This window comes from Globicephala melas, chromosome 2 (genome assembly GCF_963455315.2).
Source record: "Globicephala melas chromosome 2, mGloMel1.2, whole genome shotgun sequence".
In the NCBI taxonomy this organism is placed as follows: domain Eukaryota; kingdom Metazoa; phylum Chordata; class Mammalia; order Artiodactyla; family Delphinidae; genus Globicephala; species Globicephala melas.
Genome location: NC_083315.2, coordinates 60,018,350 through 60,154,591, shown reverse-complemented (window position 1 = coordinate 60,154,591; position 136,242 = coordinate 60,018,350). Strand labels below are relative to the sequence as shown.

The following is a 136,242-nucleotide window of genomic DNA, read 5'->3' as shown; positions in this document are numbered from 1 at the left end:
TTTTCACCAATCAGATCGGCAAAGATGAAATGTCTGCTAACACACTGTGCTGGGAAGGGTGTTGAAAACAGGCACTCGTATTCATTTTGGTGAAGGTGCATTTAAGTTAAAAAGTAAACCTCTAGGGCTTCCCTGGTGGCGCAGTGGTTGAGAGTCCGCCTGCCGATGCAGGGGACACGGGTTCGTGCCCCGGTCTGGGAAGATCCCACATGCCGCGGAGCAGCTAGGCCCGTGAGCCATGGCCGCTGAGCCTGCGCGTCCGGAGCCTGTGCTCCGCAACGGGAGAGGCCACAACAGTGAGAGGCCCACGTACCGCAAAAAAAAAAAAAAAAAAAAAAAGTAAACCTCTAAAAAATGAATCTGACAGTATTCATCAAAATTTTCAAAGTACATACTCTTTGACCCAGCAATTCCACTTCTAGAAATTGATCCTTCAGTTAAGCTTACACAAATGACAATAATATGTTCAAGGATCTTTGCTGCAGCATTCCATCGTTTCCAATAATCTGGAAATGACTAAGTAAATTATGATAGATCCATACAAAATAATATGTATGATATGGAAGATTCTCCAGAACAAAGTATCTAGTTTTGTTACCATTTATGTTTTTAAACACACTATACTAATACATGCAGAGAAGATCCTGCAAGGATGTATAAGAAAAAGTAAGTCTCTTCTCTAAAGAAAGTAACGGATGTCCAGAGGACACATGTTTGAGAGAGATTTTATCCTTTTGTAACTTTTGAATTTTGTATCATGTGTATAGATTTCCTATGCCAAAAAAGGAATTTACGGGCTTCCCTGGTGGCGCAGTGGTTGAGAGTCCACCTGCCGATGCAGGGGACACGGGTTCGTGCCCCGGTCCGGGAAGATCCCACATGCCGCGGGGCGGCTGGGCCCGTGAGCCATGGCCGCTGAGCCTGCGCGTCCGGAGCCTGTGCTCCGCAACGGGAGAGGCCACAACAGTGAGAGGCCCGCGTATCGCAAAAAAATAAATAAATAAAAAATAAAAGGAATTTACATCATATTGATTGAATATCTACTATGTACTAGGTTCTGTGCTGGCTGGTGGAGACATAGCTGTGAACAAGATCAGCATATGGTTATTTCTGCTCCCATAGAGCTTAAAGTCTAGTGAAGAAACAGACTAAAAAAAGTAAACATACAAGTAAATACCCAATTACAAATTGTAATGAGATTTCTGAAGAAGAAGCAAAAGTGTAATAGAGACAAACAAGGATGATGGCTTTAGATGGTTGGATCAAGGCAGGCTTCTCCCAGGAGGAAGAATTAAATAGGAAGAGAAGAGGAAAAAAGAGTTCTGGGCAGAGGGAGCAATGTGTACAAAGGTCCTGAGGCAGGAAGGGGCTTACTGTGTGCCCAGGGCAAATCATCACCCTTCTCAGGGAAGCACAGCCTCACAAGTGAAATAACTCCATTTAAGAGATGGAGAGACAGAGCCTCAGACAGGGAAGACGGCTTCCCCAGGAAAGTTGACAAGGCAGGACCAACACCTGTATCTTTTGAGTCCATGAACTCAGAGCTATTCTCAGTTCATTTGGGGACTTTTTTGCAGGATCACAGAGACCAGGAGCAGAGGTAAAGAGGGGAAAAGTTGGCCATTCCCCTGGCTCTTTCCACCATCTCAGGGCCTGAGGGAGGGGGAAATCAGAGGCTTCGTGCATGTGCAAGTGTGTACACACACTTGCCATTGAGCACCAACCACACCCCGGACAGCTGAGCTGCTAACCTACCATGGTCATCTCAGGCCTCAAGTCAGATAAGCCCTCTACTTTGCCCCAGACTTTGAAATGTGACTCTTTTTAAAAAGTTTTTTTAAAATATTTATTTATTTATTTGGCTACGCTGGGTCTTAGTTGCAGCACATGGGATCGTTTTTAGTTGCGGCATGCAGGATCTTTAGCTGCAGCATGCAAACTCTTAGTTGCAGCATGTGGGATCTAGTTCCCTGACCAGAGATCGAACCCGGGCCCCCTGCATTGGAAGCATGGAGTCTTAGCCACTGGACCACCAGGGAAGTCTCGAAAGGTGCCTCTTTTAGAATGCTGCTTCTTTTGTGTACAAACCTCAGGGCACGCAAGTATGTGTGTCCTTGTGTATCTGCAAGCTTATGTGTGAGTATTCTCAGTGTTTACATTGAGCGTTTCCCAAGAACAGCATCCAGTTCCCATTTTCCTCGTTGTGTAATAATAATTTAATCAACAATCCTATGGGGCACACACTATTATTCACCCCTTTTTACAGATGAGGAAACTGAGGCCCAGATCATCACATAAGTTGTCCAGCAAGTAAGTGGCAAAGACTCAGACCCAGGAGTGTGGGATGGCAAAGCCCCTGCCCTTAGCTCAACACTAGATAAACATGCAATGAATAAATGAATAAGTGAGCCTCATGGCATAGATGGGGAAACTGAGATCTAGATAGGAACCTAGCAAGCTGATGTAGGCAAGGCTAAAACCCTAGCCTTCATTCTTCCCAGGCGGGCCCCCTCCCAGAAGCCACCCTCCTCAGGACTGCAAGATCCTGTCCTCCTCCTGCCGGGCTCCCACACAGCTGGGCAGGCAGGCAGTAGATGGGAACGGGCAGGATATCCTCTTTGCCATCCTGGGATGTAGCTGAACTCTCTGGCCCCTGCCCTGTACCCCCAACTTGCAGCCCGAGGGAGTCCTGGCCTTCTCTGCCCTGCACCCCCAGGGATGCACCGGATGATGAGTGAGTGTGACAAGGGGCTGCCTTCTCCCTAGGCTACTCCCTCACCCTATCTTCTCACCCAGAGACGGCCCCAGGCCCCACTCTGAGGGCAGGTGGAAGTCCTTTGCTTACCCACAGCTGTGCCTGTGCTAAGCCCATGCAGAGCCCAGGGGAGCAGCTGACCTGGGAGGAGGCCAGGAGCTCTGAAATGAGCGTACTCATTACACACAGGCCTGCTCCCTCCCACACCAGAGCCCCCCTTTAGCCTCCTTTCCCTGCAAGGTCTGTTTCCCTGGAGGGCTGTGCAAGCCCAGGATACTGGAAAGCCTGCACCACAGTCTGCCCTCCCAGGGGATGATGAGAGGTACTCCAGGAAGGGCTATAGCCCACAGCTCGCCACCGGCCATGCCTCCCACCTGGGGTCAGCACTGCCCTCGGGGCTTCTCTCCTCCTGTGCTCTAGGCCCCCTCCTCCCTCCTCTCAGCAGCCATAGGCTTACATTCTCCTTGCCCCAGAGGAGGGGGGATCTGTCCCTAGAGTGCCCCACCCCTGCAGCTGTTCAATTCTGTGCCCCTCTTCCTGCCCCCAGATCTCGGATCAGGATCTGCCCCCATCCTCCTTCCTCCTGCTTGGAGCTGGAGCAGCGCTAATGCAGTCTGGGCTGCCCCCTCGTGACCACCCAGAGAAGCACATGCTTCCCGAAGCCACTGACCCATCACCTGCAGCCCCGGGAACCCCATGCCAAATAAATAGACAATCTAAGGAAAAGTGAGTTTATTTCGCAAATGCAGCTTCAAGACAACTCTCAAGTCCTTCCTTCCCAGAAATTGTGGAGAAGCCACTAAGAATGGCCAGAGGACTCTCCTCCCAACCCTTCCCCATCATTCCCTGGCCTGGTCTTCAGAGACACACCTAAAGTAGAAATTCCCTGTCCAGCTTCCTGATAGGCGTTCACTTCCATTCTCTTACTTCCAGAGACAGGGAACTCGCCCAAGTGTGTCCCATCATCTTTTCTGTTCTGGGGCACCAGGAACACTGACAATGTAGACCCACCCCTGATCTCCTAGGACTCACGCTGCTCAGGTAAGCAAACAAGGGCCTCAGGTGCACTGATCAGCACAGAGATGGGCGTGGCCAGTGCTACAAGGACCTACACATTCACCTACCTCTTCTCAGGGGTCTTTTTGTGGTTTTTTTGGCTGCGTTGGGTCTTCGTTGCTGCACGCGGGCTTTCTCTAGTTGCAGAGAGCTGGGGCTACTCTTCGTTGTGGTGCTCGGGCTTCTCATTGCAGTGGCTTCTCTTGCAGCGGAGCACGGGCTCCAGGCACGCAGGCTTCAGCAGTTGTGGCACGCAGGCTCAGTAGTTGTGGCGCACGGGGGCCTAGCCGCTCCGTGCCATGTGGGATCCTCCCGGACCAGGGCTCGAACCCGTGTCCCCTGCATTGGCAGGCGGACTCTCAACCACTGCACCACCAGGGAAGCCCTTCTCGGGGTCTTGGAGTCAGGAATTTAGCCCTGGAATCTTGAAGATATCTGGAGGCTGACTGCCCCCTTAATTCTGCTTGAGAATCAGCCAGAGTCCCCTGAGCACTTGCTCTCTGCCAGGTCCCTCCTGGCACTTTGCCCCACTTAGTCCTCACAGCACTGTAAGGGCAGTGCACTCGCGTCTGCTGGGCAGATGGGGATGGGGTGCAGAGCGGGAGGTCACGCAGCCAGGATGTCATGGCTAGTCATTTGCAGAGTTGGACTTGACCTCAGCCTTGCTGGTGGCTCCTGCAGCTCGTGCAGACTACCCCGCCCCAACGCATGGCGTCTGGGCCCAAGTCAGACCTGCTGAGAAGGTTCAGGGTGGACTCTGAAGCCAGAAGTTTGATCCCAGCCTGCCCCCTCATGCCCCTCCCTTCCAGCTCTGCCTCCACCAGTGCCCCCACCTTGAGGTCCAGGGCCATTCCAACCAGACCCTCCTGCCCTGCACCAGCAGCTCCTCTATACCTCGAGGGAGGACTGGCAGGCGGGATGTAAACATCCTCCCCACAGCTCACTGCCCCTTCACCGCCAAGCAAACCTATGGCCTGGGGACTCTGGAACTGCCGTCTGAGACCAACCTGATGGGGCAGGAGAGAGAGCCCAGGCTTCGAGGTGGTTCTGCAAATCACCTTCTGTGGGCCTCCCTGGCCATACAGATAAGATCTAGATGCTGCTGTTTTCCTTGATGGACAGTGATCAAATGAAATCCAATGTACAAACACCCAGCACACAGTAGGTGCTCAACAAAGCATGCCTTCCTTCTCGACCTTGCCTTGTTATTCGGAAGAATACCAGGAGAATCAGCAATGCTCAGGCCAGTCAGCCACCTGGGACCAGTGTGGTAATGGCCTTGGAATCAGAGAACAGTCCAAGGTGGGGGACCCTGGGGAATTCTGGCAGCCAGGACAGATCTGGCTGTCCCCCACCAGCATCCCATGTGGAAAAGCCCTTCCAGAGCCAGACAACAGCCACTGGGGGTGGTTTCTGGAACAGCTGGATTCTGCCCCTCTGTAAAGGGATGACCAATCCACCCATGCTTTCCAGAAGTGGTCTTATCTTCTCCCCTTCTAGCTGCCCTGGGTTCTCTGTCCTCATCTACCCTGGCCAGCCCTGCTCAGAACCCACCCTGTGGCACTCTCAGTTGGTGAGGGTCAGCTCTGGCTCTGGCCCTCGTTGAGCCCTGGACAGGGTCCTGCCCAGGCTTCTAGAAGCCAACTTTTTCAGAGCAGACACCGGCTCTACAGGTGAGGCCCTGGGACTGCTGGCCAGGACCTTGAGACTGCCTTGCCTCCAGCCCCATCACGTTCCCTTCCCCTTGGGATCTGCACTCTGGCCACCAGGAGGCGCTGTTCCCCCTCAGACCCGATGAGACCACAAGCCTCATCGTTAAATGAGACCAAATTCTAAGAGACAGCAAAAGGCAAGTCACAGCGGAGACTGCAAGGGGAAGACAATGGCCTTTGTCTGATCGCTGCTATGAGTCTGGTACTTCCCACGCAGGACCGTACCTCATCCTCCAGCCGCCACAGTGGGGGTGGGGTCGGGGGCACGGGGTGGGGTTCTGAGTCACAAACAACAGAAACCGACCTCTGGCTAACAAGCAAAAAATAAATGTGCCGTTCACCAAAACAACAGAAAAGATAGTCACTCAAAGAAGACAGCCAACATCAGGCCTCCAGTGCGGTTTGAACAGGATGCTGCTCCCAGCTGCAACTGAAAATAATCAAGGGTCCCTAGAGTTCGTGGCACTGCTTTCCTCCGTGACACACCCTCACCCTCGCTGACTTGAAGCTTCATGTTCCCTTGCACCACGAGTTCGGGGAAGCAACCAGCTCCTCCCAAGTTTTGATCCTATCACCCCAACCTTCATCCTTCACTCATATCAACATCAGGCACCCAGGACCCAGTCTCCCAGACTCAGGCAGGCCCGCCTTTCCTCTGAGGCTGCCACCCTCACTGCTGACTGGCCACACGGTGGAGGGCCAGTGGGAGGGGGGGGAAGGCTGGCTGCACTAGGTGTACCTGAAACTGGAGTTGCTTGGCCCCAGGGATGGGGGGGGGGCGGGTCTTTGGAGATAAGAGGGCCACCTCTACAACCAGAACTGGCTTTGGCTGGAGAGAGATGTGACCTGGACCTCTGTGTCAGGAGAGCGCTCCTGGAGACCCAGTGGTTAAGAGCAGGGGTCTAAGAAGATGGGCTGGGGGAAGGACAACAGGGAGGCAGGCAAGGCCCTTTTCCTTGGGACGGGAGCCCTGAGACCTATGGCAAGAATGGCAGCCAGAGACCCCAAGGAGAATTCGGTTGCTCACGTATTCACTCAATACACATTTACTCTTTGCCCCATGGAGAGACAATCCCTCTCCTCTCCACGCAGGCACCCGCTCTTCAGAACTAAACTCTGAGGGCCTTAAAAATCAAAGGGAAGGGACATGTCCCTCCAGGTGCCCATCCCTGTCTCAGGCAGCTTCTAAAAGCTCCTCAGCTCACGGAGGATCTCCTCCCTGCGCAGTTTCACCCCACTCTTCCAAAAGCTCCCCTGATCTCAGACACAGACACACAAGTTTATTCACAGGTACAACACCTGGGCAAGAGGATTTGCATGTGATTTGCAAAAGCTTGGCCTGAGGCAGTAGCAGCACCCAGCTGTTCTCCCTTTGCAGCCCAAGCCAGGCAAACCTCCTGCTGCTTCTCCTTGCCCACCCCCATCCTAGGCCAAGTTTCCAACTTTTGTACCGTGAAGAACCCAGAACCCCTTTTCGGCTTTCCCCCAAACAGTTCCCATGAGAAAGGCAGAACAACACCAACTGGGTTTCCAATCTGTGCAGTTGAGCCCGGGGACTTCTGGGTGGAGGCTGGTCCAGCTCAAAGATGACACGCGGCAGGAGACGGTCTCCAGGCAGCCTTGAGGGGGAAGCATCAAACTTTCAGAAGCTTTCCGAGCCCAGGACTCCGGGTACCAAGAACCAAGGAAGCTCTGGCTCTGCCTAACCCCAGGGGCTCTGGTGCCTGGGAAGTAGTACACATGCCCTCAATATTTGGGGAATGGATGGAGGAGGGTTACTGTTCACAAGCCATTGTGAAACTGTAGGCTCAGGAACAGACAAAAGCCTCAGGAAGCTGGACTTAGAGGACAGCAGGGGAGAGCCAGTACTACACAGCCTGTTTCAGGAGTCAGAGAAAAAAATATTCATCTCACTGCCAGTGAGTGCAAGTGTGCCTGGGGCCAAAGCACTGTGCTAAGTGATTAGCTTTTCTTCTTCTCTGTTTAGCATCACAAGTGAGGTGAGCCTCTCATTTTAGAGATCAGGAAACTGAGGCTCAGAAAGTTATATGACCTTTACTTAAGGTCACACAGCTGGGCAGGAGTGAGGCCAGGACTCTAACCCAGAAGCTGTTAAAATAAATTGGGTGAGAATGATACAATGGCATCCTGAATCCTTCCTCTCCTACGCAGGGTCTGGTGGCTGAGTTCCCTCATGGAATCCCCTTCAGTTCCTTTTCTGCAAAATGGAGAGAATAATGATACATACCTTGGAAATATATTACAAGGATTAAATGACACTTAAGACATGTAAAGTGCTTAGGACAGTGTCTGGCATATGGTAAAGCCTATATCGGTGTTAACTATTATTATTATTATTATTTATTAAAATTCACATCACTCAGTCATTCAACCAACATCTGAACACCATGGTTCAGCCTCCAGTGGCAGACCAGGAAACTTGCACAAAGCAGGTAGTCAATGCTACAAAGCTGAGAAGAGGGCCCACTGAGGGGCACTGCAGAGGGCAGTGATCTAGCCTGGGGATTTGGGAAAGGCCATTGCAGCTTCCTGGAGGACAAAAAGCCAGTCAATTCTCCATCAACAGGAAGAAGTGATCTTTTAAAAATGCAAACACAGGGCTTCCCTGGTGGCACAGTGGTTGAGAGTCCGCCTGCCGATGCAGGGGACACGGGTTCGTGCCCTGGTCCAGGAAGATCCCACATGCCGCGGCGGGACGGCTAGGCCCATGAGCCATGGCCGCTGGGCCTGCGCGTCCGGAGCGCAACAGGAGAGGCCACAACAGTGAGAGGCCCGCGTACCACAAAAAAAAAGAAAAGCAAACACAGGGACTTCCCTGGTGTTACAGTGGTTAAGAATCTGCCTGCCAACGCAGGGGACACAGGTTTGATCCCTGGTCCGGGAAGATCCCACATGCACAGAGCAACTAAACCCGTGCGCCACAACTACTGAGCCTGTGCTCTAGAGCCCGCAAGCTGCAACTACTGAGCCTGTGCGCCACAACTACTGACGCCTGTGCACCTTGATCCTGTGCTCCACAACAAGAGAAGCCACTGCAACGCAAAGCCCGCACACCGCAATGAAGAGTAGCCCCTGCTCGCCGCAACTAGAGAAGCCCTGCGTGCAGCAGCGAAGACCCAACGCAGCCAAAAAATAAATATTTTTTTAAAAATGCAAACACACAGCTGAGGCGTTGGTGAAACCCTCAAAGAGCAGGGTCCCTCTGCCCTGAGGTGGACACAGGAGGCCCTGCAGGCTCTGGTCACTGACCTCTGCTCCCAAGACTGCCCCGCATGCCCTGCCCCTCAGCCCATCCTAGCCTCTTTCTGCTTCTCCCAAAGCTCAACCCCTTCCAGCTCCAGGGCCTCTGCTCCTACTATCCCAGGCATCTCTCCTCCTGCAGGGTCTGAGCACTCAGGTGAGGAGGGCTCCTCTGCTGTGCACCTGCATCACACCTGCACATCCCTCCTAGTAACTCTCATCACGCTGTTTAACGTCTGTGCCCCACCAGACAGAACATTGCAAGACCAAGGACCAAGGAGGAAAAAAATACGTGCCACGTTTCTGGAGGAAATATGCCTTCCTGGAGGAAGGCGCCAGATAGTTTGCAGGGATCCCAGGTTCCTTGACCAATTCATGTCATGAACTTGGTTTTGCATCTGCCTGCTCCAGAGAGATTCTGAATTGCGAAGCCCAGACCCATGACCTTCAAGGTCAGGAGACCAGCCAATTAACCCCTGTGGTGTGGTCGAGGAAGCCCTATGTACCGGCTGCCTCAAGCCACAAGAGTGAGGTCCTCCAGCTCTCAATGGCCTCTCGGTTGGGTCACCACCACCGCTAAAACCACAAAAGCCAAAAAGCCACCAAACCATCAGCACCAAGACTTCTGCCACCATCATGGTGGAAACAAACAAACAAGCTTCCTTAGAAATCCCCTTAGAGCAAACTGTTGCAGTAAAGAGAAGAGACTTTAATCTGACATTAAAAATGTTTGTGCATAGTAAGTCTCCAGTAAATATCAGTATCATCATCAATAACAATAATAAAGTATCGGGCACATAGTAGGTGCTCAGTAAATGGAAGCTCCCTGGTCCCAGGGGGACAGAAGTTGGAGTCCGTTGGCAGCTGCCCACCCTCCCCATGCCCAGGGCCTCCACCTGTGCACACGAAGTCAGAGCTGCAGGAGATCACCAGATGCAACCCTTCGGTACACAGGAGGGGAAACTGAGGCCTGGATGGGGAGGACTTGCCCCAAATCAGAGGCCAGTCTGTCCCTAGAACCTGGGTCTCCCAGGGCAATGCCTTGTCCTCGTGATAAACTCAGCCATCCAAGAAGGGAGGTTTCCAACGCGTGATGCCTCTGATGCAGGTGTCCTCCCAAGGACAGCTTTGGGTGGGTGGGGTCTCAGGCCCCTTGAGGAGAACACAGGGCTTATCTGGAAGGTCACGGCTTTGCCTCTGCATGAGGCAGGCGTAGCTTCTTGCCTTGACGGAGCCCACGGAAGCCAGCTCTCCTGCGGGTCAGGAAGGGAAAGAGGTCACGGGGGAGGCCCATGCTGGCCCCTGGTTCCCTGAGACTTTAGCAGCTGTGGATATCAGCTTGGCCACCACGCCGAGTGGTCCCTGATGTTGAGATGGCCACTGTGGCCACTTGCTTTCTCCTGCTTCTGCCCTCCCCTAGGCCTCCCAGGCCCCAGCACTGGTCCAGTCTCCCCGGCTACCTTCCCTGAAGCCCCTCTTTGCATTGCTCCTACCCCTCGACCCACTCCCACAGGTCAGTGAGACCCTACAGCAAGAAGTGGCATTCACACCAGGGCTGAACGATCCCAAAGCCCATGCCCTCTCCACCTGGCCTCACTGCCTCCTAGGTGTCCCCAGGTGCTGTTTCCTGTTGGTGCCTCCTTCCACCTTCCACAGCCTCTTTCTGCAGGAGGCTCATTCCCCCAAGGGCCTGGCAGGAGCTTCCTGTGCGGATGGTGATGACGAGGTTGAAGAACAGCTCCTAAAGCAGGAGAGCCGGCCTGTGCAGAGTCACCCAGAGGTGCTGTCAGCGAGGGAAGCTGCCCACAGTCAGCTCAGCCTGAGCACCTGCTCTGCAGGAAGTAGAAGGGGACTTTGCTGGAAATCTGCCTTTAATCTTGGCTTCCTGTTTTCTGCCCCGAGGGACTGCCCAGACGTCTGAGTTTCAAACTATTTCACACCAGTTTCTCTAAACTGTCATTTCAGAGCAAAGAGGCTGGGGGAGAGGAGGAGGCAGCGTGGCGGGAAGTCCTTTCCTTCCCAGGGGACCCTGGGATCAGAGCTCAGTCCACCCATAAAGGTGCTTAAGCTCTGGATTTCTGGCTACCAACCCAACTTTGCATCGAGCTACTGCGGTGGCATTGTGTCATCAAATGCGGCCAGAAGTCCTAAGCCCTGTTCCCACATCCAGGGGTCTCAAGCCTCCCCTCTTTTCTCCATTCCCCCAAGGTGGGGACAACAGCTCAGCCTGGGAAAGCTAGCACTTGAGCCTACCTGGCAGGGAGGGGCTCCTCTTAAATTTCCTCCCCTATCCTAGAACCAGAAGACCCTTCTCTGATGAGTTCCTTTCCTAGCGTCTGCTGAGAGGGGAGGCTGTTTGGTGCCCCAGGCTTTGGAGGTCCTCAGATTGGAACCCCAATTCTGGGAGTGGGACTCTGGGAAAGTTCTGAGTGCTTCAAGCCTCAGTGGCCTTGTCCGTAAAACGTGGCTCCAAACGCCATCTTGACATCTCCCTGTCTCACAGGTGTCTTAACCTTAGCTTGTCCAAAGTACAGCTCCTGAGCGCTACCCCCAGCCTGCGCCTCTCCCAGGTCCTCCCTACCTCAGCAAAAAGCACCAGCATTTCCCCATGTTCCAGCTGTACCTAAGGATCAGGCCCCCTTTCTCCTGGGGCCTCACTCTCCGAACAGCCCATCACCCAGAGCTGCCACGTGGCTCCCTTTTGTCCACTGGGGTCCATGCCCATCATCACTGGCCATAATATGCAAAGTCTCCTCACTGGTCTCTTGACTTCTGCTCAATCGTGTCACTCCCCTGCTTAAAAATCCTTCAGTGGCTCCCCAGCGCTCATGTAATAAAATCCAAACTCACGTAATAAACCCCCCGCCCCATAACACCCCACCAGATCCAGCCCCTTCCTCTCATACTACTCCCCCTCGCTTGCTGGTCTTGTCACCTTGGCCTTCTGGCTGTCCCTTAAGCTGCTGGGCCCTCTGTGTCTGTTTCCCCGCCCCGTGCTCTCCTCCATCAAGCATTCATTGCCCTCATGCCACAGTGTCTGATTGCCCTGCTTATTTATTTATCCCATGAGGGGATAACCACATGGTTATCCACAATGGTCTTTCTCGCCCTTTCAACTCCTGCATCCAGGATAGTGCCAGGCACTTAGTAGGTGCTCAGTAAGTATTTGAGTGAGGGAATGAATGAATGAATGAATGGTGGTGAGGTTGGAAGTTCATTGGCTCTTCCACTGGAGGATAGCTCTGTGGGGCAGGACCCTTTATTGATTTGTCCCCTGTGCCTGGGGTTCAGGAAGTTAACGAATTTATTGCATTCTACCGTGAAGAGGTGGAACCAGGATGCAAATACAAGTCTATTGGACTCCAAAGTTCACACTTAGGCCACAGCAAACCCAGGGGATAATGTCAAACATGTTTGGGGGGTAAAGGAAAATGCATTGGTGAAAAACTGGGACAGGGATTAGAGCATTTTCCACATATCCCCACAGCCCTTTCCCATTTTGCCAGCTGATCAGTCAGGGGAGGGGAGATATCAACTTGGCCCTTCGAGAAGCCTTCGCAGAGCTGCTGAATTGCTTTCCTTCAGGCTGAGAGGTGGCCCCATCCGGTCCCACTTTATCATTCCATCTTGACCTCAGAGGAAAGAAAGGGAAACCAGCCAAGCTGAACACCCTCCCCACCTCCCCCACCCCTAGGCCATTATCTTGCTGCATCTGCACCATCTCTTGTGAGACAGTTGCATTTTAAGCTTGATCTTACAGAAGAGGAAACTGAGCTCAGGGACGTTAAGTAACTAGCCCAAGATCACACAACTAGGAAGTGGCCCAGCTGAAATTTAACTTTACACTTTGAACCCCAAATCCATGCTTTTTCCTGTCACACCATAGCTATCTCTGAGACTGGATGTCTCCTCAAAGGGCTGTGGTGTGACTACCACTTCCCTCCTTGAAGGTCTGGCTCCTTTCTGGAAACTGGCCAAGGGGTGCATTGGGTCAGAGGGCCATCCTGCAGTTTGTCTGGGGAGGCACACCCAACTTCTGCTCTTTGCAATGTACAGCCACACTGCCTTCTCAACTCACTCTCCTCCAGGACCCTAGTCCCTCACTTATTTTGAATTTCAAGACTTTGCCTGTACACCTCATTTTCCCCACCACAGAATGCCCCTCCCCTCTGCCCCACCAATCCTGACCCTTCCTTCAGGGCCCAGTCCCTAGGGAGTAGCCTGCCTCCTTGTACCCACACTGGAGTCTCCGGTCTCTCCTCCATCATTGCCCCCGCCCCCAACTCTCTGCTCCCCCCTCACACTCACACACACACACACACACACACACACACACACACAGTCTGCTCCTGAGCTCAGAGCAGATCACGCCCTGCTCCTCGTTAACAGTAATATATAATAACAGGCGATACTTAGCTAAGGGCTGACCACGTGCCGCCCACTGCACGCTAAGCACTTTAAGCGTATTAACTCATTTCCTCCCCACAAAACCTTAAGAAGTTGGTGTTATAACTTCCCCCATTTGGTAAACTAGAGCACAGAGAGGTTAAGTAACTTTCCCAAAATCACATAGCTACTGACAACTTCCTCACTGCTGCCAAGCTGAAAACAAAGTCCAGGAAAGTTCCATAAGGCCCTCTGGATCTCTCTTGTCTCTGGGGCTTGCAGGGAGCCCATCTCCCACTACTTTCCTGGACCCACACTGCAAACTGCAGCCGTACTGAGCTATTTACAGTTCCCAGAGCCATCAAGTGCTCTCATCTCTCCCTACCTTTGTCCATGCTGTTCCTTCTGCCTAAGGTCCCAGCTCTGCGAAGTCTCATTAGGCCTTCCCTCTTTTCTGCTTCCTGTGGACCTTGTACACCACTTCTTCACTTTTATCAGTTATCTCTTGGCACTTGTCTGTTGGCCTGTCAGTACTGGGAACTCCTTGACGGTAACGAAGTGGTCCTACTAGTAGACTCCTGAATTGTCACATTCTCAGCGCCAGGAAATGCTTGTGAATCTATAAATGCTGCTGTGAGTGAGGTCCACTCTCCACAAACAGATCCGAGGAGAGGGGACCAGGCCTGGCCTCAATCGCTTCTACATCGGGGGAGCTGTGCCCGAGGAAGGCTTGGAGGTTGCTCCAAGGCGGGCTGGTCGGCCCTCGGTGAGGGGCCTTCAGGATCCTTCAGCGCCAGTGGGCAGGTGGGGGCAGGGCGTGGGCGCGGACACACCCCCCCCGCAGTGCCCCCGGAGCCCGGCAGGGGGCGCCGCCCCGCCGGCCCACGCCCCGCGGCGCGCCGGGCCGGCTCCCTCGCGCAGGCGCGCTGCCGCGGGCGGAGGATCCGGGCCGCGCTTCCTCTCGCCAGGCCTGCGAGCTTCCTCCCAGCGGAGCCCAGGGCGAGCCGAGCTTGGCCGCCGCCACTGAGACCACCGTCGCCCTCTAGCTCTCGCCCCACCCCGCACCCTGCCCGGAGGTCTTGCCGGGGTGGGGTCCGAGCGGGGCGATCGCCCGGCCGCGCCGCCGTCGGGGCCATCCCCCGGACAGCGGTCCCTCCCGCCCCAGCCAGCCTGTGGCCGCCGGAGCCTCCGGGACGTGGAACGCGGGGACCCCCTGCGGCCCCGATCCAGGGTCCGGGGCAGCCCGGGGCAGCCGGCGCGACGTCCCAAAATCGAACCTCTGTGGCGGCTTTCGGAAGCGGAACTCTACCGGGGCCGCGCCGGCTACATTGTTTCCTCCCCCCGACTCCCTCCCGCCCCCCTTCCCCCGCCTTTCTTCCCTCCCCGACCCGGGCCGCGAGGCCGTCCCCCTGCCTCTGTCTGGCCGTCCCTCCTCCCCCTCCTTTCGCACCCAGACCTCTTTGTACCGCACCACCCGGGGACCCCTGCGCCCCTCCCCTCCCCCCTGGCCGCATGGACTGCCCCGCAGGCCGCTGATGCTGCCCGCAGCGAGGTGGCCCGGACCGCAGTGCCCCGAGAGAGGTGAGTGCCTGACAGACCTGGAGGAGGTGGGCGTCCGAGTGCTTCCCGGCGGGAGGTGGGTGGAGGTCGCTCGTCCCGCTTCTGTTGCTTCTGTTGCAGCTGCCGTGGCGTCCACACCCATCCCCCACCTCCCTTACACCCTCCTTCCCGGGTTCGAAATCTCCCGGGAGTCACTGTCAGCCCAGCCCGACTGGGAGGGGAGCGCACGAGGGAGGTACTACCTTTCGAGCCCCACAGACTTGTCTCTGGCCACCCCGAGTCTGTCCTCCCCCTCTTGTGGGGGCTGGCTGGAGCCTGGAGGGAGGGGGTCGGCATGGGCCAGGGCCCAGGAGGATGGGCGGTTTGCCATTCCCGGCCCAGGGCCTCCCTGCGGGTTCCTTGGCCTGCCTGGTTCTGACCCCTCCCGCATTCCCCTGCGGAGGCCCTGCCGTCTCCAGGAAGCCCAGGGCCCAGCCACCTCCCTTGAGCCTGCCAGAGGTTGAGCCTGTCACCCTCGGCCTCCCAGAAGACCAGGCCTAAGCCAAGGGACCTCTGACCCTAGGGTGGGGAAACTGGGCTGGGCCTCTGTCCTGGTGGAGGTGACACTGGGCATTAGGACCATGCCCCACCTCCTGGCAGCCTTGTCAGCCCCTTTTCCCAGGCTCCTCAGGGCCCAGCCAGGTGTCAGGAAGGGGCGTGTCCAGCCACTAGATTCTTGGAGCTTAACTAGGGGTTTATCTTCCCTCCTGTTTTGTAGACCAGGGGACTGAGGCTTAAAGGGGGAGTTGCTATCCCAGGCCTCTGGCAGAGTTAGGCTGTCTGTCCTTTCATCCCCCCGGCTCTGCAGAGCTGGACTGCTGTGGGCAGAGAGAAACCAGCCAGGTGCCTTTACCCACCAGGGACATAAGCCCCCAGCTTGGCCCATGGGTCCTTGTGGGGTGAGCACGTGCTCCCCTACAGAGGGCTAGAGAGAAGGGAGAGGGCTTCCGGCCCCGGCTCTGCCTGGGTCTGGGCTCGGGCAGCATTGGCACTGCCCGTGGGATTTCCCCCTGGTGCCTGAGGCTGGGTCCCACTGAGGGATGCGGTGAGTGTGTGGGGCACCCACGGGGTGCAGCCCTGGTGCTGAACTGAAGCAGCCTGGTGGTCATTCCTGACCTCTCCCTCCTATACACCTTTGGCCCAGCTGGTGAATGGGATCTGGATGGGGAAGGCGAGAGCCCTGTTTCCACAAGGAGCACCCTTCAGCCTTGGCATGGGAACATTGTCAGAGTGGGGACACCCAGGGTGTCTCTTCCAAGCTCCCTACACCCTGGTGTTCCCAGTGTCTTTCTTGGTGGGGCCCCAGCAGGAACAGGGTGAAGGCAGCAGGAAGGAGACTGGGACTGTGGCAGGATCCTTTTGCTGCTGGAAGTGTGGGAGGCTCCCTGGAGGATACTTAGCCGTGTCTGGGGCCCCTTGGGGATGCTGGCAGTTTCGTCCCGCTCAGGCCTCTGCCCTTGATTTAGAGTTGTTTCCGGTTGCCCTGACATGCACAGTGGAGGGGACACAGATGTGTTGGGCCTGGAGGCTCCCCTCACCCAGCCCTAACTTCCTTGCCAGCCTGAGGGCCTGGGGCTGAAGCCTGACATGGTTGGACGCCTGTGAGCTGTTGGGTGCAGACCAGGGTCCCAAGACCCTTGTAGAAAGGGGTCTGGCTTCAGGCAAGCACGTGTGCAGGGCTTCACTTTTTATGTGACGAGCTTGGTGTCTTCCTCCCTGCTCTTCTCTCTGCCTTGGGTCTGGGACAGGGAAGGACCAGAAGACGGTCCCCAGCACTGCTGCAGAGGGCACCAGGCCCCAAGGGGTTGAGCCATCACAGAGCAGACCAGAGTACAGGCAGAGACAGAGGCCCAGGGCTCACAGTGTGACGTGGCCGCCCCAACAAGTCTGATCTGGCAGGACGGCTTGGGTCCAGTTCTGAGCTTGTTCTTTGGGAGGTTTTGAACCTCATTGTCCCCAAAGGTGTTTGGTCTGGGAACGAGAAGGTAGGGAAGCACCCTCATGTGTCTGAGGGGCTGTCCCAAATCAGAAAGGCCATCCCTTGATGTCCCAGACACCAGGACCAGAGCTGGGTGGCAGGTGGGTCCCCAGGAAGCAAATCTGAGCTCAGAAAACTACGTATGTAGGTAAATAGTATTAGGGTTCTTAATTTAGAAAGTAACAAAACAGCACTACAGAAAATTTAGAACACAGAAAATTCACCCACTGCTTCTTCACCGGCATAGTGACTGTTAGTATCTTCGAGCTCCCAGCCAGTCTTTTCCTGATCTTTTTTGCCTTTGTCGCTGTTTTCATTTGGGTATGCGTGCCATCACACCTTTTTTCATTTAATACCATATCTGGGCATTTTCTCATGTTGCTACACAATCTGTGCAACTTTGCTCCTAAAAAGCTACAAAATATTCCCGAAAGCTCTGCCGCAGCAGCCTTACCCCAACCCTCTTACCAAGCTTGTGCATCGTTGTTTCCCGTCTGTTGCTGTTGTAATTGTTGTTACTGCAGGCCCCCAAAGCAGCTGAGAGTATTGGAGAGAGTGGGCAGCTTGGCACCCAACCAACGTGATTCCAGGCCCAGCTGTGCCATTTAGGCCAGGGAAGAGGGACCTTGGACAGGTCATCCTTTGAGCCAGAGTTCCTTTTATACACAACAGGGACGGTGATACCTACGTCAGAGGGGAGTGTGCGGACACGGAACTAACTAACCAAGGTACTAGAAGGTGCCTGGCACACCCCCTGGCATCCACTAGGCGCTCTGTGAGAAGGGGTAGGCTTTGCTGAAGGAATGCCCACTGCAGGCTGCTTCAGTGTGTGCAGAAGACACCCGGGCCAGGGCTGGCTGATGGCTCACCCAGCCAAGGGTGGTCTCTGCCCAGGGAGCCCTTCAGAAACCCTGTGTTCAGAGACTGCTCTGGCCAGTATCCTGTCCCCCCTCTCTGCCTTCCCCCGTCCCCATCACCATGTGGAAGGTGGGCTACTGGTTGGTTTCTGGGGCCTGGCCCTACCCATTCTCCCTCTGTTCTTTCAGCATCAGAGCTGAATGGACAAGGCTTTTTCTCTGAGAGCCTGGCTGCCTCCTGTCCCCCAGCTTCAGCTACTTCCTAGGCCAGCCCCACATTTCCCCAGTGGAGATAGAGGCCTACTTTCCCTGGGAAAACTGAGTCTTAGCAAGGAACCCCGACATCCGGAGCCCCAAGCCAGGGACAGCCATGCCAGCCTCATCCTCCCGCCCAGTGGCTGGGGAAGGGAAGAAAGTTGGGGTCAGAGGCAGAGATTCGAGAGCCTCCCAGCTGGGAGTTGAAGGGGAACATAGATGGTCCACAAATCACTAGGGAAGTCTTGTGTGTTAGTGTCCTTCTCTTCAGCAGGTGCTCCCCAGGTGTAATCTGAGCGTGTACTGCTGTGACATCGCTTACTTCCTCTTGTTCCACGTCTGTGGAGATCAGAGAACTGGGAGTGCCCTGCTAGGGTCAGCCCATGGACAGTAGGAGGAAAACAGTCTCAGCTTGGCACTCCCAGGGCCTAGGAGACCATAGCCCCAGCTGACCCTGGTATGGCTCAGGACTAACCTAGGTAGAGGGTCCTCCCCAAGGTGGCCCATTCATTGCAGAGGGCTCCCAGGCACATGACCTCGGACTCCGGCCACCAGACTTTTGCCTTTGGAGTGTCCCCCTCGTCCCTGGTCTTGGCGCAGGGGAGGCGGGCATTACAACTGCCCTCCTGTCCCACAGCTCGGGCTGGGATGAGGTCACAGGGTGCGGTCCTCTCCAAGATGCTGGCCTGGCTGGGGTGAGCACTTTGGGAGTTTCTCAGTGCCCCCCCTCCTTGGTTGGGGACAGGATGGGTGGAGGAGGCAGGCCACCCTCCACACCAGGCAGGGAGCACTGCCTCCCCTCCTCCTCTCCTCTGGGTCCCTTCATCCAAGGGCTGGAAATAGAATCCGCTAAGTAATGATTAAAGTCAAATTCAGACCTAAAAATAAAGAGCTGGTGAGGAAGAGCTAGTGTGCTCCCTGCGTGGCTGAGGGGAGAAGCAGGCAGGGCGAGGCTCACTTCGGGGGGCCAAGCCCTGCTACCCGGGAGAGGCCAGAGCCTGTTGGGGGACCAGGAGTACTCCACTAACTGGGGGGCGTCTCTTGTGTCAGGCATGATGCAGCCCATACCAATCAGGGTCAGACTGGCAGGACCAGGGAGAGAATCCCATTTTTCCCGTGGGGAAACTGAGGCCTGGGAGGGACAAGTGGTTTGTCCAGCGACTGTCCAAAGAGCTCCCCTTGGCAGGCCCCCAGGGACCTGAGGGCCCCACGCAGCCCAGCTCGCCCTTCTGCCAGCTCAGTTTCTCTTCCTGGTTTTGAGGTACTGTGATGAGGGTAGCTTCTCATCACACACCAGCTCTGTACGCCTCAGTGGGACTGGGCCTCCAACCGCAGCTTCCCTCCGCCTCCCCTCCCCTTCCGTGGTCTAGGCCCCTAGAAGCAGGAGAGGCTGCCTGGTGCCCTCCTCCTCCCCGCGGGTCCTCCTCCTCCCCACGGGTCCTCCTCTCTGCACAGTTGGAAGCCTTGTGGGTGGGTGAAAACCTGGGTGTCATCTGACGCCTGCACACCCAGGCTGCTGCTTCTCAGCCCTGCCCAGCCCAGCCGCTGCTCCCCAACCGGCCGGACGTCTGTGGCCCATGCTGTCAGGGAGACTGGAGAGGAGAGGAGAGAAGGAACCCTGAGGCCCCCCTGCCGACCAATAGAAGAGGCCAGAGTCAGAGAGGAGTCAGTCAGTAGGGAGAGGCCTGTGGTTCCAACTTCCTGGCAGGGCTCCGGGGAGCTCAGAAGCTGGGGATCTGCGTAGGCTGGAGCAGCCAGGAGGGCTTCCTGGAGAGGAAGGGCCATGAAAATCAAGAAGCGTTTGAGAAAGAGACAGGGTAGGGGCAGAGGTCCTTGCTTAGAGCTCCTCCACTCTCTAGGGCTGCTGGCTTCTCCAGTTGCTGTGCGAGGCACGGTATGGCACAGATGTAACCCATCCTTCCCAGAGCAGGAGGGCTGATCTCTGGGTGGACCTCCCCTCAGCTGCCCACTCGCACCTCTCTGTCCAGGGTGTCATCTGTCCTGCCCAGGGGAAGGGTGGAGGGGTTTTCTCCCGACCAGGTTCAGAAAACTCTGAGCTGAAATCCTTGCTCTACCCCTTGGAAGCTGGGTGATCCTCCTCAGCCTGGCTCCTCCTCTGTCAAACAGATCAGCAGTAAAACTTCATGGGGTTTTTTGGAGGATTAAATAACTAAGGCAGGATTGGGTCAGTAGGCTCTCACTGTTCGTGCTTTCATTTTTACAGTCCATCCCGTGGGGCGAGGGTGTTGGTAACCCTTCTCCCTACACTGGGTAGCAAGACTGTACGTCCTTTGAGTTGGGCCCCCTCAGCTTTACCTTCTGAGCCATGTGTTCTCGGGGTCCCAGTTCTGAGATGGGGAGACCAGGAATCTGGTGGCCAGCTCACCGGCCTCTGGGCCGCAATCTCCCCACCTGTAACGTGCCTAGGGGACTTTGGGGTGAGGGACAAGGACACTCTGGTTTTTAAGGGTTCGTTGGAGGTGGTTTTTAAGGGTTCATTGGAGGTCAGTGCTGAGAGGCTGTATGTAAACGTAGGCAAATGAAGATGCAAAGACCACAGCCTGTGCTGAGGTGGGTGGCGGAACAGAGGCCTGGAGTCCCCACTGCCCAGTACATGTAGGTAATTAGGCTCCTGAGCGGTAATTAGAAACCTTTCTGGGCCAGGAGTGTCAGCCTCAGGCTGCAGCAGCGCCTGGGGAAGGCGGCTCCCCTTACTAGCCTCCTCTAGCTCCAGCCCCCACTGAGCCATTGGGGGGCAGGAAAAAAGCCAGTGAGTTGCTGTAATTTGGTCTTTAACACTTTGCAGCCATTAAACTCACCCCTCCCCTTAGGGCAGGGGTGCTGGATGCTGAGGGAACCCTGGGGGTGAGGGTGGGGCAGCTCACACTGGAGACAAAGTGGGACCGTCCATCCTTCCAGCCCTCTTCTGACCCCCGGGGAGGTTCAGGCCTCTCCAAGGGTCTTGTGCCCAATTCTGCAGCTGCCCAGCTGAGGGCTCTGGGACCACCCATATGGCTCAGTGGGAACCAGCCTCCAGCCCGTGGCCTGGTGTGTCACCAGGGGCATCACAGTGCCGTCAGCCTGGGTGCCCTGTGCTTCTAGAACCAGAGGTGGGGCTGATTTTACTGCTGCCAAACCAGCCCAGCTGCTGTTGGTGCCCCGCCCTCTTCAGGTGTCTTTCGGAGGGGCGTGCCCAATCAGAAACGCAGAGCTGTGTGCCAGGCTGCCTGGGTTCAGAGCCTCTGTTGACCCTCACCCGCCTCACCCTGAGCCTCCTCCCGCCTTCATTAACTCTCTCTGTACCACGGTTTGAAATCCTAATCCTGGCCGGAGCTAGCACAGTCGCTTCTACCTGAGATCCTCCCCTCCCCGCCCCCTCTTCCTGGAAGCCTTCCCCAGTGGCCTTTGTCCGTCTCTGCTGAGGCCCCAAGCACACCTGGCCGGGACTGATCAGCTGGTAGCCAGGAGGGGTGGAGCAGGGCTGCGCACAGAGCAGAGATGCTGAGTAGCATTCTTGGGGTCCCAAGGGCAGGACCTCCGGGGCCCTTCCCCCCTCCTGTCCATCCTGGCTGCCACACATGGAGCTGGGCTCACAGGGAGCCTCTTGAAACAGTGGCTCAAAGAATAAGAGGGCAAGGTGGACCTGCTTGTTGCCTCTGGGGGCTGCCCTGCCCCGCAGAGGCTCCAGCTGGGTCCTGTGGCAGGACCAGAGTCTCTGGGGGCCATGGCCCCCAGAGTTCCCCCAGGTCTCTTGTGCACTTCCCTTTTCAGTGGCTATTTTTAGCTGGGTGTAAACAGTTACTGAAGGCTCCCACGCCCCATTAGGCAGTGGAGTTTTGGTGAGGGGGGCAGGGCAGGAGCCCCTTAACCTACACTGGCCCTCAGCACGTGCTAGGCTGTGAGGGTCTACAGCTTCCCCAAGGCAGGCAAAGGGCAGTTGCTGGGCTTCCCCCCTGCCTGCCAGCCTGGGCTCCCAAGAAAGGCCTGCCTGAGGCTGTGGTCACTGACCTCAGCGCTTGGGCACAATGCCCAGCCTGTTCCCAGGACCCCAGCACAAGAACTCCTGGGAGCAGGGTTTGGGGCAGGAAGTCGGAGTGAAAGCCCCCTGTCCCCCAGCCCTGTGGGGGTGGGGTGGCAGCTGCTGTCCCTTAGGGGTTAAGTATAGTCCTGTTGGTTATGGGACCGCAGTGTGGTGCAGCCAGCCTAGCTTCCCCCTGTTGTTTGTTGGTTCATTCATTCATTCAGCACTCACGTGCTGAGCGGCCGCCCTGGGCCCGGCTCCCCTCCTGCAGGGGCTCCCACAGGGTCAGTGAGCTTCTCGCTGGAGCATGGGGCGTGAGAGGCTCTGGAGGCCCCAGCAGCCACCACAGCTGGGGAGCCCCGGAAGGCTCCTGGCACAAGTGGTTTTCAAAAAGTTATTGATTTTCTTACTAATCTTATTTTTAGGGGGAAGGCAATAGATGCATGTGGTTAAAAAAACAAAAGTTAAAAGAACAAAATAGCAAATATACAACGAACAGTAAGTTTCCCTTGAACTTGATACTCACTACTCCTTCCCATTCCCAGAGACAACCTCTGTTATCAGTTTCTTCTATCTTTCAGAGATATCTATCTTTCATATCTAAGGTTAGGGGTGAATGGTATGTCCTTTAAAAAAACAATAATTTGTAATATACTATGGGTGATGTCCTGCACCCTGCTTTTTTTTTGGTCTTTGAGTATTTCAGACCCACCAAAAAGCTGAAATAATGGTATAATGAAAACCCATGTATACTTTACCCAGTTTCACCAGTTCTTAACATTTTGCCACATTCGCTTTACCTCTTCTTTTATATACATGGACATGTGTGTATACGTATTTTTTTTTGCTGATTTATTTGAGTGTTAGTTGCAGGCATCGTACCTTTCTCTCCTGAGTACTTTATCGTGTATCTCTTACATAATCACAGTACCATGATCACACCTAAGAAAATTAACATTAATTCCATAACATTATCTAACATTTTCATTTTCCCAGTTGTCCCCAAATGATCTTTATAGCTATTTTTTCCCTCTGATCCAGAATCTTATTCAGAATCACTCACTGAATCTTGCTATCATGTGTCTTTTCTTTTTTTCTTTTGCAGCTTTGTTGAGATATAATTGCGATTTAATGTTGTGTAAGTTTAAAGTATACAGTGTGATGATTTGATATATGTGCATGTTGTGAAACGATTACCACAATGAGGTTACTTAACACATCATTCACCTCACATAATTACCATTTTGTTGTTGTTTCATGTTTCTTTTGTGTCTTGTTTAATCCAGAACATTCCCCAGCCTTTCTTTGTTTGTTTTGTCTTTTATGACATTGACTCTAAGAGTCCAGGCCGGTTATTTGGTCTCTGTCTGTCTACGTCTTCCTGATTGGAGTCAGGTTAAGCAGCTCTGCGGGCCCATCGCACAGAGGATGCTGTGCCCTCCTTAGTGCAGGAGGCACTCAGTGTGCGCCTCTCATTATTGGTGATGCTTAATCTGATCACTCGGTTAACGAGGTATCTGCCACATCTCCCTGTGGTGGAGGTGCTTTTTCCTCTCTCTGATTAATCTGGAGGGTGGTACTGAGATGCCATGTCACTGTCCTATTCCCCCAGCAACGTTTCCTTCGTGACTTGAGCTGGCTTTTTGCCATTTCTACTTACTCTATCGTGGGGAGGTTTCTGTATCAGCACCCAGAGATCCATCCTGGCCCCATAACAGCTGGAGTTGTGTTGTTGCCTTTTCAGGCTATCTGGTCATATATTTACTTGGTTCTTTATTAACGGACATAAAGGTTTCTCCCAATCTCTTGCTACAACAAACAGTACTGCAGGGACTGTCGTACTACATTTTCTTAGGCACACGTGCAACCCCTGAAGGTTGAATGGAAGTTCCTTGGATAGAGAAGGGGGAAGGAGTGGAGAGGGAATGCCAAGGTGGGAAGGTGGGTGGGGTACAAGGGTCCTAGGAGCAGCGGGTGAGAAAGGGATCTGGTTCAGGTGCTGGAGAGCCAGTGAGTCCCAGAAGGGTCAAGAGACTTTCCCAAGGTCACACAACAAGTTGGTGGCAGAGCCAGGAACAGGACTCAGAGCCCTTGACTCCCTGGACAAAGTTCCTGCACTTCTTCCACAAAGTGGCCTGAAACAAGGTTCACATAACCCTGGAAGGGCCCCTCTGTGCCTGATCAAGGCCTGACTAGAGGCCTAGGTTCGCAGTAGCCCCTCCCAGCCACTCTGACTCTTGGCCTCTGACCTGGAAGGGGATAGCCCGGCTGGACCCTCAGAGCCCTAAGGACGGGACCTTCCTGGCCTCATGACTTCGCCAGGGAGGAGCCATCAGAGAGGGTCTGCAGCTCCTCCTGGCAGGATTTCTGTGGGAAGAAAGCAGGCTTCAGAACAGCCCTGGGAGCTGTAGGGTTGTCACCAGCCCATTGTACAGATGGGGAAACTGAGTCCTGAAGTCATAGCCAGTAGAGCAAAGGGGAGAGGCTAGCTCCTCCCTCTCGTTTCCATATCTGTCAAAACCCAGACCCTCAAGGCAGGCCACCCTGACCCTCCTGGCCTTGCCCCTTCCTCTGAGCACCAATTGATTCTCCCTCTTCCCTTGCACTCTCTTTTTGAGGCCAGTGTGGTCCCAGCCTCCTGGCAGCCCCCGCATGGTGCGTGCACATAAGGCAGGAGGCACCAGGGGTGGGGGTCGAACTGGCCTGCTGGCTCAGGCATATGACATCTGCGTGGGGCAGGACGCTCACTGGAGGTGTAGCCTCAGGTAAGGCCACTTGCCTCTCAGCCTGGCTCATCTGTAAAATGGGGATAATAATAGCCTCTCCCTCTCAGTTGTTAGAGGATTTGATGAGCCATAATGTGCCAAGGACAGGGCGCAGCACAGAATAAGTGCTCAGCAAACAGGACCTATTATTATTTTTGTTATTATCATCTAGTCAGTGGGGAGGCGGCAGCAGCAGCTGCAGGCCTGCAGGGGAGGGAGTGTTTGCAAACTGACAGCTGGGAGGGTGACTAATGGTGCCTCAGCCTCCTCGCCCTCTCTCCCTTGGTGGTGGTGAATCTTGCGAGGGAGGGGGAGGCAAGGGGATGTGGAGAGCTGGCAGAGCCCCTATTCAGAAGGTCTTGAAGATTGGGGACCCAGCCAGCCACAGAGGGACCCCAGTTCAAGTTCCGGACCATCGCCCCTAACTAGCTGTGCGACGTAGGGCAAGTTGTTCAAACCTCATGAGCCTCAGTTTCCATTTCTATAAAATGGGGGCAAGAGGAGCTCACGGCTCCCACATGTGGTTCTTGGGAGCCTGGAGGTGCTTCCTATACTCATGGTGGCTCAGTCGTGTCAATGTATGTGTGTGTGTAGGGGAGTCCAGGCTCATCCTTCTTGTGCCCCAGGCTCCCTGCCCAGATGGCAGAGGTTGACGGGCTGGCCTTGGGACAGGAAGCACTACGTATACCGGCAGGAAGGGAAGCCTGGAAGTGGGGCCTGGACGCAGTGGTGCTTCTCCCCACCTGTGTTCTCCCCGGCTCCTTCTGGTCCCCAAGACCACACACTCCCCTGCTGAGGCCCACAGACCCCATGGCCCTCAGAAGCAAACCCTGTGTCCTCACGTCAGCATTTGAAGCCCCCGCATCCCTGCAAGTTTTGTGCCAGGCGGACCCAGTACACACGGTCCCCTGCCGCAGACTGACGGGGTGCTCAGCCCATCAGGGTCTGTTTCCCGCCCTCCTCACCATGGGCTTCCAGCCTGGGGTGCCCCTGCCTTTTTTAGCCCTCTAACCTTCAGGGCTCAGCTCCAGCGCTCCCTCCTCCAGGAAGCCCACCTAAGCTCTGCAGTCCTCACTCACCTCACACCCCTAGGCACTTGCACTCAAATGTCTTCTTCCACCACCTGGCCTGGGGTAGGTGGTAAAGTTTGTGAGTGTCCACCAGGCCCCAGGCCTTGTGTGTCCTGCAAATGAGCCTGGGAACAAGGCACATGGAGGAGTTTTTCTTCTAACATACTGTGAGCACGGAGTAGTCACTGGCCCTTTCTAAGCCTCAGTTTCCTCATCTGTCAGAAGAGAACAGTAGCCCCATCCCTCTGCTTCCTGGGACAGGTACTCGGGGGCTCTGGGCTGTGTTTGGGAAGATGCTGGTCATAGAGGGAGTGCTGAGCTGGGGCCACAAAGAGTATGTGTGCAAGACGGGGTTGACTAGCTGCTCTTGGGGCGTGGGGTTGGCTGAGGTAACTTTCTCGGGGTAGTCAATTTTACTGAAGTAAACACATACACCAGAATGTATACCAGCCACAAGGGTACAGCTCAGTGAAGCACTGCAGAGTTGAACTTGCCCCCTTCCAGTCGCTGCCTCCTCCAAGGGGAGTCGCCATCCTGCACTGGAAAATCCCCTGACTGTGGAGTTTATACGAATGGAATCACAAGGCATGTGTGCTTTCTGTCTGGCGTCTTGGTTATTAGCATGTTTGGATGCATCAGTGTTGTTTCATAGCTGTAGTTTATTCATGTTTACTGCTGGCCGGTACTCTGTGAATGTACACAGTTTATCCATCTCACTCCTCACGGGCGTCTGGGCAGTTCCCAGCGTGAGGTTCGTTACAGACCGTGCTACTGCGTGTGCTCCTGTGCCTGTGTCAGCAGTGCCTGCCCTGTTTTCTCTTGGGTGTGTGCTGGGAAGTAGGGTTGCCAGGCCATGGGGTTGGCATACATTTGGCTTCAGAGATACTGCCTGGGTGAGTTTTTATAGGTGACAGAACTAAGAGGCCCACAGAGGACAAGGGACTTTCCCAAGGTCCCAAGCACCTTCCCCAGGTTCACAGCTGCCCTGTGGTCCCCCACAGACCACTTAGCTGATATCCAGCCATGGAGGGCTGGAGGGGCAGACACTACTTACCCACTACGCTTTGTAGCCTCTGTTGGTCATTCCAAGGGCTGTAAGGCCACAATGGGCTCAGGGTTGACAGCCCTCTGTCCTTGGGGGTCCTCAGCCCTCATCCCCTGCCTCCTCCCCTGCCCCGTGCCCTCAGCCTGCTGAGACTGGAAAGGACAGCCCTTGCCCCAGGTCCCAGCTCCGGAAGCCTCTGGCATCTGTTCGTATTGCTATGGGGAAGGAGTAGGGTCTCAGTGATGGAGGGAACCATCTCCTCTCACAGCCTTCCCTCAATCTTCCCCTCTCCCCACAGCTCTCATGGTACCAAGTGACAGGTTGGCCTTCCTGTGACACGGGGATACCAGATCTTCTGAGAAGATGTCGGCAATTCAGGTACTGCAGGGGCAGGGGTCTAGGGCAGTGGAGTATCCCCACCACCGCCACGGGGGTGCTGAGAAGAGTGAGAATGAGGATTCAGGTCGATTCATTCCCCTTTTCCCCAGTCCTGGCTTTCAGCAAAATGGAATTCCAGGGCCCACTGTCAGATGCACGGCCCTCAAGATGGGAGCACAGGTCTGGGGGCCGTGGGGAAGTCTCAGCTAGAAGACACCCAGAGCTCTCCAGGGGAAGGGCACCTCACCCAGACTCAGGGAGGCCAGCCAAGAGGCTGTGACCTTGAGGGCTTGCAGGTGGGTGGGGCCCCAGGCTTCTCCGCCCACGTGTCGCCTGCCCTGCAGGCTGCCTGGCCATCCGGTACAGAATGTATTGCCAAGTACAACTTTCACGGCACTGCTGAGCAGGACCTTCCCTTCTGCAAAGGAGACGTGCTCACCATTGTAGCTGTCACCAAGGTAACCAGGGACTTCACACCCCTACCCACTGGGTTTTGTCTCCCCTGCATGGGAGGGTGAGCCTGAGAGCGTGTCTGGGCTCCCCTCTCCCCAGGACCCCAACTGGTACAAAGCCAAGAACAAGGTGGGCCGTGAGGGCATCATCCCAGCCAACTACGTCCAGAAGCGGGAGGGCGTGAAGGCAGGCACCAAGCTCAGCCTCATGCCGTGAGTACCTCTGGGTACGGTTGGGAATTCCCAGTCTGGGAGGAAGGAGGACGGGGAGCCCTGTTACCCCTAGAAGAGAGTCCGGAGAGCAGGGAGGCGAGAGTGAGGGGCTGGGATGTCCGTGAGGGCCTCTCGAGACGAGGGCAAGGGCATGGGTGCCGGACCTCAAAGGGGAGGACGGAGCTAGGAGGGCTGAAGAAAGAAGGGCAGGAGGCAGAGGATGAGGGCCTCCAGAGCCTGTCTGAGCCCTGAACTGTGGAGAGGTGCCAGCCAGAGGGAGGGCCTTCGGGAAGTGGAGCCTGGCAGTGCCCTTGGGCCACCATGACCCCAGGCCTGGCCTCCCCGCAGCTGGTTCCATGGCAAGATCACGCGGGAGCAGGCAGAGCGGCTCCTGTGCCCACCAGAGACAGGCCTGTTCCTGGTGCGGGAGAGCACCAACTACCCCGGGGACTACACTCTGTGCGTGAGCTGCGACGGCAAGGTGGAGCACTACCGCATCATATACCACGCCAGCAAGCTTAGCATCGACGAGGAGGTGTACTTCGAGAACCTCATGCAGCTGGTGGAGGTGAGCAGAGCGCGCCGGCCCTGATTCCAGCTACAGTCCCACCACTCTAGGTGGATGACCTTGGGCACGTCCTGCAGCCTCTGCAAGCCCACGTTTCCTCATGCCTCGATAGAGCCCGTGCTGTGTGCCAGCGTTGAGCTCTGACCCCACAATGCCTGCACAGGGAGGTGGTACCCCAGTTCATAGGCCAGGAAACAGAGGTTCAGAGCGGTTAAGAGACCTGCCTCTGGTCACACAGCTGTGACTTGGAGGCGCCAGGACTAGAATCTGAGTATTCTGATCCCAGAACTAGCTTCCTTCCAGCCACTCATAGAGCTGTATGCCCAGCTGTGTGAACGTAAACATGTCCTCATGAGCTTCACCTTGACGGCCCACATGTCCCTGCAGCTCCCAAGGCCACCTCTACCCCAGGCAGCCTCCAGATGCCTCCTGTACTCACTCTCAGCACCTTCCCCCTGTTGGCCTGGGTTGGCCTATGACAGGGGAGGGTCCTGTGCACACCTGGCTAGAGGCTGGTATTAGACTGAGCCAGGGCTTGTCCTCTGCTTTGGGATGCTGGTGAGGCCCAGAGTGATCACAACAACCCGGTATCCGTCCAGCACCTGGGTGTGGGGTAGCATGGGAGATGGACCATGTGTCTGGGGCCTCCCTAACCCCTGCTAGAAATGGAGAGCCGTCCTGACCCAAAGCATCTCTGGGCTGGGTGGGACCGGCCTCTGCTGCCATCTGGTGGTCAGACCAGGGCAGTGCATGGGAGCCGCGGTGGTACACAGGGGGCTGGCCCTGATCGCCTGCCCTGCCCTCTACAGCACTACACCTCAGACGCAGATGGACTCTGTACTCGCCTCATCAAGCCAAAGGTCATGGAGGGCACCGTGGCGGCCCAGGATGAGTTTTTCCGCAGTGAGTGCCATCCCCCCACGCCCACTCCTCACTTGCCCACCCGCCTCCTCCCACCCGGGCTTCCTGGCACTACCCCCTCCTGGAGGCTCTGGAGACGTCCAGGGGACCCCACATAAGTCACAGTCCAGTCTGCTTCTGCTGTGACCCCCGCTCTGGCTTCAGCACCCCTCACTCACCACCCACTCCCCCCACAGGCGGCTGGGCGCTGAACATGAAGGACCTGAAGCTGCTGCAGACCATTGGGAAGGGGGAGTTTGGAGGTGAGCCAGAGAGGGTGGGAGCCCTAGGAGAGGCTGATGACTGGGGGGAGTCCAGGAAACGACCCCCAACTCTCTTGCCCCAGACGTGATGCTAGGTGACTACCGAGGGAACAAAGTCGCCGTCAAGTGCATTAAGAACGACGCCACTGCCCAGGCCTTCCTGGCTGAAGCCTCGGTCATGACGTGAGTTGGGGCAGGGGGTGGGGAGGTCACCCGGGGCCAAGAGGTGATGGGGAGGCTTGGCAGGCTCTGACCACCCCGTCCTGCCCCAGGCAACTTCGGCATAGCAACCTGGTACAGCTTCTGGGCGTGATCGTAGAGGAGAAAGGTGGGCTCTACATCGTCACCGAGTACATGGCCAAGGTGTGTGCCTGCCCCGCGATCCAGTTGCCAGCCTGGAGCTAAACACTGGGGTCGAGCCTTCCAGCTGCCCCAAGCCCCCCACCATACCCTTGGGCCCCTGCTCCCTCAGTCCCTTCTCTCCAACTGGTCTTTGAAGTCACCAGGGCTTGGCTTTTGTCTTGGCTCATCATTTATTCACTACGACCTTGGAAAAGTTGTTACCCCTCCAAACCTCAGGTCCTCATCTGTGAATGGAGATAGTAACAAAGTTTCCCTCAGAGATTTATGAAGATTAAGAGATAATGCATGATAATTGCTGAGCACAGCGTCCAGTGTCCAGACTCTGATATTCCTTCAGTAGTGACGTCCTGACCTCTCCCCTGCCCCTCCCCTCTCCTGACACCTCCCTTGAGTGTCGCCATTTACCCAGCCCCAGGCCCACTGTTCCCAGGGTCTAGAGGGCAAGTCTGACTTATAGGGCCTGTTGGTCTGTCTGTCCTGCCCCCAGGGGAGTCTGGTGGACTACCTGCGGTCTCGGGGTCGGTCGGTGCTGGGCGGAGACTGTCTCCTCAAGTTCTCACTGTGAGTGAAGCAATGCCTGATTGCGGGGGGGGGGGGTGGCTGCTATGGGATCCCTGTCTGAGGGGACATGTGGCTGGCTCGCCCCCAGAGATGTCTGCGAGGCCATGGAATACCTGGAGGGCAACAACTTCGTGCACCGGGACCTGGCAGCCCGCAACGTGCTGGTGTCCGAGGACAACGTGGCCAAGGTCAGCGACTTCGGCCTCACCAAGGAAGCTTCCAGCACCCAGGACACGGGCAAGCTGCCAGTCAAGTGGACAGCCCCCGAGGCCCTGAGAGAGAAGGTGGGCGCGCCTCTCCTCAGGGCCTGAGCTGTGGTGGGTGGGGTTCCCGGGTCACCCGCACCCCCCAGTTCCCAGGACCTGACACTGCCTCTCCCATCCAACTGGCAGAAATTCTCCACCAAGTCTGACGTGTGGAGTTTTGGGATCCTCCTCTGGGAAATCTACTCTTTCGGGCGAGTGCCTTATCCGAGAATTGTGAGTGTGGGCGCTGGGGCTGGGTGGGGCTTGGAGCAAGGGAGGGGGTGACAGGGAGGGGGACCGGCTGAGCCCCACCTCCCCGGCCTGAGGCCTAGAAGCTGCAGACCTGCCCTCGGGACCTTCCAGGCGCTCCCCTGGCCGGGGCTGAGGCGGAGCTAGGGGGGAGTGGGGGTCCCCTCGGGGTCAGGCCTTACACCGATGCGTACCACCCACCTGCCCGCAGCCCCTGAAGGACGTTGTCCCGCGGGTGGAGAAGGGCTACAAGATGGACGCCCCCGATGGCTGCCCACCTGCAGTCTACGAGGTCATGAAGAACTGCTGGCACCTGGACGCCGCCATGCGGCCCTCCTTCCTGCAGCTCCGTGAGCAGCTGGAGCACATCAAAACCCACGAGCTGCACCTGTGACTGCCGGCCTCCGCCCAGGTCGGGGGCCTGTGGGGACTGAACCCAGAGAGATTGCGGACCTGGTGCCCCACTCGCTGGGCCCAAACCCGAACTGAGCCCAGCAGGACCGTGGGCCTCTTTTCTCTGTCGCCGCCTGCGCCCCTTCTGGCCCCCGGAGACCCCGCCTAGGCCTGGCACCTTCTCTCATGGACCCACCTGTGGGGCTTTGGGAACCCCGCCCAAGGGCCAAGAAGGGAGGAGGCTGAGGAGCCCTACTGGGGTCAGGCTCCCCCTGGCCTCCCATATCTCGCCTTCTTAGAGTTTTATCCCTTTCCTTTTTTGAGATTTTTTTCCGTGTGTTTATTTTTTATTATTTTTCAAGATAAGGAGAAAGAAAGTACCCAGCAAATGGGCATTTTACAAGAAGTACGAATCTTATTTTTCCTGTCCTGCCCACAAGGGTTGGGGAGACCAGGCCCCTCTCTAGGGACCCATCGCCCCAGCCTCGTTCCCCACCCCGTGTTCCTTGTCCGTGTTGCCTCGGTCGCCCCGTGTCTGCGCTTGACCATGTTGCACTGTTTGCATGCGCCCGAGGCAGACGTCTGTCAGGGGCTTGGAGTCCGTGTGCCGCTGCCGCCCGCCCACCCACCTGCCTTGTGAGATGGAATCGTAATAAACCACTCCATGAGGACCCCGCCGCCCAGTCTCGGCGCTTCCTCCGCCGAGCCTGCCTGTCCCACCCGGCCTCCCATCCCCGTGCCATCTTGTCCATCCCCCTGTCTCTGTGAGTGAGGCTGTGCTTGCCCTGTGAGTGGGGCGGGGTGGGGAGCACCGCGGGCAGATGTAGCCGCCGCCTTATGTCAGCTGCACGAGCGAGTGTCCTGTGTCTGCCATGGGAGAGCTCTCACTACCCGCCTCTCCCAGTGTCCCGCTGCCAGGCAGGTTTGGCCCTGAGGCCGCCCCGGGCTTGGGTCCCGTCCACAGGGTGATGCCTGGGCATCCCGGCCGCCTCTCCTGCCGTGTTGTTCAGGCCCTCAGCACGAGGAGGGCTGGAGCCACGGACCGGGGAGAAAGCCAGGCCTGACCAGCTGGAGATGGGCTCCCCTTGGTAGGAGGCAGGATAAACGTCTGGTGCTTCAGAGGAGATGGTGACCTGGAGTGGGAGGGGGAAGGGGAGACTCTGATACGCTGGTGGTTCTCACAGTCCGCCTAAGATGTAGCACTGCCGCCCCGTCCCCAGCCCTGTGTGTGCCCAGCCCCGTGCCTGAGGACGCCAAGGTGGGGGGGTCTTCCCCACCGCACCTTGTGGGGCACAGATGGAGAATGCGGACCAGCCATGGGATTTTCTCCCCTCGGGTTCCCCAGGGCCAGTGGTCAGTGTGGAACCTCTGAGGGCTGTGGGGAGGCTCACCTCATTCACTGAGACAGGCAGCAGGGGTGGGGTTCCCCTTGTCGTTGGCACTCCGTGCCCGCCTTTCCTAGCCAGCAAGCCCTGAAATCCAGGCAGTGCTGACTTGGCAGTACGCCTCGCGTCTGCAGCTCCTCGGCCCACCGTGGTCCAGCACCATCACCTCCCACAGCCCAGTGTTGCCACTCCTCGCCTCCCCGAGTCCGTTCTCTCTGCACACAGCCAGACTCGTTTTTCTAAAACTAGACTTCATTCAACAACAAATATTTGGATACCTGCTGTGTGTAGGACTGGGGGTCAGCAGTGAGCAAAACAGACCCCGTGGAGTTCACAGTGGGGAAGACAATCACATAGACAATTACAAACTGATAAGTGCTGTGAAAGAAACATACATCATGGGAATCGGGCCTTGACTGTAGATCAGGGAGGGCTTCCCAGAAGAGGCAGCGTCAGAAGGATGAACGGGAGGGTAAGGGAGTGGGTAGCAGCATACCAAGAGGGAGGAGCCAGCTGGTCCCTCCTTCCCAGAAATCACTGGAGAGGGGAACTGATCCTGCCATAGGTGTTAGCCACAAGGAGGTTGCTGGTGACTTTAGCAAGACCTGAGTTTGCTGGGGGTGGATTCCAGATCACAGTGGCTAGAGGAGGTGCGAGGAATGCGGGAAGGTAGACAATCTTTGGAGGAGCCTAGCGGTAATGAAGAGGAGAGGGGGTGAGAGGATATTTAAGGCAGCAGAGGCTTGAGCAAATCTGACTGCCAAAGGGAAGGACGTTTACCTTGGGATAGCGTCCACATACTGAGAGGGAGGCGGAAAATAGAGAGGGGAGGTCATGGTAGTGATTGAAGGTGGAACCTTCCCTAGAGCAAGGTCGGGCAGCTGGAATCCAGACCGTAAGGGGCAGTGGGTCTGCGATGGGAGAGGGACTGTCCTGGTGAGACTGCCAAGGAGAGGGAATGACGCAGTGGTAAATGTCTGACACTCAGGTCTAGGGCAGGTGTGGGGGAGGGAGCTCTGATGTATAGTGTGCCGGTGTCCATGGTGTACCCTCTGCCAGGGTAGATTTCATGCTACCAACCTGACTTCACTGAAAGCAGGGATCAGGGTGGACTTTGACAATAGGCTCTCACTAGCTGGTCTGGAAGCCAGTTCAGGTTCAGAAACACGCAAAGATGCCTGTGGCCGTGAGGCCACAAGAGGGGCCAGGCAGGCGTCATAATGGAGAATTGCACCAAGTGTGACGAGCAAGAATAAAGGGGCGGGCTTCCCTGGTGGCGCAGTGGTTTTGAGAGTCCGCCTGCCGATGCAGGGGACGTGGGTTCGTGCCCCGGTCTGGGAAGATCCCACATGCTGCGGAGCGGCTGGGCCCGTGAGCCATGGCCGCTGAGCCTGCGCGTCCGGAGCCTGTGCTCCGCGACGGGAGAGGCCACAACAGTGAGAAGCCCGCGTACCGAAAAAAAAAAAAAAAAGAATAAAGGGGCAAGTTCCGGCTGATGGGGTGCTGCGGGAATGCAGGCGCAGGTAACGGGATGTTTCTTCTACCTGGTGGCATGTGAGCCCCCCTCCTGCTCCCATTCCTTCATTACTTCTCCCCTCTCTCCCTTGGTTTACGGTTTTTTATTTTCCCCCTCTTTCTTCTCTCTCATCCTCCCCTTGTGCTCTACTGGCAACTACTGGCAACTGGCATGTCATAGATGAGCGAGACAGAGTTCTCACCCAAGGAGCTTACAGACCTGGGGGAATCCGCTCAGGGCTCAGCTCGGTGCCCAGAAATCTGGTGGATGTTGCCCACCACCAGCACTGAGCCTGTGAGGCAGGGGACGGAGGCGTGGGGCGGCTTCTCAGACGTGTGGAGAGCAGTCAGGTACGGGGTGGGGCGATCCTGGCAAGGGAAGGGCACTGACTGGGCAAAGGCGGTGAGGTGCTTAAGTGTGGCCGGGATAAGGTGCCATGGGGTGTAGTTTGGGAGCAGGTGAGGCTGAAGAGAAATCGGGGCCCAGACCCCACCTGGCTTTGCAGGCCCCTCAAGGAGTTTAACTTTATGCAAAGATGACCAAGAGCAATTGAAGGATTTAGGGCAGAGTGACATAGATCTGCACTTCAGAAAGATCATTCTGGCTGCAGTCTGGCTAGAGGAGGTTGTTGCCAAGATCTTGGCTCTCTGTGCACCGCTGCGGAACGGAAATACGGAGACAGAGTTATAGAGGAGAAAGAAAGAGTGGCTTTATTTCTCTGCCAGGCAAAGAGGCAACACAGTCGTCTAGCGCCTCAAGAACTATGAGCCGCTCGCTCTTTCTCCTCCGTAACTCTGTCTCCGTATTTCTGTTCGGCATCGGTGCACAGAGAGCCAAGATTTTGGCAACAGGGTGGTGGTGTCCGGAGTGGAGACAGGGAGATGGTGGGGAGGCCGAGAGGCCAGACAGGAGGTGACTGATGGTGGCCTGGACTAGGGAAGCTGGTAGGAAGTGGAGAGGAAGATGAACACGGTGTTTTACGGAGCTGAGTTCTGTCACGCCTTGTTCTAATGGATGTAGTACCTCACGTAACCCTCCAAACAGCTCTTGGAGATATACGCTATTGTTATCTCCATTTTGCAGATAAGGAAAGTGAGGCTTGGGGAGATTGAAGCATCAGGTAACAGTATGAGTGGCAGGAGCAAATTGAAGAGCTTGCTGGTGGCTGATGCGAGGATGAGGCAGAGGAAGGGATCTGGGGGGATTCCAGTCTCCAGCTTGATAAGGTGGGTGGTGCCGCCCATTTCCCCTCAGCCCTGGAGGAGGATGTGCCGGGGGTTGGAGAAGAGGAGTTTGGTTTGGACGTGCTGTCTGGGGGCCTTTGAGACATCCAAGCAGAGAGGTCTACTCCAGGGTTAGACATTCATTCGGGGCTGTGGCTGCAGGAGAAGCCAGGCTGAAAGTAGAGATTTGGGGATCATGGGCACAGCAATGGTGCTTGAAGCCATGGACGTGGACGAGCTTGGCCAGGTAGCACGTGGAGCCTGAGGAGAGACGTGACCCGTAAGGGGCCACGGAGGGAGAACAGTGACCAAGAAGCAGCTCCTGGGATGGCCCAGGGCAGCAGAGAGGCAGGTGAGCCCTGGGGCAGGGGTTCTTAGAGCAGGGGGAAGAGAGGGGGTGTCCACAGCATTTCACGTTGCAGAGACCGTGTTGAGAATTGTCTGCTAAGCACAGAGAACGGGCATCGTCAGGACTTGCTGGAGCAGTTTTCCTGGGAGGCGGAGGTGGGGAGGGCAGGAGCTGGAAGGGCTTAGGGGGAGGTAAGGAAGCAGGGCTGGAGGGGAGCCCACCTTTCCACAGCTTGGCTGTGAAGGTGAAGCGGGAGAGCAGGTGGAGGTAGCTGAGGGCTTAGTGTAGAGAAATGAAGTTCTTCTTTTAGCGTGTCCTAAAATTTTCCATTTACAGCCTTGGTTTTAATTACTTTGTGGAGCTCCAGAATCGTAATCCTACTGGGGGTTTACAAAGTACAGTAAAACTTCAGCTACCCAGAAATCTTGGCAAACGAGCTACTCTGGAAAACCAAAATGTACTTGGATGAAAATATTTGAAATATAGGATTTCTTACTTTTTAAAAACTTTTTTTATTATGGAAATTATCAAACAGATAAAAGTAGAGAGAAGAACATAAGCAAGCCTCACGTCCCCACGACCCAACTTCATCGGTCATCAGCTCAAGGTCAGTCCTGTGCCATGCGCACCCTGTTCCCCTCAAGCTCTGGGATATTTGGAAGCAAATCCTAGATGTTACGTCAATTCATCCGTAAAGCTTTAGTATGTTTCTCCAGAAGAAGAAAAAAAAAAAAAAAAACTACCACAATACCATTATTACTCCTAAAAATTCTAACAAGAATTCCTTAATTTAATCAAATATCCATTGTTCAAATTTCCCCAGTTGTCTCATTTTTCCCACATTTAGTTGGTTAAAATTAGGCTCCAAACAAGGTCTATGCATTGCATTTATTTACTCTGTCTCTTAAGACTCCCTTTCTATTTTCATATACTTTATTTGTTGAGGAAACCAGGTTGCTTGGAGGCATGAGCGTTTGGGAATATGGCAGAGAGCGGAGTATTGCAGCAGGGAGAGCAGGATAGGGAAGGATGGGGTGGGTAGGTAATGGCCAGACAGTGGGGACATCCATCTGTGGGAAGGAGGCAGGATGTAAGGGCCCATCCCAGGCAGGGAAGAAAGTCAGAGCTGCGGAGGGTGACCCATCCCAGTGACCCCTGAGGCCCCACAGCCACTGGGGCAGAAGGGAGGTAGAAGGATGGCCTGAGACGAGGAGCAGGGGCAGAGCTCAGGTTGGCAAGAGGTCGGGCTGCCCGTCAGGCTGGAGGTGAAGTGACGGGCGGGGCCTGAGGTCAAGCCTAGAAGGAACAGGATGTCTGTGCTGGGCAGGTGGGGAGAGGACAGTGCCAAAACCCAGCTCCTGGCCCATCCCAGCTCCTCCCCACCTGGCCCCATCCCAGGAGGCCCTCCCTGGCCTCCCAGCTGCAAATCCACCCTTGGGCCCAGATACCAGATCCTTTCACAATGCTGGTGGTCCGTGGCCTGGATCCCTTGCTCTGCCTCTCCTCCTCCTCTTACTCCTGGACCCTCACCGCCCTGAGTGGGGCCACCCTCCTCAGCGAAGATCTGAGTACAAGCTCAGCTTCAAAGGACCAAGGCTGGCATTGCCTGGGGCTGGAATACCCTTCTGGAGCCATCACGGAGGTAAGGGAGCCAGCCATGCCCAGGGTGGAACACTGGAGGGGCCGACCAGCTCTGTGTGGCTGTGACTTGGTGGGGAGCAGGCCTGCCAGTACCAGCCACTGCCCAAGATGGGGCCAGGCCTGGGCAGCCAGTGCCAGGGGCCCAGGACCCCTCCCAGACCTGTCTGCTGCTCCACGACAGCCCCACCCCCACCCAGCAGCCTCAGTTTCTCCTCTCTGCTTCTCCTCTTCTTTGCCCTGGGGCTTCTCTCTTCTCTCTTTATTTATTTATTTTTTTTTTTTCGGTACGCGGGCCTCTCACTGCTGTGGCCTCTCCCGTTGCGGAGCAACAGGCTCCAGACGCGCAGGCTCAGCGGCCATGGCTCACGGGCCCAGCCTCTCAGCAGCATGTGGGATCTTCCCAGACCGGGGCACGAACCGTGTCCCCTGCATCGGCAGGCGGACTCTTAGCCACTGTGCCACCAGGGAAGCCCTCTCTTCTCTTTTTACCCCTCCTTGGAGGACCCCTCACCCTGCCTCTTGGACCTGTGGACACACACACACACACACACACACACACACACACACACACACACAGACGTTCATAGGATGAGTCCCAGACACACAGGCACCAGGCAACTTGGACCAGCAGCAACCTACACTTTGGCTCCACGCTGTTGGGTCTGTGGCTGTCCAAGAGAACTAGGGGGCTGCCTGGAGGGAGGCATCCCCATGGCCAGCTGTTTTGCCAGAGAGGGCCCCAGCCCTGCCCTGTATGTTTGTTGGGTGGAAGCAAGCATGAGAGCATCTTAGCCCATACTTTGTATCCAGGGCCTTCTAAATCCAGACCTACGAAGAATCTCTCTTCTGCTTGGTCTTGTTCTAAAAAGATTCTGGAGGACTTATAAGGACCTATGCAATACAGAGGAGTTTAAATTAGGAGTGAGCAAGAAGAATAAGACTTAGGGTTGAGTCCTGAAATGAGTCCAAGAATGTGGCTTGTTGCCAAAACATAAGCTGTGAAGTCTGCCCACCCTTCAGAGTTGGGCCGTGGATCTGGTTCAGAGCCTCCTAGCAGACAAACCAAAGAGAGAGAGCAGATCCATTGTGTATTTCCGTGTCTGTCAGATGAAATTTCTGAAAAACAGCATGATTCCTAACTGAGACCAGAACAAACATCCCTTTAAGAAGACCGGCCCTCTCGGCAGGGTTTAGGCCCAGTCCTCCCTCGCAGAGACACAGGAGGTAAGCCAAGGAGGGGGCTGTTCCTCATAGCCCGGAGCCAGGCCCTGCCTCGGGGCCAGGATGCCTGAGGGCCAAGATGGCAAGGCCCATACCACACTCACGCTCTGGGCCATGCCAAGTCTGGGGTGTCCCAGGCCATATAGGGGAGCAGAGGTATGTTCTTCAAGGCCACCCAGTGATATGCTCACTGTCCATTCATTCATTCCTCCTTGTATCAGACTCACCCGGTGCCCTGTGTGCCCAGCCCAGAGCCATAGAGCTGAGTCTGGTTCAAGGAGCCCACAGTCTAGGGGGAGGTCCCATGAACAATCCACATGAGGCAGAGCACAGAAGGGTGGCAGGTGTGGGCAATCTCTGCCTCCCGCCCGCCACTCCAGAGGCACTCCTGGCCTTGCAGCCTCTGAGCCTCCCTGCCCCCAGCTCTGGCCTTTGCCAAGCAAACAGGCTGGATTATCAGTCTCTAGAACGGCTGGCAGGGACTGGGCCCTGGGCCACGTTCCAGGCTGGCAGGCCGCAGAGGAGGGGAGCCAGCAGGGGCGGGGCCTCTGATCACCCTTCTCCTTTTCCTGCCAAGCCTGCCTCAGTTTCTCACCCCTTTCTTCCCTCCTCCCCCACCCCGCCCACACCAGTGGTAATTCTCACACTCACTCCATCCCTCACCCTTTCCTCAGTCCCGCAGACCAGTTCCCACCTTCGCTTTCATACTTTCCCCACCTTGAGATGTCCCCTAGGTGCCCCCATTAGGAAGGCCCAGCCGCATCTGGACACACCCAAGTGTCTGTTCAGGGTCTAGAGTTCTGACCGTCCACGTGGTTATTCTCTCCAGGTGATCCCCTGTGTTCTGTGGTCTCAGGCATGTCCTTTCCCTCATAGGGCCTCTGTTTCCTCATCTGAGAAACACAGACGGTTGGACACAAATCTGTCTCATGGCGGAAAAAGCTTGTACTTTGGAGTCAGACGGAGCTGAGTTCCAATTCACTTAGCTCCTTAACTTTTCTGAGCCTCAGCTTCCTCATCTATAAAAGGGGGTCTTATAAAAGCAGGCCACACAGGCCTGTGGTGAGGCTTACATGAGAATGCGGGGCAAGTGCTCTGTGTGGGTTTGGCCTCCGTTGCCCTCCCCTGGCAAAGGCCCATCCAGCCGTGCTGGGGTCTCACTTCTTCGGTGGATTCCTGTGTCGGACTAGCCAGCCTGTTATCTAATGGCTGTGATGTTACCTCCTTCCTCCTCCTGGAGCCCAGCCTTGACCAATGAGAGAGAATGATGGGGGAGCAGGGGCTGGTGGGGCCCAGGCCCTGAGCTGCCCTGGTCCGCAGATGCCATCTCAGGCCCGGAGGAGGTACGGCTGGCCCCAGCCATGCGGAACTGGAATGGTGCCGTGTGGAGCAGGACCCCTGTCCTCTTCTCTGCCTGGGAGGTGGAAATGCAGATGAGGGTGACTGGGCCAGGGCTCCGGGGAGCCCAGGGCATGGTGAGTGGCCCCACCGAGGTCCAGTAGAGGGGGTGAGTCAGCGGGGCTGGTGGTGAGCCCAGGGTTCCTGTGTCCTGCAGGGACCCTTGAGCTGAGCAGCTGGGGACCCGCAGGCCGTGTGGTACACCCAGGGCAGGGGCCAAGTAGGCTCTGTCCTGGGGGCGCTGGACTCGGGGGACGGCATTGGGACCCTCTTCGACTCCTCAGCTGAGGACACCCAGGTGAGTCATGGTCTCCTGCCCGCCGTCCCGCCCACACCCTCCCCCTCCTCGCTGTGCCCGTGGCCCAGGCTGCTTGTCGCCTCCCACACAGAACAGCCCTGCCATCCGTGTGCTGGCCAGTGATGGGCACAACCCCTACGAGGCGCTTGGGTAAGGCCCCGCCTGGCCTGCCCCGCACCCCATTCCTGCGCTGCCAGGGGCTTGGCGGTTACCCACTCTGCCCACCATGCCCCTGCCCTGGCCTCTGGCGAGGAGCCCCACTCCTAGGGCGGTGCCCTCCTTTCTGGTCTCTCATCTAAGCTGATGGCACTGCCCTGGGACTCCCTCCCACTCGGTCCCAGAGGTGCCTCCTCCTCCGGGGCCTGGGACCAGAGTTTGCTTGCTGTTCCTGGGAACCCCCCACTGAGTCCTCAACTCATTCAACCCAACAGCCCCAGACAGCGGGAGCAGAGAAATGAGGCGAGGTGTGGCCCATGCTCAGTGTTTTCACTCACATCATCTCATATTGACACTCTTGAGAAGTGGGGATCATTAGTGCCCAGTTACAGGTGAGGACACCGAGGCCCAGAGAGGGGAAGTGATTTGCCCCAGGTCACACCGTTGTGCACAGAGCTGAGATACGAGGGCAGATTTGCCCATGGAGTGTCCACGCCTTTCCCGCACCAGCTGCCTGCCTGCACCGTCCCTTTCTCTCAGATGACGTGGCTGCCCATCCCTCCTGAGCCAGGCTGCCTCCTCAGTAGCTGGGCCAGTTCGTCAGTGTCTCTCGGCAGGCATCCCCTAGCTCGTAACAATTAGAGTAATTGCTAACGTTTATGACCTGAGCTTACTGTACGCCAGGCACAGCACCAAGTAGTTCACATTCATTACTTGGTTGACCCTCATAACAATGTTATGAGGGAATCTCAATTATTATCTTCATTTTAAAGGTGGGGAAACTAGTGTTTGGAAAGCTGAGGTAACTTGCCCCGGGTCACACGGCCCTTCCCCTGCCCCGCGCCACCTCCCTCGTGGCTGAAGGCAGTGGTGACAGGCTCTCTGGTGTGAGAGCTTCTGCGTGTCCATGAGCCCAGAGAGACTCAGGGCGTCTCAGGCTCAACACTCCTAACAAACACCCAGAGCTAGCGGCACCGCCCCTGCGGGGGAGGCAGGCTGGTCACACTGTCCCTGGCTGCTAGGATGAGTCTCGTGTTGTCTGTCCTGCTGCAGGCCAAGCTTGGCAGAAGGGAAAGGAAAGAGAAGCCATACCCAGAGGGAAGCCCGTGGGACGAGGCCCGGGGGACTGGGGGTGGAAACCCCACTGTTGGTCCAGGCTCTGCCCCCTAGGGAGGAGTCCCAGGGAGGGCCGAGTCCCAGCATTCTGCCAGGCAAGGCCTGCTTCCCCGCTCCCCTCTCTTCTGCTACAGGAGCAGAAGACAGCAAGGGAGGCTCGAGCTAGACAGCAAGGACAGGTCCTGCACCAGTGGGGGTGGCTGGCACTGCAGGCCTGGGAAGAACGGCCTCTGGGACCACACCTGCTGGTTAGGCCTTGGGTCCTGTGTGGCCTGGCTGGATTCCAAGTGCCGACAGGGATGGAGCCAGCCGGGTGCTGGGCTCCTGCCACCAGGACTTCCGGAACCGGCCTTACCCCTTCAGAGCACAGATCACCTACTGGGGGCAGAGGCTGCGTGTGAGTCTCCCCTCCTGCTTTTGTGGGTTCACCAGGCAGGGAGTGCAGATGACAGGGCTCGAGCTTTCTGAATGCCCATGACCCCACAGACATACCTGTGACACCACACACTGTCCCTGGTCCATGCAGGCAGCACCCCAGGGATCCTCCTCCCTACACAGACTCCCAACTGGCCCTGAGCACATGCTTGGGAGGGCTGGCGTGAGACCGGGTGTGCGAGCCCCTCTGCACCACTCTGACACCAAGCTGCTGCCCGCCTTCCGGGCCAGGGGAGCCAGTGAGTCAGGTGGGGACAATCCCCTTGCCGGGGTCAGGGGAGAGGAGTGGGCTCCCTCTGCAAGGGGCCCGCACCCTCTGTGCCCCTCAGGTGTCCTTGAACAGTGACCTCACTCCCAGCGACCCGGATGAGGTCTGTGTCGATGTGGGGCCCCTGCTTTTGGCCCCTGGAGGTTTCTTTGGGGTCTCGGCAGCCACCAGCACCCTGGCAGGTGAGGGCCCCTAGCTGGGAGCTGTGTGGCAAGAGGAAGAGGGACAGCCGCAAGGGACATTTAGAGAAATGGAGCAAAAGGATGTGATATAACAGAGAACCCGTGGAGGAACTCAGCTGGGGAGCAGGGAGCAACCAGAGGTGGGAGTCCTGGAATGACAGGGCTTTGGTCTTTACACTCTGGGAGCTGGGGAGCCCTGGAAGGTTGCTGAGGAGGACAGTGACATGGTCAGAGCCACGCGGAGGAGGTGGCCTCTGTGTGGTGGCCTGAGGGTGCTGCTCGGCCTGTGGTCATGGCTCTAGGTCAGGACGGTCCAGTTTTCTCACTCACTGGCGGCCCCCCTCTGGCTCTGTGTGGGGGTCAACCCTCACAGCCCACCCATCTGCTGGTCTGATCCTCACACCTTTCCCATGAAGTGAACAAGACAAGGGTCAGAGCTGCCCAAAGTCACCCAGATCTCTTGCCTGCCAGGAACATAATGGAGGCTGGGGAGAGAGGGCTGAGTGAGTGAGTTGCCGGGTGGGAGCTACCTTCCCTCTCTACCCCCCTTTCCAGATGACCATGATGTCCTTCCTGACCTTCAGTCTGTGTGAGCCGGGTACAGAGGTAGCGCTGGCCCTGGGCCTTCCCTGGGGGTAGGGCTGGGGGAGAGGCAGCCCAGGGATCCCTCCCCTCCCCGGATGCTCTTCTCATGTCCAGCTACCAGACCTGTCATTCCAACCCTTATCTCTACCGGCTCATGGAGCTCTGCTCAGGCCAAGTCTTGTGCTAGGCAGTGCTGGGGACCAGAGGTGACCCAGAGCCAGGCCCTGTCTGTCCTCAAGGACCTCCCAGCCTGACTAGGAGCTATGGGAGCACAGAGGCGTCCTAACCAGCCAGGAGAGCAGGGAAGACCGCATGGCAAAGATGAGCTTGGAAGAACACAGGGAGTGGCATGGACCAAGGCCTGAGGCCTGAGAGAGCTGCTGGGGTCTGGGCTGCAGCAGGAGAGAAGGGTGTGAGGGTCGGCAGTGCAGTGGGCCTGGGAGGACTGGAATGTTCTGGGCCTGGTGGCAGAAGGAGAACCAGCTGTATGGGAAAGAGAACAAGCGGGGTGGGGGTGTCTTCCCATCCTGGGATGAATGTTTGGTCAGGGAGGGGGACTGGGCTTGTGGGAGGCCCTGTGAGGAGACTCCCCAGCCCCCAGATCTCCCACGGGTTTGGGGCCTAAGTTTTCATCTTCTTCCTCCAGCCTCCCCCGCAGCCCTTCCTGGAGACAGAGCAGCTCCGCCTGGCAAGGCAGCTGGAAGGGCTGCGGGCAAGGCTGGTCCTGGGCACCAAGGAGGACATGATTCCAAAGCCGAACTGTGAAGTCCAGGAAGAGGGTAGGGACCCAGGGAACGGGCAGGTGGGGCAAGGGCTCGATTGAGGGTCACAGGATCCTCTTCCCTTCAAACCAGGAGTCCTTTAACCAGTGGGGACACGGAGGCCTGAGGAGGCCATATGTAAGCAGGCTCTGGGGCCCAGGTGATGCGTCCTGTCCCTGCCCCACCGCCCAAACACCTCTTTCCAGGGGAGAGTCTTGGAGGCAGAAGCCACACCTTTCTGGCCCTCCAAGAAGCCTTCGAAAGATAGGATCTGTTGCCCCACCCCAGCTGCCGGCTGCCTGTCCCAGCTCTGCCCTTATCCCCAGGGGGAAGAAGCTTTGCCCTGGAGGAGACACTGCACAGACACAGCCAGATTCTGCAGGCTCTCCAGGGTCTCTCCAAGCACTTGGCACAGGCTGAGAGGCAACGGAAGAAGCAGCTGGTGTCCCCAGGCCAGGCCAGGCCGGAGGAAGCCTGGGTGAGTGGCCCCTCAGGCATCCAAGGGGCTGCCTGCAGGCCTGGAGAAGCCGAGCCCCACGGGCACTGGGTCTGATGGCACCAGTGCGCTCCCTCTGTCCAGAAAGAGGAGCAAGCACCGTACTGGGGAACTAGTCTCCCCCAGGGTCTGGAGGGAACGGAGGGCAGGGGTGAAATGCTGCAGGTCGCACGATGGGGCGGACCTGCCAGGCAGGGGAATGGGCAGGAGGGCGGCTCTGCACAAGCGAAGGCTCACAGCCCCACGGCTGGGGCTGCGGGAACGAGTTGCCACGTATTTAGATGTGGGTCTCCAGACAAGTGACAGAAATAGACCGGGTGTTTATTTGCATGTAGCTCCACGTGTGATTTGATTCACATACGCTTGCTGAATGCTCAGAATCCTCATTTCCCCTCCACTGCCATCCTGGCTTCTCCCCTGGGGAGTCATGTCCCATGGCAGACCCAGCCTGGGGCCTGAGAGCTGAGCTCAGTCAAGATGTTAGATGCTGGGCAGAAGAGGCCAGCGGCTCCTGTGAGCTTTGCTGGGCTCTGGCAGCTCTAGGTTTGAATCATGTCCTCAGGACAGAGCAGCTGAGGCTGGGCTGCTGGAGTGGGGCAGAGGGGAGGGAGGCCACACTCCAAGGCCAGGCCCAGGACTCCCCCTGCCAGGTTCTACCCACCCCTGAGAGAGATGGCCAACGACCCAAGCACCGGGAGTTGACTGTGCCCTGGGGGAAGTGGGGAGGAGAGGACTGGCCTCCTTTCGGGGCAGAACCACTACTGGAAAGGGGAGGGACTTTGAGAAAGCTCCCAATTGGCCACTGTCAAGGGGGAAACCACCATCCTCAAGGAGAGGCTTTGAGAGGAGGCGGGAGTCAGAAGCTCAGGTGGAGAGGGTTAGATAAACCTAAGGCATCCCAAATGAGGAGGGCCCAGGTAATGGGGTAAGGCCTCTAGAAGGAAGAGGGCTGCAAATCCCTGGGGAAGGTGAACTCTGAGAAGAGAGGGGCTGTGTCCTGGGCCCTAGAGAAGAGGCTGGCACTCCTGCAGGACTCAGCTAAGGTCAGTGCCCTACTCCGTGGACAGCGGACTCTGCTCCAAGACCTGCAAGAGATGAGGTAAGGGCACAGGGAGATGAGGATCCTGGGGGAGAGGAAGAAGTCTCCATCCACCAACTTGGCTTCTCTGCCTGAAGACCGCCCCCCCCCATTAATCCTTTATTCCTTTCATCATTTCCTGAGCACCCAGCACAAAGTTTGCAGCATAGCGAGGGGCTACGGGCCGAGTTAGGTTTGTTGAACTGACCTGAAATTAACTGAATCAAGTGAAAATTTTGAAACTCCTAGTTTAAGCACAACTCCCTGAGACATTCTCACCCCAGGAGGGTTAGTAAATTTGAGCCTTCCTTCAGTGATAGCTTCTGGAAGGAGGGAACTTTTTTTTTTGGCCGCTCCACGCGGCATGCGGGATCGAACCCGCGCCCCTTGCACTGGCAGCACGGAGTCTTAACCGCTGGACTGCCAGGGAAGTCCCAGCAGGGAACATTTTGATGGGGTTCTTGGAGGGAGCACAACCAAAATCAGGCCCAGCTGGGGGGTGGGCAGTCCATGACTTCATTTTACCCTCCTCCGGCCTCCCAGCAGCCCTCTCTAGGCCAGGCCTCTGGAGTTACCCATAGAGCCCTGGGGGCAGGGGGTCACCTTGATGCCATGGGAGGAGGATGGCTTCAGGTTGTATGCTGTGGCTGCACCCCAACCCCAGCCCTCCTCCCTACATCTAGATGCCTGGGGGAGGGAAGATGGGATGAGGAAGAGGATCTAAATCCCTGGGGGCCAGAGACTGAAGGCAGAGCCCAGGGAGCCTGGGGTGGAGACAGACAGCTTTAGGGAGATGCTTCTCTGAGCTAAAGCTGTCTTGAGGAGAAGCTCTGGGGTTAAAAAGACCAGTCCCCAAAAGGAGCCATATGGATGGCGTCTGTTTCTCACCCAGGTGCTGCCTTTGGGGATTATGAGAAATGGTTAGGCAGTTTGGGCGCAATCAGAGGGGATAATGAGCTCTTTCCCTTGGTTTTCACCCTGCACCAGGGATGCAGCTGCTCACATGGCCTCAAGAGCCCAGGTCTTCTATCTGCCTGTGGGCACCAAGCATCATTTCTTAGAGCTGGCCCAGATCCTGAGCCTTCTGCAGAAGGACCTGCGGGGTCCAGTGGTGAGGGGCAAGGAAGCGGGGGCCGTGGGGCTCAGCCCCCTTCTTCCAGCACTTCTGCAGCCCCAGGCCCCTCCTGCCTTTGCCCTCCCCTCCTGGGACTCCTGTCAGGCACACCTGTGTCTGTCTGTGTGTGCATGCACACAGGCATGCAGGCCCACAGATATCATCTTCTCTCTGCCTTCTCTGCTCTCTGGAGAGTCCCACAGACTCTCAGTACCAGCAGGGCCCTGGAGACCACTTGGCCCAGCTTCCACAATGACCAGAAGATAAACGGGAATGGGCTGTGCCCAAGATCATTCAAAGCTTCGCAGTGAAGTCCACTCTTCCTTGTGCCCCGCCCCGTCTTGCTCTTTTCCTTGCCCTCTCCATCACTCTGTCTTTTGCTCTCTACTTCTCTCTCTTGTTTATCTCTAGAGACTTCGGCCCCCTGGAGATCCCAGGCCCCAGGCCCTCCCAGCTGTTCCCACAGATGGAGCCATGGGATCTGGGGTGGGGAGGCAGCTTTGTACTCTGCCCTCTCTCCAAGTTCCCTGGATGAGAGTCAAGGTACCCCAACACTGGGAGAGGGAAACAAAGCCAACAGTGGCCCAGATTCTGGGTCCCCTCCCTCCTCCCTCCTCCTTTCAGAAAGCGGCAGCCAAGGACTCCTGCCCACCTGGTCGGCCCCCAGGGGTTTCCTCGTGTCTGTAGCCTGGAATCTTCCTGTTCTTCCTCCTCATCCAGACTGCAGGCTTCTTCTGCTATGTACACTTCAGGTGGGCCTTCCCATGGCAGGACTTCCCACACCTACCTAGCATCTCTTGGGTCTGGGCCATAGCCACTTCAATTTGAGAGAGGGGGTACTGAGGCCCAGCGGGGGACCTGCATGGTCCCCCAGCTGGCAAGAAGCAGCGCCCAAGTTAGGACCCATTTTTTTCAATAGAGACTACTGACTGACTGCTCATCTCCTGGTCCCATCTAGGTCCTACCCTCACAGAACTCACTCTCTAATGTGAGAAACTGACAAGTAACTGACAGTCATGTCCTTTGTGGTCAATGCCATGATGGCAGGAAGCTCAGGGGCTATAAGAGTGCAGGAAAAAGTACTTGAGCCAGCTTGGGGAGATCAGGGAATCACCTGGAAGGGACATTTGATATGGGTCCTCAAGGCCACTAGGAGATTTCCAGCCTGACAAGATAAGTAAAGGCATTGATATAGAGGAAAAAGCATGAGAAAAGGCATGGAAGCATGAAAAAATATATCTTTTGGAGAAAAAGTGGCAAGTTCAATACTGTAGAGCAAAGGGTGGGACCAGTTTGTGAAACTGGGCAAAGAGAATTTAAAAGGTTGGGGGAGGTCACCGTTTCTGCTTAATGAGTGGTCGTAAATGAACGAAACACTTAGAGATGTAAGGTGTGCTAAGGAGCTTAGAAACGGGACAGTCCTTGTTGGTGGTATTTCAAGACAAGAAGAATCAGTGCGCGCTGGGCTGGTCCTGGAGGAGGAGGAAGTGTGCTGTTTTAAAAGCACAGTGGGAGAGGGGATGGCCGGCAGATGTGGAGAACAGCAAAGGTATGAGGTGGAAATGATGACAGGCTTATGTGTTATATATGAGTGCAATGGTGGCCATAAGGCTGGAACGACCTGGACAGACCTTGAATGCCAGGAGGAAAGTGTGGTACTGATGGAGCAGGCCAAGGGAGCCATAGAAGGCCCCAGAGCAGGGGGTGCTATGGTGCAGTGAGTGCAGGGAGGTGGGTGTCGTAAATATAAGGAGACTGGTCTCAAGAGCCCAGAAGGGAGAAGCCCAAGTAAACTTCTTCTCTCCCTGGCAGCAAGCAGGGGCTGGACAAGAACCTTCAGGACTATTTGTCCACAGGCAACCTTCCTTTGAGTCCTGCACCACAAGTCCCTAGGACCCTGGGGGCTCTGAGGAGGCAGCCCCTCTCCCCCAGCATACATGGGTGACCTACCTCAATGCCCTGAAGAAATGTCCACTTCTCATTATTAGGAAGTCACTCTATGTCTGGGAGGTGGAGAGCTTGGCCTGTGTCCTCTGCCTCTGGGTACCCAGCTCTTACCCACACCTTAGCTTTTGGGGAGCTCCAACCTTATTAAAGGTGATTTCCCTCTCCTCAAGCTTTGATATGGTCATTTACCTTCCAGCTTCACCTTAATCTCTCTGAAGGCAACCTCTTCTAGATGGTAGCTGAGCGTGGGCTCCAAGCAGGCAAGGAGGCCAAGGACTGGCTTGACTGACAAAAGACCAGTTACCCCACAGGCCTTGAACCCTGGGCTATGGTGGGAGATGGAGTCACAGCTGTGTATAATTCTGTCCCCAAATTCAGCCAGAACAAGGAGTGGTGCCTCCTGGTCCAGCCCAGGCAGCATCACCACGAACAACTCTCTCTCGATGCTCCCTGTAGCTCCAGGGGTCAGCAGGGCAGGCGTGTGACCCAGAACTCTGAGAGGCAACCCATGGAGCCATAATTGGTATTCCCTGCTCTCTGATCTCCCTGCCTTTCCCAGTGTCAAGCTCTCTGGGCAGCTGCTGGGGCAGTGGGTTGGAAAGAAGGTTGAGGAGGGACCACGGCTACTCGCATTCCCAGCTGAAATCCTGGCTACCCGGGGAGGAGGAAGTGGGCGGGAGAATAGGGAGCTGTGTGCTGGGCGTATAACAGCACAGCTCGTTCCCCTGGGGAGCGACCCCCTCCCCGAACCCCTCGCGGCCGGCCCCAATCCGTTGGCAGCAGTGCCCAGAGGAGCTTGGCATTGAAGGAGGCACGTGGGGGAGGCGGGTGTGAGGAGCGAGCACGTGGTCCCGCCTCCTCAGCCCCGTGCATGCCCCCCGCCCCCTGTGAGGAGGGGTTTGGGGAGGTGGAGGCGGGCCCGGACAGGGGCGGGCGGTGGGCGGTGCAGAGCGTGGGGCTCCTGCCGCAGGCAGGAGCTGTCCGTAAGCCCTAGTGCTGAAGAAGGCGCGGACGTGCTTGGGTGCCCGCCGCGTGGTACCCGGCGCCCGGTGCCCGGGCCAGCGAAGACCATGGCGTTCATGGTGAAGACCATGGTGGGCGGCCAGCTGAAGAACCTTACTGGGAGCCTGGGGGGCGGCGAGGACAAGGGGGACGGGGACAAGTCGGCCGCCGAAGCGCAGGGCATGAGCCGAGAGGAGTATGAGGAGTACCAGAAGCAACTGGTGGAAGAGAAGTGAGTGGGATCCCTTCCTGGCTCCAGCAGCCCTCCCCACCCCCCAAGGGCCGCGCGGCCCACCCTTAGGGCAATCTCAGACCCCGAGCCCCTCCCCTACATTTCTAGACGAGGTGAGAGGCTGGGATGCGCCCTCTAGGCTGCCCCCAGAGCCATCCCATCTCAAACCCAGAACCCCGCTCCACACTCGGGCCCAGAAGGAGTGGGGGACGGGGAGATAGGGGCCTGGGACAAGGTGAGGGCACGTGCATTACTTGTTTCTGACGAAACAAGTAATCCCTTAATCCGATCTGGTCCCAGCCGTCTGTGTCTTCCAGCTGGAGCTCCTCTGAGCCTGAGGCTCTGAGAAAAGCGGTGCAGCTGAGGCGCAATCAGTCATGGAGACAGATCCTGAGATGGGGGCACTCATAGATAATTGAGGCTACTTGTGTGAGGACGACGCTGGGACAGAGAGGGAGCTGGGGTGGCGTTAGGGGCTGAACTCCACAGCTAAGCTGTTTGGGTCAGATCCTGGCTTCGTTTCTTTTTATCTGGGTGACCCTAGGCAAGTTACTTAACCTTTCTGTGCCTCGGTTTCTTCTTCTGTAAAATGGCAATGGTAATAAAACGTGCCTTATGTATTTATGAGGGTTAAATTACTTAATGCACATAAACTGCTTAGCGGAGCGCCTGGAACATGGCAAATCATTAAGTGTTAGCTATTATTTCACTTAATCGTGATAACAGTTTTGTGAGTTGCAAAGTCTTATCCCCATTTTACAAAAGAGGAAGGTAAGTGACTTACTCAAAGACATAAAGTGGTAGTGGATTCAGGACGCGAACCCATGTCTGTCCTGAATACTTCGCCCCACACGACACAACCTGTCAGGAAAGGAAAAGACCGAGTCGGAGACCGCGAGGGACATATGTTAGGGTCCGCAGAGACAGACAGACAGACACCCCCGCACCGATAGCTCCCGTCCAGCGACGGGTACGGAAGCGATAAAGGGCTCTGTGATAGCTGGGAGAGGCAGTAAAGACTAATCCCGGCTGGTCAGAGCACCGAGCACCCAAAATACAGGCCCTCGGGCAGGAGGGATGCAAACTGCCGCCAGGACCCAGAGACCCTTCCCGCCCCTTCCTCGCAGACCCCGCCCATTTTCACAGCCCGGGCAGTGATTCCGCCCCCGGTGCCCCCACAGGATGGAGCGGGACGCGCAGTTCACTCAGAGGAAGGCAGAGCGGGCCACGCTGCGGAGCCACTTCCGAGACAAATACCGGCTGCCCAAGGTAAGCTTAGGAGCCCGGGCTGTAAGGCACCACCGGGACCCCTGAGCTCTGGGCCCCGAACTCCTTTGCCCCGCTCCCGGCGCCGCAGCTCTCAGGGAGTGTTTGATTAAATCATGGGTTCTCTCACTCGTTCATTCATTCACTGTTAACTGGAGCCCGCCAAGCCAGGGCTTGGCGCTGAGGGGTAGTCCAGTCCTCGGGGGACTGATAGGTTTGTGTTTCTGGAGCCATTCCAGGCCCCTTCTCTCCTCCAACCCCCCACTCACCCAACCCAGAGTCAGGCCTAGGCAGATGGAGGGTTGGAAGGCAGTAGATTTTACCACAGGTGAAATCTCTTGGGGCTTCTGAACACCCAGGGAGGGAGGTGGGTGGAAAGAAGGCAGCACCTTCTGTGGGCCAGGCACTTGACCTTCACACCCTTACCTAACCCCTCAGTGACTCTGCCAGGTAGCTACTATGCACACCTACAAATAAGGAAACTGAGGCTCAGAGAAATTAAGGGACTTGGCTAAGGCCATACAGCCAGCGAGTGATGGAACCGGGATCAGAGATCAAGCCTCTGCATGCTGAGCCTGCACTTGCTCCCGGACCCCTTGCTGCCTTCCAGAGTATGAAGTCTGTCTGCAGAGAGCAAAGGAACCCCTTTGGTTGGCCAAGCAGCCAGGAGGATGTCTCCCCTAGGTACTGCAGCATCAGATGACCATGTAAGTGTTCTACTCCTGTTGCCTAAGGAGGGAACTGAGGCACAAGCCACTCCCCGTGCCCAGAATTGTGCTAGACTCTGAAGAGAAACAGAAGCACAGGCTGCGGTACACCTGACCTTGATCTTCCACTTGAATTGGAAGATCAGATATGTGAATGTCACATTCACTCACTCAACAAATGTTCACTGAGCCCGTGGCTGCCTCTGACTCCCCAGAGCACACTAGTCTTTTGAAAATCTCTCAAAGGGAGAGTTAAACTCAGCTAGGAATGGAGTCATTCCTCCAGTGCTCGCACTAAGCGTATAAGAGACACAACTCTGCCATCGGGGAACACTGGGTCCAATAGGAGAGAGCAGACTTGGCTGTAACTCAGTAGGACATAAAGTGGAAAGCCCCAGGGCCCCCAAAGGGACAGGGAAGTGCAATGACAATCAGTAGGCAGGTGCTGTGTAAGGAGAGCACAGATGTTGGAATCAGGGACATAGGTTTAAATCTAGCTCCCTCACTTCCTAGTGGTGTGACCTTGGGCAAGTTACTTAAGTTATCTGAGCCTCAATTTCCTTTTTTGTAAAATGGGAAAAACAATACCTACCTCACAGGGTTGTTGTGAGAATTAAAAGCACTCAGCTCGGTGTCAGCTACAGGATAGGTGTTTGGTGAATGGAACCCCTCACTGTGATTGGTAACATCCTTCAGTGTAGTTAATGATAGTCAACACACGACTTAGCTGACTCAGTCTGCCTCTGAAGGATTTTCATGTTGTCATTACTCACTATGCTAGTGTCTTACCTTCAGCATCTCAGAGTGAAGTGAGGTGGTGTAAAAGTGCAAGGTCTCCATATCCAAGCGTCAAAAGCTTGATCCTGGGATGGGGGAGGGGGACTGAGCTCACTGGAACATGGAGCTCCAGAATCTTGGGGCCTGGAACCCAGCCCAGGCCTCCTCCCTGCCACTCAACTCTGGGTTCTCACAGCCTTCCAACCCCACCCCACCCCTTTTCCTCTTCCCTTCAGAATGAGACAGATGAGAGCCAGATCCAGATGGCAGGTGGAGACGTGGAGCTGCCCCGGGAGCTGGCCAAGATGATTGAGGAGGACACAGAGGAGGAGGAGGAAAGGGCCTCGGTCCTTGGGCAGCTGCCCAGTCTCCCTGGCTTGGACCTTGGCTCACTTAAGGACAAGGCCCAGACCACACTGGGGGGCCTCAAGCAATCAGCTGAGAAGTGCCACATCATGTGACTACTTCCTCTGGGGTTGCCCACGGGGGTGACCAGAGGGCTGGCCCCACATAAGTGCTAACAGCATGCCTCAAATTCCAGGGACCCATAGCCCATCTTGGCTTTGTTTCCCTGCCCCAGGCCAGCCCCAGGACCCTTCTCATCCATGGCTCCAATCTGCCTTCTGCTTTCTCCCTCTCCCATGGGACCCAAGTCTCCATTCCTCACCCTACCCCTCAGGACCCACCCTCCCTACTCAGCCTGGGAAGGCCTCCCAAGATTGTAAGAATAGGCCCGACCCTCTCTGGCCATGGCCCCAAGTTCCTGAACATGGAAGCACACATAGAGGGACACACAGAGGGACACAGAGACCCTGGCATGTGCAGAGGGATATGCCGCAGATGCATCCTGGCCCACGCAAACACAAACACAGGCCAGCTCCCCTGGGTGCCTAGCTCCTCTAGACACCTACATTCAGATGCGCTTAGAGAGGGGCTTGAGGCAGACACCCTCAGCAGTCAGGAGGCCTGAGTTCAAGTCTCCACATTTATTCTCCTTAAAACCCAGTGCCCTTTCTGGGCCTTATTTCATCATCTGTAACATGGGAATGGACTGGGTGATTTCTAAGACTTTCTAGCTTGGCCTCCCCGGCCCCTGAGAGTCAACCCCACAGCCCTCGTTGGGTAGGGCAGCAGCTGCAGCCACAGCCTTAAGCGGCTGCCACCGTGGGCTCTGGCTCTCAGAAGCTGAGTGATGCTGTGAGGGGCCTAGTGCCAAGGATGAAGCTGGCACTGAACAGCAGCCCAGGTGGCTCCGGGCCTTCTCTGGGCCCAGGGCCCAGCCAGTTTCTGTTCTGTTCCTGTAGAACTCTCTCTGGATTCCATAGCTGGATTTCCTCTCTCAGCTCAGTGAAAAATAAAAATTCCAGATGACCTGCCTATTCTCCCACTTCTTACTGACCTCCAGGAGTCTTGGGTTTCACAGGCCCCTAACCCTGCCCTTGGAGGGGTGTCCTCTCCCTCCCACCCACAGCTTCACAGGAGTGCCAGCTCCTATGGGATATTCAAGCTCTGCCCTCTCAGGGCCCTGGGCTGGGGCGGGGTCCCCGCACTGACTGAGCACCAGGTTCAGCCTGTGGCCCGATGAAATAACTCTGGGCTTTGAGGAGGCTGTGGCAGCCATCTGGATGGGCGGCACGTCAGGAAGGCTGGGTCACTACCTGAGACTGTAGGAGGGGCTGAGGCTCAACCACAGCTGTCTCTGGCACCTGTGCCTATATCCCCCTCCACACCTTGGAAATGGAAGGTGTAACAAAAAGAAGGCAGGGCAACTGTGTTCCAGCCCAGGCACTGCTGTGTGACTTTGAGCAGGTCCCTTTCCTTCTCTGAACCTGTTTTCCCCCCTGTGAAATTAAGAGCCCCACCCCACCCAATAATAATACCTGTTTCAAAAGGTGACCATTCGTAAAGCCCTTGGCACATGACGGACCATATCAATAAATGGTGACCCATTCTTTAAAAAAAAGTGAAGAGTCCAAATCTCATCCTCTCATCCTGCTCACTGGTGTGTGTGTGTGGGGGGGGGGTATCCAGGAGACCAACCAGGAGGGTCCACAAGCAGGCCATCCCAGGGGCCTGAGAGGAACAAGGTGCTACAGGCTGACCCTGGTGCCCCCACTTGACACCAGCCTGTGGAGAAGCCAGCCAAGATTTACAGGTGGAAGAGCTGAGGGTTTGGTTTCAAGGGCAAAGCTTCTGTTAGGCCTCCTTTGTAAAATAAGAACAAGGAACATAAAACCTGTGCAATAGGTAATGTGGGGAGGGACAGGTGGAGGAGAGAGGACGAGGAGTTAGGAGGGTGGAGGCAGGGAAGGACGCAGGCCCAGGAGCTGGGCACTGCTGCTCAGGCTGTCACGCTGGGCCTTCTCTCTTGAGCATCCCAGGGGAAGGGGTCTGGGCCTCTGAGCTGCTCCTAGGCTGCCCCCCGGGGTAGTCACTGGACAAAAACCCCTCCTGATCTTCCTGGAGCTGGAGGAGACCAAGTCCCGGCCCCAGGCTGTGTGTGGGGGGCGGGCATGGGCCTCCTTGGCAGCGTCAGCAGCAAGGCTCACGTCAGCACTCCACCCTCCGGGGCCTTCTGCCTAATGGGATTGGACAGACCCCTTTCCCCTCAGTGGTTTTCAGGACCAAGAGCAAAAGAGGCAGGAATGTGGGCCATGGGGAGGCTGGGGGGTGAGCACTCACTGAACCCTCACACAGTGGGCTGGCTGGGGCCTGGGGTTAGGGAGCGGCAGGTTCCTTCCTCACAGCCTGAGAACCCTGAGCAGCTCTGACCTGTCTGCACGTCCCTGGAATCGGGGTGGGGGGTGGGTAGTGGAGGCTCTGGGGCAGGAGCTGGCTCTGGGGCTCAGGCAGAGATGGGCATGGAGGGCAGGCTGAGGGGTCCCCAGGCTCTGCTGGCCTCCCCCGCCTCCCGCTTCCTTCCCCTGCTCTTCTCCCAGGGTTGGTCCTTTGGGAGAAGGGCCCAACGCTGGCTGGGCTTGGGGGACTTAGTGGAGGTAGGAGGACAGGGCAGAGTAAGCGCCCAGATGCTGGAGGGGGCGGTGGGCAGCAGGGGGTGGAGGAGGCCTGCCCTGCCTTGGGCACTTTTTTTTTTTTTTTTTACAGACCTAGTTCTAACTGGTAGTCAAGAACCATAGATACATCACAAACATTACTTGGGCACTTTCAAGGTTTTAAAGGTGAGAAACAGAAACAACTCTCACTCCTAGGAGAAAAACCATATTATTAAAAAAGCAGATTAGCATATTTCCCATAGGCCTCTGTCATTCAGAGAAAGCCCTAGGGAGCCCCACCTCCTCTGGCTGGGCTGCCTCCCTCCTTGGCAGGTGGCTTAGACACATCTAAATGTCTTGCCCAGGAAGGGCCCTTCCCCAGGGCCTCCTCCACCTGCCTCAGCCTCCCAGGCCTTTCCTGTACCCAGTGCCCCCATGGGGGCCCACTCCTCTCCACATCCACATGTATCATAATACCAGGCCCCTGTTCTCAGCCAGCCAATGCAGACATCACAAACAAACAACTGGGGTCTGAGGGGCCAACCTTTCATCCCATCATCCTTCTATTCAATTAGTCTTTCACAAACCCTGTCCTCCTCCCTCCCACTCTCCCTCCCACCCATTCTTCTCCACTCACCCACCCAGCTGGGTCCATTCATTCTCCTCCTTCCTTCCCCTCATTTTACTCACTGAGGCTTTTTCGTCCAGCCCGTTCCCCATCTGAAAATAACATTTATTGAATTCTGTGTGCCGGGCTCACATACGGTGACTCATTTAATCCTTAACATTCCCACGGGGCATTTATCTTCATCCTCATTTTACTGAGAAACAGGCTAATCAGTGGGTCCCAAGCTTCAGGGCCAAATGGCAAGGCCAGAATTTTAGCTATGCCTCCTGCCCTCTGGGCCACTGCTCTACACTGCCTCCCAACAGCCAGGCTTCAGGGAAATTAGGTCCCTCCTAACCTTTCCTTCCCTGTACAGCAGCCCTTTAAGGTCTGCACAGAAGGCTGAGCAGCCTTGGTGGCTGTCCAGGGGGTAAGCTCCCCTTCCCCTAAGTCCCCAAAGATGCTCCTGAGTGCCATTCAGGCCAAGACCCCATCAGTGGCTGGGGTGAGGGCTGCTGGAAACCACCCCAACTTGGGGGGTCTGGGGAGCTGAGCATGAACACAGGACACCCTAGAGGATGCCCTTTCCCCGATCTAGCTCACTGCCCACTCACTGGCCCAGGGTAAGAACGGGTAGCGACTGGGGTGAGGGAGTGTGCAGTGCAGAGCACAGAGGGTAACAGGACTGCACTCTTGCCATTGAGCCCTCCTCCACGTGCAGAGAGGAAGGGCCTTGCCTGGGCTCCCAGGCCTGTGCTGGTCTCCTGGGTGGTGGGAGGACTGGTGGCTGGTCCACCTGACTCTCCCAGATCTCCCAGGGGCTAAGGGCAGGAGGCAGATGTGGCTCTCACTCGCCCACCCTGGGGCCTCCCCAGCCCTCCCTCATGTCACCCAGCTTTTCCTGGGGCTCCTCTCGTCCCAGCCTGTGAATAGCGGCTACCTCCAGCTTTTCCCAGGTCAAGAAGAGAAGAACAAGTTTAGAAAATAATTTAATAGAAAAACAATGAATTACATTCTTTACACCCAGCTTCCTATAGGGAAGGCAGACAACTCCTGCCCCAAGGAGGCATTTCAGGACAGAAGGGTTAGAAATCACTAACACTCTCTCTGACTTTTTAGAAAAGAAACCCCTAAATAACTCTAGGTGTATATATTCTTTCCAGATTAAAGTCACTTTGTTCTCCTGAAAGCCCATGTAGGCGGTTGAGGAGATAGTAGCAGTCCCATTGGAGAGATGGGGAGACCCAGGCCCAGAAAGGGGAAGGAGCTTGCCCGGGGTCACACACTGGAGTAGCAGCAGTGTCAGACCTAGAATCAAGTCTCCTGGATCACTGGGTCCCCTGGAGCCTGAAAGGCCAGGCAGCCCCCATGCCTCCCCATCCCAGGCCAGGACCAGCTCCAAGGCCAGTAGGGGCATTCCCCACAGAGGGATGAAGGTGGGAGGAATGACTGAGGACCCCTCCCCTTGTACCCCCCAGGCCAGGGCAAGAACAAGGCATGGGATTTCTCACATTTGCCTCACCTCTACAAAAGATATTATTTTCATGCATGAAGGATTATCTTAAAATATTGAGAGGGTGGGCAGGGATCAGCTCCCAGGAAGACTGGTGAGTTCTGTGGGGCTGAGTGCATATGGTGGGATGGGTGCTCCCTGAGGGGTCTTGGAGTGCCCTGCTCCACTGCAAGGTGGGAGGTAAGTTGCAATAAAGGCTCCCAGGAAGGAAAGGGGTGGGCACAGCTGCCTCCTGGCAAGGAGGGGAAAGAGAACAAGTGCCCTGCAGAGGGCTCCCTGATCGTCTCAGAGCAAAAACAGAAATCAACAGGCTCAGGGCTCAGCAACCACCAAATAACAGAAGTCACGTGAAAGAAACACTCTTCTCCCAGAGTCCTCCCCACCCCGGTGCTCCCAGTACACACAGCGGGTAGGGGGTTAAGAGTCTTTCAAGTGGTGCTGGGGATGCTGGGATGTGGGGTGTCCCAGAGTTGCCCATCCAGGAAGCCTGCTCCGCAGGGTGGCAGAGGGCCACAGAATTCTGAGGGTCAGCTGGGGTGAGCGTGTCCCCAATTCCCAGTGACCTGTCCAATCATCCTGCAGCGTCACTGCAGAGTACAAGCTGTGGAGGGGAAAGTGGGGAGCGTCAGTCTCAGGTCTCTGGCAAAAGAGGCAGAATCCAGGGCTGCCCCAGCTCTCACCCCTCCTTGCGGGGAGGGTCAGACCCCAGGGCAGGACTCACAGCTACGAACAGACTCCGACAGCCCCTCTTTGTCCAGGGTCTCAGCTTCCCAATGAGACTCCCTCATCTGCGGAACATAAAGGGCAGAGACAGTGATGGAGAGGCCTTCAGACAGAGACGAGAGGAAGACATACACAGCGGGGAGCAGGGGACAGACAGCCACAGGCAGAGAGGAACAGAACACATACAGCTTCATCCCAGTGTGGGCCCCCATGTGCCCACCTTGACCTGCTCCTTCAGGTATTCAGCTCGAGCCATGAGATTCTGAACCTGCCAAGGGAAGACATGCCCATGGACGTGGGGCGAGGAGAGGCCTCCAAATTGAGCTCCTCCTCACTCCCGATGCTCTCCAGAACCCTCTGCCTCATTAGAACAACTTGCCGCTGAGTCCTTATCTGCTCCTTCCTCCAGGAAGCCTCCCGATTGCTGCTGAGTTCCCAGATCCTGCCTGTCCCCTTGCCCTGACCTGAGCACCCAAGTCCTGACAGAGTGCGAGGGGCCACCAACTTAGCAAGTCTATGTGGTCTAACTCCCAGACTTGGAACACCCTGAGGGAATCCAAGGAGGTCCCCACAAATGGGAGCGGGGCAAATGGGGAAGAGGAAGCCCCCCAAGCCTCCCGACCCCAGTGGGCACCTCAGTGTGAAGCAGCTCCCGCCTCCGGCCTGGGGGCTCCGCTGCAGAGAGAGGGAGGGCACGTGGTGAGGGCAGGGCAGCCAGAGGCTTAGGGGAGTACGGTGATGGGGCCTCACCTGCCAGCAGTAGAAGCAGCTCCCCCAGGCCGTGCTGGTACAGGGCCAGGGCATCCTGCTCCCCGCCAGCCTCGTCCTCCTGCAGCCACAGGGACACCAGGTCATTTAGGGGCATGACTTGGATTCCTCCCTGCCCTGCCCAGACCCCTCCCCCTGGCTACAAACCTTAGCCATGGCAGCTGAAGCCACTTCCAGGGCAGCTAGGAGGCGCGGCTTGTCCCGGGCCATCTCTGGGACGAGGCGCAAAGGCTCAGGGTGAGGGGAGCAGCCTGCTTTCTCATCTCAGGATGCCGACCCCAACCTGCCTCCCCCTCAGGCTGGAGGGAAGTTGCTGGGAACTGGTGGTCAGCCAGGATTGGGGCCTACCTCTGAGCAGGTCTCGGGCAGAGGTCCCCTGCCTCAACAGGGCCCGATTGGAGGAGGAGACGATGGCCTTGAGCTCCTCAGCCCGGGACACGTACTGTCCCACCTGCAGGAGGGCAAGGGGCCGAGGAAGGGCTCTCTCACCTTGCCTGCCTCGCCAGCACCCACCTCCAGGTTCTCCCTCAGGGACCGCCCCAAACTGTAACGTCAGCGGTCAACTGAGGCTGGCCTGACCCCCTTCCCAGGGAGAGAGGTTCCTCTAAGAGCCAATCCCCAGAGGCCCTGGGATCCCTCACCCATTTCCTCAGGGGACTCTCATTCACCTTTGCCTTAATTGCCTCCTTCCGCTGGGTGTCCACTTCATCTGCAGAAAGTGCGGGTTTATACGAGTCTAGAGCGAGGAGACGGCTGCCCCACACCAAACCCTCCGGAATCCCCCAAAGCACTAAGTTCCAGATTTACCCTCTGCCTTGTCTCCCACAAAATTCTGGAAGGGGAGCTGCTTCTGGAATCCAGGCACTGCAGCTATGGCTGACCCCACCCCTGCTGCACCCGGCCTGGCACTCACAGTGCAGGGCAGGCACGAAGAAGTCCAGAGCCTTGCAGTAGAGAGATAAGGCGGCCGCGGCGTCCCCCTCCTGGTCCTTCTTCACAGCCTGCACCACCAAGGCGGTCTGGGGGACAGACAGGTAAGAAGTCATGCCCACCCCCCATACTCACCACAAGGGGCGATGCCCTGAGCCCACCCTCTGCCTCCTGCTGGGCAAGTCACCTGGTCACCACTGAAAGGGGTAGATGAAACCCCAACCTGCCCTCAGCCCACCCATCTCCATTGGTTGCTCACTGCTTGTGCCAGGCTCTCCCCACTCGGCATGTGCTCCAGGTCCACCCAAGGGTGGGCAAAGAAGTCCTGGAAGGAGATGCGGCGGCTGGGGTCCCGCTCCAGAAGCCGCTGCAGCAGGTCCCGGCAGTCTTGGGAGAGGGCGGGACGCAGGGGGAGCTGCGGGGGTGGGGGAGGTACAGATCACACTGGGCTCCGGCACCTCGGCCCCCAGCCCCAGGCGCCGGTCAGGACCACCCTGTCCTGGGACGCCCCAGAGATACACATTTGACAGATAGAGAAAGTGAGACCAGGAAGAACAGTGATGGGTCAAAGTGTCGCAGCCAGTGAGAGCCAAGCCTCCTCCCCCAGGCTCCTGTCCACGCCCTCACTGGAACCCGTAGCTGTCATGGAAGCCTGTTTCCAGATCCTTTTCCCCTCTCTGGAATATGTTTCGGGGAAGGCTGGGCCTAGGTCTGCTTTGGCCTTCTCCCCATGGGGGGCCTGCAGCGGGCTTTGCTCCCTGTTGTGGCTGATCTGGGTCCCTGGAACTGAATGGAGCCGACTTCCAGGCTAGAGTGTGCCCCAGCTCCACGAAGGTGGCCTGGAGACCACACCCCAGTCTGTGCAGGTGGCAGTGAGGTCTCCTACCTCAGGGCCCTGACTCTCTCCGCCCCGCAGCAGGTGCCGAGGCCCTGCTAGACCTACCTCAATAATCCGGTTGCTCCGGATCTTCTCTTCCAGCTCCGAGAACGACCTGGAGGCAAAGGGGGGCTGCCCGAAGAGGGCTTCTGTGGAAGGGAGGCAGAGGGGAGGCTGGGAGGGGATAGGGTCAAGCCTGGCCTGGCCCACTCCTGGGGAGCAGCCCCAGACCAGGAGAGTCAGTGTTCTCATTAAAACGCTTCAGGAGTGGCCCAGAGAGGCCTTGCAGTGCAGGCCTCCAGGTGGGGGCAGGGGACAGCGCTCTCACCATACAGGATGACCCCCACGGACCAGAGGTCCACACGGGCATCGTACTGCCGCTGACACACCATCTCGGGAGCCATGTAGAGGGGAGAGCCACGGAGCACATGCTTCTCATCCCAGGGGGACATGTGCTGTGCAAAGCCAAAGTCTGCAGGCAAGAGGCCAGGCAGCAGGGCTCAGATTCCAGCTGCTTCTGCTCCTGGCCTTTACAGCCTCACCCTGGGCTCCAGTGCAGTTTCAGGTTAATGGGCCTCTCTGACCTTCAGTTTCAGGTTAAGGTGCCTCTCTGGCCTCCAGTTTCAAGTCAGTTCTCCTCCAAATTTTATCAGGGGCCACAACCACTGCTTTCCCACCTCACACTCTCCAACACCGCCACCACAGATTGAGTCATACTTTGAGCCCCAATCTTGGTGACAGATAAAGTACTAACCCTGGTCACACTCTGAAACCTGACTCTGGTCACACACTGAGCCCTGAGCCCGCCCATGACACTGCTGGAGTCGAGCCTGGGTAGCCTGAGAAAGGCCCTACCTTTTGGTGATGGGGCCCATCCCTGGACCTCCCCAGTCTGTCACTGTTTGATGACTCAGTAGAGGGCTCCATGAGAGCCACCCTCCAAACCTCCATGCCTTTTGTTCCAGACTCATACCTGCCAGTTTAAGGTGGGGCTTCTCCAAGGAGCTCAGCAGAATGTTCTGTGGCTTCAGGTCCAGGTGAGAGATGTTCCGTTCATGCAGGAACTGCAGGGCACTAGCTGGGGAGTAGGACCCATGCAGAGAGACAGGTCAGAGAAGCCCATCTCCCCCACCCTCTCACCTCCCCAGCCTTATATCTGCCCCTTCAAGCCTGCACAACCCCAGTTCTGACCTGGCTGGTCTACCAAATGCTTTACATACAAGCACCAGCCTCCCCCTTCTGCTAAGAATTTTCCCCACCCCCACCTCAAGTAACCTCCTTCCTCCCTTGTACCCCTTCACAAGTCTCCCATCCTCCTAGAAGCTTCCCTAGATGCCCCAGCCCTTTAGGTCCTTGCTCTCTTCTTTAGCAAAGCACTTGGGTCTTTGGTATGTTCTATAAGGTCTTTGCATTACATTCCACGTGTGGAAGCCTGCACTCCCCACAGATCAGGCTCCTCCCCGTCTCTCTCACAGCATCCTTAAGCCAGGGATGGGCACATAGGAAGGATGGGCCCTAAAAATCCAAGCTGGGCTGGGAGACGACTGCTAAGAGTGTCAGAGCACTAAGCCTGGGGCAGGGGTAGTGTGAGAGGGCAGAGATCATGGGAAGGGGTGTCAGGCTGGGGTCAGAGGCTTTTACCCAACTGCTGCATGAAGACCCGAGCCACCTTCTCAGGCAGAATCCTGCGGGTATGGATGAAGCGAGACAGGTCACCTCCTGCACAGAACTCCATGATGAGGTAGATGTTGTCACTGTCCCACTGTGGTCAAAGGCAGAGAGGAGGCTTGAGGAGAGTGTCTCTTCTCCAGCCCCCTTTAGGGGTGGCCCCATCCCAGGCCCACACCTGGAAGTCTTTCAGCTGTACGATGTGGCGGTGTCGAATGCCCTTGAGGATCTCAATCTCTGTCAGGAGGTTTTCCACAGATGCCTTGTTCAGACTCTTCTTGGCCACGCACTTTATGGCTACCACCTCACGAGTATCCTTCTGTGGGGAAGATTTGACGGCTCTGCCTTGAGGGTACCAGGGACTATGTGTGGCCAGAAGGGCTCTGGTTCCCTCTGCCCCTCTCCCCCTCACAGGGCCTACCCACTCACACTAGCATCCAGGCTTCCCAGCTGCCCCTTCTCAGGCCAATGAGGCACCCGGATTCTGGAATCCCGGCTTCCCCACCAGCCTGGTGTTCTCTGCTCCACAATCCCTTTCATTGTATTCTGGAGTGCCCCTGTTAAAGCATGTTATTCACTGTTCTAAACTGCCCACTCTGCTTCCTAAGTGGGTCCAGCCTTCTAGAACCCTGCCCCATACTCCTCCCAGACCATAGGTATCCTCCCTGTTTTGAGCCTGTTCTTCAGCCACTGACACCGAGGCTCCATCGAGGTCTCCACCTGTCTCTTCACACAACAGGGGTGTGTGTATGTGTGTTTGTTTTGAAAACCTATTGGTGGCGGTCACCACCCACCTCCTCCACGGAAGGTCGGCCTGGGACGGGGCAGGCCGTGGGCCGCTAACGGCTCTCACACCCTCTCTAACCCTTTCTAGTTTCCCGGCCCGGCACCCGCCTGGGCTTGCTCAGGGTCTGGCGGGCACCGGGGCCAGGCCCTCAAAAGTTCTCGTGCCCCCGATTCCTGCCTCGCACAGAAGCCCCGGGGCGCCCCGCACCCACCTTGGCGTAGGCCTTGTACACCGTGGCGTACGTGCCACTGCCCAGGCGCTCGGTGAGAATGAAACCGTCCAGCCGCGGGGGGCCCCAGCCAGGGCCCGCCATCCCGACCGCCGCACGCCCGCTGCCGGGCGCTTCCTGATTTCCGGCGCCAGGTTCCGGCCAGAAGCCCAGAACGGACAGCGCGCGGCTGTAGGACAGAACTCCACGCTGCCCCCAGCGGAGCCCGCCGAAAGTGCAGCGCGGCGGGCGGGGCGGGGCGGGGCGCCGGCTCCCCACCGCCCCCGAGCCCCGCCCCCTCCAGGGGCTCCAGTGGCTGCTCCTGGGCGCCTCCACCGCCCCCACCCGCACTGGAAATCACATGACCCGCCAGTACCCGCAAGATCCGTTTGGGGATACTGAGGAGCTCGCGGGCCTAACGGGAGTTAGTGGAGGCCGGCAGACGAGGTCACCTAGGGAATCCCATCCAGGCTCAGACAGCATCCTAGAGATCGCCCACGTGAAGGGGCGATAAGAGAGAAGCCCGGCTGAGCAGGTGTGTAAGACGGGGAGGGGGGGTTCAAAGAGGTCTGACCAGGTCTGACCCAAGACCAGCAGCTCTGAAAGTGGAAGTACTGGGACGAGAAAGTACCATGTAAGACAACAAGCAATCTCAGTACGGGGCCAGCCAGGGAGTAGAGCAGCCAGACGCAGAGTCTTCACTGTCTCCTCTCGCCTATGGCTGGCGTGCCTCAGCCCCTACCCTATGGGCCACTCCCATCCTCCCAAGTCCAGCAGACATGAGGACCAGTATTGTCTGAAAATGTCTTGTTTTTATTTAAGGACAAAATTGAGACATAACATATACATTTATACACGGAGAAAAAAATACCAGAAAGGAGTTTACAAAACCTTGGTCACTGCCATTATCATTCAGTGGCTCTGGGGCTGTGTAAGCTGGCAGCTTGAGGGCTGTCTCTGGGTAGCAGGTTGGCCAGCTTTTTGAGAAGTCCCCTCAGTCCACCCACCGACTCCTACCGCCGCTGGAGGACAGGGTACAGGTTTTAACCATGAACTCCTAAGCACCCATCACAGTGACACACCTCCTTGGGAATCCCCAGGACTAGTGGAAGGTGACCTAGACTCTACTTGGGAGTATGGGAGAACCCTAGAGGATTAGTCTGGAACCCTCAGAAAGGTGGCCTGTAGGATGCAGTTCTGAACTGATTCCCCCTGCCCTCCCTCTGTCATACAAGCTAGATATTGCTGATGGTGGGGGGCAGGGGTGGGGTGGGGCAGAATATGAGGCCAAGGGAAAGGGCAGCTATCTCTCCGGAAGAGAAGAAATCAAAACAGACGGGACCAAATAAACCACAAGCAAACAGTCAAACCCACCTTCCTAGAAGACAGCCAAAGGCTGGCCAAGACAACTTTGGGTCGGCGTCCTCTATCCCTCTCCATCCGCAAATCCCTACCAACCCCATTGCACGTTCAGTAAGTCTAAAGAGGGAAGGGCCCCAGAGGGCACACTGGGAGGGTGCAGGGGGCCTAAAGGGCTATGAAACTGTTTGTGAGAAACATGAGGCAGGAAAAGAGGCTGGGGCAACCAGGTTAGAGGCTCTGGAAGCCCGGAGACCACTCCAGTGATCTGAGGAACAGAGTTCAGACTGCAGCTCATCTAAAGGGGAGCCCTTAGGAGGCTACCCCAGCCTGGGCAGGAAAGAAGGACAGGACTGTGGGAGCCACAGGCTGGGTCTGTGACACCAGATTCAGGCCAGGCCTGTTGGGGAAAGAGTGGAATCTCAGGACTCCAGCAGAAATAAAACTCCAGCTGGGGTGGGCCCAGGGCTGCCAGTGACCCCAAGTGTTTACATGTGTGTCTGTATGTGTGTGAGTACATGTGTGTGTATGTGTGTAGGGAGAAGAGAACTTCAGTCCCGCTGCTTCCAGAGAGACAAAAAAATCCTACCAAACCACCACCAGAGAAGGAAAGACAGCTGTTTTTTTTCCTCTTGTGTAAAAAAGTCCCTGTCCCTCCCGCCACTTTCCTCGGGTGGAAGGGAGAGCTGGTTGCTGAGGAAGGAGGAAGAGCCACGGGCAAGACCCTCCCCAGGTCTGTGCTGGGCATAGCCACTGCTTAAGGCACCCACGGAAAGTGCAGCTCAGAAGGCAGGTGAGAGAAAAGGCCAGGGCAGAGGAAGAGAGTCAGGAGGACTAATTCCCCTGGAAGGCTCCTCGGGCAGCAGATGAGGCGGCGCTGCGGAAGGTCCTGTTACTGAAGATGCCCTGGGAAAACTCCTCTTGGGCCTGCTGGAAGCTGGCCCCTGTCCGGCGGTACAGGGAGTGCACCTGCGGAAAGAGGCTGTGGTGAGAGAAGCCCCGCCCTGTGGGCCACCAGGAACCAAGTCATCCAGGTTATATTCCCAAGGGAGCCACCACAAACCCCAGCCTGCCTGACCTCCCACCCAGAACCTTGGAGGAAGCTGCTGGACCTTTGAGGACCCAGGAGGCCCAACTGCTGTAGTGGTGAACACCCCCATGGAGAAGGCAGGAGAGAGGTGCCTGCTTCCTTGGGCTTGCAGCTGGCCCAGCACCCACCACTCACCCGCTTTAGGAGGAAGAGTGAGAGCACGGCACAGAGGGTGAAGAAGCCAGCCACCACCATCATGATGATCGACACAGCCAAGTCTTGCTTCAGTATAGACAGGGCTGCGATCCAACCACTGCAAGGGAGGAAGAGGCCGTAGGGAGTGTAGTGGGATTGGGCCCCAGAGCTCCCCGTGAGGGGCTCTTCTCCAAATGGCCACTGTGTGCTGAACACCGCCCAGGCATCTCCCTGCAGAGGCCATGCCTCTGTGAAGGCCATCAGGCCCCACACTGCCCACTGGGAATCTTTGGGCCATGTGAGGTCTGGAAGGGAGGACGTGGCTGCTGTCTTCACAGTCAGGAATAGCCCTGGGTAGAGCCTTTTCCTGCTGCTCTGGGGGTTAGGGGGGACATGGAAAGCCTGGCTACTCACTCCTGAGGGCCCCCTCTCTGAGAAGGAGGACCACTGGCCAACCCACTACATTCATCCTCTCACCTCAGCTCCTGCCACTGCGGCCCAGGGACAGCCCCTCTGCCTCCAGCCAGTCATGTCTCCTTCCTGAGCCCCAGTGTCCTCATCTATAAAGGGGATGTCCTCACATTTTCTGATTTTAAAACTTACTACAAAGCTATAGCTATCAAAACAGTACGGTACTGGCATCAGGACAGATGTATAGATCAACGGAATAGAATTGAGAGCCCAGAAACAAACCTATATATTATCGTCAACTGATTTTTTTTTTTTTGGCCACGTGGCATGTGGGATCTTAGTTCCCCGGAAGTGTGGAGTCCCAACCACTGGACCACCAGGGAAATCCCAATCGTCAACTGATTTTTGACAAGTATGCCAAGACCACTGAATGGGGAAAGAATGGCCTCTTCAACAAATGGTGCAGGGACAACTGGATATCCACATGCAAAACAATGACGGGGGACCCTACTTTGACCACATACAAAAATTAACTCAAACCTAATAATAACTAAAACTATTGGATTTCATCCAAATTTAAAACCTTTGTACATCAAAGGATACTATCAAGAGTGAAAAACAACACACAGAAAGGAAAAAAATTTATATCTGATAAGCAGCTACGATGCTGAATATATAAAGAACTCAACAATAGACAACCCAATTACTAAATTAGCAAACGATATGAATAGACATTTCTCCAAAGAAAATATACAAATGGCCAAACAAGCATATAAAAGATGGCCAACATCACAATCATTCAGGAAACAGCAATCAAAACCACAATGAATTACCACACTTCTCGACTGGCTATAATAGAAAAAAGGAAAAAAAAGAGGAAAATAACAAATGCTGGTGAAGATATGGAGGGACCGGAACTCTCATACATTGCTATTGGCAACGTGAAATGGTTCAGCCTCTGTGGGAAGCAGTTTGGCAGTTCCTCAATAAATTACACACAGAATTACCATATGACCCAGCAATTTCACCCCAGGATACATACCCAAAAGAACTGAAAACAGGTACTCAAAAACCTGTACACAAATGTTCACAGCAGCACTATTCACAACAGCAAAAAGGTGGAAACCCAAATGTTTATCAAGCGATGAATGGATAAACAAAATGCAGTATCTCCAAAAACAATGTAATATTATTTAGCCATAAAATGGAATGAAGTAATAACATGAACCTTGAAAACATTATGCTAAGTGAAAGAAGCCAGGCACAAAAAGCCACATGTTGTATGATTCCATTTATATGAGATGTTCAGAATAGGCAAATCCAGAGAGACAGAAAGCAGCTCAGTGGTTGCCAGGGGCTCAGGGAACAAGGGAACGAGGGAATGAGGAGTGATTGCTTAATGGGCATGGAGTTTCCTTATGGGGTGAAGCAAATGTTTTGGAACTAGACAGTGGTGATGTTTGCACAACACTGTGAATGTACTAAATGCCACTGAATTGTACATTTTAAAATGGTTTAAGTGGTAAATAAAATGATAAATTTTATGTCATGTGTATTTTACAATCAATAACAAAAAAGGGAGGGGGGATTATATCCACCCAATCGGGGGGGGGGGGGGTTCTGAGGTGAGATGAGAAAGGCACTGGGAGGCTGGAGGCTGCAGAGCTCATCCAGGCAGGGCAGTGAGTGGCTGAGCCAGGACCAGAACTCAAGCCTTCTGGCTCCCAGTCCGGGGTATAAACAGCAGTTATTAATCACAGCCTTTTACCAGGACCTCACTTAGGGTAATGAGTAATGAAACTGGGTCACCAGTCAAAGAGAAAAGGGGCCAGATTAGAAACAGCAAGGTGAGAAGGAAGAGGGGTGGGGGGAGGGCAGCGTGCACTTGCTGAGTGCGAGCAGCGTGCACTTACAGCGTGCGAGCTGAGTCACCCCTCCCCACCACTCTGGACTTGCCAGCTCCACTGGAGGGAGGGGACCAAAATAGTACAGCCCTTCCAGGCTCAGGCTTTCAGCCAAGTGCCAGCCTGACCTTTCTGTAATGTTCCCTGTGCACTGGAGCAGAAAGGAAAACATCAGCCATTGGCTTTTCTTTTTGAGACTAATTCTGAGCTGAAGACTGCAGTAGCCAGGACACTCAAGCCAGCTGTGCTCAAGGAGAGCAGCCAGAAGGAGCCGATTCACAAGGGACAAGGGCTCCATCTCCTGAGATGACAGGGCCTCTGCAAAAAGTCACAGCTCACAGTTTGCAAAGGCCAGGACACCCATCAGCAGCTGCCCAAACCTCAGGGCTTGTCTGGGGCCTATGAGAGTAGCACCAGCCTCTAGGAGGGCATGGCAGGAGAAAAGGAGGAGGAGGCCATCCCGGGCAGGACACAGCCCTGGTAGCCTAAGGATTCAGGCCAAGTCCACTCACAATGCCCCAGAAAGTGGTGAGCAAGGCAAGACAGTGAGTGTAGGTTACCAGTGAAGAAGTGGATGGGGGCACAAAGGCAGACCCCAGCTGACCCACCGTCCCCTCTCCCTGCCAGGGTGGAAGATGGGTCATCTGTGGGGGCTTTCTAGGAGCAGAGAAACAGGGCACAACTCCCTCTGTGCTACCCCAGCTCTCACCTGTCCCCCAAGCTAGGGATGCCGATCAACTGGATGATGTAGATCCCTATTTGACAAAAGAATACAAAGAAGAACACGAAGAAGCTGAAAGAGTTGTCAGACCTGTGGAGAGAGGGGGAAACGAGAAGTCACAAGAGGGTTTGGGGCTCATTCCTCAGCCTTCCTCACTTGCTATGACACCTTCCTCGCTAGGAGCCAGGAGGTAGGATGCTAGTAGAAAGAGCTCCAGAGGGCCAGCCACACTGTCCATAAGGACACAGGCACTCACCACCATGATCAAAAAGGGCTTGCCTTCCACTGCCTTCCAATTTAAGGGGTCAGTGCTTGACTGCTTCCTCAAAGAACTAATAAAGTTGCTCACCCCAAGGACAATGTAAACAGCCTAACAGTCCATTTCCTGGAGTACTTATTTGCATTATAACAGGGAAGAAAATCTAAGCCTGTTATAAAGATGATAAATCTTTTATAATAGAACTGTAGTCCTGGGCAGAAGAAAAGGTATTTGGGGAGTAGGGAATATCAGACAAAACTGGTGTTTTGAGTACTTCCATCTCGGTGTCCTGGAGGGCAAGAATACAGAGTGCATATTCAGTGAGTGCAACCCTGCTGAGTGCATGGGAGGGTTCAGCCACTTGCCCCGCCCCCTCTTCCAGGGGCCTGCTGGGCTCTCTGTCCTGAAAGCATCAACTCTGAGGCACAGTTCTAAAGCCCTAGGGGGTTGTGAGGTGGATTCATTCATGTCCACAGAATCGACTCTAGGTCAACCGGTCAAATACTGGCACTCAGCGATGCTCATGAGTTATTGGGGAGGTGGGGGAGGAGCAGAAATGAGCATGGAGGGGTAAGCCATTGAGAGCTTATCCGAATCTGTCAGACTCTGTCTGACTATCGGAGAAGTCCCACTTCTATCAGAGAAGCACACCCTCTTCCCAGTGACTAAAATCCCACCGAACCAGACAAACTGGGAGCAGGGGGAAGGCAAGTAAGGCTCCTGATTTCCTCTCTAGGTCTCCTGTGTCTAGTCCAAGGACAGGGCCCAGAGCAGACCTCAGGTACAACTGAGGAAAACAGCTTTCCTGTCTGCTCTCACTATGGGTGGAAATGGGAAAGTGAATTTGCCCACCAATCCATTCTGCTCTAAGACTAGGATGGGGCCCCAGGGCTTATGGCCCTTGGCCTGCGACCGGGGATGCCAGCTTCACCCCTTGCCCCAGCCCCACTCACCTAAAAGCCTTGTAGACGGGTCGGTACCAACAAAGGAAGGCACAGGGGGTGAAGATCACAAACCACAAGATCGAGAGGCCAAAGTCTACTCCCTTGGAGGTGTCGACTAAGAACCAGGCCAGGCAGGCAAGCAGGTTCAAAAACAGGGTCACTGAATGCACTGGGAAAGGAGAGGGGAGAGATAGAGAGGCTTGTACCAAGGTGACTGAAGGCTTCCCCAACAAGGCAAACCACCCCCTGCAGAGGAAAAGAAGTCCAGGCTATGAGGGCAGCTGCAGAAATACTAGAGGACCTCAGTCTGTACACCGGCAGGGTTAGTTCCCAAATCCTGGTTTTCTGCAACCTTAAAACCAGGGACCAAACCAAGTTCCTAAGAGACGATGGGACAGCATAGGTATATGAGGAATGGCAGTGGACGGGCAGATGCAGACCCAAGGGCTGACCCTTGGGGAATGAAGTCTTTCTCTCAGCAACTCTTTCCCCTGGTCCTGCACAGCCCACAATGGAGCTACAGGAAGTCTTTTATCCTCACTCCTAGGAGCTGACGGGACTGTGGGGAGGGGAGGCCTTCACCTAAGGAGGGTCCTTTAGTGTAGTGAGCTCTGCAGGAACTCAAAAGCCTCCAGCTAGTCCCACTCTACCCGATCCATGGTCTGGACTGGCCCTTGAGGGGAGGTTCCTAGGACAGGCAGCAGACTGTAGAAGGCCAATTATGTGGGCAGAAGGCACCCCCCAGCCCAGCACTGAGAAAGGCTGGAGCCCGCCAGGGAGGAGCCGCCAGAGCAGAGATAGGGCTCTTGAGTCACAGCCCATTTCACCCTGGAGCTCAAAGGGGCAGGAACGGGACTCACACATCCAGAGATAGTAGAGCATCTTGCATATCCGCTGGTAGTCGGCAGGGATCTCGGTGGAGAAATCCTGATAGAAGCAGGGCTTGACAGGGCACCACACAGGCAGGGGCGGCCAGTTGTTCTCTCTCACTGTGTGGAAAGAGGTGAGGACGTGAGCCCAGCCTCAGCAGCAGCTTGGCGGAATGCACACACTGGCCTCATTCATGGGTCAAACCAGGGCTCCCAGAGCAGAGCCAGCAGGCGGGGCTCGGGGTCTATGGATACGGAGTGGGATGGGAAAAGGGTGATGGGACACAAATACCCATGAGCTCACTCCAAGATAATGGACCCCAAATGTACTGGGAAACACAGAGCTCAACAGCCTAAGTGATTATTTGCATTAACAACCAGACCATAAGCGCAAAGGGTCCTCATCATGAGTAAGGAATCCTGGGACCAGTGCCCCCACTCTATCTAAGAATTCTAGAGCTGGGAAGGAGTGTAGAAATAATCTATATCCATTAGGAGTACATGGCAAGTCTCCTAACCTCCACCTTACTTGGTATTCCCCAAGGCCAATGCCATTCTAAGATGAACAGGAGTTCAGCAAAGCTCCGAGGCTGCCCCAGAACAAGAGGGCTTGGGGAACTCCCTAAGCCAAGCACGGTGGCCTCCCTTACTGTGTAAGTTGGTTACAGTGCTCTGCAGCTCCCGCTCCTTGCGTTCCAGCTCAGCTGCTTTCCTGTCCAGTTCTTCCTGCTGCCGGAGCAGGCTTGCCTGGGCTGCAGAGGCCACAGCCTGGAGGGAACAGAGGAGGTGGCAGGTGGCCAGACACAAGAGACAGTGAGACAGTGTCAGCATGAGCAGAAGTCAGAGGGGCCTTGCCCCCATGCAGGGAGAGCCCAGAGTCCTAGCCCCAGGGTGTCTTGGGTACCTGAGACCACAGTAGAGAGGCCAAGGTGACCTGCCCCCTACCACCTCTATACCACCTCTGGCCCCTTAGCCATTACCAGGGCTCTTCTCTCCCCTTCATCCCTGAGCTTGAGTTAGGGTTAGGGTTATTTCCCATATTGGAGTCCAGGCAAAGTTCAGTTAAAGTGATTTCTGGAGTAACGGCAAAGGGAAAAAGACCTCACAAGAAACTAACCTACAGCCAGAAACCCAGAGACCCAACCTCACTTGAAGTGTGTGTGTGTGTGTTTGTGTGTGTGTGTGTGTGTGTGAAGGGGAAACAGTGCAATCCTGCCAGCAGTGCGAGGGGAAGGGAGATACTCGAGCGCAGCCTTGGGTACCCAGAGCCTTGGGGATCTATGTTTAAGCACCACCCCCCGCCCCACCCCCAGGAGCTGCCCAGAGGTCCACCTGAACTGTTACCCAGTATAACCCAGGACAGCCCTTTAGGTGTGGCCCTGCCTCGCCTGGCTTTCATGGCATGAAGAGTCCAAGCTTTCTCCCTCTCCAGGCAGAGCTGGGCCTCTGAGTGAGGCAGCTAGGATACTACACGTGAGGCTGAATACGGCTGGGCTTGGGTCTGGTGTTCCAGCCCAGGGCCCTACTCCCCCTGTTGGGACCTGGTTCCTCCTGAAGTCTACAGTCCTCTTTAGGGAGCAGGTATCAAACAGGTCATCTCACAGGATGACAAGGCAGGCATACCTGTACATACGTAGCTACGCGCGTGCGCTCTCTCTCCAAAAGGCGTTCTCCAAAGAGCTAAGGCTACCTTCAGGAGGTAAACTTCAAGCAGTGGGGGCGGAAGAATTGACCACCCGAGACCACGTGGAGGGGCTTAGCCTCCTCTCCCAAGTCTGCAACTTCAGCTGAGTAGGACCAGGTCCCTACGGCCCACCACCCCGCCGAACAGCAAAGTCACCTCTGCCCCTAAGCCTTGCCTCACCTCCACAGGGTTCTAGGGCCATGGGTGGGGCTCAAGGGCCCAGGCAGGGCAGAACGTTCAGAGCAAGTCCAGTCAGACGGTAGGGGCAGCCTGGGGCCCACTAGAGTCCACAGCCCAGCTTGGGCGGGCTCCAGGGGCCTTGCCCTCACTCTTGCTCATCTATACTTTGTCTACCTTCGGAAGGTTTCGCATGTAGCTGTCTCTGAGAATACTATCTCCTCCTAGTAGCATCTGCCTCTCTGAGAGCTCGCTCACTGCCAGGAATCTGGTAGGCAGGAACTTGCTGGCCTGTCTAAGCAGGAGCTGCAACATACAACTCCACTGTGGGCCATACTCACCGGGGGCAGTGAGGAGCGCGGGGTAGGGCAGTGAGGCATGGAGGGGAGTGTCGGGCACAAAGCAGAAAGATTCACAGTATTTGGTGAAGGGACAAAGGAAAACAGGAAGGTGGGCGGGAATAAATGAGGTTAAAAAAAAAAAAGGAGGAGGAGAGAGAGAGAGGAAGGGAGGGAGAGAAGAGAGATTCTGGGCCCTGTGTAAGAGAGAACAAACCAAAGGCCCAAGGAGGATGTGGAATGGCACAACAGGATCAAATGCTCTCTCTGACACCAAGGACCCTGGCCTGGTGAGTAGAGCTTATTTTGGGTGGTGGAAGTAGGGTGGGGGAGAGGATATTGGGAGACGATATAGGTTGGCAGAGCAGACTCTCCATCTGCAAGTGACCAACTTCCAAGAGATGATCCAAAGGGCCCTGAAAGGGAAGCCAGGGATGAAAGCCCTCTGCCCACCCCTCAATCTCAGGGCTCAGCTACTGGTCTGGGTGTGTCCCTTTCTGGAAAGGAGCGGTCACAGGGATCCTGTCAACAGTACCTGGGGGGTTGGCTGTGTTGGCTCCACTGAGGGCTGGAGAACTGCCGGCTGCGAGGGCCCGGGGTGCTGTGTGACAGGAACCGTTGTCGCCGCATTTGTCTGCACGGGGCAGATCAGAGGACGGAGGTGAGTGGGCCTCCACTAGTTGCCATGTGGGGACAAACCCACAGCAGGGTGAGTGATATGCCCCTGCCTGTGAGGGGCACTCCCTCTGGGCCTTCCCTGGGCCTCCTTCTGCAGCTTCTTGGCCAACGAGCCTCAGGCTCTGGACGATGTGATGCCTAACCCAGACCCTTGCTGGATCCAGAGCTCCCCAGCATCGCCTGGCCCTGTTCTGGGAGGGGCCCAGATCACGGACCCCAGGGGGAGAATGGATGAGTTCCTCATCCTTACCCCACCCCCCTGAGTTCACATTAGGACTGTCCCTTTGAGGATTGCAGCTATTCTGTCTCTGTCTCTGCCAAGTCTCCTTACCCCAGAGACGCCAGCACCACCCAGAGGACCCAGGGACTCAGAAAGAGGGCATGCTCACCAACCTCGGAGAAGGGGTTGAATTCAGCCAGGCCTCCTTGTGGCGTACTGGTCAGCTGGGTCACAGAGGGATCCTGAGAAGGTGAAAAAGAGCCATTAGACGCTAGGGAAAAGGGAGAACCTTGGTGAGGCAGAGGGAGATCACCATCTCTTGGCCCCTCCCAGGGACACCTGGCTGAAGTAAGGCTGCTGATGGCCCTTCCTAGTGCCCTGGAAAGCCTCTCCCGAAGGCTCCTGTGCCCAGCCTCTGCCACACCACAGCTGCAATCGCTTTTCCCTTTCTGGAAAAGGAGCGGTTCAGCCCAGATGACTTCCCGGAAGAGACCCAGAGCAAGGTCTACACTCTGAGGCATGGGAATAGACACCACACAAGTTCCTATTAGTGCCCTTTAGAAATTCAAAACGGTTAGGGAATTCCCTGGCACTCCAGTGGTTGGGACTTGGCGCTTTCACTGCCGGGGCCCGGGTTCAAGCCAGTGAACTAAGATCGGGGAACTAAGATCCCACAAGCCACACAGCACAGCCAAAAAAAAAAAAAAAAAAAAACCAAAGAAAACAAAGAAATTTAAAGTGGTTTATAGTATTTACCTCCAGGGAGGGTTTGTTTTTTTTTTTTGGAGGGGAAGCAGGTGGGGGAGGCAGGTAAGTGAGGTGGTGTGGATGGATATGTACTTTTCACTTTCTAACCTCTCTGTACTGTTTTATTTATTATTTTACAGAAAACATTTATTCCTCTTATTTTTTAAAGGACAGTTTAAGATTCTGGAACAAAAACATGCTGCTGGCTGCCAGTGCTAATTTTATTAAATCATGCACACTTGCTAGGAATACAGATATGAAGGACGCAGATGAAAAGCCAAGAAATTGTTTTGGGTTTTTTTTTTTTCCAGATTCTTTTCAGAAAATGCAAAAATGTCCTCAGAACACAGCCTTTTCCCGAGTTTTCAATCTTCCCTTTCCCATCTGATCTCTGCCGAGGCCAACCCTTCATGCTGAGGGCCTCACGCAGGGATCTCCGCCACCCTCTCCACCAGAGCAGCTTCTGTGCTGGCCTGAGGCTGGGCTGTCTTCATCCTGCCCCTCACCCAACAGAGCTCCTGTACACTCCCTCCCCTTCCCCATACAAAATAGCATGGGGCTCAGGTCCAGCTGGACAGAGATGCCTCTGAGGGAAACAGCTGCCACCAGACTCTGCCAAGGTCTCCGTTATAAGGCCTCACCTAGGCTCCCCTGTCTGTACACCTCACCCCTAGTCCCTCACTACTGGTCCGGATGCTCCAGTCCTTCATGCCCAGCTTCCCCTCCAGCAGGAAGCCTCCATAGATTGGATTCTTAAACACAACATTAACAACAGACAGACCCTCAGAAAACCACCCCTCAATTTTTAGATGTGGAAACGGATATTCGCCACAGTGCAGTACTTGTCCTAGGTCTCAAAATGGGAGCTGGCTCGCTATTCTGAACATTTATAGAGCCACGGGTCAGCACCGAACATACCTTTTTCACACACACTAACTTCCTACCAAGGCCGTCAGCTCCTAGAAGGTGAGACTGTGTCTGCAGGGCCCCAGGGCCTAGCCCAGCCCCAACTCACTTCCCATCTCTGGATGGTCCTTGTCCTCTGCACCTCACCCAGTCTCCTCTGCAAAGAGGCAGTGTGGCTGTGTCCTTTCTGCTGGACACCATCCCTGCCTGGTGGCTCCTGCAACTTGGACAAAGTGACAAGGTGAGGCCTGAGAGGCCACCTGAAGTTGACGAACTGGCCTTGAGGTTGTTGGCTGAACATCTAGCAGATTTATCCCAGAATTACTGAGCTGCCTTCCTGCATGAAAGATCTGGGGCTCAGTATCTGTTCCCCTTTCAGACTCTACAGACATCAAGCCACAGCAGAGAAAGTGAGCTGAAGTCACTGAAATCAGATCCACTGTCCAAGGAACTTGAGTCTGTCACTACAGGACAAGGACAGCAGGGCAGCTCTGGCAGCAGTTTCAGGAGCCAGCGTACACGCCTGGCTGTGGTACGCATGTTTAATAGGCAGCCTCCAGAGCCATGAAGAGATGTCATTTCCTTTACCAAGGTCAGCCAGAAGAGGATTCTGGGAGGCAGGGGGACTGACTACCCTATCCATAATGACCCCTCCTCCTTTCTCTAAAATCTTAAAAAAATCGGCCCTGGACCCTCACCAGGCTCACCACAAACAAATCCTGTCTCCTTTAGCAGGCTATAAACTCTGTAACCAGGTGTTTCTGGATCTAGTTCATATTTCTGGCTCCCCAGTGCTTGGTGAAGAGAGCCTGATGCAAGCAGAAGCTCAGGTAATGTCTGAGAATAAGTGCTAGATGCTGCAGGCCCTCCTCTGCTTTCTCCAGGAGTTACTGCCCAAATGCTAGGGCACACAGAAGGGGAGGGCCACTTGCATCACAGCAGCAGCCCTGGGGCCCAGAGGCACCTTGCCTGGGAAAAGGAGCCTGGAACACTCTGGGAGACATGGGTACTTTCCACCTGAGGAGACCTAGGCTCTTTCTGAAAGATGTATATGGCTTCAAGAGAGGCTGAGGCCTGGTGAGAGAGGGAGGGAAGAAGAGGGACAGCCAAGGGAGCAGACATTTACTGAGTGTCTACCATGTGCCAGGCTCATCACACAGTGATGCTACTGTGGAATTCTAGTCATCCCAGAACTGGCCACTGTGTCAAGCCACCAGAAAAGAAGGTTCTACCAGGTTCTTTTTCAACCTGGTTCCTCGACAGAATTAAGCCCCACTGCCCCATGGCATCCACTGTCTGCAGTGACTTGACTTCTCTCCTGCACATCTAGAACAGTCCTGGTTATGTTCTATCCTTGGGAGAATGGAGAAAACACTAGCTCCACTCAGCTTCTGTGTTCCACAGCCCAGCTGAGCAGCACTGGCTGAGAAAAGCTACAACGCACCTCCTCATTCAACCTCACAACCATCCTGTTGTGAGGGGAAGTTCCCAGCTCAGAGAGGGGAAGTAGCTCATCCAAGACCTCAGGGACTGTAGTGCCTGAGCCAGATTTTGTTTTTGTTAGTTAGTTAGTTAGTTATGGTCGCGTTGGGGCTTTCTCTAGTTGTGGCGAGCGGGGGCTACTCTTTGTTGTGGTGCACAGGCTTCTCATTGCAGTGGCTTCTCTTGTTGTGGAGCACGGGCTCTAGGGGCGCGATTCAGTAGTTGTGACTCAAGGGCTCTAGAGCGCAGGCTCAGTAGTTGTGGCACACAGGCTTAGTTGCTCCGCGGCATGTGGGATCTTCCCAGACCAGGGCTCGAACCCGTGTCCCCTGCATTGGCAGGCGGATTCTTAACTACTGCGCCACCAGGGAAGTCTCTGAGCCCAATTTTGAATCCAAGTCTGTCTGTCTCCAAAGACACAAGTGGTAAACCTGAGTGGGCAGTGCGTCCCCAAAGCCTGGCTTGGGGGCTGACCAACGGAAGGTGTTCAGTCAACGTGGGGTCGAGGGATGCTGACAAGGGCACCGTGAGTGACTGGGACGACTGCTTCTGCTCGGCTCTTTATTCCCAGACTTCAGAGCAGTCTTTCCTGGCGAACACCCCTGGTAGGACACAGGCAGAGAATCTTGCAAGTAAGGACCACACTGACTGGCCTGAATGAGGACCCTCAGATTTTACTCCAAGTCACAAGTAAGAAGTCAACAGCAGCAACCTTCATTCCCACTCACCCAGCATCAGCTGGCTCACAAGTGGGTCAAGTAGTTATTTAAAAGCATGGTGAGAGCTAAGTTTCAACTACAAAGAAGTAACCTGACACTCCCTCAGTGCCCAAAGGACTCAAACTGGTTAATGCCCTTTACTGAATTTATAACAAACAGAATGCTCCTGATCTCAGTTCTTTTCACTCAGCAAGCAGTCACAAACAGTGTGAGGGACACATCAAGAGGAAAAGGACGCGGCTATTGCCCTTCTGGAGACCAAAATCTGGTAGCTGAGACACGTGCACACAGCACGGGAGTAAAAACAGGAGGGGAGGGGAGGGGAGGGGAGGGGAGGGGAGAGGAGGCCCAGGCAGGCTTGGAGAAAGGCACAGTTCCAAGAGGAGGGGAGGAAGGGGAGCAAAGGCCCAGTCAGAAAGCTCAGGCCACCACAGCTGCAGGGCAAAGGAACACTCCGTGGAGCTGGGGTGTGAGGGACTGAGAAAAAGACGCAGCACAGCTAGGCTGCAACTCTGCCGGGCAAGGGCCTTGAAAAACACACTTGATTTCACTAGTTTGGCAACCCCTTTCCATGCGTCTCCCAGGTCCTGGCTGTGCTCGAGTTTACTGTGACTCTTCCTTGCTTTCCCACCCTACACTCCACCCAGGCTCCCAATGTGAGATTTATTTCAGGCTCCAAATAAATACATTAAATAAATACCTCATGGACTAAAAGAAACTCGGCCCCTTTCTCTGGGAGGCAGAGAGTCACCAATACTTTGGAACCTCTGTGAAGTCCTATTTGCGTTAGCGACAAGGCTGTGTGTCATAGAACAAGAAGGGGCAGTCATCGCCAGATCGGCTGGCTGGGTCCCAGGTGTACAAAGAGCCACAGTTAACCTTGGTACTCTCTGAGCCAGAGCCTGAGAAGCCATCCAAAGGAAACATGAGGAAAATACGTAAAAATCTGTAGCTGCAAATGTATTCATTGCACCAGTATTTACAACAGGGGAAAAAAAGCAGGGAACGACTTAAATATCCAGTGACAGCGAGCAGTACATTTTGGTGCACATCCCCTCAATGGCCTAAACACTAAAAATCACAGCTATGAACACAGGGCAGCAATAGAGAAAAGGCTTGGTTATATGAATATCAAATGACAATTCTGTCAGAAGTACTCATATAGAAAATACATCAAAATAACAACGGTTATAAAAGACTGGTAGAAATATGGATGATTTACTTTGTTTTACCAATTTTCTATAATGTGATTATGTTATGTTTATGTTAAACACACACGTACACCACGTACACACTTATTTTTAAAAAGAGAGCCTGAGAACCCACCAAATAAGCAACATGCACCTTGGGGCCTCCCTCCCTGCCACAGCAGTGATGTACAGAAGCACCCAAAAAAGTGAGTCTAAGTCCCCGGCCTGGCGTTGAGGCCCTCCCTGACCTGGCACCAGCTCTCCTCTCGGCACAGCCTGTCCTCAATCAAACGGAGCCCCCGCCATCTCCTTCCACCTCGGTCTGTTTACTCCCTACACAAACCATTCCACACCAGCACAGGGCAAGGGCACAAAGAAAAAGCCTTGGTTCCTGCCCCCAAGAAGCAAATAGCACAGAGAACACAACAGAAGCCAGGGCAAGAAGTGACAGCACGTTATCAGTGCTGAACAAGGTGCGGGCAAGTGCAATAGGCTCGCAGAGGAGGGAGTGAGGAAGCTGTCTGGAGACTCAGGGAAGGCTTCACTGAGGTGGCATCTGAACTGGATCTTGAAAGAGGAAAGAAATTTAGCAAGCACTAAAGAGGAAGAGAAGAACAGCATTTGCAAAGACACAGCATCTTTAAAAAGAGCTTGCGTGTGTTCAGGGAGAAGATTCTGGAGGCAGTGGGGCGAAGTGCGTATATACAGAGAGGAGCACCAGGGACCCAGCCTGCAGAAGAGGTCAGGCCATACTGCAGGAGTTCAGACTTCACCCTGTGGGCAACGTGGACAACTAGAGATTGTGAGCAGTGATCACCTCTGCCAGCAGTGAGGAGAGTGTGATGTGTAGGGAAGGAGGATGGTGGGAAGACTGGCTGGGACACAAGAATCCACGTGGGTGATAATAAGGCCTGAACTAAGGGATGACTCTGGAGATGGAGAAGAGGGTACAGGCTCCAGAGACCCTTCTCAGGTAGGTGGCACAGGCTCGGCCACTCCCTGGGATGGTCGAGGTATGGAGTTACTGCAGGACAAGACAAGACGGGGAGAGGAGGGGAGGGGAGGGGAGCGGGAGGGAGAGGGGAGGGGAGGGGGAGGGGAGGGGAGGGGAGGGGGAGGGGAGGGGAGGCGGCCACTGAACAAGGCGGTCACGGGAGAAGAGGAACAGGATTTTCAGGAGCAGGTGTGTGGGAGTGGGGAGAGGATCTGAGAAGGTACTGAGTCACACTGGAGAGACGTGTAAAATGTATCTCGGGACTTCCCTGGTGGCGCAGTGGTTAAGAATCCACCTGCCAATGCAGGGGACACGGGTTTGAGCCCTGGTCCGGGAAGATCCCACATGCTGCGGAGCAACTAAGCCCATGCGCCACAACTACTGAGCCCACGTGCCACAAATACTGAAGCCCGCGCACCTAGAAGCCACCGCAACAAGAAGCCCACGCACTGCAATGAAGAGTAGTCCCTGCTCACCGCAACTAGAGAAAGCCAGCACGCAAAAACAAAGACCCAACACAGACAAAAAATAAATAAAATAAATAAATTAATTAATTTTTAAAAATGCACCTGGGTAGAATGGGTAAAAATGTCCAGGTGAGAGTTGGAAGTACTGGTTTGAAGCTCAGGAGAATGGTGAGGGCTAGAGTTCTAGATCTGGGACCGCTGGTATGCAGATGCTATTCTGAAGCCATAAAAGTGGAAAGACTTACTTGGAAAGGTATACAGCGAGAACAAAGTCAAGGACAGAACTCCAGGACACCTTTAAAGGTATGAGACAGGAAGAGAAAACAGGCGGAAGGAGGTGAGAGTTACCAGTGTAAAGAGGCCAAGGACAGAGAGAATTTCAAGAGAGACTGGCCAAATGAGCTTGCGCATCACAAGCAGCAGGCATATCGTGGGCCCATGGCTCCCAGAGAGACCACAGGATCCAAGAGTGAGGAGGCGCCTGGGACTGCGGGGGTGACAGTGCGTGGAAGCGACTTGAAGTTCTTGGCGCTCCTTCACCTGAGATACCCTCTCTTGCCATATGCCAGGCTTTCTGCTCTCAGCTCAAGCCCTTCCTACCACGGGACTCTGCCTCGTTCCTCCTCAGATCCCTCACAGATCCTTTTGGCAAGTTTTGACTGCCCTTTACGCACCACGGCATGCTGTCATGAACAGCGAGCATTTCTTAGCTCTCCTGCCAGATTACAAGCTCTGACAGGCCATGTGCCCATTTATCTTGGTCACCTGCACAGGATCTTGGAGCAGCAGTGGCTCAGTGATGTGCAAAAACATGTCAGCATCTCAAAGGAGCACTGCTGGACGGGTCACACCTTGCTAATTAATGTGCATGGCACTCTTTTCTTGAAGAAGCAGCAGGTACCCCTTGTTTGTCCTGGTTAAATATTACCATTTCTCTGAACCCAGGATCATCCTACACCAAGTGGCTCCAAAGAAAACTTAATAGTGTAGGGTCAAAGTTCAGCTGTGTCTCTGGCCAAGTGCTTTCGAACACCCAGCCTGGCTCCAGGCACCAACCATAAAGTCAGGGACACCGCCCTCACCCCCCCACCCCCATCTGGGCAGCTGTCTGGGGACAGTTAAACTACATGAACCTTGCCATTTTCTAATTTCTCGAGACAATGCTCCTGTTCCACAGGAAAGTTCTACCAGGTCTAACTGGTGGTTTTGAGAATTCCCAAAGGTACAGTCAAGCTGGAGCCCACCCTCTCTGGGAAGTGACAAAGCCCTCAGTGTCTGTGCAGGGAACTTCATGTAACTCTGTTCACACCCAAATCACGTTTCTGCCACCACTTTCTCCTCCCACAGGAGAGAAACGTTTTAAATCCTTGGAAGCAGCCACACCACTGAGATTATCTTTTAACTGCAAGGAGGCAACGTGTGAAAGTGATATGGTGTGATTTGGCAACTCATGAACGCTGAAAGGCTTTCTCTGTTCAGCACCACCAGCTAGTCCACTCCCCCTCCTTGAGATCAATGCCGACTGCCTGGGGTAACCTGGCAGATACGCCAAGTAGGAAAGCAGCCCAGGCATTTGCCTGGGTGAGCTGCTTGTTAGTGGACTGCTGAAAAAGAAAACGGGGAGTACAATGCCTACCTGTAGCCCTCAACCTCTTCATCACCCAAGACTTTCTGAGAAAATTTTGGCAACAGACATGCTGGAAAGAAGGACCTGCATACCCAGATGGTACAAAGCAGATGTGCCATAATTCACAGAGGGATTAGGCAGTGCCAGTGGAGGTTGGGAAATCAGCCACACTTGGCTTGCAGTTTCCTGCTTCCTCCTAGGAGTTTGGTAAAACCTCTTCTGCACTCTTGTGACAATTTTCCACTCACAGTGTTACTGTGCAGGAAGTTTTCTAATAATCCCACTGTAACTATACACAAGGAGGGGATCATAAAAACCTATGCCCACAGTTTGGGGTGTGGATGAGAGTAGGGTATACCTAAAGAACATTTATAAGGAAGTCAGCTTAAAGGCGCACCAGGAGCTTCAGGGATATTACAAGAGTTAGCAGAAAAAGGATTCCGTGGCTGAATAACTCTGAGAAAGGCTGGGTCAAACAAAGTTGAGCAAATATCTTTATTGTAGGATTTCTTGGAGCCTTTAACAAACTAAAAAGCCTGGTCAAGTTTCAAGAAAAATGATTCCTAAACGTACTGGACCACAGAACCCTGAGCACCTTTCAGGACTGGTATTACTCAGAACACATGATGCATTAAAGTACCATCTTAAAAAAGCACAATACAATCCATATTATTCCAGCCCCACCCACTGAACAACAACAAAAAAGCTTACCTAATATTAATTTGTTGGACTAAGTAACACCAAGGCAGTTTAAAACTTTTAAAACAGCACTGTCCTGAGAATGAGACCTGGATCTGAGTCCCTTCCTGCTTCAAATTAGCTGGTGACTCTGGTATGTCCCATCCTCCCTGGGTTCTTGGTTTCCTCATCTCTAAACTAAAGGGTTAGAAGAGATTTCTGAGGATGTCCCAGCTCTAAAAGTCAACCATGGACTCCAAACACTAAGTACATTTTTGTAAACCACCATGGAGGAAAACAAAAAGGCTCTGCTCTGAGGGCCGGCTAGGTGTGACAGTTTCTGAGCCTATCTCCTCTCCACCTGCTCTCTCCTGAGCTCTGTGCCAACACCCTAGGTAAATGAAGCTGGGTTCACACCCAGTCACCCAAGGGCTACACCCTCCCAATGTCCCAGCTCTGGCCGTCAGGGAAGCAGACACTACCATCACAAGGAGAGGGAGGGCAGCTTTCCAGGAGAAGGAGATCTGGGGCCTCACACCCTAATCTCCTTCTCCCCACACAGCTGTGCGCCAAGAGGGAAAACCCAGCCCAGGGCAGGAGGAGCAGAATCGCAGCCAGCCAGCTCTCTTCTTCCCACACAGGCTTCCCCTCCAGATGTTGCTCTTTACAGGACCACAGTTGCTTCCTGTCCTGCCATATCCTGGGGCTGCCTGATGGACAGACTGTCTTGCTTGAATGCAGAAGTTACTTCTACCACAGTTTGCACAATCATTTCTGGGGTTGGAGATACGGTTTAAGACTTTCAAGCTGCTATTTATACAGGGCAGAATTTAGGCCAACTATTTGTCCCACTGCTAGCACTGAAGACAAGCTCTCTGCATCTTTGGACAGCTGACTGCCTCTGTCAGATGGCAGCAGACATTTTATTTCTGATTCTGAGAGGACAAAAAAAAAAAAAAAGGAAGAAAGAAAAAGGCACATCATTACACAGCACACATACCAAAAGGCTACTAGATCCTTACTAAAACTCAAACTCCAGTAACATACAGCAGTTTTATAACTAAAGCAAAACAGTTACCTGAAGACACTGGCAGAAGAAAAAAAATGCAAATGTTCTTTCTTTACTGAAATAGAGATGACTGCATTATGTAAGAGATAAAGTCCTCCAAATAGTTCTGTAAAGAAGCATTAAGCTACAGAGGAATGTTAGGAATTCCCTGAGGTTACAAAGCTATCAAAATTTGCCTTGAGGGCTCCCAGTGGCTAAGTCACCTTGAGACCAAGAAAGAGACAAAAAGTTTTTACTCTCAGACATTCATTCTAGTCTCCTTTGTTTGTTCTAACTCCTGAAGGGATTCAAGGTGGGAAAGCTCATGCTGTGAGTTGCAGGAAGGACCCCTCCAAGAACTTCCCCTACACCTGCAGGAAACTTACAGTTGCCAGTGACCAAAATAAAGTACAAGCAGGATGAGTTCATGTGCCTGGTGACATCCTGACAAAGCAGAAAGCTCAGGGCTCATAAATCACCAGTCAGCACAAGCAAGCTTCCCTAGAACTGGTTTTGAGCAGACATGAAACAAGAGGCATAGGAACTGTGGAGCTAACAGGAGTCCCAATCCTTCATCATGGAAAAGAATAGCCTTGTGCTCTTAGCTCAAAGGCGGAAGAGTTTTGGCTTTAAATAGGAAGTCTCTTTCTTCCTCGGTCTATTGTTCAAAAGGTGAGGCCAGCTCATAGGTCAGTGCATCTCAACTACCCTGCCACCATACAGAGGGCCATCAGACCAACATTCATTGCACTTCAAGACCCTCTCCTCCCTCCCTAACCTGGGCTCTCACATCTAGCCAAAACCCAGTCCAAACTAGATCCATGGCCAAGGTGTAAAATTGTTATCAAGGCCGTATTTCAGCTTGGGTTACCAGCCTTCCTTTCCTGACAAATCTCAGGGGCTCTCCTATACCTTATAGACTAGTTGGCTGTGTGTATGTTGGGGGGGGGGTCGTGTTCTTGGGATTTTCTCACATTTCTCCATCCCACTAGAGGGTTCCACCTCCTCATTATGTTGCTGTCACCCCCTCTCCTAAAGTGACTCAAGGCTGGTGTCTCTCCAAGACTGCGGGACATGGTAGCCACACATCCCCCTCAGGTGAAGTCCCTTCTCTCCCTGAAGCTGGGGGTCTCCCTGATCGTGTCTGCGCCAGTCCCCTTCCCCAGCAGTGTCCAGTTAGAGGGGCTACGTCCCGGGAGCTAGACAGTCCCACCTCTTCCCAGAGTACAGCACCCCGCCCCCTCCGCTAGTCCACCTGCTGCTAGTCCCGCCCCCCAGACGCTACGATAGGCCATCCCTCAAAGCCCCCTCTCCCATTGGGCAGACGGCCCGTCCTTCCTACGCCACGTCTCCCGGCTGTGGCGAAGAGGCCCGGGCGGCGGCCTTCGGCACTAAACAGCGCTGTAAGATGAGGGCTCTACCTGGAAGGGGTTTACGTCCACTGGGTCCGCGAAGGGGTTGGTGTCGAAAGACGACATGGCGGTCGGGGACCGACGGGGAAGCTCCGAGAGTGCTTCTGCCTCCGGGCACCCAGACCCAGCGGCGCTCTGCGTGTAGACCCTCCACTTCCGGGAGCGAGGCAGCCGTTCTAGCGCAGGCGCAGCGTCCTCTCAGAGGGGCGTGGTCATGTGACATCACAGAAGTCCGCTCCGCCCTCCTGCTCAGCCCACTGTGGAGCTGCGGGAGGGCGTTCAGCTTCCATCGGCCTGTTCGCTGTGCCTGTGCTTCAGGGGTTGGGGAGCCCCCGAGGGATTTGGGAGACTGAGGAGGGGCTGGAGCCGTTCCCAACTGCCTCTCGGTCAGATAGGTTCCAACATGGTATTGGGAACTCCCTAAGTGGAGTTGGAAACTTAACCCCTTTGCTTTCTTGGAGGGCAAGTTTGGGAAGCACGCACTGGTTCAGGCAGGGGACAGAAGTTCGAGCCAACGACGGGAGCGGGGAATGGAGTTCCTGACTCGAGAGGACTTCGCCAAGCTAGGAAACGGTTCTGGTGGTAGGGGCCGAGCAGAGAGTTTCTTTTCGGAAGAACCGACCGTGCAGCTGTCCCCCACACTAGCTGAGCCCTGCCTCTCTTAGGCCTTGCCCCCGAATGTCAAGTTTTATCGTTTTAGGGATGAGGATCCCTGAGCCCAGACAGGTTTAGGGCCTGAGCTGGGATTAACCTGGGCATCAAGCATTTATTAAGTGAATGAAGGAGTTCAGCAGTAGAGCCATCAAGCATGGGGGAGATGGCTGATTCACTCTCTGCAAACCCATGTTATTTATTCATATCTTTGTATATTTCTGCGGCCTCTGAATCCAGCCACTGTCATCCCTTACCCTGGACAAGTACAGGGCTGCTAATTGGTCTATTGTTGTTCATGTTGTAACTAGAGATCCATGCAAAGGGGGCAAAATTACTACGGAACTTTCTGTTTAAAATCCTTCAGTTATTTTCCATGAAGGCCCAAATTCCTCGTTTGGCCTCTAGGACTTGCAAGATCTGTGCCCCACCTATCAATCCTTCCCATTCCTTCTTGTGCCTACCCCACCACCACATCCCACACTGCTGTGCATTCTAGCTCTGCTAGTGGCTTTTCAGTTCCTCAAACTTCCCTTGTTCCTCCCTGCCTCAGGGCCTTTGTACTGGCCTTTCCCTCTTCCTGGTATGCTCCTAGCCCATGCCCTCCTCAACCCCTAGTTAACACCTGCTTATCTTTCAAATCTAGGCATACAGGCCCCTTGCTCAGGAGTGGTCTCTCTCCACCATAGATTAGAGCACTCTTCCCCCACAACATAAGCTCTTCTATTACCCCGTGCTTTTCCCTCATAATACCTATTGCAGGTTGTAATTACATGCTTGTAAAGGTGGTTATTTATGTCTGTCCCTCCCACCAGATTGTAATCTCCACAAGCGCAGAAGCAGCATCTGTTTTGCTCACTGTTGTATTTCTGGCACTAACATAGTACCAAGCAGATGATAAGCATTTAGTAAATATTTTACTATTTCCCTCATCCACTTTTCTTAGGGTCCAGCTCAAGATTTTTTCAGGAAATGTCCTGAAGTGGGGGAATGGTAGGGATCTATGTTTGTGTCCCCTTAGAAACTACTTACCCATAACCCCCCCCCCCCATGGCTACCCCTTTTAGGGCAGTATAAGGAAAACCTCTCATGTTTCTCCTTTACTGGTCACACAGGACATTTCTGTGACCAGACATGTGGAGTCTTTTTCCCCACACTAATCAATTTTCTGATACCAGCTGGGTGTCATTCAATTTAGTCTGACACTATCTACCTGGAGTTAAGGTCAGATCCCACAAGTTAAGTAAGCACTCAGTCTCACAAGATTGCCTCCACTTCAGAGGCCAATTACAAGTCCGGGTGTCATGTCATCACCTGTACCTCTATAAACCTGGGTTCCCACTACCCCCTCCTTAGGTTCAATAATTTGCTAGAATGGCTTCCAGAACTCAGAGAAACACATTTACTGGCTTATTATATAATAAAGGAGATGATAAAGAATTCAGATGAATGGCCAGTTGAAGAGATACATAGGGTGAGGTCTGGGCTCTGAGCGCAGGAGCTTCTGTCCTTGTAGAGCTGGGGTTTGCCACCCTTCTGGTAAGGAGATGTGTTCAACGGGGAAGCTCTCTAAACCAGTAGTTCAGGTTTTTTTGTTTTTTGGGGTTTTTTTTGCGGTACGCGGGCCTCTCACTGTTGTGGCCTCTCTCCTTGTGGAGCACAGGCTCCGGACGCGCAGGCTCAGCGGCCATGGCTTACGGGCTTAACCGCTCCGTGGCATGTGGAATCTTCCCAGACCTGGGCACGAACCCATATCCCCTGCATCGGCAGGCAGACTCTCAACCACTGCGCCACCAGGGAAGCCCTCAGGTATTTTTATGGAGGCATCATCATGTAGGCTGTAGGCGTGATCAACTGTTAATTCGATCTCTCCCTTCTCTGTAAGATGGGAGGTGTGGCTGAAAGTTCCAAGCTTCTAATTGTGGCTTAGTCTTTCTAGTGACCAGCCCCCATCCTGATGCTGTCCAGGAGGCCACCAACAGTTGTCTCATTAGGATAAAAGATGCTCTGATCACCCAGGAAATTCCAAGGGATTTAGGAGCTCCGTGTCAGGAACCAGGGTCAAAGACCAAGTATTAGAACAAAAGATGCCCCTAGTACTCTTACTGCTTAGGAAATTATAAAGGTTTTAGAAACTCTCGCCAGGAGCCAGTTATTCTATCACAGTATCACAGGCAACACACAGAGATCTTTGCTGTCTGCAGCCTGAGAGGAGAGCAGTCCACACAACATGAGGCTGTCCTGCCTCCTCCTTGTCTGCCCAGCCTCGTACATTGCTGGACTGTTGAAGAAAGAATGGAATTTGATATCACCAACATGAAGCTTGTCCACCCATCTATCTCTGAAGACCCCTGGGATCTGTCTACTTCCCTCTGAGAGAGACATCATACATTTATTCAGTCATTAACTTGTTCAACAAAGGAGGAGGTATAGATTGGAACTCTATGCTCTTGGACCTGTTAACTCTCCAAGACCCATTTTTCTCATCTTGAAAATGGGGCTAATGACAGTACCTATCTCATAGGGTTGTCCTGAGAATTCTTGAAAAGGGCTAGCATAATCGTTAGTACATAACAAATAAATGTTAGCTGCTATTATTGCTTGAGCATCAGCTGGGCACTGGCAGAAATGAGAAGCTGAATTAGACGTATGGTCTAGAAGGAGAGAGAGGAAAGCAGATCATCGCTAGATAACAAAGTGTGATCAATTCTATTAGAGGTAGACAAGCAAGAGTTAAGGGTGAAAGGTTCTAGGTTCTCCAAACACCCTAGTTTCCCTTCTGGATATATTTTTCTGTGTGTAGGGAGGGTGGTAAGGGGTGGGGGCTCTGTCCCAACAATCTAAGTTCTTCCTTCCCTGTGCAGAGGTACTGTGAGGAAGGGACTCTAACTTGACTTCAGTGATGGTGATAGTGGGAGGTGCTCTAAGAACTCCCTATGCCTAGACTGATCCCTCATTCTTCTCCCAGAAGGTTCATATTGCTGGAGGAGTGGGGATGAGAGGAAGGAGAGGTATTCAAAGTTAGGAGGTATGTGAGATGTGCTGTTTGTATGGTTCATTTTCTTATTCCTTAGTGTATGGTGAAGCTTCCTTTGAAATGCAGGCTAATTTATCTGAGCCAGGGGACCATTAAGGAGGTCGATGTCCATAGCTGGGCAGAACATTGCAGAGAAAACAGTACCCCTCTTTCCCCTGGACATGTGTGGTAGAGGCCATGGGAATCAGTGTGGGAGGAAAGAGGAGGCAGAGTCAGGATTATAGGCCCTTACTCCAGGTTCCCTGGAGCTTTGGCTGCTATGCTCCTGGGCCCCTCCAGCTGGCTGCCCTCTTCCTGGGCTGTTGACTGAGGAGATCCGTATGTCAGAGCCTTTCTGTCCAGAATATAGCAAGATTACTCCACAGCCAAGGCCAAGCCCAGCCTTCACAATGCAGGACTCCTGGTGACTTCCCTTGACTTCTGTGTGACTTGTGAACAGCTCAGCTTGGAGGAGAAGCTAGGGTTCTGAGTCCTGCAGTACTTAGGGCAGGAAGAATCAGAGGAGCACCAAGCACTGACTGCCTTCCGGAGTCCCACATCATCCCATCTCACCCTCCAACAAGCCTGTCAGTCCAGCATTATTATCCCTATTTTACAGAGAAAGAAACTGAAACTCAGATTAAGGGCCTTGCATGTGACATTTGCCATCATCATCAAGCATTAGTGAGTTCCTGATTAGATCATAACAATTCTTTGCTCAAACCGGCTAATGAAAACCTGAAGTCGTGACAATAGCCTACGAAGTTCTGCCCATTGCCTTTCCTCTCTAACCACCTCACTTCCACCCTTCCTGCTCACTCTGCTCCAGCCACTCTGGCCTCTTTGCTATTTACTCCGTAAAATGACAGGCACATTTCCACGTTCCCACCTTAGGGCCTTTGTTTTTCCTTCACAAGAATGTAAGCTCTACAAAGGCAAGGTAATCATCATCTCGTTCTCGTTCTCCAGCCCTCAGAACAGTCCGTGGCATTTACCAGGTTCTCAATAAATGTGTGCCTGGTGAATGAATAAATAAATGAATACTGAGACCTAAGATTGCGGGCTGGAAGCCTCTGGACTGGAGGGTATTCGTTCTGAGAGCTGGAGGGTGGGAGAGGGATTCAGAGTGCAGGGAGTGGCCACAACGGGCGCACGGGCCTCCGAAAAGGCTCTCGAGAAACTACATTTCCCATGAAGGTCTGGGGGCAGAGGGGCCGAGGGTGCTGCCGGGAAAAGTATACGTGCTAGAAGCCAGGGCTGGCGCCGCGAAGATGGCCGCTCAGAGAGGTGGGCTGTTGGCTGGGGTGCCAGCGAGCGTGGGGGTGGGTCGCGTCCTCGGACCCTTCCCGACTTGATATACCAGGTAGAACCCACCCGCGGGGCTCTGCGGAAAGATGGATGGGCGCCGGGCAGAGGAGGGGGCACCTGCGATGGGAATTGAGCCGTAATTGCAGCCCTCGAAGGAGGGTCTTGAGGGGAGAGGGCTGCGCGTGGGTTACTTCGAGACCCGGTGCGGTGGAAATAGATTCCTGCCACCCTCTCCCCGTCACCTTAACGCAACTATCTGCCTCACGTCGGCAGAATATCTTTACTGCCGGTCTTAGAGATGGGAACATCGAGGCCTGCAGAAGGGTCTCAACTAACAACCTACAAACCCCTCATTTGACTCTATCCCCCAGACAGATCCCTCAGCTAGGGTGTAGTTTCCCCGGGACAGGAGGGTCAGGCCTCAGGAGTGGAGTGGAAACTGACACTCTGTCTGTACCCCCAGTATTCCCACTTTCCTGTGTGGTGCAGCAGTATGCCTGGGGGAAGATGGGTTCCAACAGTGAAGTGGCTCGGCTGCTGGCTAGCAGTGACCCACTGGCCCAGATCTCAGAGGACAAACCATATGCAGAGGTGAGACCCGGGCTGTATTTTAGCCTACTTTACCAGCAGGTGGGACCAAGGTACTCCTCCACTCAAGGGGCCCCAGGCAAGTCATGTGAATCAGCTGGGAAGGGAAGACAGGAAAGAGAGAGGAGGCCTCCTTGGCTTTTGAGATCTGTGCAGGTTGATGAACCCACATGGTAGCACTAGAAGAAGTGAGGTTTTGTCATAATAGACTGGAATTTCCCAAGAACTGTCAGCACTTACTGACTTTTATTTTATTTTATTTATTTATTTATGGCTACATTGGGTCTTCATTGCTGCGCGGGCTTTCTCTAGTTGCAGTGAGTGGGGGCTACTCTTCGTTGTGGTGCACGGGCTTCTCATTTCGGTGGCTTCTCTTGCTGCGGAGCACGGGCTCTCGGCACGCGGGCTTCAGTAGTTGTGGCACAAGGGCTTCAGTAGTTGTAGCTCGCGGGCTCTAGAGCACAGGCTCAGTAGTTGTGGCGCACAGGCTTAGTTGCTCCGTGGCATGTGGGATCTTCCCGGACCAGGGATCGAACCCACATCCCCTGGATGGAGACGGATTCTTAACCACTGCACCACCAGGGAAGTCCCAGCACTTACTGAATTTTAATTCAGCCCTCCTTGACAATTTACTTTGACTAAGTTTGACTTTTTTTTTTTTTTTGTGGTACACGGGCCTCTCACTGTTGTGGCCTCTCCCGTTGCGGAGCACAGGCTCTGGACGCGCAGGCTCAGCAGCCATGGCTCATGGGCCCAGCCGCTCCCCGGCATGTGGGATCTTCCCGGACCTGGGCACGAACCCGTGTCCCCTGCATCGGCAGGCGGACTCTCAACCACTGCGCCACCAGGGAAGCCCAAGTTTGACATTTTTAATAACCTAAAATATATTTTTTTCCTGCCCATTTAGTAGAGAAAAAGCCAAAGCACAGGAAGGCTTAGCCTCTACTTCTGAGACTAGAATAAATGAATGTTAACCCCTCACAGAGCCACCTGAGAGTCAGAGCTTTTCAGTGACCTTGACAATGCAGGTTTCATTCTCCTCACTGGACAGATGGAGAAACTGATACCCAGAGACAGGAAATAACTAGCCCAAGCCTCCACAGCTGGTTGGAGGCAGAGCCTGGACTAGAGCTTGGGTCTCCTGACTCCTGGTGTTCTGGGTCTGCTGCCCTCATGTATGTCTGTGATGGTATGAGCATTTATACCCGGTCTTGGGAGTCCCATTTCAGAACTTGGCTGCCCTGTGGATAGCACAGGGTAACGGATTGGGGCAGGCCAGTGGGTGGTGCCAGCTTCTTCCTTTTTCCCTCCCAAGTTTCCTGTTTTTACAGCTGTGGATGGGGGCCCACCCCCGGGGAGATGCCAAGATCCTTGACAACAGCATCTTGCAGAAGACCCTAGGCCAGTGGATTGCTGAGAACCAGGACTGCTTGGGTTCGAAGGTCAAGGACACCTTTAATGGCAAGCTGCCCTTTCTCTTCAAAGTGCTCTCAGTCGAAACGGCCCTGTCTATCCAGGCACACCCTAACAAGGTACAGGATCAGGGTAGGGCACAGAGGTCAGGGTAGAGAAGAACTTATGTCAAGGCCCTCCCACAACATTTACTGCTGCTTTTACCCTGCCCATGCCAGGCTCCAGCCCCAAATTAAATCCAAGCCTTCAACTCCCAATTTAGCTCTGCCAAGCCAATTGCTGGTGACACATGTGGCAGCTAAGTTTAAGTGGACAGCTGACCAGCCTGTGCCAGGGGAGCTTCTCCACACTTGTTCCTGGGCTCCCCTCAGCTAACCCAGGACTATTCATATCTGCCATTTTTCCACCTGGCTCTCTCAAAGAGTTTACCTTCCAAGGCAGGGCAAGTACCCTAGCCATTGCCTCAGCTCCACTCCCATGTCTTTCTGCACAAGCCTGTGAGTCACAGCCTAAGCATTTGTGTGTCCAAACTCCTCATTTCTAGATGAGCAAAGTAAGACCCAGAGAAGAGAGGGATTTACCCAAAGTCACACAGCTTGTTAGTGTCAGAGCTTGGCTTGGTGTTTGGGTTTCCTGACCTCTTAAAGCCTGCCCCACCTCTCCCCCACAGTTGGTCCACATGCCTGCCTTGGGTTGGCTGAGCCCTGAGTTTCTGAATTATGCCTTGACTGGGCTCAGTGCCAGAGGTAGGAAGCTGACTGGGGAGTGTTGAGAGCAAGGTCTGGGTGAGACTGGTGTCTTCCTAGATGATGGCTGCACCTTAACCATTCTCCTCTTCCCTGGCCATCCCACAGGAGCTGGCAGAGAAGCTGCACCTCCAGGCTCCACAGCACTACCCCGATGCCAACCATAAGCCAGAGATGGCCATTGCCCTCACCCCCTTCCAGGGCTTATGTGGCTTCCGGCCAGTTGAGGAGATTGTGACCTTTCTGACAAGTAAGGTTGGGCAAAATGCTGAGAGCATGCATATTGGCCTAGGATGCATGGGCAGCCCAGGGCAGAGCTGGAACAGTGGCAGAGAACAGAGGCTGAATGTCACAGGAACTGAAGGGCTGGTTGGCCTCATGAATTCTTGACACTCCGAGGGCAGGCCCGTGAGACCAGGCTCAGGTGTGATTGCTGAGGGTTGGTGGTGAGCAGTCGCTTTTCACTGCAAAGCTTGCATAGCATTGCCTGGCTCCTTGGTTAGGGATGAGATGGGGAGGCCTCCTCCAGCTTCCCACGTTTGCCCGTTCCATCTTTACCATTCCTGATATGGGCCCCGGCCTGACCTTCCTGCAGAGGTGCCCGAGTTCCAGTTTCTAATTGGAGATAATGCAGCAACACAGCTGAAGCAGAGCCTGAGCCATGACTCCCAGGCTGTGGCCTCTGCTCTGCAGAGCTGTTTCTCCCACCTGATGAAGAGCGAGAAGAAGGTAGTGGCGGAGCAGCTCAACCTGTTGGTGAAGCGGATCTCCCAGCAAGGTAGGTGTCTCAGGCCTGGGTGCAATGCTCCGTCCTGGGCCTCTGGCACAGACACTAGGCTGTGGGGATAGGGTTCTCAACCCCTTTGTTCAAGTACAGCACCAACACGGGCCGACTTAGATGGCCTGTTAGTGACTTAGCATTTCTTTCCCAGTCTTTGTGGAACAAGGCCCTAGGTTGAGTGCTGCTTCTAGCTGCTATCCATGGAGTGTTTTATACTTTGGGGCTAGAGAGCAGGAAGGAGATGAAGGGATCCTCTCTCTCCTCCAAAGGCCTGAAGTCCAGAGCTCTCAACCAGTAGATCTTTCCTTAAATACCTGCTCTGTGCCCAACCTTGTGCTAACTAAGGAGAGTTCAGGAAATGACTGTGATGGGTATGGTTGTGTCACCTTTGGGTTGGAGAGTCAATACAAGCAGTGAAAAACAAGGCAGAATGGACTCTTCTGCTGGGAGCATATATGGCACATGTGCTGAGGCCCCAGCTCCTTTTCCAGGCAAGCCCAGAGCTCTTCTGGTTCTGATTCTCCCCATTTCCCCTACTACCTTTGACCCACAGGGAACTATTTATTTTACCCAAGCATATCCTACGTTTTGTTTTGTTTTGTTTTTTGCTGTCTTCTCTGCTTGCATGCCTCTCCCTTTAGGGCTTCTTGCACTCACAGTAGAGCTGATTACTTCTGCTCAGAGCTCCCATAGCACCCTGTTCATACGTCAGGTATAGCCCTTAACACCTGTGTGTAGATATCATCACATGCACACCTGTTAAAACTGGAGTTTTCTCTAGGCCAGGGACCTGTCTCCTTGACCTTCGTGTGTCCCCACAGTGCTTAGCACAGAGTAGGCATTCAGCACGTGTCTGTATGAAGACTCGAAACAACCCTCTAATCCAGACCAACTGGTCTCTTCATTGTGGCACTGACACACTCTGCTTTTACTTAGAGACACTCTCCCCCTTCTCTCCTCAGTCAAGGAAGCCCAGCTCACCACCCTCCCCTCCTCCCCCCAGTTCCCACTGCCACCACTCTTGATCAGGCTGAGCTCATCTCCCCTGCTCAGCCTCCAGGACACATTTTAGCCCTTGGTTGCATCCTGCCTCATGCTGTCTGGGGTGACCAACCATGTCAGTTTGCCTGGGACTGAGTGATTTTCAGTGTTAAGGGAAAGGCCTGGGCTAACAGGGACAGTTGGTCACCCCACATGGAACCCTTGGGTTATCTCCTAACTAGATTTTAAACTCCTAGAGCAGAGGTTATCAACCAGGGGACACTGACAGTCTGGAGACATTTTTGGTTGTCAAACCCAGGTTTGGGGTGCCAGTGGTATCTCGTGGGTGGAGGCCAGGGATGCTACTGAACATTCTGCAATGCACAGGACAGTCCCCACAACAAAGAATTACCTGTCCCCAAATGTCAATAATGCTGAGGTTGAGAAACACTGTCTAAAAGGACTACACTCTAGCCCTTTTAGTGCCTAGTAGAGTGGTGGGCATATGACTATATAGTCAAAATGGGGAAAATGGCCATCTGTGTAGGCTGGAATATCAAGGAAGGCTGGCCCCCAAAGGGTGCGGGATGTGACGAGGAGAATATGCCCACCAGTTTCTGGATTCCTTGGGTAGGATCTTCTCTAGGACTCTCCTTGGCCAGGGTGGGGCTGTGAACACCACTGAGGGTTCCTAAGTGACCTTGGGGTGCTCTGTGACCCTCAGTGGCTGCTGGAAACAACATGGAGGACATCTATGGGGAACTCTTGCTGCAGCTGCACCAGCAGTACCCAGGTGATATCGGATGCTTTGCCATCTACTTCCTGAACCTGCTTACCCTGAAGCCGGGGGAGGCCATGTTTCTGGAGGCCAACATGCCCCATGCCTACCTGAAAGGAGGTGAGCCGCATTTCAGCAGTGAGCCCCACTGCCATCCGCCTCAGGCCTTGTTTCACCATCTGGACAAAACAGGAGGGGGTGGTCGAGGAGACCACTTTTAAAGTCCCATCCAGCTCTGACCTCCCAAGGTTCCTGGGGTCAGCAGGGAAGTGACCAATAGGGATGATGAATGCCAGCTTGAGTTGGACAACTGCTTGGATCCTCACACCACCCCTGTGAGGTCATGATGCTCTCATGTTAAGACCTGTCAATATGTGTGGGAACCACAGTTTGAATCCAGGCTATATTGGATCAAGGCCGTTGTTCTCTTCCCTGCCTTCACATGTCTGTCCTGTCTTTGCAGAGATTTTATGTTAAAAAACACATTTCCGGGCTTCCCTGGTGGCGCAGTGGTTGAGAGTCCGCCTGCTGATGCAGGGAACACGGGTTTGTGCCCCGGTCCGGGAAGATCCCACATGCCGCGGAGCGGCTGAACCCGTGAGCCATGGCCGCTGAGCCTGCGCGTCCGGAGCCTGTGCTCCACAACGGGAGAGGCCACAACAGGGAGAGGCCCGCATACCGCAAAAAAACCAAAAAAACAAAAAACCCAAAAAAACACATTGCCACAGAACGGTGTCACATTTTGACTATTGGCCATTTATCTACTCGTGGACAGGATTCTGTGGTAGAAGGGGAAATTATAAAATCTCTAGAGGGTTGGGGCTCCTCCAGGGGATAAACGTGACTCCCCTTGACAATGGTGGGTGACGTGTCACCTGTTTTGGTATCTGTTATCTCAGCCCATTCTCACAGAAGACGCAATTCACATATTTTTATCCAATTCTACAGAGAGCTCATGGCACTCAAGTTAGAAGGCCCTGCCCTGGAGAGCCAAATTCCAAGGCATCCTTCATTAGCTTACCACATGACAACTGTCTGTCCCCAGACTGCGTGGAGTGCATGGCATGTTCGGACAACACGGTGCGTGCTGGCCTGACACCCAAGTTCATCGATGTGCCAACTTTGTGTGAAATGCTCAGCTATATCCCCAGCCCCAGCCAGGACAGGCTTTTTCCTCCAGCATGGAGTCAGGAAGACCCCTACCTCTCTATCTATGATCCCCCTGTGCCAGACTTCACCGTTATGAAGATGGAGGTGAGTGAGGGCTGTGGTGGGTGTTTTTTTTTGTGTGTGTGTGTGGTGGGTGTTTTTTGTGTGGCATGAAGAACACTGGCAAGGGCCACAATGTGGAGTATACCTGGGGCTGGGTTTCCTTTCTACCAAGCTCGCGTGATAGGAGAATGGCCACAGGGCCTGTCTGTGGCTCTCTGCACCTCCGTGCTGACAAAAGCCCGAGCCATGGGGGAGAAGGTGGCAGAGCTCTCCCTCTAACTGTCCTTGGGGTTGTCCTGGGACCCCTGTGAGCTAACAGCAGCTCAAACCCTGCTCCATCTTGCTGTTTCTTTCTGCCCAGGTGCCTGGCTCCGTCACTGAATATAGGGTCTTGGCGCTGGACTCTGCAAGTATCCTCCTGATGGTGCAGGGGACAGTGACAGCCAGCACCCGCACAGCCCAGGCCACAATCTCCCTGAAGCGTGGCGGGGTGCTCTTCATTGGGGCCAATGAGAGTGTCTCACTGAAGCTCACGCTGCCTACGGACCTGCTGATGTTCCGTGCCTGCTGCCTGCTGTAGAGGCCACAGCCTTCCTGGCTCTTCTCTGCCAGTCACCCTACATCCTGGCCAGCCTCACCTCCTCAGGCCCAGCCCAAATCCCTTCCCTGTTCCGGGCTCTTTGGGTATACCCTGAAAGAGCTGGGGTAGAAGAGCTTGAAGTCAGTGACTCCTGAGCAGGCCTAGGCTGAACCGTCTTCTTCCTGGTAGGAGGGGCCCACGTGAGAACTGAGGGCTGATACTCCCCTTGTATTCTTGCCACCCTTGAGCCAGGCTCTCCTCGATGCACGAAGCTGCAGCTGTTCCAGCCTATAGCATTAGGCAGGGTGGTGAAATCTATGATTAGCTCAATATCAGTCACGGCAAGATAGGTAATTAATTTGGAAGAACAGGGTTCTGGCCCCGGGACTGCCCATTTCCTCAGTGCAGAGAAGGAGGGAAAAGGGTAGTCCTGTGGACTAATGTTGCTGTGTCAAAGCAATTAAAGATCACCTGTGTTGAGGCCTGTGGGCTAAAGAGTACTCAGCCTTTGCCATTCCAGTCCCTGAAGCGGGCTGAAAGCCCTCCCTGGATGTTATCCAGTTTTTGCTTTATTCCTGTTTCAGACAGCTTCCTGAGGTAGGCAGGCTAGACTCCAGTGGCCTTTTAAAGGAAGGTGTGGGAGAGATAGTCTGCTGTAGCTTCAGATGCAGAGCTTGCAGGCAAACCTTGGGCCCTCCAGCCCTGCACACAGTGGAATATGGGTCTAAAGAAAGGCATTGTCAGTGCAGAGGTTCTTCTCTCCAGTGCTTTAGTTGGCTTTAGGGCAGGGATCATCAGGCTAAGGCCAGCAGGCTGGATCTGGCCACGCCCTTTCATTTACATACTGTCCAGCTCCATTCAGGCTACAATGGCAAAGTTGAGTAGGTGCACCGAACTGTATGGCCTGCAAAGCCAAATGTACTGACTGGCCCTTCACAAAGGTTGTCAATCACTTCTCTAGAGCACATTAAGTCACTGTAGATACAGGGACTAAAGGACAGGACAATCTAATTAGTGTTGTGAAGAGAAATCAAGCTACTTTTTTCCTACAATGGCAGGAAGTACCTATGAGGGCATCTACTCTCCCTGTGCCTACCCTCTAGAGGTGGGACACACCCAGGAGGTTGCACAGCTGTGTGTTTTGCCACTGAAGTTTCTGACTAGCAGTCTTAGATGCTATCACCCCAGACTAAGCAGAGACACAGGCTAGTAGCTCCTTCCTGTAGGTAAGGGATTAATCTCACACAAAAGAATCTTTCTGGGCTGCTGCCCACACTAGACCTGTACAATGGAATTCCAGGAAACTACCTTCAAAAAAGTTCTAGCCAATCTGTTCGGCTTTTTTTGGCTTCCAGTAAATTTTCTTCAGCTGAAAAAAAAAACCCTGAAAAACAAAACAAAACCTGGGAAGAAAGGGTCTGCCAAAGGGAATTCATTCTAATGAGAAGTGATATGCAAAGGCCTATTCCATCTGTGGTCTCCAATGAGCAGGCCTGAAAACTACGCCTATTGGGAACAGGAGAAAGGAGAGGCAGTCCTCAGAAGAACGGTTGGGGCTATTAGGCTATTTCTTCATTTCAGAATTCAGAAGGGGCAATGACCGTGGTCTAGGCCTTTGTTAAAAATCCTATTGCAACACAGAGACTCAGGCTCAACTAGCATGATTGTATTTATTCTTACAAACTTACAGAGCTATAGAAGCCTAAGCCAAGAGTTCTGTAGAGTAAACACCATACAGTACCACTCCCATCTGTGAGGTAAGCCTGAATACCTCCCTGTCTCCTCAGAGCGCTGTCACCTGCAACACACCCAGCACTTTTAATTAAGGCAGTCTGGTTCTAGACACCTTGGTGCCTTTATTCGTGACATTCGTGGCTTCTAGCCCCAAGCAATCGACCATTTCTACCCTTCCTTGCTGTACAATGTTCCTGCAACTTTTTCTACGAAGGTAATGCCTTCCACACAGGGTCAACCAGCTCTGAAACATTCCGGGGGAGAGGTGTGGCCAAATACACCAGTGTGGCTTTACGACAGCAACCACCGGAGGGCCTGGTTCTTGGGGTCCTGCTGCCATCCTCACCCCCAGCAGCTGTCAAACACTCAGGCTACTCTGTCCTAACCAAATGAAGCAACAGACTGGGCAAGTTCCCAAGTTGGGGTCACACCTCAATCCTGACTACCCTACCCCTTAGGCTGGGAACCCTGTCCACTTCCATTCAGTCCCATTTGGTTGTAGGTAAGGCCAAAAAAAAAAAGAGAACCACTAAAAAATTCCAGAGAGAGGTCTGGTATAGCAAGAGATGCTATCTACTGGGGGTCACAGGAGATGATGCCGGCCTTTTGGTGTTTTCATACTGGGGACTGAAAGGCTGTATTGAACCCAGAGGTTTACTGTAAAGCCCAATCCTGAGTATCCACTGTGGGGCCCATGCTGTGGTCAGAGGAATCTGGATGCAACAGAATGGCTTTCCCTAGGGTGAAGGGAGGCCCTCTGCAATGGCAAGATTATTTCCTCGGGGGGGGGGGGGCGTGGGAGCTTTCCCAGGTCCCTCCTCCTCATCCTGTCTGTGAGTCTCTGTCTCTGTCAAAGCCCACATATCTGCACCAGTATACTTTTCACCCATTGCTGCTACTCAAGTGTAAAAAGTTAAATAGGGGAATTCCCTGGCGGTCCAGTGGTTAGGACTCCGCGCTTCCACTGCAGGGGCCTGGGTTTCATCCCTCCCTGGACGGGGAACCAACACTGCCACAAGCCGCAGTGCGGCGGGGGTGGGGGAAAATATAAAGTTAAACAAATGGGAAGGCACCTAACTACTCCTGCAGCTCCCTCTGCTGGTAAGCAAAAAGTGCAGGCTTCCGGGGCGAGCTCCAGAACCTTCACCCAACCTTAGCTCAAGGACTGGGTGAAGATACTAGCTAAGACCAAGGTGAAGAATGGCAACCAAGGAAAGACAAATTTTGTCTACACAGTAGAGCAGTTTTTCTCTAAGGATGGACGGACCAAGTTACTAAGCTCACCCAGACAGTTGGACCAGATGGGAATGCTGTGCTTCCAGGGATTCTGGAAGCCTTGATCAGGTTGTGCCATTAAGCAACCTGCTGAACAGTCAAACAGGAACAACTGGAAGAGGGCCTTCAAAGGGCCCTGCTTTATGTTCTCTTGAAGGTCAAATAGGTAACCCATCTTGGAGCTAGGAAGAGGAGGAGAGCATATGGAATTTCTTGAACTGGATTGGTCCCAAATAGTTAAATTCTTTTTCAGAGACTCCCAGCTGCAAGCCATAAAGTGCTGTTCTCTGCCTCCACACAACATATCCAGCACAACCTGGGCGCAGGAGCTCTCCTTTCCCCTCCATACGGCATGGTGACAAAGATGTCTGCAAGTTTTTCTCTTAGCCAACTTTGTCACTCACCATAAGAACCAGAATTCCTCTGTTCCTTCCCTTATTAAAGTGGTTTCTCCAACCATTCCAACAGCAGAGGAAAACTGCAGAATCCCACCTATCCCCTGTGGCCCAGATGGGGGCCTCTGGCCTGAGAAGCACCAGGTATGGGGTAACTGCGGTCACTGACTTTCCCAGAGGGTCAGTGTCTCCAGTGATTCGGGGCTTGACAGCAGTTCCCACTGCACTCTGTGACCAATGAAGGGCCAACAGGACTCTGCAGTCATGGTGAGCAGGGCCCATCTTAGGGGGTTATGTCTACTGGAGGGTACAGGAGGAAGCATCCCTAAGACAGCACCAGCAGCAGGAGCATGTGGAGGAAGTCATAGGCTTGGGGGGAATGAGGTCCAAGTCCTCATCATCTGGAATCTCATCCAGGTGGTACCCATCCTGGAGCAGCTGCCGGCTCACATCCTGGTTCACCTGCTAAGAGCAGGAGAGGAGAGAACTATAAGCCAGGCTACAAGGCAGAAATAACTGCTGCCCAAAAGGCAGACCCGCATTTCCTTACTATGCATGCTCCACCCTCAGGCCAAGCCCACACAACCCGGGATTACAGGAAGAAGTGCCTCACCCAGCAGGGAGGGACATCCAGGGGCCTGAGCCAGTACTATCCAGGCTGCATTGTCACTAGCTGCCAGGGCAGCTGCCCTCACTAAAGAATCCTGAGAAAGCTGATATAAATATCAGATTACAGATTATGTTTGAAAGTCAAGACCTGACCATTCCCACTGGGAACCCAGACTGGTCCCTATGAAGGCTGAAGAATATGGAACAATGATAACAGAATAATCGGGTAGAAGGGTAGAGGAATATGGGTTAGAGTTGAACGGGGTGGGGAATAGCTTATTCTGCACTGCCAGTTAGCCGTGTCATCCTTTGATGCCAACAGAGCTCATTCCTTGCAAAGTGGCATCTGTCAGCCCGGCTTCACCAATTCCACTGAGCAGAAGGAAAATGAGACTGCAGAGTGTAGGACTTTCTCTGGTTCTTGGCTAATTTTTTTTTCTTTTTTTTTTTAACAATCTTAGGCAGCCAGAGGTTCAAGGAGGATACAGTTTTCAAACTGCCTGTATTCTCTGGCAGAAACTCAGGGGGCGGCCAAGGGTTTCCAGGAGAATAAGGAAGAAATACCAGTGGTATACAGTCAGGTCCCCAGCACTTCATCTCTGTCAAAGGCAGTAAGCCGCACGTGCCAGAACTTTACGTCCCCGTGTTTCTGTCTGGGCCAGTCACTCTGGAAACTGTCCAAAAGGCCAGCCCGGGAGTATCTATCTCTGTCTCAGTTCCCATAGATGGAACAACTGAAGGAACAGAAGTCGGCCCGGAAGAAAGCAAGCTTGGTGGAGGATGGCCAGGGGAGGGACAGAAATGCTAATCTCAGATAAAAGACAATCAAAAGAAGGGAGACTAGAATTACTGTGTGATGCTGGAGGCAGGACTAGGACCACTAAGTCCAGGCTGCAGGAGACACTTCCAATTAACAAGGAAGACTTCTCTATGAGCTACCTGAATTGTGTGTGCCGGTGGGGGAAGACAGGCAGCAAGGTTTCTTGAAGGTAGTACTCACTACTCACTACCCAATTACAAGAAGCATTCAAACAAGCAGAGGATGGTAAACACTTAGCTGGGATTTATCAAGAGGATTCCTTTTCTAAGTGGTGGCCTGGATTAGAAGACTAGTGAGGTCATTTCCATCCCTAAGGGTCTATGGTCTCCTGGACTTTCAACAGCACTCCTCAGACACCTAAACTTCTGCTGGAGGAAGAGGGCAGAGTAGAAGATTGGAGAACAGACTGGAAGTCTAGCACAGTGCCATGCATACAGCAGGAACCAGACAAGCATTTGGCAGCGGCAGTGACACTGCCTGCAGCCTGGCCCCACCACAGAAAGGTGCTCTGGACTTGCCTCTGCAGAGGAATACCCGGAGGAGTATCTGGATTCCAGCTCCCCATCGCTAGGAGAAAAGGAAGACAGTCAGTTCGGGGAGATGCCCGTGGAGCACAGCTACAAATGGCAAGGTGCACAGCATGCAAAAGAGTCTGGAGGACTTGTGAAGCAAAGACCACACACCATAGAACTCAAACCCATAATCTGCCATGAGTATAAATGGCTCCTTCCATTGGCTCCAGCAGGGACAGGGTCACTGTCACTAACAGTGCAGACATAATAGGGCAGGATGATTCCCCCAGACAAGGTTGGTGCTTCAAATCCAAGAGCAGCAAGATCACCTATGAGTCCTCTAAGCAAGCCATCCTGGGAAGAGATAGTGCTCTGAAGCAGCAGCCCTGGAACATGCACAAAAGGTCTTGGAAGAGACAGGGAATAAGCGAAGCAAGTGATCTGAAATTTTATCCAAGTCACTCCCCAAGGGGTATTTTCAAGGAGGGCACTCACCTGTCAGAGTCGAGGGACACCAGGTTTTCATCTGGACTCTGACTAAGAGCAGTATAGCCCTTGTTAAACTTCACTGACCTAAGGGGAGATGGGGGGGACAGACCAAGCATAGATGAAACGCCAGCATTTCACAGGGAAAGCCAGAGTCCTCGCCCTTATGGAAAAAAAAAAACTGCACTACTCCTGACTTGCCTTCTGTCTGGACAGCCATCACTGCCTGCCATGTATCTGGGCACAGCTCCTCAGAATGTGCACTTCCCCACACCACTCCCCCTGCTGCTCCTGAGCAAAAGCACACCTCTTTCATGAATCAGGAAAAGCCCCATCTCCCCACCTTATTTAACCAGAGAACAGAAAATCCAAAGTCCTTAGACAAATTCCTTCACCTGCTTTAGCTCTTCTTTGTAAAAGAGGCCCTGGATAAGGTCCCATCCAGCCCTCAGAGTTTACCGTCTGTTAAGAAGAAAATACAGCCCTGGCTGTTTCCACACTGCTCTCCATCCTCACTTCTGGGGATCCCAGCCACTATGCTCCCCCCTAATTTAGACAGTGAATGATCCTAGGCACTGACGAAAACTCTTATTCCAAAGCTCCTTCCCTGACGTCATCACATCCTGGAAGGGAAAGACAAGGTCGTTCCTCTTCCCGTTTTAAAACAGTGAACCGGACAGGTTGGCCTTAGGGGCATCACTAGCTGGGCCTTAAGCGTGGGTACTCTGTCTCCCAGACTACACTAAGGCCTTCTCTGGAAACGCTTGCACAGAGGAGGTGGCGCCTGCTGAGACCTTTTCCCTGAAGAGTCGGGGCGGTTCGGCGCGGCCCCCAGCATGCCTTTTCTCCGCAGAACTGCCTTAGCCAGGTCCCGGTGCTTCTCTGGAAGTCAAAGGGACCGGGTCAGCGGGGTGTTCCCCACTCCGCCGTGCCTCCCAAACGCCAGGAGCCCGCTCTCCGAACAGACTTCCGGGTGCGGGAGCGGGCTATAGGAGCCCCTCCGGGGTCGACCCAGCGGCGCTCCGGAGCCCGCCCGGGACGCGGCAGCCCGCCCAAGCAGAGACCCCTCATCGGGCCGCACTCACGCAGCTTGGCCTGACTGGAAGGCGCGCGCGCCACCATGTAAGGCCCCCGCTTCTCCACAGCCGCCGGGGTCCGCTTCCCCAGCCAGGGGACTCCAATGCCGCTTCGCTCGGTGGGCGGCCCTGCAGCGCCGGTCCCGCTGGGCCGGGGTGCCGGGACAGACGCCCTCGCCGCAGGCTCGCTGGGCTCCGCGGTCGCCATCGCCTGGCCACGCCCCGCCGAGTCGCGGAGCCCCGCCTCCTGACTAACCAGCTGTCAGCCGGGAGAGAGGCGGTCCCTCCTCAAGCAAGATGGCGGCGCGCAGGTGTGGGCCGTAAGCGCCCGAGCTTTCTGATCGCGCCTGCTGCAGGGTTGGCTCAACTGTTCCGCCCTTCCGGGGGCTGGATTGTTTCAGTCCCTCCTTTCTAGCACCCTGCGGTGCTCGTAGTCGGCCTGACCCTGGGGATGTCAAGCCAAGTTATGTCTCTAGTCGAAATTAAATATCGATATTTCCGGGGGGCTGCGGGTGCGCGCCCTCAGACTCAGAGCCCGTTAGGCCCTGGCGCGCACGCGCTCCCCGCAGTGTTTCCGCACAGGTCCTCTCGCCACATTTGGAGCTCCCCAAGGGCGGACCGGGGAGAGGCTGGATTGAACCGAAAAGAGCGGTATGACAAAGGGAGGTATTAACTCCCGTCTCTACAAAAGGAAACAGGCTCGAGAGAAAGGTTCAAGGACCTTGTGGAGGTCACACAAACTAGAGGCAGTGCCTTGGGAACGCCAAACCTTCGTTATTTCCAACACCGCGCTGTGCCCGAGACCTTGGATGAGACCTGACCTTCTCTAGGCCTCAGTTTCCACATTTTAAAATGAAACCAACGTCACTACCTGTCTTACAGTGATAAACAAGTACAAAATAGTACTTGGAAAGAAGAGTAAAAGTGCGCTGTGTTTGGGACTTCCCTAGTGGTGCAGTGGTTAAGACTCCACGCTCCCAATGCAAGGGACCCGGGTTCCATCCCTGGTCAGGGAACTAGATCCCCCATGCATGCCAGGCAACTAAAGATCCCACGGGCAGCAACGACGATCCGGCGCAGCCAAATAAATAATAACTAAATATTAAGAAAGTGTGCTGTGTTTGTGTGCGTCGGGGCATGGAGCTGTCATGGCTCTTGACGTTTCTGGACCCCAAGGGATATGCTTGTGGCTGGCTGGAAAGTAGCTCCAGATCCTTGTAGTAATTGCCAAATCTCACAAGGCTGTCCCAAGGTGAATTTATTAGCTTCCACAGGGTAGGTCAACAGTGTGCAACTTATGAACCCCCAGGGCCACCCAGAGAGTTGAGCAGGAGTATGCCGCAGACAGGATAAGAGGAAAGGACTAAATTTTTTGAAAAATCAGAAGCGCAAAGGAATGCTAACTATTTGGGTAGATTCCACCGCTGTTTTTGACCTCCAGACAGCAATTTCATGTGGCTCAACTTAATATTTAATCCTCCTGCCCTCCCAATGAAGCACTGTTACTCCCACTAAGCAAATGAGGCTTAGATTTGGTCAAATTCACCAGTTAAGTGGTAAACCTGGAATTTGTTATTTATTATGTTTTTATATATTTTATTAATTTTTTTATACAGCAGGTTCTTATTAGTTATCCATTTTATACATATTAGTGTATATGTCAATCCCAATCTCCCAATTCATCACAACTGCATCTATTGAGATGATCATACAGTTTTCATCCTTTTATTTTGTTAATGTGATGTTCATTAAGTCCCCTACATACAACCAAGTTCTATTCTGAGAACGCGTTTGTAAGTCCAATTTGTTCATAAGTCCAACAAAGTTAGCCTAGGTAGCCAACTAACACAATTGGCTATATAGTACTGTACTGTAATAGGTTTATAGTATTTTTCACGCAAATAATACATAAAAAACAAACACAAATATAAAGAAAACATTTTAAATCTTACAAGTAAGTACCTTGAAAAGTATGCCGGACACGTGAACTAACTCAAGTGATTGGACATACGAACACACGTTTGCACCTTTGAAAGTTCACAACTTGAAGGTTCATATGTAGGGGACTTACTGTATCATGTTGATTTAATTTGTGGCTATTGAACCATCCTTGCATTTCTGGAATAAATTCCACTTGATAATGTTGTATGATACTTTAAATATATTGTTGAATTCTGTTTCCTACTATTTTGTTGAGGGTCTTTGCATCTGTGTTCATCAGGGGTGAATTTTTTATCCTGCTACTTCTTTCTCAGGTTCTCTTTTCCCATCTCACCAGGTTTCAGATTTTACCTTTTGACTTTTCCTATTACTGGTAGAGCACAGATAACTGACAAATGGAGCCTATGAATCTGCGGGTCTTTCTGGGTTTCCAGGTCACCAGCCCCACCTTAATCCCCACATTAATTCATGTCATCTCCCTCTAGGGAAGAGATATTTCCCGATCCTCATATGGTACTGTCATACCTACTTCACATATATATAAGGAAAGTGACAGTCACAGGAATTGATTTGCCGAAGGCCACAAAGTTGTATAGGTAAGAGTTGAATCCTTATCTGCCTCAAAGGCCTGACCTCTTTTTTTTTTTTTTTGCGGTACGCAGGCCTCTCACTGTTGTGGCCTCTCCCGCTGCGGAGCACAGGCTCCGGACGCGCAGGCTCAGCGGCCATGGCTCACGGGCCCAGCCGCTCCGCGGCATGTGGGATCCTCCCAAACCGGGACACGAACCCACGTCCCCTGCATTGGCAGGCGGACTCTCAACCACTGCGCCACCAGGGAAGCCCCTGACCTCTTTTTATACCAGTCAGGTGTATGTCTTTAATGTTATGGACTGAATTGTGCCCCCACCCACCCAAATTTCATATGTTGAAGCCCTAATCCCCAATGTGCCTTTATTCAGAGCTAAAGCCTTTAAGGGGGTGATTAAGGTTAAATGAGGTCGTAAGGGTGGAGCTGTAATCCAATAGGATTGGTGTCCTTTTAAGAAAAGAGACACCAGGGAATTCCCTGGCAGTCCAGTGGTTAGGACTCTGCACTTCCACTGAAGGGGACACGGTTCAATCCCTGGTCGGGGAACTACGATCCTGCATGCCATGCAGTGTGGCCAAAAAAAAAAAAAAGAGACACCAAAGATGTGTGCACACAGAGAAAAAGGCCTTGTGAGGACACAGAGAAGGCAGCTCTCTGCAAGCAAGGCAGACAGTCTTATCAGAAACCAACCCTGCTGGCACCTTGATCTTGGACTTCCAGCCTCCAGAATTGTGAGAAATAAATTTGTTTTTTGTGTGTTTTTTTTTTTTTTTTGGCCGCACAGCTTGCGGGATCTCAGTTTCCCAACCAGGGATGGAACCTGGGCCACGGCAGTGAAAGTGCCAAATCCTAACCACTAGACCATCAGGGAACTCCTACATTTCTGTTCTTTAAGCCTGTGGTATTGTTATGGCAGCCCTAGTACACTAATACAAATGACATTCTCCAAATTTTCAGAATTTACTTCCAGGGCTTAATACTTGCTCTAACATGATACTTTTAGAATTAAAATGCTGGGCAGAAAGCTAATCATAAATAAAAGCATGACCACAGCTGTGGTGAGCCAAGGCTACCACAGAATCACGTCACTTTTTTAAACATCTTTATTGGAGTATAATTGCTTTACAATGGTGTGTTAGTTTCTGCTGTGTAACAAAGTGAATCAGCTATACACATACATACATCCTCATTATCTCCTCCCTCTTGCGTCTCCCTCCCACCCTCCCTACCCACCCCACCCCTCTAAGTGGTCACAAAGCACCAAGCTGATCTCCCTGTGCTATGTGGCTGCTTCCCACTAGCTCTCTATTTTACATTTGTTGGTATAGATAAGTCCATGCCACTCTCTCATTTCGTCCCAGCTTACCCTCCTCCCTCCCACTTTTCTTTGTTTTGAACAAACCTCCCCAACGTAGGAAAATTATGCAAAATTGGGCCAAATGAACTTGCCTTTGCAAAACATGGAAGATGGACTCCACGTGCTGCTAAGGACAAGCGCCCTGGCATCTGTACAAACAGGAGAAACTGCATTGGCAGCTAGCAAAGCTTAGGAAAGAATGGCTAGGCTTCAACCATTTTCCTAAGCACCATGATTATAAAAATGATTATAATGAATAAGACCTAATCTTATTAATCTTTCATTCTCATTATAAGCCTGCAAAGTAGCTCCCATTTTCAGATCATAAAACAGAAGCACAGGAAGGTTGGCTAACTTATCCATAGTCATATAACTGCTATATAGAATGGGATTTGAACATAGGTCTAAATACAAACCATTTTCTCACCCTATTTCTACATTGTGTTGCCTTCTGTTGCTTGATGGGTAGATGTAAAAAAAAAAAAAAAAATGCTGGACATACTCACATCATGTCCCTCTTGAGGCGATATAATTGGAATTTCACATCATCTGTGTAGTACTGTAGTACCCCCTTACCCATGCAGGATACATTCCAGGACCCCCAGTGGACGCCTGAAACTGGGGATAGTACAGAACGAACCCTGTAAAGACTATGCTTTTTCCTATACATACCTATGATAAAGTTTAATTTATAAATTAGGCACAGTAAGAGATTAACAATAACTAATAAAAATGTAGTGTAATAAAAGTTATGTGAATGTGGTCTCTCTCTCTCCCTCAGAATATCTTATTGTACGAATTTAATGTCTTTCCATCTTAACTAAGCACTTATCTCACTGTGGCTATAACTTTTGCAGTTCAAGGTTCAACAGCAAAACTAGCACAAATATTTTTCCTTCTTCACGATAAAACAGACTGGAGTTGTTCTTAGACCTTAGCACCCTCAGCATAGGACTTTTTTTTCTTTCCTTATTAAGTCAAGAACTTTCACCTTTTCACTTAAAGGAAGCACTTTCCAGGTTCTCTTTAGCATATGCAAATTGCCAGCATTACTACTCTTGCACTTTGGGGATATTATTAAGTAAAGTTATTTGAACACAAGCACTGTGATATCATGATAGTCAACCTGATAACTAAGACAGCTACTAAATGACTAATGGGATGTATGGGATGGAGAGGGAAAGCGAAAGATTTCATTATGCTACTCAGAACGGTGCTCAATTTAAAACATGTTTATTTCTGGAATTTTCCATTTAATATTTTTGTACCTCAGTTTACTATGGGTAACAAATTGCAGAAAGCAAAACTGCAGATAAGGGAAGGGACTACTATATCCTTGCCAGAAACATTTAACTGGATTTTAATATGAGGAAACAATCAGGAAGATGCAGATGTAGGACATTCTACACCACTGGCCTGGCCTCTTCAGAAAAATCAATTGTATATATTTTATGCCAAACTTCTTGAAGCATGTTAATGGTACTGTGGTTATTTAGGAGGAAAAGGCCTCTCTCTTAAACGTTGCTTAAGTATTTAGGGGTAGGGGCTTCCCTGGTGGCACAATGGTTAAGAATCCGCCTGCCAATGCAGGGGACACGGGTTTGAGCCCTGGTCCGGGAAGATCCCACGTGCTGTGGAGCAACTAAGTTCGTGTGCCACAACTACTGAGCCTGTGCTCTAGGGCCCATGAGCCACAACTACTGAGCCCACGTGCCACAACTACTGAAGCCCACATGCCTAGAGCCCGTGCTCTGCAACAAGAGAAGCCACCACAATGAGAAGCCTGCGCACCCCAACGAAGAGTAGCCCCCGCTCGCCACAACTACAGAAAAGCCCAAGTGCAGCAACGAAGACCTGACACAGACAAAAATAAATCAATAAAATAAATTTATTTAAAAAAAAGTATTTAAGGGGCTTCCCTGGTGGCGCAGTGGCTGAGAGTCCGCCTGCCGATGCAGGGGACACGGGTTCGTGCCCCGGTCTGGGAGGATCCCACATGCCGCGGAGCGGCTGGGCCCGTGAGCCATGGCCGCTGAGCCTGCGCGTCCAGAGCCTGTGCTCCGCAACGGGAGAGGCCACAACAGTTAGAGGCCTGCGTACCGCAAAAAAAAAAAAAAAAAAAAAAGCATTTAACGGGTAAAGTGTCACGTCTGGAACTCATTTTCAACTGATTGAGGAAAAAAAGTGTGTGTATATACTAGAACGAAACAAATGTAGCAAATCATTAATCGGTTTGAAATTTTTCAAAACAGAGTAGGGAAAGAAAAAGCTAGAGACCCCATTCTGTTAGGGTAGAAGCCCTACCCATCATCAAGCTATGACTGTGTTCTAGCTCTACCTAAAAGTAGACCATATTGTTAGTTTCACATCTCTACTTCTTAAAAAGGGGGAAAGGGGGACGTTTTGGTAGGGAATCAGCCTTTTATAAAAGGTCATTTGTGTTAAATCTTACCAAAACTGATTTTTTTTTCCTTTTTTTGGCCACATCACGTGGCATGCACGATCTTATTTCCCCGACCAGGAATCGAACCCATGCCCCCTGCAGTGGAAGCACGAAGTCTAAACCACTGGACCGCCAGGGAAGTCCCCGATAACTGATTTTACTAACATTTCCTTACACGGCTTTAGGAGAGAAGACATCTAAATTTCAACCTACTATTAATCCAATTCGCCTGAGGCTGCAGTCTGAACTGGCTGTATTATAAGTCACTCAAACCTAAAACCTCGTTATCCAGCAGCTGGTTTCTACTATTACGGGGCTTCTAAAGTAAGACAGGATTTGTGTATTTTATTCTCTCAAGTAAACTTGGACTTCCCTGGTGGCGCAGTGGTTAAGAATCCGCCTGCCAACGCGGGGGTCACGGGTTCGAGCCCTGGTCCAGGAAGATCCCACATGCCGCAGAGCAACTAAGCCCGTGCGCCAGAGCCCTCGAGCCACAACTACTGAGCCTGCGTGCTGCAACTACTGAAGCCCATGCGCCTAGAGCCTGCGCTCCACAGCAATAAGAAGCCTGTGCACCGCAATGAAGAGTAGTCCCGGCTGGCCGCAACTAGACAGAAAGCCTGCACGCAGCAACAAAGACCCAATGCAGCCAAAAAAATAAATAAATAAATAAAATTACGTAAAAAAAAAAAAACAAACCTCATTTACTCAGTTCTTTAAGCAGAAAGCCTCCAAATCTACCCCAGCAAAGTCTTCAATGTCCAAGGCTAATACTGTACTGCGAGGGAAGAACATGTAGGGGAAAAAAAAGAGGCACTAAGGGGCTGGCTATTATCAGCACATCCTCAAGACTATCTTAATGACCACTTTAAAACTTTATTTCACCCATTTTTGGGAAGGTACACAATTTGATCTATCCCCAAGGACATCCAATCCCCTAAGTCCAGGGTACTTGCTGGCCTGTCAGCAAGAAAATTCTATATAAATGACTTTTAATTTTTAGCTAATTTACCAGCCAGTGCACCCAAATATGTTTATGTAGCTGACTTTCATGTTGGGTGGTTTCCAGAGAATTGAAGCAGTTCTCTCAGCATATAACACGGAAACCAATGAAACCAACGACCCTATAATAGTTCTTTTTTTTTTGCTTTTCAATGCAAACACATGAAACAATACCTAATTTCAGTTCAAACTCATTTCCCTTTTATTAAAGTCCAAGTTACATTACATGGTTTGGTACTCAACAAAGGAAAACTTGTTCAAATAAGGTAATATGTTTTCATCAGTATTTCCAGGTGATTGTTTACAATCAAGTAGCATTATCAATAAATCCTTAGGAAGCCCATCTGTAAGAGAAAACATGAAAAATTAGCTAGGAAATAAAGAAAAGGTAGAAATCTTACTAAAAATAACCTTTAGAGCAACAGCCCAAGAAAATCACTGTCTCTGTGTAGTCTCTTCTGCTCTTACTTAATCCTGCCTGCAATCAACACACCAGGTACTGCTTAGTTTTTTGTTGTCATACCCCTGGTAATTATTGGGGTAGTCTTTTCCAATCAGAAGAGTGTTGGGGAGTTGCCCTCTTAAAAAAATTTTGAGTAAAAGAGTACAGTGTTACTGCTGCTACAAAATATCCTACATAACAAAGATCTTCTGGACTTCTTGGAATAATACTTGATAAATGAAAGCCTTTCCACGTTTTACAAAGATGTGCTATCTGGCTTCAGGGAGGAGGAGGAGGTGGTAGTGGCATAGGGCTGGACAAAGATAAAATTAAGGCTCTTGCTCCAAAGCAAGCTGTGAAAAGAGACCTCAAAATTGGATTACAAAACCTCAGGCAGGGCTTCCCTGGTGGCGCTGTGGTTGAGTCTGCCTACCGCTGCAGGGGACATGGGTTCGAGCCCTGCTCTGGGAAGATCCCACATGCCGCGGAGCAACTAAGCCCGTGAGCCACAACTACTGAGCCTGCGCGTCTGGAGCCTGTGCTCCGCAACAAGAGAGGCCGCGATAGTGAGAGGCCAGCGCACCGCGATGAAGAGTGGACCCCGCTTGCTACAGCTAGAGAAAGCCCTTGCACAGAAACGAAGACCCAACACAGCCAAAAATTAATTAATTAATTTAAAAAAAAAAAAAGCTCCTTTAAAAAAACAAAAACAAAACCTCAGGCATTTTTTGCTCACTTTGTCAGCAGGAAGATTGAATATAGGGATTCTTTTTGAGTTCTAAGATTTTTTAAAAATTTAATTTAATTTAATTTATTTATTTATTGGCTGCGTTGGGCCTTTGTTTTTTTTTGTTAGATTCCATATGTATGTGTTAGCACACGGTATTTGTTTTTCTCTTTCTGACTTACTTCACTCTGTATGACAGACTCTCGGTCCATCCACCTCACTACAAATAACTCAATTTCGTTTCTTTTTATGGCTGAGTAATACTTCATTGTATACAGGTGCCACATCTTCATCCATTTGCGTTGGGTCTTTGTTGCTGTGCATGGGCTTTCTCTAGCTGCAGCGAGCAGGGGCCACTCTTCATTATGGTGCAGACTTCTCTCTGCGGTGGCTTCCCTTGTTGCAGAGCATGGGCTCTAGGTGAGCGGGCTTCAGTAGTTGTGGCTCGCGGGCTCTAGAGCGCAGGTTCATTAGTTGTGGTGCACGGGCTTAGTTGCTCCACGGCATGTGGGATCTTCCCGAACCAGGGCTCAAACCCATGTCCCCTGCATTGGCAGGTGGATTCTTAATCAGTGCGCCACCAGGGAAGCCCTGATTTTTAAATGTTTATTAGGTGTGAAATTAGATGTTGACTAATGGTATCCTAACCTGGCTCTTTATCTTGTGAGGAGTCTGATACTAGCTCTTTAAATAATTTGGGGTCCACTTTTATTAAAACTTTTATAAGATAGTTTAGTTCCATCTTTTAAAAATAAGCTTCTTCTTACTCTTAGGAAGCAAATCCTCTACTTAAGCCTCATCATTTACCTCTGAGAAGTAAGAGTATGGCCTTAGTAAATGCCTCAGCACTGCAATGCAAAGGATGTGTGGCATAGTAAAAGCAATGGACTCTGGAGCCAGACTGCCTGGGTTTAAATGTGGGTTCCTCTACTAGCTGTATGACCTTGGACAATGTGCCTCAGTTTCCTCATCAGTAAGATAGTAAAATGGGAATAATTATAATAATAGTAAGTACCTCACAGGACTGTTTGAGGATTAAATGAGTTAATACTTATAAAACTCAAAAAACAGTACCTGACACATAGTAAGAGTTATATACACTATGTGTGTTTGTTAAATAAAATAAATATATGACTTTTTACTTATATATTTTCTGTTTTACAAAGGATTTTCTGCGTACTGCTCACCACCCAGGCAATCCTGTGGCTCGTTTTATTACCTAATCTGTCTTTCCATAGAGGACAAGGTATCAAATAAGCTTTTAATATCAATGAATATTACTTAACTATCATATTCCAACATGGGCACACAAAAAATAGAATCATCAAATCAATAAAACCCTATTAAAAATAAACAGATGTATAAAAGCATGCATGATGAACACCTATGTAGATTACCTTTAGCTGGGGAAGGTTAAAGGGCTGGAATTAGGGAAGAGGTACAGAGAGGGCTTCAACTCTATGTGAAACATGTCATTTCTTGGGGGAGGGGGAAAACTAAAGCACACATGGCAAAAATAATAATACCTCAAAATCTGGGTGTGGTTACACTTATTCCCTATGCTATTCATTATGCTTGAAATATTTTATATAGATTTTAAAATAAGGCTTTTATTTGCCTTTACGCCAGTAAAAGAATAATTATGACAACTAGAAACAACAATTCTAGCTCCTTAAATTAATCATCATAGGTACTCTCTCAATCTCTAAGCTCACAGCCTCTAAAAAGGCCACGAAAAGGTCTTACTCTGAGAATACTGAAATGCCACTCACTCACCCCTCCCTGGATTCTTTCCTGCCTTTTTCAGGTATGTAGCTTACCCATGGGGTTTATACTTTGTCAAGGCCCAGTTCCTCTGGAGTGGAGATTCCCAGTTCATTTAAAGTTGGTCTAAGTTCCTGGATGACATAGGGGTAGATTTCCTTATGAGGTCCTGCTTTGTCCTGATGGCAAAGAAAATAGTCACATTTAGCTCTGAAAAGCTGTCTCTATTAACAAAATGAACTTGAAAATGCTTTTAATCACATATGCAGAGGCTAGTAGCAGAGAATACAAGTCACCTACTTTTAAGTTAACATATCTGTTCAAAAAAGACAGCAACTTGGGACTTCTCTGGTGGTGCAGTGGTTAAGAATCCGCCTGCTAATGCAGGGGACACATGGGTTTGAGCCCTGGTCCAGGAAGATCCCACATGCTGTGGAGCAACTAAGCCCGTGTGCCACAACTACTGAGCCTGCACTCTAGAGCCCGCGAGTCACAACTACTGAGCCCACGCGCCACAACTACTGAAGCCCACGCGCCTAGAGCCTGTGCTCTGCAACAATAGAAGCCACTGCAACGAGAAGCCCGCGCACCTCGACGAAGAGTAGCCCCCACTCGCTGCAACTAGAGAAAGCCCGCGCGCAGCAACGAAGACCCGACGCAGCCAAAAATAAAAAACAAAACAAAGGTAGGTTTTTAAGACACCTGGAGACTAACTAAGACAACTGGTCTAAACCCAAGGGAAAAAAACATTTTAAAGCCTTGATTTACTGGAAAAGAAGGTGGTGATGACAGAATTTCGTGAAGGCAATTAAACATGCCTAGCAGGCAACAGTAATAATTAAATTATCACAGAAAAAAGTTTTTTGATTTGCCTCAATTTGAGACCCTAACTGAATTAACTACTGGTGCTGAATGGATTGATAGCCTACAGAACCCTTAATTATCTTACCCATTTTAGATAAAGTAGTATCATACTTTCCCTCTTACAGACCTTGAATTTCTTTCTTATAGAACACAATGTCTTTTCACGGAGAGCCACACTTAGAGGATACTTATTTCCAAGGCAAGAGAGTTTTGATGAATACTCGCCATAACATATAATCACACCTATATTGTCATAATATTTGTTCCTCAGGGACAAATATTAAAAAAGTCAAATGAACTAAGACAATGCCAAGCTATTACTCTTCTGTCTTTAACAAACTCTAGGTCCCTTAGCTGTTTGCTAAATTATAAAATTCTTATTTAAAATTCCATGCATTAACTTGTTCATTACAGAATAATTAGAAACTATAATCAAGTAAGAGGGAGGAGAATAAGTATATATCCTCTTACATTTTGATCATTCTCTCTATACTTTTTAATAAAATGGGGTCATACACTGCAAAAATTATTTCATAATTTCCCTCAGTTAATATACTATGACTATCTTTAATGTTAAACACATTTCTACAACATGAATAATAACCTCTTCTGGGAAGTCCCACCTTAAGAAACCACTAGCAACATTGAATTTCATATCACAAACAGCACAAAGATAAACTGTACACTCTTAATTATTTCCTTAAGGTAAATTCTCATATGGGATTGCTGAACAAATGGGTATCAAGCATAATTTTTAAGTCTCTGAATAAATTCTACCAAACCACCCTCCAAAAAGACTGTAACCGCAATGTACATTCCCTCTAGCTATATAAGAACTAATTTTAGGTATTTTAACAAACTCAGAAACACAGAATATGCTAATACCTAATCAACAGTCCACCTACTTCCAAAACATTGTTATTTTACTGACCTTAACAACCTCTAGGATGCGGACTGCACTAGCAAAATCATTTAAGCGTCTGCATGCCCGCAAAGCAGCATCAATGATTTTGGGTTCTGGAACCAGATCATAGCCAACAAGGGTGTTCATCCCTGTCAAATTAAAAAGAGGGGTCATATCAACCTGGTATATCCTCACTTAAACTATGAGTTAGTTATCTGTATTTTTATTGAACCATAGACATGTGATCTTGTCTGTTTGAGCCTCTATTCTCTTATCTCTAAAATGAGATAACTGGGAATTCCCAGGCTAGGGAGGACTGGTTAGGACTCAGCGGGTCCACTGCCAGGGTCCTGGGTTCGATCCCTGGTCAGGGAACTAAGATCCTGTAAGTTGCATGGTGCAGCCAAAAATAAAATATATTCTAGATAATGAGATCACAGTGGATCTTCCACAGTGAGTTAGTGAAAAGAACTATGCAGCAGCATGCAGACGGAAGGAAAAAAACCTCAAGAGTTTTCTTAAATGCAAACCCTGTTTTCAAAAGTAGCTGGTTTCTTTTCAAACAAGAGGGCCATTTTCAACTTATATCTTTAACTCTTAGTATGATGTATGTACTTTGATTGCTTTAAAATAGATCTGATTGGAAAATAATCTAAAAACCACCACAGAAATGCTTAAGGAGAGGTAATGAAGCCCAAATGAGGACATTAAGGAGATACAGAGAGCCATTAGCACACAATCAAAAACATTCAACCAGAAAATGACTGGGCATGATTCCTTTTGGCTCAGCACAAAATGATACATCATAAAATTTAAGATTCTCTTAATGGGAATGCAGAACTGCTGTTCTTTTTATTACTTCTACTCAAGATTATCCAATAAGAATTTCCCCAGCTGCAGCAAAATGGTGTCATTACATTCCTGCAGAAAAGTATGAAGCACTTAGGTTTCTTGCTTTTATTTATTTAAAAATATTTAAACAAAGGACACCAGTGACTGCAATGCTAGAATATAGTCATAGAGAATGAACTCTTGGTCTGAGATAAACTTCTTACATTTAGAATTAGTTACCTACCAGTCACTAGCCTGGTTATTATTAATGCTACTTACTTATGTTAAATGTGTACTTACAAATTTAGGATAAACAAGTTCTAGCTTATTCAGATCGGACTCTTATTCAGGGCAAGACAAATCATAACTGAGAATAAAAATAACAAAAATCCCAAACTATTACCAAGAGAGGAAGAGAACCAAATGACTACTTGCGTAAATTATCTAAAAATTACACAACTGTTAAATCTTGCTCACCCCGGCCTATCATTATAGCAGTGATGATTTTGTCCCCCAGGAGACATTTTTAGTTGTCACAACTGGGGGTGTGTGAGGGTGTTGGCATCTAGTGTGTAGAAACCAAGGATGCTGCTAAATATCCTACAATGCAAAGGACAGCCCTTGCAACAAAGAACTGTCTGGCCCAAAATGTCAACTGTGCCTCCTTTAAAACCCTGCTTTACAGGAAATACTTACTCTGGAAACTATAAACTTTCCTAATTGCAAGATGCATGACAATCCCCAGTTTGCATGATACAGTTGACCCTTGAACAACATGGGTTTGAACTGTACAGGCCCACTTACACGTGGATTTTTTTCAATAAATACTACAGTGCTACATGATCCGAAGTCGGCTGAATCCATAGATGGAGAACCTTGGACACAGAACTGTGGATAAAGAGGACCAAGTGCAAAGTTATATGTGGATTTTCTACGTGGGGGTGTGTGTTGGTGTCCCTAACCCCCCAAGTTTTTCAAGGGTTAACTGTAGTTACTTTCAACAAAGTAGTGGAAGACTACATAGCAGTTCATAACTCTATACGAAAATAGACACATATGTCTATGTTCCAATTACCTTTACGCAATTCCCAAGCATCAATATCTGGCCTATTGAAGTATGTCACCCAGCGAGCATCAAACTCCTCATCTGTCTCATGTGACCCATGGGAGTAGCAGCGAATGGACTGGATAGCTATAGGGGAGAGAGAGCAAAAACTTCAATATATAGAAGTAGTACTTGACATATCTTGCCAATACATAAAGTTTTTTTGTTTTTTTCTTTTTTTGGTGTGTCTTAAAATACACATAACATAAAATTTACCATCTTAACCATTTCTAAATGTACAGTTCAGTGGTATTAAATACACTCAATGCATGAAGTTTTGACTCAGCTATGTATGCCATGGTAGGAAAATCATTCAGCAGGTCAAATGAAACAAATCTTATGTACTGATTTGAAAAAAATCTTAAAAATTAAGCACATTAAAGCAAGTAGAACAAAAAGTACTATGTGTGTACGTTCATGCTTTTATCCCACTAATGTGTAATGCTGGCATGTAATTGTTAACAGCGGTTATCTTTGAAAGGAAAAACTTTCTTTCTTTATACACTTAGTTTTATGATAAGCAATTATTAATTCTTAATTTAAAATAATGTCCATTCTTGGGAATTCCCTGGCGGTCCAGTGCTTAGGACTCTGCGCTTTCACTGTCGAGGGCCCGGGTTCAATCCCTGGTCGGGGAACGAAGATCCCACAAGCCACTCGGTGTGGCCAAAAATAAAATAAAACAATGTCCATTCTAGTTCTTAAGCAAATTTATACGATACACTTTCTTGATAAATTAAAAAAAAAACTTATGCTCTCCATTAAATTATATCCCAAAATAAATTATACATCCTGACAAAGCAATGGTAATTTAAAAATTGTTTTATCAAACTACAGCCCCTTCCTTGAAAATTCTAATTAAAAAAGTGACTTACACCCAATGGAAAAAAGTTTTACTAGATTTCTAAGAAGTGAGATTTATTAATATAACACTATCAAGAAAATAGGAAACACTTAGTATTCTGCTCTCAATCAATATACCCTTTCTAGTACCATATGAAAAGCCTTCCCATTTTTAGTTTCTGCCTATCAAATGGACAGTGAATTGGGAGTTAAGAAATCTGAATTCTATCTAAACAGCCTCTGAATGGAGCAGGAGGTGGGAAAAGGCATTTTTACCTTTGGGTTTTAGGAGGCAGCCGAGCCTAGTGGTCAGATGCTTCTAGGCTCTTCACTCTCCCACTGTTTGGCCCTGGTAAAATTAACTCAAGTTTTATATTCCTTATGTATAAAATGAGGATACTACTACCTTAGCAGAGTATGATGATTAAAAATGAAAGCAAGCTAACACTTTGCCCAGGGTTTAGTACTTTGTATGTAGGTACTCAATGAATGGTAGCTTTAAATTAATCCTTATCTAGAAATGTCTTAATTGATCTTCTATTTATGGAAATTCTAATTTACAGAAATAAAACATTCTTCAAATTGCATTTCTTGTTATACGAATTAGACAAGCTTGGTATAATTTCTAGTTATTTTTAAAGGCTTAACATACCAAAAATAACGCTTTAGCCCACTGTTACCAAAATTTGTAAACTACTTTTTTTAAAAACTAAACTTATTCCTAGCAGAATAAAGTGTAAGTATATAATCGAAGTATAAACTGTTTACCAGTTCCTTATCAAGTTAAATACACACCTACCATACCCAGTAATTCCACTTCTAAGTATTTACCCAAGAAAAATGAAGCATATAATTCTCTCCAACCACCCAGAAAAGCATTTCATGATAACAAATTTCTTTTGCTCACTGCTGGGCATGGGCATGGATTTCACTGGATGACCGCGGCTTTGTTTTGTTTTCTAACTATGAAAAAGATGGCTAGCAACTACAAATCCTAGACAGGGAGATCAATGGATCATCTTCGACAATTTGTTCACTTTCCTTCTGAGAGTCCCAAATTACAAACTGGTTGTATTCAAAAACAAAAAACAAAAACCCTGTATGAGACAAGTATTTAGAATACCAAGCAAGCACTGGGAACACACATAGCTTCCAGGTTGGGAAAAACATACTCTCCCACATGGTTTAAATTATATTCTTAATTCTAGTAATGGGCAGAGCAGGATCTATTCTTGTAGTTATTATGAACATGCTTAACATTTTGATTTTTAGGTAAACTATATAGGCATCTTTTCCCTCCCCCACACCACCCCTACTTAAGTACAGCATTTCCACCTAGTTTTGAGGCTTGTATGGTAAATTATTTTGGAAAACAATTACTCAGTGCTTTCATATAAACTAAAGATTCCAGAGTAGGGAAAAGGAAGCAACTGTAAAAAATTGGGACATTTCTAGGGCTACAATCTAAAAATCTATTTCTAACACTGCTTTCTGGCATTCAGTTAAGCAATCTTTTTTTAAAAAAGGGTTAACAATATATTTAGAAAAATTAAGGGGCTCATTAATCCCCTTCAATAACTAATCAGCTCAGACAAGGCTCAGAGAATGGACATTTTGGTGGTGGTGATTCTAGGAATAATGGAAAGAAGTGAATAATGTAGAGGGTACATGAACAAGCTCAAAGGCAGGGTTGCAGAGGTGTAAGGCTTAAGAGCAGTCATGAACCTTGGGGTCCAAAGGCTGGAAATCTATAAATGTGGGAGTGGTGCAGAAAAGGTTGGAAGGTAATAAAAAGTGCTACTTAAATTTAGCTCTGGGCTTCCCTGGTGGCGCAGTGGTTGAGAGTCCACCTGCCGATGCAGGGGACACGGGTTCGTGCCCCGGTCCGGGAAGATCCCACATGCCGCGGAGCAGCTGAACCCGTGAGCCATGGCCGCTGAGCCAGCACGTCCGGAGCCTGTGCTCCGCAACGAGAGAGGCCACGACAGTGAGAGGCTCACATAACGCAAAAAAAAAAAAAAAAAAAAAAAATAGCTCTGCACCAAGAAAGGAAAAGCGGAAACTCCTCCCACCTTTTCAGAACTATCAGGGTAAGGACAGGTGCCAGGATTGTGTAACTTTTAACGGTTGACTAGAGAATCTAACCATTATTCAAAACATTTAATTATGTAACTCAGCAGTTATTGGAAAACAATTCTGTTACAAGTTGGAGACTTCTCCTGGGACCAAATATGGAATTTGGGTTGCTACTTACCTACAGCAAACTTGAGGCCCCTCAGGTAACCCCTCCAGAGCTCTTTCACTTGACCTTGGATAGCCTCATCCAAGAATCTTAGTCCTTTCTGACTTTTAATTGCATAAAACCTCTTCATCTCATATTGATAACAAACCTCACCTATAATATGCAAAAATGAAATGCACTATAAAAAAGCAAATATGTATTAAGCATTTGTGCCAGGAAAGGTGCTAAGAGTTACATTATCTCAGTTAAACCTCACAACTACTAAATATTATCCCAATTTTACAGATGAGACAACTGAGTCTTAAGGTTTAATTAATAAGTCCTTGGTCACACAGCTAGAAAGTAGCTGACACAAATGTAACCAAGACTGCCTCCTTGTGGCAAATATTTAGGTTTACAGGACAACACCTAAAATAAAGCTTTTTATGAATTATACTAAAGAGGGTGACTAGAGTGCCTAGAAGATAAATCACTATGTCCAAACTTACTAAGAGTTTGAGTTCACATGTTTAAATATGCATGCTTAGGGGCCAAATTTCATAATGTCGCATATACTACCATCATGGACCAAAATCAAAGTGCAGTTACAATAATGAGAAGTTCCGTGCTGGACACAAAGTTTCCCGGAACACATATAAGGGGAAGGCAAAATAAGAGACAGCAATCAGCAGACCATTTCATACTCCAACAATCAGGCTTCTAACCGGAAGCCAAAAATAACGCTTCCCCATGTTTGTAGAAGCCAGTATTCCTGGATCTGTGGTACCCAATTTTCGAAAGAGTAATATTCTTATCATAAGACCTATCAACAGTCAGGCTTTCTTCCAGACCTCAGGAAACAACCACACACGTCGATCTATCGTAAAAATGGAAGAATCAGAACGTGGCACAGCAGTCTCTAAAAAGAACAGAATGGTCTGAGAAAGTGACACACAAAACGCTAACCGAGAAATGTCGGAAAAAACGGCTATACTGCGTTCCACACGGAAGTATAACGCATTCTCGGAAGACGCTGGGGGCGGCGGTGCCGGGGTCCCCGGAGGGACCACCCCCCCCCGCCCCTACCCTGAACTCAATGTCACCTTCGCCGAAGCGCTGCAGGCCGGCGGTGGCCACTCCCAGTCAGGTGGCCGCGGGGTCAGCGCCGGGGCAAGGTCACGGCCCGGGGACCGAAGGGGTTCGGTGGGCGCTGGAGGTGCGCTGTGCCCCCTCCTTGGCGCCCACAGCAGGTCCACACTTGACCCGTCCGCGGTGCCCGCACCAGGAAGTCACGCCGAGGGAGGCCCCGGGGGCGCGCCCTCGAGTCCTCCAAAACTCGAGGCGGCGGAGAGAACGGCCAGCGGTCACCAGGTTCGGCCGCCGGCCCGCAGGGCAGGAGCTAGGCCTCTGGGCGAGCCTGCCCTCGCGTGGCAGCGGGGGCCCAGGTCACCGCAAGGACACGCGGGCGCGGACAGTGGCAGGCGGGGGCCTTACCGGCGGCGGGGCCGGGGGCCGGAGTGGGGTGCAGGAGGCCTCGAGGGCTGGTCCGGGCGACTGCGGCTGCTGCTACCGAGCAGCGGCGGACAGCGGCGCCTAGCATGACGGTGATGGCGGCGCGCAGGATAAGGCTGAGGAGAAGCCGGGTGTGAGCTCAAGACCGCTCGCGAGCTCGTGGGGTCCGGACTCACGCACCGACGCACGGCGGGCGGAGCGTGAGGGCCCGCCCACTGCGGCGTTCGCGCCTTGGCGGAAGGGGGCACCACGCGGCCTCGGGCGGGCTACGGCGGCGCGCTCAGGACAATTTATTTCGGCCCCGCTCTCCTCCGACTCGCTGGTCCCGTGGACTGCAGCGGCGATCGTGGAGCTAGGATGGAAGGAAGAAGGCGAAGAACCGTCAGTGGACCGTAGCGTGGTTCAAGTCTGGCTCGGGAGGCGACTCTAGCACCTCAACATGGGAACAATAACAATAACAACGACAAATTATTATAAAAATACCTTCTTTGCTTTACCCCCCTGTTTGAGCCTAAAATAAGAGAACGAGTGGGACAGAACGACTGCTTACCTATAAGGGATCCTATTAGTAACTATTCTTATACCACACCCGCAAGCATTCAGAAAATGAGTCCAACCACTTGACGTTACAGAGAAAGAAACGGGCTCAGAAATTAGATTCCTTGCTGGCAGTCGAAGCTCTTTTCACCTAATCCCCAGTCCCAGGACTCACCTGGATAGTTCTGGTGAAAGGCCCTCCCCCAGTCCCTACAGGAGGTGGTTGATTAAATTCCAAGACTCTTAACGTCTAATCTGGCTTCACTAACTGCATTCTGACCTTGAGCTCCTGGGCAGTGAGACCACATTCTCCAGGCCTGAATTATCTCGGTGCCACAAGGAGTTAATGAGACAAGTCTCATTATCTCTTGTTATCCCTCATTCTCTATCCCTGGATCTGAGGAAAGAAAAGATGGACATTCACTCTCCACTTCCTGACTCTAGGCCGTCTCCAGGGTGTCAGTATTGGCCCTTCTCTGTTTCCTACCTAGCAGTGCTTTAGGGGGTATGAACCTGGCTGGGAAAATGATAAAAAAGCTTTTTTTCAAAGCACCTGTCCTCAACTTCTCCCACCAACCTAACGAAAGGACACCTGGGGAAGGTTTCGCCTCTTTGATTTTAATTAATATTCATCAAATCTCCAAGAGCTGGAAGCTCAGGATGAGGTCAGGACTCCCATAATTAAGAAAGCACTGGGAAAAGAATCTAGAAAGAAGTGGATATATGTATATGTGTAACTGATTCACTTTGCTGTGCAGCAGAAGCTAACACAACACTGTAAATCAACTGTACTCCAATAAGAATTAAAAAAACAAAACAAAAAACTATAAAAACTTGAAAACGAAAAAAAGAAAGCACTGGGCTGGGAGTTCCGTAGCAGTCCAGTGGTTAGGACCCGGCGCTTTCACTGCCATGGCCTGGGTTCAGTCCCTGGTGGGGGAACTAAGATCCCTGAAGCCTTGCGCAGCCAAAAAAACAAAACAAAAAACCCACTGGGGTATATGGCAACTGAATCCCAACTGGTCTCTGCTGTCAGTCTCTCCACTTGGCCTACAGGACCTTAGATTGGCTACAGGAGTGTTGCGTGTTTTTGTTGTTGTTGTTTTCAGAAACAATTATGACCATAATTTATTATGTGCTACTGCATGCTACAAACTATTTATTATCCCATCTAAGCCTTATAACGTTGTGAGATAAGTATTTATCCCTATTTTATGGATGAAGAAATAGACTCAGAGGACATTGCCCAAGAATCACACAGCTGATAAACAGTAGTGCTTAGTTAGATTTGAGGCCAGTTTTGTCTGACTCCAGAAATTTTCTTTCCCCACCACCCATAAAGGTAGGCTTTGCTGACTTCCCAGCAAATTCTGAATCCCCTGCTACTTTGAGGGCAGTTCTAAGCCCTCATCACCTGTTTTAGGGTTTTTTTTTGTTGCTGCATACCAATTTACCACAAACTAAGCAGCTTAAAACAATATCCATTTATTATTGCCCAGTTTCTGTAGGTCAGTTATGCCTTCATAGCATAACTGGTTTTCTACTCAGGGTCTTCTGACAAGACTGAAATCAAGATGTCAGCCAGGACTGTATTCTCATCTGGAGCTCAGAGTCCTCTTCCAAGCTTGTTTAGGTTGTTGGCAGAATTCAGTTCCTTACAGTGGTAGGACTGAGTCCCCATTTTTTTCTTGCTGTCAGCCAAGGATCACTCTCAGCTCCTAGAGTCCACCCTCAGGGCCTTACCACATGGACCCTCCATAGACCCTCTCACAATACCACCACTTATTTCTTCAAACCAGCAGGAGAGTATCTCTGACACTTCACCCTCCTTTAAAGACCTCATCTAACCAGGTCAGGCACATCCAGCGTTATCTCTCTTTTGATTAATTCAAAGTAAATGGATTACTGGGTCCGTGTGCCGCAACTACTGAAGCCTGTGCACCTAGAGCCCGTGAGCTACAACTACTGAAGCCTGTGTTCCTAGAGCCTGTGCTTTCTCTAGTTGCGGCAAGCGGGGGCTACTCTTCGTTGCTGTGAGCGGGCTTCTCATTGCGGTGGCTTCTCTCGTTGTGGAGCATGGGCTCTAGGTGCGCGGGCTTCAGTAGTTGTGGCATGCAGACTCAGTAGTTCTGGCTCACGGGCTCTAGAGCTCAGGCTCAGTAGTTGTGGCACACGGGCTTAGTTGCTCTGAGGCATGTGGGATCTTCCCGGACCAGGGCTCAAACCCGTGTCCCCTGCTTTGACAGGCGGATTCTTAACCGCTGTGTCACCAGGGAAGTCCCAATAAATTTATAAATTTATATTAAAAAAAAGAATAACGATAGAACCTACTTAATAGGTTATTGGGAAGATTATATAAGATAATGCATATAAAATACTATGTCCTGGCTGGACATAGCTCAATAAATGGAGCTCAATAAATGGTGAGTGTTGTATTCTTCTGTTGTAAATTATAGAGAGTTCTTTTCCCAAGGCATGGCAGGTTGTGAGATGAGGGACAAGGCATGGAGGTGGGGGGGGGGACAAACACACCATATAGATTACCTGGGAATCAGGGAGAAAGGGTGGCAGGAGCCTTCAAAGGTGATCCTGTGGGGGGCCACCATACAGTATGGGTAGGAGAGCTCTAATGGTACTTTTTCATAATTAATCAATTAATACTTATGTAATTTCCTCAATTATTTCTTTTATGATCAGAACATCATTAAAGGATATCATTTTTGATTGAGATATAACTCACATACCATAAAATTCATCCTTTTAAAGTGTATAATTCAGTGTTTTTTTGTATACTCACTATGTGGTATAAGCATTATCATTATCTAATTCCAGGACATTTGCATCACGCCAAAGAGAAACTCCATACCCGATGGCAGTCACTCCCCATTCCCCCTACCCCACCAGCCCTAGGCAACCACTAATCTACTTTCTGTCTCTATGGATTTGCCTATGCTGTACATTTCATATAAATATGAATGTTATTTCGTCTGGCTTCTTTCACTCAGCATAATGTTTTCAGGGTTCCTCCATGTTGTAATCAGTACTTCATTCCTTTTTATGGCAGAATTATACTCCATCATATGGATATTCCACATTTTGTTTGCCCATTCATCAGTTTATGGACATTTGAGCTATTTCCACTTTTTGGCTATTATGAATAAGGCTGCTGCGAACATTTGCGGACATGTTTTTGTGTGGACACGTGTTCCATTATTTTGGATATATATCTAGGAGTATGATATGGGTTATAAGGTAAGTCTATGTTTAACTTTTTGAGGAACTGCCAAGCTGCTTCAAAGCAGCCTACATCATTTTACGTTCCTGCCAGCAATGTAGGAGGTTCCATGTTTTCCACATCCTTATAATTTTTTTTTTAAACAAAGAAAGCTGAGTTTTTGTAGCTGTCTGAACTGAGCCCCACACCCCCAGTTTCCAATCAGGAAACAGAGCCCAGGGCAGGGGTACTTTGTGTTCTGAGTTCATTAGCTGCTCTCCTAAAGGTTTCTTCCTGTGTCCCCCAGCTCCTTGAGCCAAGAGACTCTCTTTTCCAGCACCAGCTGTAGGGGGCAGCTCTCAACAGTTCTTCAACAGTTGAGTTTCTCTCCATGGCTGAATGGGAAGGGAAAGAGAAGGGGATTTACCTTTGGGTCTCTTACCAGTGGGAGTGCCGCTCCTTCTATATATTATCTCAGGGACTAGGCAACCTTGATTAATCATCAAAATCACCTGAGGATCTAATTGAACTGCCCATTTCCAGGTCCTTCCTGGGATATTCTGATCCCGTTGCTTTGGAGTTCAACCCCGGCAATCTGTATTTTTTAAAAATTGAGGTATAATTAACATATAACATGCAATCTATATTTTAAACAAGTGCCCTAGGTGATTCTGATGATGAATGATTGGGAAGCCTGGTATTGTCCCCACAGCGATCTGTCCCATTTTGTAGATGAGAAAGCTGAGGCTCAGAGAAGAATTAACTTGCTCCAGATCAGAGTCAGCCTCATTTCCTGCAAAGCCTGTTCAATATGACACCAGGCTTCATATTTGCTAGCAGAAACCTGCAGAGACCCTCTGTCCATGCAAGACTGGACCTTGGCAAACACCCCATATTCCTTTTCCCTATTCCCACTGAAGGTGGTGGGAATACCTATCGTATTAGTTTCTTAGGGCTGCTTTAGCAAAGTAACACAGGCTGGATGACTTAAAACAACAGAAATGTATTCTCTCATAGTTCTGGAAGCTAGAAGTCCAAAATCAAGATGTCTGCAGGACCATGCTCTCTCTGAAGGCTCTAGGGAAGACTCCATTCTGTACCTTTTTCTTACCTTCTGTTGTTCGCTGGCGACCTATGGCATTCCTTGTTTTGCAGCTGCATAAACTCCAATCTCTGCCTCCAACTTCACATGCCATTCTTCCCTCTACGTGTCTGTCTCTGTTTCTTCTCCTCTTTTTTTTTTTTTTTTGCGGTATGCGGGCCTCTCACTGCTGTGGCCTCTCCCGTTGCGGAGCACAGGCTCTGGACGCGCAGGCTCAGCGGCCATGGCTCGTGGGCCCAGCCACTCCGTGGCATGTGGGATCCTGCCGGACCGGGGCACGAACCCGCGTCCCCTGCATCGGCAGGCGGACTCCCAACCACTGAGCCACCAGGGAAGCCCCCTCTTCTCCTCTTCTTATAAGGATATATTGGATTAAGGACTCGTCCTACTTCAGAATGACCTCACCTTACATATTAATTACATCTGCAAAGACCCTATTTCCAAATAAGGTCACATTAACAGGTATCAGGGGTTAAGCCTTCAAAATACCTTTCGGAAGGACACAGTTCAACTCACAGTATCTATAATAGTCAGCAGATGTCAGAATCCTCAAGTTTGATATCACCATGGTGACCCTTAGCTTCTTCAAAGAGAAGGTAAAACCCAAGGGCCCAGACGGTGGGGACAGGGGATAAGCAGTGGTGGGGAAAAGGGGAACATTTGGTCACTGTTTATGGGGCTGGACAGTTAAGGACTTTGATGTGGCATCCGAACAGTTCAGAAATCTGGTTCAGCCAGTCTTTACTCACTCAGTCAACAGCTCTCTGTGGGCTTCCTGTGTTCCAAGATCTGGGTAGGGAGCAAGGCAGGCAGGATCCATTCAATCATGGCTTATGGTTTACTGGGGTGACTGACAACCAGAGGTTCACAATAATGAGGGCACAATTATAAACTAAGGTCTGTGCTCTGACAGGAAGAAACCTGGTGTCACCAAGGAGACCTTCCTGTGACTATATTTCCTCCTTCTTTTTCTTCAATTGCCCTTCTCTCTGGGAGACCTGTAAGTATTTCAACATCTCAGTGAAATAGAGGGGACTAGAGAGTCCCTAGTGGCTAGTATGGGTATAGCAATGATCCAAACTGCAGAACTATGGAGTAGGGGCAGGGACATGAAGGGAGCTGGTAGGGGAGATGGGTGTGGCAGGGTGGGAGTGTCTGACCCAGGTCTTCCCCCAACTGTACAGTGAACATGCCCTGGCACATTCATGGGCAGTGGACAAGAGCTTCTAAAGCTTTTACCAATTTAAAGCTGTGGACCCCCCTACCTCACTCCCCTTCCCCACCAAAATCCATCTATTGTTTGATGCCAGGAAGGCAGGCTAAGTCCTGGCCAAGCTAGGGTTAAAGCCACAAGGAGAAACCCTTCTCTATCCTGGCTGTAATGGCAGTGAAATCCTACCTAGCCTGGGTAGCTCTCATATCTGTCCCCATCTCTGTCCCCACTCCCACTGTCCCATCTCCTACCTCCCTGCAGTATATGGAATGCAGTCAGGCCCCTTCCAATCCACCTCCCACCTACACAGGTGCCAGAGGGATCCTTCTCAAACATCAGTCAGACCAGGGCACTCCCTGGCTTCCACTCCCTGCCCCCTCCCCTTCATTCAGGGAGGCTCCTTGTGACCTAGCTCCCACCTGGTATTCCAGTCCCACCTGCCTCTTGCCATGCTTCCTTCAGACACTTGTGGCTGCCTCAACACCAGACAAGCATCACCTCTCTGTCTTCTGCCTGGAATTCCCTGTCCAGTCCTGTCCAGCTGGCTAATTCCTTCTGATCATTGGGGAACCGGCTCCATCAACACCTCTGAGCGAATTAAATGCCTCTTCTCAGAGCTCCCTTCTCCCACTATCACTGCATTGTGCTGTAACTTTCTTTTTTCTCTCTCCTAGACTGGGACATCGTTGCGGCAGAAACAATGTCGGATTATTCGGATCCTTCCACCCCAGTCCCACCCTGGGCCTAGACTGAGACTTGGCATAATAATGAAGTCCCCCGAGGTCCAGCTGGTGGTCCACGGCCCATCTGACCACATGCTCTGGCCTTGGATGATACACATTTATGTTCCCAAATGGATTTTGATTGTGTGACGGGACAGTTTTGTGGGTGTGAGTTTTCACTGACACCCCTAGCCTGGAAGTGCCCCAAGGCAGGGCCCAGGAAGCTCTTGGTTAGAGGCCACTATTGGAAAGATGAGGTCTCACGGTTGTGGTGGTGGTAGTGGGGTTTCCCACTCCCTCCCATTCTGCCACTAGTCAGTTCTCAAAGTGAGCGTCTCTTGAGATGCTCCCCTTGCCACTCCTTGCCTTACTCCAGCACTTCTCAGGTTCCCACCTTAGCCTTGGGCGTGGGGATGTATAGGGATATCTGTCACCTTCCTTTGGAGCCTGCTCCCGGGTCAGCAGGGCCAGAGGGTCCAGTAAAGCAGGGGTGGGGAGCTCACAGGTGCTGGGTTCCATTGGCACCCATGAGCACCTATCAAAATCCTGGGAACTGAAGCTGCTGGGGTAGAGTAGAGGTACACAAAAGAAAGCCAGTTTCATAACCTGCTTTCTAGCATGGGGGCAGAAACAGCCCACATGTGAACAGGTTAACGCTCTGAAGGTTGGGAAACAACATGAAGGGGACTTACCTGACCCAAGGCATCAAAAGAGAAAGTCTCTTCTTGCATAGTCCTGGTGACCCGGCAATCAGGACTTCAGACACTGGTGGTCTTGGAAAGTTGGCCATTTTCCAGAACCAAGACCAGTCTCTCTTAAGATCCTACCATGCAGGACCTCTTCCAAGTTTTATCATGTACTTTAGATGCAGACGCCCAGTGCCAGCCCAGGGCACCTTAGTTGTCAGGATAGTTTACGTTCTCTCCACACTTCTTGGGCCACCACTGAGAGTCAGACAAGCACACACAAACCCCTTGGCCCTCCTAGGGACTTATCAAGAACAAGAAATTGGGGAGGGCAACCAGTGTCAGAATCTGTATGGCAGGGCTCTCTGATCCAAAGCTGAAGCCGAGATAGGGGGGTGGGGTTGACTCCCCAAAGAGCCCCTTCTGTCAACTGCAGAAACCTACCTCTTGTTACCAGCAGGATTTATTTCAGGTTTCTGCCTACCAAGTGACTTACATACTTCCCCATCTCCTCCTTTGCAAGGATGCTGTTAAGTTGCAAGGGGGCAGGTCCCCTGAGATCCCAGGGCTATGTGCCCCCCGCCGCTGCCGCCCTACCTGCTAGAGTGCTTCCAGTACACACAGCACTCTCTCCACCCTCCCACCTTACTTGGAGTTGGGCAGAAAGGCTTATAAGGCCATTATCTCTCAACAGACAGCTGTGCAGGGCTGGAGGCAGCAGCTTATCAGGGAGCCTGCAGTGATTCACAACCCAAGTCCCAGTTTCTCTGCTGAATAGTAATTTCCAGCAGTGGATTTGCGCTCCGTCTCTCCTCCCCCTCTCCCAAGGGTGTGCTGTCCTTTCTCAGAGAGAGAAAGCAGTGAAGGGTAGACCCTATCCATGGGGATGGGGGGGCTCTGTGCCAGCTTTCTGGATAAGGCTGTCTATTGGCAGGAGGCTGCAGGTTTAGGGACCCCAGTTGGATCTGCCACCCTTGGCAGTGACAGGAGAGTTCATCGATGCTCACCTTCCTTCCCCATCCAGAAAAGCAATGTGCTGCTCCCTTTCCCTTAGTAGCAATGTGTAAGGTGAAAATGGTCCCCTTCTGGCCACAAGCCCTTAAGCTAGAGCCAGCCAGGGAGGGCTGAGAAAGAGGGAGAAGCCGGGGACTGGGTAATGTGCCCCCTGAACCATTTTGAAGCTGTCCAGTTTCTGTGCCTGACCCCTAAGACTCCAAAGGCTAAGGATCCAGGCTGGAGGGGACTGAGACACAAGGGGGCAGACCAGAGCAGTCTCTGCACAGACAACTGGTTAGGAAAAAACCCAGGGACAGAGCCATTTTTGTGTTTGTTTTATTGGAAGCAAGACTCCAGCTGTGGGGCTCAGGGGAGGAAGCATGGGAAGTTCTGTCCTGGGTCTCTCCCTCTGGGCCAGCATTGGGAAAGGGGGATGTTAAAAGAGCTAGAACCTATGGAGATGCCCCTGCCAGCATGATCTCAGGATGCTCCTTAAAAGCAGGGGAAGGGAAACTAGAAAGGAAACTGTGTCCTAGGTGAGGGGCACAACAGGGCACCCCCACAACTCATAATCTGCTGCCCTCAGGCGTGGTTTCCAACCCCTTGCCCTCTGCTGACAGTGGTGGGGTGATACCAAGAGCCTTCCTCAGCTTCCACCCTCCAGGCCCACTTCAAGAATCCTAGGTGCCTTTAACCCTTGGGGGTCCTGAGCAAGGCTCAAGAGTCCCACTGCCCACCATTCCCCCCCTGAGGAAGGTCCCCATATGGTTCAGAAAAGCTGAAGGTGCAGTTCTGTGTCGTCAGTCCACATAGGTGAAGGAGCAACCCCACCACGAAGCTTCCCTGGGGTCCCCTTCTTGTCGCCTTGGGGTCCATGCTGCCAGGTCGTGGGTTCCAGAGCACCAAAGCATGAAAGGCTGGAGGTACATCTCAAGGTCGAAGCTCTGGGGGTAAGATCCAGCCCACCTAGGTGGCCCAGAGGCCGGAGCTCTCAGGCGGTCTGGTCCTCTTCAGCAGCACCTGGCTCAGGTTGTGACCGCTTCGCGGAGCCTTCTCCAACTGCGGGTTCCCCTAGACTCCTCTTGGACGTCGATGCAGCTGGCTGGGACGAGGGGCCAGGATGGGGGTTCGGGGGCTGGTAGCCGGGTTGGCGCGGATCCAGTGAATCCTTGGAAAGTAGGATGGCGAGGCTGGGCACGTTCTTAAGTACACTGAGACTGGCGGCTGGCTCGCCAGGCTTCTGACCAGGCGTGGGCTCCGGAGGGAGGCTCTGCCACACTTCGCGCACGCTCCGGTAGCGCAGCCGCGTGACCTGATGCAGACCCGCCAGGCGGCGCTTGAGGATCTCGGCGCACGTGACGGTCTTGGTGGTGGCCCGACCGCAGCCGCTGAAGACGATGGTGCGCGTGGCTGGCTGCGCCATGCTGGCGGTGGCGAAGGCCAGCAGGTTCCGGATCTTACTGCCCTCCTTGACCCGCATGTGCACGGCGCCCGGCGCCAGGTCTGCGAAGGGGCCCGAGCCCGGGCCGCCTCCCTCGTCCCCGCTCCCCACCGGCGCCTCCTCTGAGTGCACCTTACGGAAGTTCTCCATGCGCCGTCGTTGCCGGGACCGCGGGGACGCAGGCTTCGCCATTGGGCCGCCTCAGCCCCGGGGCTGCATGGCGGCCGGTCGCGTCTGGCAAGGGCCGGCCGGGGTAAGGGTGAGGGAGCTGCGTGGACGCTGGCGGGCTAGGGCTAGGACGGTGCGATCCTCGTCTTCCACTTCTCTCCACTGGGCGCTGCTCTACTCCGCGCTCTCCGCGCCTTTGGCTGAGGCCCCGCCTGAGAGCCTAGGAGCCCCGCCCCTACCGCCAGGCCCCGCCCCTAACTCAGCCAGCCCAGCTGGGGCCCCAGCCTCACCAGCCTCTCGGATCCAGTCCGGTCGTCAGCTACCCGGGCGTGAGAGCTGCGCGCACCGTGGTGCGCCGTGGCAGCGCTAGGGGGTGACCTGTCAGGTGAAGTTTCCCTGTAATCGCCATCAGCCCTCCCAGAGCCAGCCCTGATAAACGGGCAACCTAAATAAAAACTGCGTCTGCAGGGCAAGCGGCGCTTCGACCCGGGTCCCCGAGCCCTTCCGCGTTTCAGCTGAAGGCCACCCCTTGTCCCCTCCCAAGGAGAGATTTCAAAGCGGCCTACTGGGGGCTGCACCTCTTTCTCCGACTCCTCAGTGGAACCCCCCACCCCCACCTTCGTCCCTTCGGCTCCCGAGCCGCTGTTCTCCACTCAAGGACAGCCCTGTGCACCGTCAGCAGAGTGCGGGAGGCGCTGTCTCCGGCTCCGCTCCACGCCTGCCTTCGAGGACTACGTCGCGGCGGGGTCCTCGCAGGGCAGCCGGAGACTGAGGTCTCAGCCTCGCCGTGCCTGACTGGGGCTGGAGGCTCCTGGACGCTCGCACACCCCTAGGGTGTGGGGACTGAGGCGCTGGGCCAGGCTGTTCCCTGAGATGAATGGGAAGAGAGCAAGGAGACCTCTTCTCAAAGGGAATTAAGCTCCCTCCATCCATGCCTGAAAGTCGAGTATTAGGGCTGCATGCTTTAGGGTAAGCCAGGCATTGTTCCCTGCTAAAGTGGGTCCCCCTTTTTCTCAAGTGGAATTTGTTGTTAGCCTGGCTCGATGAGACCCAGCATGGTCCTTTTTCAGAAAGGAGACTGGGTGAGGGCAGGTTTTGAGAGAGAAGGGAGGTAGGTGGGAAGTTGAAGCCCCGGGGGCATTACAAAGCTACTGGGTGCCCCTCCCCGTGAACTCCGCAGGACTGAGGGAGTGGCCCCGGATCTCCTGCCAGGAGAGATGAACAGTGAAGGGAGAGGTGAAGTTGGGGCTGCTGATGGACTGCTGATGAGAGGGAGGGGGTTTGAGAAGGAGCTGGACCCTCCCTAGAACTGCCCTAGCGTCTCGCTCTTCATCCTTCCAACCCCTCGCGCACGCACAGAACCGAGAGTGGGCCAGACCTGATCCGGCGGGAGTGACTACGACGGGGCTTGGCGGGGAGGAACGCAGAGAGCTGCGGCGGGCGGGAAGCTCTTGAAGTGCTGGGGACATGACAGTGCCCGGGGGAGCTGGGCCCCAGTCTTGAGACGGGGCTGCCGGGGTCCCCCTCCCTCCCCTCGCGTCCTCCTCAGCATTTTATATCTCCCAGCTCCCATCTTATATCTCCCAGCCTTCCTGTTTGGAACCCGGGGCTGACCCCATTGCCGCCCCTTGGGAGTGACTGGAGCAGGTGGACCTTTGAGCCCCAGCGTACGAATGACCAACCGCCTCTCGGATCTTCTGCTCGCATTCTGGGATCAGGGGCCCTCGAGGTCGCGTTCCCCTCGGAACCTGTATTTCCGTCTCGCCAGTTCCCGCGGGCCCCACAAGGAGCAGCCGTAGGGGTTGGAGGCACAGCAGTCCGGAGAAGACACAAGAGTCTGCAGCGCGTGGCGGGGCGCAGGGAACCTCAAGCTTTGTAAGACTCGGGCAGTTGTGGGACTTAAAGGGCATCAGTTTCTCTAGGCCTGAGAAAAAGTCCCCGAACAGCTGGAGTCTATGTTCGAACGGGTTGGTTAGGGAAGAAGCGAGCTCTCCATTCACGCGGGTATGCAAGCCTAGGCAGAACGTTCACTTGGAGGGGATTACGCGGGGGTCTGCAGTTTGGAGAAAGGGGCCTGGGAGCTCCCAGTTTACGTCGGGTGAGAGTGAGGCCGTTATGCGTCCGCCTGAGTTGGCCCTGGAAAGCGCCCCACCGCCATCCCCCTCCACTGCCGCCAGCTGTGGAAGTCTCGATTCACTTCGCTCCCCAGTCAGTGAAGGGAGACCGCGGAAAAGGCCCGCATCCCCTCCCGTCCCTCCCCTCCCCTTCCCAGCTCCCTCTGCAGCACTTAAAATGTAAATGTACTCCGTGATTAGCCGCCGGGTCGCTAATTACCGCTGAAGCCATTCATTACACTGTCAGCGCGCGTCGTAGCCAGCCGGCTGTGCGCTCCTGCCGGGCCGCGGAGTGGCAGGGCCCGGTGGGGAACGAGTGAGGGATGGGAGCGGGGGCGGGGGACTCGAGGAGGGGAGCGGAAAGATTTGAGGTGGGGGAGGAACTGTGAATGAGGGGAGCGAGGTTGGCAGAGAGGACGCGAGGGCGGGAAAGGGGCCAGTGTGCTCGATGGTGACGTGCGGGAGCAGGGCGGGGAGAGCGGAGAAATGCACAAGGCAGTTAGGAATGGAGGCGAAGGAGAGGTAGTGAGGATAGCTGGGGAAGGGGCGCTGTGATAGAGAAACCGGGATGAGGAGAGGGGCGAAGGCAGGATGCGCTGGGGGAGGCAGGGAGGAACCGGGAGGACAGGGCGGAAGAGGTTGGGAGGGGAGTAGAGGGCTCAAATCTGGGAACGTGGGTAAATAAATGTGAGCATCTGTGGCGCACACTCCGCGACAGTTAGAAACGTGGACAGTCAAGACTTTCTGTTAAAAAAGTCGGGTGGCAGCTAGCCACACAGTGGGACCACAAGTATTGTTTTTTTAAAGTTAGGGAGTCTGTTTCCATGTGTGCATGTTTATAGATGTAAATGTATTTTTCAAATAATTTTAAAATATCTGCAAAAAAACAGCACACTGCATCTGTTACCTCTG

At 52.8% G+C, this 136,242-nt stretch overlaps 9 protein-coding genes and 1 long non-coding RNA gene across 23 annotated transcripts; 4 read left to right on the top strand and 6 right to left on the bottom strand.

Annotated features, from left to right (window-relative positions):
• Nucleotides 1-9,698: 9,698 nt before the first annotated feature.
• LOC138842580 (uncharacterized) lies at nucleotides 9,699-14,788 on the bottom strand. Its single transcript, XR_011377285.1, has 3 exons — nucleotides 14,769-14,788; nucleotides 10,372-10,544; nucleotides 9,699-10,037 (listed from the first exon to the last, which is right to left on the bottom strand). It is a non-coding gene; the product is annotated as an uncharacterized lncRNA (long non-coding RNA).
• Nucleotides 14,110-32,011, top strand: CSK (C-terminal Src kinase). 2 transcript variants are annotated; one of them, XM_030874978.2, is made up of 13 exons: nucleotides 14,110-14,751; nucleotides 27,059-27,138; nucleotides 27,483-27,596; nucleotides 27,691-27,803; nucleotides 28,152-28,371; nucleotides 29,181-29,274; nucleotides 29,469-29,534; nucleotides 29,618-29,717; nucleotides 29,807-29,897; nucleotides 30,385-30,458; nucleotides 30,547-30,742; nucleotides 30,851-30,937; nucleotides 31,164-32,011. In XM_030874978.2, the coding sequence occupies exons 2-13, from the start codon at nucleotides 27,124-27,126 to the stop codon at nucleotides 31,344-31,346; spliced, it is 1,353 nt and encodes a 450-aa protein (XP_030730838.1). In that variant the 5' UTR covers nucleotides 14,110-14,751; nucleotides 27,059-27,123; the 3' UTR covers nucleotides 31,347-32,011. The 2 variants fall into 2 exon arrangements, with proteins under 2 accessions (XP_030730838.1, XP_060149523.1); XM_060293540.2 differs by lacking the exon at nucleotides 14,110-14,751 and adding an exon at nucleotides 17,443-17,475.
• Nucleotides 32,012-40,026: 8,015 nt separating this feature from the next.
• Nucleotides 40,027-48,768, top strand: LMAN1L (lectin, mannose binding 1 like). The gene is given in 13 exon segments (XM_060293457.1): nucleotides 40,027-40,155; nucleotides 40,269-40,376; nucleotides 40,468-40,526; nucleotides 41,946-42,045; nucleotides 42,413-42,533; nucleotides 43,089-43,098; nucleotides 43,100-43,139; nucleotides 43,765-43,897; nucleotides 44,206-44,357; nucleotides 45,314-45,474; nucleotides 46,441-46,564; nucleotides 47,192-47,323; nucleotides 48,387-48,768. Coding segments are annotated over 13 exon segments (1,380 nt in total). The 5' UTR covers nucleotides 40,027-40,041; the 3' UTR covers nucleotides 48,513-48,768.
• Nucleotides 48,769-49,471: 703 nt separating this feature from the next.
• Nucleotides 49,472-54,440, top strand: CPLX3 (complexin 3). Its single transcript, XM_030874974.2, has 3 exons — nucleotides 49,472-49,748; nucleotides 50,930-51,017; nucleotides 52,735-54,440. Exons 1-3 carry the CDS (start codon nucleotides 49,585-49,587, stop codon nucleotides 52,957-52,959), a joined length of 477 nt encoding a protein of 158 aa, XP_030730834.1. The 5' UTR covers nucleotides 49,472-49,584; the 3' UTR covers nucleotides 52,960-54,440.
• Nucleotides 54,441-57,080: 2,640 nt separating this feature from the next.
• ULK3 (unc-51 like kinase 3) lies at nucleotides 57,081-63,752 on the bottom strand. Of its 3 annotated transcripts, XM_060293994.1 has the most exons (17): nucleotides 63,576-63,709; nucleotides 63,007-63,134; nucleotides 62,756-62,896; nucleotides 62,551-62,671; nucleotides 61,883-61,987; nucleotides 61,238-61,381; nucleotides 60,976-61,058; nucleotides 60,292-60,447; nucleotides 60,016-60,121; nucleotides 59,771-59,811; nucleotides 59,451-59,553; nucleotides 59,250-59,314; nucleotides 59,085-59,163; nucleotides 58,969-59,009; nucleotides 58,555-58,602; nucleotides 58,333-58,399; nucleotides 57,081-58,212 (listed from the first exon to the last, which is right to left on the bottom strand). In XM_060293994.1, the coding sequence occupies exons 2-17, from the start codon at nucleotides 63,115-63,117 to the stop codon at nucleotides 58,196-58,198; spliced, it is 1,428 nt and encodes a 475-aa protein (XP_060149977.1). In that variant the 5' UTR covers nucleotides 63,118-63,134; nucleotides 63,576-63,709; the 3' UTR covers nucleotides 57,081-58,195. The 3 variants fall into 3 exon arrangements, with proteins under 3 accessions (XP_060149977.1, XP_030730830.1, XP_060149976.1); XM_030874970.2 differs by lacking the exon at nucleotides 63,007-63,134 and having other exon boundaries at nucleotides 63,576-63,752; XM_060293993.1 differs by having other exon boundaries at nucleotides 58,969-59,163.
• A 612-nt stretch (nucleotides 63,753-64,364) lies between these two features.
• Nucleotides 64,365-85,805, bottom strand: SCAMP2 (secretory carrier membrane protein 2). Of its 2 annotated transcripts, XM_030874972.2 has the most exons (10): nucleotides 85,641-85,805; nucleotides 74,535-74,603; nucleotides 73,999-74,097; nucleotides 73,303-73,431; nucleotides 71,915-72,032; nucleotides 71,256-71,384; nucleotides 70,405-70,564; nucleotides 69,181-69,282; nucleotides 66,157-66,274; nucleotides 64,365-65,900 (listed from the first exon to the last, which is right to left on the bottom strand). In XM_030874972.2, the coding sequence occupies exons 1-10, from the start codon at nucleotides 85,695-85,697 to the stop codon at nucleotides 65,766-65,768; spliced, it is 1,116 nt and encodes a 371-aa protein (XP_030730832.1). In that variant the 5' UTR covers nucleotides 85,698-85,805; the 3' UTR covers nucleotides 64,365-65,765. The 2 variants fall into 2 exon arrangements, with proteins under 2 accessions (XP_030730832.1, XP_030730831.1); XM_030874971.2 differs by lacking the exon at nucleotides 73,303-73,431.
• Nucleotides 85,806-90,477: 4,672 nt separating this feature from the next.
• On the top strand, nucleotides 90,478-98,165 carry MPI (mannose phosphate isomerase). 7 transcript variants are annotated; one of them, XM_030874960.2, is made up of 8 exons: nucleotides 90,478-90,585; nucleotides 91,070-91,197; nucleotides 92,526-92,726; nucleotides 93,462-93,603; nucleotides 93,949-94,131; nucleotides 95,840-96,013; nucleotides 96,939-97,147; nucleotides 97,467-98,165. In XM_030874960.2, exons 1-8 carry the CDS (start codon nucleotides 90,570-90,572, stop codon nucleotides 97,683-97,685), a joined length of 1,272 nt encoding a protein of 423 aa, XP_030730820.2. In that variant the 5' UTR covers nucleotides 90,478-90,569; the 3' UTR covers nucleotides 97,686-98,165. The 7 variants fall into 7 exon arrangements, with proteins under 7 accessions (XP_030730820.2, XP_069900979.1, XP_060149974.1 ...); XM_030874963.2 differs by having other exon boundaries at nucleotides 90,560-90,661; XM_030874961.2 differs by having other exon boundaries at nucleotides 90,560-90,661; nucleotides 92,510-92,726.
• A 2,716-nt stretch (nucleotides 98,166-100,881) lies between these two features.
• FAM219B (family with sequence similarity 219 member B) lies at nucleotides 100,882-104,824 on the bottom strand. Of its 3 annotated transcripts, none has more exons than XM_030874966.3 (5): nucleotides 104,602-104,824; nucleotides 104,311-104,398; nucleotides 103,526-103,603; nucleotides 103,037-103,085; nucleotides 100,882-101,554 (listed from the first exon to the last, which is right to left on the bottom strand). In XM_030874966.3, exons 1-5 carry the CDS (start codon nucleotides 104,798-104,800, stop codon nucleotides 101,387-101,389), a joined length of 582 nt encoding a protein of 193 aa, XP_030730826.1. In that variant the 5' UTR covers nucleotides 104,801-104,824; the 3' UTR covers nucleotides 100,882-101,386. The 3 variants fall into 3 exon arrangements, with proteins under 3 accessions (XP_030730826.1, XP_030730827.1, XP_060149975.1); XM_030874967.3 differs by having other exon boundaries at nucleotides 100,882-101,551; XM_060293992.1 differs by having other exon boundaries at nucleotides 101,422-103,085.
• Nucleotides 104,825-112,102: 7,278 nt separating this feature from the next.
• COX5A (cytochrome c oxidase subunit 5A) lies at nucleotides 112,103-123,336 on the bottom strand. 2 transcript variants are annotated; one of them, XM_030874953.3, is made up of 6 exons: nucleotides 123,120-123,336; nucleotides 121,659-121,799; nucleotides 118,532-118,648; nucleotides 116,653-116,774; nucleotides 114,914-115,036; nucleotides 112,103-112,268 (listed from the first exon to the last, which is right to left on the bottom strand). In XM_030874953.3, exons 1-5 carry the CDS (start codon nucleotides 123,223-123,225, stop codon nucleotides 114,923-114,925), a joined length of 600 nt encoding a protein of 199 aa, XP_030730813.2. In that variant the 5' UTR covers nucleotides 123,226-123,336; the 3' UTR covers nucleotides 112,103-112,268; nucleotides 114,914-114,922. The 2 variants fall into 2 exon arrangements, with proteins under 2 accessions (XP_030730813.2, XP_030730816.2); XM_030874956.3 differs by lacking the exon at nucleotides 121,659-121,799 and having other exon boundaries at nucleotides 123,120-123,329.
• An 8,604-nt stretch (nucleotides 123,337-131,940) lies between these two features.
• Nucleotides 131,941-133,403, bottom strand: RPP25 (ribonuclease P and MRP subunit p25). The gene has a single exon (XM_030874952.2). It carries the CDS (start codon nucleotides 133,238-133,240, stop codon nucleotides 132,599-132,601), a length of 642 nt encoding a protein of 213 aa, XP_030730812.1. The 5' UTR covers nucleotides 133,241-133,403; the 3' UTR covers nucleotides 131,941-132,598.
• Between the last annotated feature and the right edge of the window lie 2,839 nt (nucleotides 133,404-136,242).

Bases quoted from the DNA above. Each gene is read 5' to 3' on its own strand.
- CSK (XM_030874978.2), top strand. The intron at 27,597-27,690 runs GTAACCAGGGAC...CCCTCTCCCCAG, and splicing joins CCATTGTAGCTGTCACCAAG to GACCCCAACTGGTACAAAGC. The intron at 30,743-30,850 runs GTGGGCGCGCCT...TCCAACTGGCAG, and splicing joins CCGAGGCCCTGAGAGAGAAG to AAATTCTCCACCAAGTCTGA.
- CPLX3 (XM_030874974.2), top strand. From the start codon at position 49,585: ATGGCGTTCATGGTGAAGACCATGGTGGGCGGCCAGCTGAAGAACCTT. The intron at 49,749-50,929 runs GTGAGTGGGATC...GTGCCCCCACAG, and splicing joins AAGCAACTGGTGGAAGAGAA to GATGGAGCGGGACGCGCAGT. The intron at 51,018-52,734 runs GTAAGCTTAGGA...TCTTCCCTTCAG, and splicing joins ACAAATACCGGCTGCCCAAG to AATGAGACAGATGAGAGCCA.
- ULK3 (XM_060293993.1), bottom strand. From the start codon at position 63,117: ATGAAAGGGATTGTGGAGCAGAGAACACCAGGCTGGTGGGGAAGCCGG. The intron at 62,672-62,755 runs GTGTGGGCCTGG...CTTTGACCACAG, and splicing joins TACAGCTGAAAGACTTCCAG to TGGGACAGTGACAACATCTA. The intron at 60,122-60,291 runs GTGAGCAACCAA...TCTGTCCCCCAG, and splicing joins GGGAGAGCCTGGCACAAGCA to ACCGCCTTGGTGGTGCAGGC.
- SCAMP2 (XM_030874972.2), bottom strand. From the start codon at position 85,697: ATGTCGTCTTTCGACACCAACCCCTTCGCGGACCCAGTGGACGTAAAC. The intron at 73,432-73,998 runs GTACTGTTGACA...TGTATGTTGCAG, and splicing joins CAACACAGCCAACCCCCCAG to CTCCTGCTTAGACAGGCCAG. The intron at 71,385-71,914 runs GTAAGGGAGGCC...CTTTCCACACAG, and splicing joins CACTGTAACCAACTTACACA to TGAGAGAGAACAACTGGCCG.
- MPI (XM_030874958.2), top strand. From the start codon at position 90,697: ATGGGCGCCGGGCAGAGGAGGGGGCACCTGCGATGGGAATTGAGCCGT. The intron at 92,727-93,461 runs GTACAGGATCAG...GCCATCCCACAG, and splicing joins TCCAGGCACACCCTAACAAG to GAGCTGGCAGAGAAGCTGCA. The intron at 97,148-97,466 runs GTGAGTGAGGGC...CTTTCTGCCCAG, and splicing joins TCACCGTTATGAAGATGGAG to GTGCCTGGCTCCGTCACTGA.
- FAM219B (XM_060293992.1), bottom strand. From the start codon at position 104,800: ATGGCGACCGCGGAGCCCAGCGAGCCTGCGGCGAGGGCGTCTGTCCCG. The intron at 104,399-104,601 runs GTGAGTGCGGCC...TTTGACTTCCAG, and splicing joins TTCCAGTCAGGCCAAGCTGC to AGAAGCACCGGGACCTGGCT. The intron at 103,086-103,525 runs GTGAGTGCCCTC...CTTTTCTCCTAG, and splicing joins GTGTCCCTCGACTCTGACAG to CGATGGGGAGCTGGAATCCA.
- COX5A (XM_030874953.3), bottom strand. From the start codon at position 123,225: ATGCTAGGCGCCGCTGTCCGCCGCTGCTCGGTAGCAGCAGCCGCAGTC. The intron at 121,800-123,119 runs GTAAGGCCCCCG...TGCATATTATAG, and splicing joins GGCCCCCGGCCCCGCCGCCG to GTGAGGTTTGTTATCAATAT. The intron at 115,037-116,652 runs GTCAGTAAAATA...CTTTGCCATCAG, and splicing joins GCATCCTAGAGGTTGTTAAG to GACAAAGCAGGACCTCATAA.
- RPP25 (XM_030874952.2), bottom strand. From the start codon at position 133,240: ATGGCGAAGCCTGCGTCCCCGCGGTCCCGGCAACGACGGCGCATGGAG.